At 54.6% G+C, this 141,812-nt stretch overlaps 2 protein-coding genes across 2 annotated transcripts; one reads left to right on the top strand and one right to left on the bottom strand.

Moving 5' to 3' along the window:
- Positions 1 to 27,022: 27,022 nt before the first annotated feature.
- LOC311627220 (large ribosomal subunit protein eL32-like) lies at positions 27,023 to 27,534 on the top strand. The gene has a single exon (XM_084893550.1). The coding sequence runs from the start codon at positions 27,068 to 27,070 to the stop codon at positions 27,473 to 27,475; it is 408 nt and encodes a 135-aa protein (XP_084749676.1). The 5' UTR covers positions 27,023 to 27,067; the 3' UTR covers positions 27,476 to 27,534.
- Positions 27,535 to 45,170: 17,636 nt separating this feature from the next.
- Positions 45,171 to 132,846, bottom strand: PDE2A (phosphodiesterase 2A). The gene is made up of 31 exons (XM_084894169.1): positions 132,563 to 132,846; positions 106,462 to 106,531; positions 76,279 to 76,368; positions 72,329 to 72,417; positions 64,863 to 64,975; positions 63,944 to 63,999; positions 58,880 to 58,939; positions 58,098 to 58,248; positions 57,803 to 57,855; positions 57,540 to 57,614; positions 57,406 to 57,447; positions 56,811 to 56,879; positions 56,426 to 56,556; positions 54,256 to 54,367; positions 53,754 to 53,793; positions 53,542 to 53,605; positions 53,083 to 53,155; positions 52,776 to 52,953; positions 52,428 to 52,540; positions 51,715 to 51,792; positions 50,878 to 51,000; positions 50,370 to 50,440; positions 49,968 to 50,090; positions 49,532 to 49,619; positions 49,292 to 49,339; positions 48,121 to 48,195; positions 47,874 to 47,973; positions 47,538 to 47,650; positions 47,096 to 47,134; positions 46,884 to 46,990; positions 45,171 to 46,568 (listed from the first exon to the last, which is right to left on the bottom strand). Exons 1-31 carry the CDS (start codon positions 132,631 to 132,633, stop codon positions 46,367 to 46,369), a joined length of 2,817 nt encoding a protein of 938 aa, XP_084750295.1. The 5' UTR covers positions 132,634 to 132,846; the 3' UTR covers positions 45,171 to 46,366.
- Between the last annotated feature and the right edge of the window lie 8,966 nt (positions 132,847 to 141,812).

Below are 141,812 nucleotides of genomic sequence, written 5' to 3'. Positions count from 1 at the left end.
GGTTATTAAAAAGTTGGATCACTTTCTTTTTAAAAAATATATTTTATTGATTTTTTTACAGAGAGAAAGGGAAAGAGAGGGATAGAAAGTTAGAAACATCAATCAGCTGCCACCTGCATACCCCCACTGGGTATGTGCCGGCAACCAAGGTAAATGCCCTTGACCGGAATTGAACCTGGGACCTCTTAGTTCGCAGACAGATGCTCTATCCACTGAGCCAAACCGGTTTCAGTTGGATCCCTTTGTTACACCTTACACCAAATAATTGTTGCCCTTAAAACCCCTCCTCAGTCCCCATCTTAGGTTCTGCCTTCGAAGCTCACCCAGAGTAGTTCTGATTGGTTGGTTTCTATGCCAGTCAGCATCAAAAGCTCCAACTCCTAGGCAGCCATTGGCTCCTCACAATTTACCTCGATTGGATTCTGATTGGTCAGTTTCTTTAAAAAAAAAATATTTTATTGATTTTTTACAGAGAGGAAGAGAGAGGGATAGAAAGTTAGAAACATCGATGAGAGAGAATCACCGATCAGCTGCCTCTTGCACACCCCCTACTGGGGATGTGCCCGCAACTAAGGTACATGCCCTTGACCGGAATCGAACCCAGGACCTTTCAGTCCGCAGGCTGACGCTCTATCCACCGAGCCAAACCGGCTGATTGGTCAGTTTTTATACCAGTCAGCATCTCTGGGCCTATCTCTGGGCCTGATCATAGAGTCGGGACCGATCAGCAGCCATCGTAGGCTGCTGGCCAGGGGCTGAACTGTTGACCTCTGGGAGATCTCTGAGAGTTCAGCAGTTCAGCCCACTTACCTGCAACGTGTGCAGCCTGGCGTTCGGTAGAGCCTTCAGTCGCTTTGGATGTTATGACCGTGGCTCTTCACATACTATATAGATTTTGACTATATTCCCTTTGCCGTGGTACAGACACTTTGGAAAACGGTTTGGCAGTTTCCTATAAATTTAAATATAAGACTTAAGCAAGCAAACAAACAAAAAAACTCCATGAACATTAATAATGGCTCTGAAAACATGACTATACTGTCGGGAATGATTGACCCTACTTATCCTGATGAGCTAGAGTAGCTGCCACAAAATGAGGGCAATGAAAATATCTGAACAGTGAGGTTCAGTGCTTCCATGTCCGGTAATAACGGTGGATGAGCAATTGCAGCAACCAGCGCCTGACAAGGGCAAGGCAACCAAGAGCTCAGACTCCTGAGGGATGAAGGTCTGAGTCGCCCGCCCAAGCAGGCACACCAGATAAGGTGAAGCCTTAGAATGGGGGTGGATAGAGAAGAAAGATAATACTAATATCCATTTTAGGGCAACTATTAGAATTGTAGATTGTTTCAATAATCCTTGTCTATTAAATCTTTTACCAAGGTTGCACTGGCTACTATCTCTAACAGAATGGATTTAGTGTGGGATGCAAGGGGATCTCAGTGGTGCGAGGAGTGACTGTCCCAGAGCCGATGGTGCCGGGTGTTGCATCTCCTTAGCTCGCCTCTGATTTGAGCCATTAGTGTGGTTGACAGTTCTTTGTGATTGCAAACTCAGCTTGAGATGACAGCATCCCACCTCAAGCAGGAACCTGCTTACATCATCATTTAATATTTTGTGTGTGTGTGTGTTTTTAATATTTAATTTCTAGCAGAGCCCCGTGGCAAAGATTTGCTTTTCAAATGGAGAATAGGCAGCAGAAAGGGGTATAGTTCAGAAAGGGACTCTGTGATTCTTCTGTTTTTAAAAAAATATATTTTATTGTTTTTCCACAGAGAGGAAGGAAGAGGGATAGAGAGCTAGAAAGGTCGATGAGAGAGAAACATCGGCCAGCTGCCTCTTGCACACCCCCTGCTGGGGATGTGCCCACAACCAATGTACATGCTCTTGACCGGAATCGAACCTGGGACCTTTCAGTCCACAGACCGACGCTCTATCCACTGAGCCAAACCGGTTTCGGCTTCTCCTGGTTTTGAGGGAGGCTTCCCAAACAGTCTATTTTGCTGCAGACACGTACCTTACAACCGAGTCTGCTGGATCTCAAGACCTACTAAGCAACAGGGCAGCGTGAACAACTGTGATCTACTGCACAGTGTTTTCTGGCTCTGCGGCCCAGTCAAAACTGGCAGCCGTGGGACCACTTGGTGAATGGGTTTTAGCAACATGCTGCCATGTACTGGGGTGTGGTATACGTTAAAATCCAAACAGGCCCACTAAGTTCCAATGTAGTATATAAAATCCAAATAGGCCTACCAAGCATGTGTCTCTTAATTTATGACTAGAGGCCTGATGCACGAAAATTTGTGCAAGAGTAGGCCTTCCTTCCCCCCGCGGCCGGCACCAGCTTTTCTCTGGCACCCAGGATCTGGGCGTCCCTCCTCTAGCCATCTGCAGGCACCCAGGACCTGGGCAGGCTTCCCCGGGCCAGCCACAGGCACCGGGGACCTGGGCTTCCCTCCCTCCGGGCCGACCACAAGCACCGGGGACTGCAAGCAGCTTCCCCCAGGCCGGGCCCCGACTTTGTCAGGAAGGATGTCTGGAATGACATCTGGTCTATCCAGTCTAATTAGCACATTACCCTTTTGTTAGATGGTCAATGCAATGTGAAGCAATCTGCCGCTCATTTTAAAAGCTCGATTTCAGCCCCGCCAGTGTGTCTCAGTGGTTGAGTTGTCGACCTATGAACCAGGAGGTCAAGGTTTGACTCTTGGTCAGGGCACATGCCTGGGTTGTGGGCGTGCAGGAGGCAGCCAATCAATGATTTTCTCTCATCTTTGATGTTTCTATCTCCCTCTCCCTTCCTCACTGAGATCAATAAAAATATATATATTTTAAATTAAAATAAAACAAAAGCTCTATTTTATCGTTCCCTGGACAGTTGGAGCCCCAGAAACTTCATCTTCGCATCAGGTCCCTGAATGTTCACAGGGTTTATCTCCCATCCTCTGGAATGCGTGTGTTCTACCAAGGAGTCTAGGATGCTTGCTACTTCCTGTGTCGGTCCAATTAGCATAACGCCACCAATGTAATGGTCCAACATGATGTTCTGTGGGCTATCAAAATGATCAAGACCCGCCCCTCTCCCCCGAAACCCTCTCTCCCCAGCTATAGTATGCCAGAGAGCAGGAGGTTGACATAGCCCTGAGGATAAATAAAGTCACACAGCTGTCATGCCACACAAAGGCAGGCTGCTTTGGGGCTGAAAAGGAAACATTTCCCAGATGCCAGGGTTTATACTGACTTGCTCCAATAAAGATAGCATATCCAGGTTGCAGCTGAAATTGAATTCGGTGCCTGATTACCTTTTTAATTCCCCCACAGTCACTCTCCAAAACCCATTAAGCTTTTGCATCTGCCAAAAGGACAAGTTAAATGGGATTGTAGGAGGAATAACTACTTTGTATCTCTTAACTCTGTTGGCAGTGCTAATGCAATTCCCTCAGGAATGCATAGTTATATGCTGATGCTGGAGAGGAGGGTGGTTTAGTTTCCTCAATATCTGGAATACATAGGTCTGGGAAACCAGAAGGTGGTAGAAGTAGGAATCCCTGATCACCATCCCTCCCAACAACCCATGTAGAATTCATGTTTCCTGTCCCATAATCTTAGACTTTGACAAGATCCTATTTGTGTGCGCACACATGTCTGTGGGTGTGTGCATGTGTGTACAGACGTGTATTTCCACTAGGGAACTTGAGGCTGTGACTATGGTTTGGCCACTCTGGGATCCTCATGCTAGTGGCCAGCAGACAAAAAAGACATTGCAGCCCTAACTGGTTTGGCTCAGTGGATAGAGCGTTGGCCTGTAGACTAAAAGGTCCCAGGTTCAATTCCAGTCAAGGGCATGTACCTTGGTTGTGAGCACATTTCCAGCGGGGGTGTGCAGGAGGCAACTGATTGATGTTTCTCTCTCATCGATGTTTCTAACTCCCTATCCCTCTCCCTTCCTCTCTGTAAAAAAGTCAATAAAATATATTTAATAATAATAATTTAAAAAAGACATTGCAGTCCAGGCAGGGTAGTCGATCCTGATTCACATGAATAGTAAGTGTTGACATTTCATAATGGATAAAGAGTGTGTCTGGGATTCAGGGGATTCACTGGGGCATCTCTTGGTGCTTCTCTGCCCAGTGACAACTTTTAATGGGTAATTGCAGCAACCATGGCTTGACAAGAGCAAGGCAAGGGGGCTGAGGCCTGGATAACCCCACCAGGAAAGTAACCCAGATCAGCCAACATGCTGACTGAGGGGGGGGGCGGGGACCTGGAATGGTTGGTAGAGCAGGGAAATGCTGAATATCAACTATGACCCCAGGCAAAGCTAAAATGAAGGGATGCAACTTGATTTCCCGGCCTGTTTGTAAAAAATATGCAATTGGCCATGAGCTTGAAGAATTGGATTTAAACGTTCCCACTTGATAAAATAAGTGAGAACATTTTTTCTCTCACATAAAACCCAGATATAAATAGATATGAACAGATCTAAGTGGTGTAATGTTTGTACAAGACCCAGTTAATTTTATCCCAGCTATGCTCAGCCTGCCTTGCCCACTCCTCTCTTGGGGACCCAAGCAACTGACCCTATTTTCTGGCTAGACTGGCCCCAGGAATGGCTTATTTCATTCCAGTGGGCATAGCCCTGGCCACCATATCTCCTGGCTCTGATCGCCTCAGCCTCCCGTTGGGGTTCAGGCATCAGCACAGCGTCTATCACACCCACTGTCATAGGAGCCACCTCAGCTCCAGCACCAGGTCTGACCGGACAGGACACAGGGGGCTCTGGCTTCTCCAGTGACTTCCCAGAGTGGTCCATTATGCAGCCTGCAGGTCATAAGGAATTACTATCCAACGGAGAAGATTTTGATTAATGAGAGACTGAACAAGAGAAGGTATCCACAGATAAATGGCTTTTTTTCTCCTCCCTCTAATGAATTGCTTTTAGATGGGATGGTTCCACGTGGCTTCTATGGAGGTGTTCTCTGAGCCACCCCCCTGAACATTCTTGTGGAGAAGGTACCAGCTCAGTAAAGCACCGCCTTGTAGGTGTTCTTCTGACTTCCCTGCCTGTCCGCCCCTTTCCCCCCACTTTTGTTTTCTTCCCAATAAGGGATCAGTACCTAGGCTTTGCCCCAGACTGGTTCTGTGTTCTAGGAATTCTGGGTTAGGAAAGAGGCACATGAATGAAATATTTGAAATTGTGGTGGGATTGAAGTTATTGTGATGACAAGGTCTCAAATATAGCCATGGAAGGGCATGGCTTACACAGAATGGACAGCAAGTTCATGGGGAAGAAAAACTCTAGGAACTTAGAGCCCAGAGCACTGGAATATTCATCAATGTAGGTAAGGAGGTTCCCGAGAATGATGTTGGAGTGCTGGAGAGAGTGATCCAGGAGGTAAAATCTTCAAAGCATGGGGAGGGCAGTAGAAATGCTCTCCCATGTCACCAGAGGGTCATGGATAATATAGTCTCTTCATGTCATGGAAGCGAGGGCGTTTGGGATAAGCAGCAACGAACAAGGAGAACATGGAACTCTCCTCCAAGCCCAGTGATACCTGGGCTGTAAGAGAACAGACAACTACCTGTTGAGAGGATTGCAAAGAAAGCCATATCCTCAGATGAGAATTCCACTCCCGAGCAAGAAGATGAAGAGAACATTCCTAAAAGAGAATGAGGATACAGAATATTCTAGATAAATGACCTGGAGCTCCAGGGCACAGGAGATGAGGAGTGATGGCAGATGGGGTCAGAAAAGGTGAGGTAGAGCTGCATGGGGATTAGAGCCGGGAGTGAGGATGACTCCGGTGACAGGGCTACCTGCACGGGGCTAACGGGCCCAGGGAGACTCATCCTGATAGGCCCGAGGCAAGGAGGCAGGCAGCAGCTGCAAGCGATCAGGAGAGGAGGAACGTGAGCTCTTGCTCAGAGCATGCACATCTGGGCTTCCCACTCGGCCCGACCGAAGGAGGCATGGGGCCCTCCTTTGGACACACGAGCTCCTCCCCTGTGACTCCTGTGGACAGGGAGTTCTTTGGGAACACAGAAGTGTTCTCTTACTCCAGCGGAGTGGGGACACTAGCCGCCTGCCGGCCACCAGGACATGAGCACTGGATGTTCTCTTCCCGTGAGGTCTTGCAGCTGCTGACGTTAGGCCAATCTGTCTGTTTTGTCACCGTCCTTTGGTTCTGCCTTCTGGCAGGGACTGTTTTCTTTGCTTGCATTTGGTGTGTATCTACCTATTTCTAAGACACCATTAAACTTAAGACAAACCTCCACATCCTTTATTTTTTTCATTCCTGCGCCTATTTTACATAACTCTAATTCCTTATCTTCTTTTGGAAGGAGTTTATTTTTAATTACCCACTGTTCTCTTTTTCTGTCACTCTGACTCCTTCTTTTACCTCAACTGACTGTACTTTTTTTTTTTTTAGCTTGTTCAGCCTGGTTCCTTCCCACTTTTCCAAGCAGTATACAAATTTCTCTCCCTCCTTTCAGAAGGACTTGGTGACCTGTACACAATAACCTGAGTTTACTGGCATTGTGCATTTTATTTCTATTAATTGACCTTGATGCCATCCCTCCTTCTAATATAGACTTCCTCTCTGCTCAGTAGTGCCCTACCATTTCCCCACCTTTAACTTATAGTTTTACACCTTCCACAGCACTTCTGCCTCATCTAACAAATTGCCCTCACTTTCTACCATCATTCCCACCTTCCACAAGCATCCGCCTGCCTTTTATAAACATTTCCCATGTTTTACCTGTGTCTTTCTAGGGTTTCTTTTTTCCCTAAGCCTATTCCTATAGCTTATATTCTGGGGTTTGGCCAAAAAACCACTGTTTGACTTGCAAAGTGTGGGTTGATCAATATGTAAAACTGCAAATCAGTAATATTGCAAACCTTTTTTTAAAAAAATATGTATATTTCATTGATTTTTTTTACAGAGAGAAAAGGAGAGTGATAGAGAGTTAGAAACATCAATCAGCTGCCTCCTGCACACCCCTCCCCCCCCTGGGGATGTGCCTGAAACCAAGGTACATGCCCTTGACTGGAATCAAACCTGGGACCCCTCAGTCCACAGGCCAACACTATCTACTGAGCCAAACCAGTTAGGGTTAGTGTGTACCTTTTTGTTCCTGCTTCTAAATTTTTTTTAACAGGACTTTTTAAAAACAAGCATCCATATTGGGGGGAAGGAGGAGGGGCTATGAAGGGAGGAGAGGGCTGGCAGGGGGAAGGAATCCTGCTCTGTTGGTAATAAAGCTCCAGGTTTATCCCGTCATGGATTTCATAGTTCCCAGAGCAATGTGGTTCTTAACAATCGCGTACCGCTTCTTTAGTACGATCTTGTTCCAACGGGTACCAGTCTGTGCTGATGTCATCCATGGTGTCATCAGTGTTGCACTTCACACGGACCTTCTTCCCCAGACTGCTGTTTCAGAAACAGCGGTCATCATCCCGACTGGAGCTCAGATCGCCTAGAACCTGCTAACACCACAACCTCCTCTCTCGGAAGCAGAGCCGGGGCCCTCGTGTGCACCTTTACCACCAACTTTTAGTTCCTTTGTGAAATCTTCCCTCTAACCATTTAGGATTAATACAAGAGCTCATGTCATGTGTTTAAGTTACCTCAACTTTTACCATGGTTCTTGTTACTTTTTTCTACTATGAGATAGTATTAGTCAACTTCACCCCTTTTTTCAGTTGCTAATTTCCCCCACGAACACTGTGCAAATCTGTCAAACCAAACCATGTGATTTCATTATAGTTTTGTCCCTCCAATTTATAAGTTCCCATTTTTATTTTCTCTTTTAACCCCAAGCTCAAGCATCCTTGGGCTCCAAAGTGTAATTGTCCAGATGACCTGACTCACTGCCTCAGTCACACACCAATTACTCAACAAGAAAAAGAGCTCTGGCCGATTTGGCTCAGTGGATAGAGCATCGGCCTATGGATGGAAGGGTCGCAGGTTTGATTCCTGGTCAAGGGCATGCACCTTGGTTGCAGGTTCACCAGCCCCAGTAGGGGTGCATCAGGGAGACAAACCAATTGACATGTCTCTTTCACGTCTCAATGTTTCTTTTTCTCTCCTCCTCCTCCCTCCCTTCCATCTCTCTCTCCGCCTTCTCTTCCACTCTCTAGAATTCAATGGAAAAACTATCCTCAGATGAGGATTTTAAAAAAATCCAATTTTCCCAGAGTAATTTTCACTTCAAGGAAAGCATCAAATACTTCATAAAAGTCGAATGGAAACAAATACTGTTTCTATAGGTTTCATTTAAACTTCTTTACTTTCTCCATCTGAAACTTACAGTTTAAATCTATTTTCTTTCCTCTTTGTATTTTCCCTTTTCCTTGGTGCTTACACATTTTTGTTGTTCTCAGTAGTTTTAGAATTGATCTTCCTTTTCTAATCCACCCAATATGCTTATAGCATTGCTTTGGTTTCTTTATTAATTACATTTGTAACTTACACCTTTACATCTGGTTTTATGTCCTATGGACTGTGTACCTTGACCTCAGCTTTTATTTTTTTTAAATATATTTTATTGATTTTTAACAGAGTGGAAGGGAAAGAGATAGAGTTAAAAACATTGATTCAGCTGTTTCCTGCACACCCCTTACTGGGGATGTGCCCATAACCAAGGCTCATGCCCTTGACCAGAATCGAACCCAGGACCCTTGAGTCTGCAGGCTGAAGCTCTATCCACTGATCTAAACTGGCTAGGGCCAACCCCAGCTTTTAAAGAAATTGGGATGGGCCGGGTAGGGCAAAGTGCTGCGGGTGGTTTGCCAGCCGGCCCCTGATTGTGGGTGTGTGCTTGCTCAGGGGCGGGGCCAGCCAGGGGGAGGGGCCTAGATCATTCTGGTCTGTCTACTATCGATATTTGGTCAGTTTGCATATTACCCTTTTACTATATAGGATTGTTACAGTTAAAAGTATTTATCTTCTCTGCTGTTGCCATAATACACATTCTGTTTAATCAGAAAGTTAAACATCAATAAATAAAATTACAAAGTCTATGTCAGGTAAGAATATTTCTGTTTTATGCAAGAGAAAACTTAAAGGATCCCAAGTATTCAGTACCACCTGACTTCTTAGCAGGAAACCCTGTGCATACTCCCTTCAAGCTGGATGTGACTCACCGGAACATGCTGGGAAAGCCTGCTCCGGGCCATGGTTCAGCTCCTTTCCCCCGGCCTGGGACACCCTCAGGAGGTGGTTGAGATGAAAGGATCTTCCTAATGGGATGGATGCAATATAAGTCAATCACATTTTGATCCAAGAATGTCCAGGGCTCAGATATTTAACAGGATCCTCTCTCTTCCACTCCATGCCACACTTCCATCTCACCCAACTCTTGAACATCCCAGTTGAATCCACCTCTCACTAAACTTTACCAAAGATTTCACATCAGAAGAGGGGAACTTACTATTCATTGGTTTATTTCTCTTAAGATTTAGTTATGGCCTAACCGGTTTGGCTCAGTGGATAGAGCATCAGCCTGTGGACTCAAGGGTCCCAGGTCCGATTCCAGTCAAGGGCATGTACCTTGGTTGCAGGCACATACCCAGTAGGCAGTATGCAGGAGGCAGCTGATCAATGTTTCTTATTGATGTTTCTAACTCTCTATCCCTCTCTGTAAAAAATCAATTATATATATATATATATATATATATATATATATATATATATAAAAGATTTAGTTATGGTCTGATATTCATTTGTCTCAATCATTACATTTTGCTTAGGGATACAAGTTTCGCAAGTTAGAATATCATGTCAATGAATACAAAATGATTTTTCATCCTTAATTCATTCTGAGCCAAAACATACTCATCATTTAGATTCTGGAGATTGCCTCTATATTAAGGCAAAGGGAAAGTATATGAAGAAAAACTCCCCATACATACGATGAAACTGACTTCACCTTTTAATTTTTAATTTTAAAATATGTTTTTATTGACTTTAAAGAGAGACAGAGGCAGAGAGGAAGGGAGAGGGAGAGAGAGAAACAGGGATCCACTGCCTCCTACATGCCACCTACTGGGGATCGAGCCCACAACCACGGGCATGTGCCCTGACCGGAACTGAACCTGGGACTCCTTGGTCCGGAGGCCAACACTCTATCCACTGAGCCAAACCAGCTAGGGCGTGCTTTACCTTTTTAAATATTGTACAAGCCTTCAGACAGACAGAACTTTATGATGTATTCTTACCCCCAGTAAAGTGGATATTTACCACAGAGAGCTGCTGTTGTATAGCCTATTCCCTGTCATACTGGAGTGCTTGACAGATGTTTGCTGGATCAAATGCATATTGGGATAGGGCTGTTTTTAAATACCTTTTGATCAGGTCACTGGAGCACACATTATGCAGATAGCATTAAGTACTGTCAGCTGCAGGGAGATGAGGTCTGGGAGGCTAAAAATAGATAGCTTGTTTGGGAGATGCAGGGGCCTTATTCTTCATAAGTGTGAAATTTTTCTTAAAATTTCTTAAAATTTACCGTTGCAGAATGTTTGGGAAAAGGAAGGAGTGGTCATTAGAGTTGACATACTTTCCACTTTTATTTGAAGTTCACTCTGGTTCTGAATTCATTTAAAAGGTCACTGTAGCCCTGGCCCCATGGCTCAGTGGGTGGGAGCATCATCCCATTAAGCAAAGGGTTATGGGTTCAATACCCAGTCAGGGCACATGCCTAGGTTGTGGGTTCAATTCCAAATTGGGGCATGTATGGGACACAATTAGTTGATGTTTCTCTCTCACATAGATCTCTCTCTTTCTCTCCTTTCCTCTCTCTCTCTCTCTCTCTCTCTCTCTCTCAAATCAATAAAAACATATCCTCAGATGAGAATTAAAAAATAAATAAAATAAAAGGTCATGTACAGGATGCTCAGAGAACATTATATATAGACTAGAGGCTCGGTGCATGAAATTCATGAGCAGGTATGGTCCCTGGGCCTAGCTTGCAATCAGGGCCATCTTCCCTGGCTGCTGGTGGCTGCCCCCCCCCCCCCCCCCCCCCAGCCATCAGGGTTCCAAGTTTGCTTTCGGGCTATTGGAGTCTGATGGCCAGGGGGTGAAGGGAGGAGGGACTAAGATGTCAGCTGGTCCTGCCCGCTCGTGGTACTGCACCTGCCATAGGTTGCCCTCTGTGTGTGGGGTGACTGGCAGGGTGGGGGCCTTGGCCTGGCATCCACTCCTGGGTCCCTGTTCACCATTGGGCAATGGGAGCCTGCCAGCTGGGGAAAGGGACTGAGAGGTGGTCAGTGCACCTCATGGTGACTGGTTGAGTGGTCATTCTGGTCGTTCTGCTGTTATGGTTGCTGGGCTTTTATTATATAGGATGGTCTCAGTGCCCTGCCTGTATCTTCCTCAGACAACCATCTCTGTTCCTGAGGGCTGTTCCAGAACCACTGAAAGCCATCTCACTCACCGAAACTCAGCAAGCTGGAAGTTCTGGGGGACTAGCACTTCCTGGATCAGCCCTGGGCCAGGGACTGATGAGACCTGGTGTAAAATACCCCAGCTCCCCTCTCTCTAGTGAGATGAGTCTGAGGTATGCTTTGTACCCTTTTCTAGTTGGTCTTCGATAAGTTGGCTCAGTAACATACCCTTTTCTGGCTGCCTTCCCTTCCCTATGTCACTTCTCTATCTCCCCTGTAGGTGGCCCCTGCATCCCCCAGATAGACTACCTGCTCTGGAATCTTACAGTTAGCTTTTGAGGGAACCCACACTGAGATGCTTTGCCTGGCTGGTATAGAGACTGGTCTGGGATTGAGGGGAAAGTGGACACATGGGTGGAGTGGGGACAATCTGTTTAAGGACTTAAGAGACCAGACTGAGAGATTAGACTCAACCTAGGAGATCATTCATGCGCTGGGTGATATTTGAATATTTTTCTTAAAATTTACTTTTCCACATTTGGTGTATTAATTCCTAGGTCTGTACAAATATTGCATTTCTCACTGAGTTCAGGCTAATAAAATCCTGCTGAAATCAGACTTTGCAGCCTTCTTATCTATTAGTTGCCTGTAAAAAGAAACTGTAGAGAGAGAAATATTTTTAAGTGTAAGTCAGAGATGAAATTCAGAGCGATGAAGCCATTCTCAAGATCTTGTTAGAGAAAAGTGAAGGCTGGGAATAGTAGTCACAAGACTATAGCTCTCATGAATAGACTGTAGCTCTTGGGATTTTTATTTGTAGCCACCCTGTTCAATATATTCTTGCTTTGTAAAGTTATCTGGAAAGTCTCTTTAAAAACACTGGGTCTTCACCCTGGTGGCCTGGCTCAGTGGTTAGAGTGTCAGCCTGCGCACTAAAGGGTCAAGGGCACATACCTGGGTTGCCTGTGGGTTCTCTCTTCACCCAAGGCGGGGTGGGTGCAGGAGGCAACCAATCAATGTGTCTCTCCCACAATGATGTCTCTCTCTCTCTTTCTCTCTCTCTTTCTCTCTCTCTCTCTCTCTCTCTCTCTCTCTCTCTCTCTCTCTCTCTCTCCTCCTCCTCCTCCTCCTCCTCCTCCTCCTCCTCCTCCTCCTCCTCCTCCTCCTCCTCCTCCTCCTTCTTCTCCCTCTCTCTGAAAAGCAATGAAAAAAATACCCTCAGGTGAGGATTAACAAAAAACATTGGGCCTTCAAAATTTTAATATTATTTTCTATGGTAGGAAACTTGGAATGTCAAAGCATTGCATAACAATTGGTTGTCATGGGAAACTGCATAACTGCGACTGGTGTCTGTAACTCCTAAAGTATATAAATAGCCTAAATCCCTTTGCTGTGCAGAAGAGACTAAAAATTCCATATCTGGCTCTTCTCGTTTAGGCCCAGAATAAAATTTATAAGGTTATTGACTTTTTGTCCTAATACAACACATTTGGGACATTTCAATTAGAAAATTGACAAATCTATCATATTGCCTCTGCCTTGCAGGCTTAAAAACATGGATCAATCTTTTATAGAGGTATTTACCTTGCTACAAAAGTTCAGAAACATAGAACCATCTTTTATGTGTGGACTCTTATTAATCAATGTCACAGAGAATGCTGTATTAAAAACACGTAGAATAACTAGATTCATTAATTCAGCTGGAACTCTTTCTGGAGAGGGGACTGGATACTTATATTCTCTGGTCAGGGCACTTTTGACCAATAGGTAGGTTACCCAAGGAGTCAAATTATAATCAGAAATTTGTCTGGCATGCTTGACTTCAAAACAAAGGGAATTTGATCGTTTGAAAGGTTAATGACTTCACATTAAGTTGGGTGACACTCTTCTCCTGCCCAGGAAAATGGAATGCTTCTTTTGTGTCTATGGAATGTGAAAGGGCAGAAGAAAAATTGAAAAAGAAAAAAAACAGAATGAGTGAATCCATGATTTCCATGGAACACCCTCGTGGCCTAACTTTAGTAAGAGCTAGAATTCCATCAGAATTCAAGTTGCTTTCCGTTCCAAGCAGTCCATATTACTTGACAAGAGCTATTCGGCTTGGCTTCTCTATCCAGGGAGGGAAGTGTTACACATTTCATAGAGGTTCTCACACCGGTGCCTGAATATTCATTACAGTGGACCATTTGCCTCACATCTTTTTCTCAACAAATAGCTATTCATCCAGAACATTTGATGGATTTTTTTTTTTTTGGTCCAAATTCTTCTCTTCCATTGATGCTATTAGGATGGGCACAGATAGTGTGTGTCCTTATGTTAGTTTTTGTTTTTTTCTATAAGCATATCTAACCAATTAACCTTCCAATGGATACTTTCTTTCTATAGACATTTTTAATACATTTACCCAGTCCAGATAGGCATAGATTCTTAACTATGGGTTTATGAATAGGATAACTAAGCTTCTTGGGTAACTGAAAATTGAATGCATATTTTGTCTATGGAAACTTTTTCCAGGGAGGATTCATAACTTTTATCATACTCCAGACAGCTCCCTTCATCTCTCATGAAACAAGACCACTGCGGTAAAGTCTGATTAGGGTCTGTTAGGGATTATGGATCCTAAATTGGAAGAATTTCTTTTCTTTGAATATATTTTATTGATTTTTTACAGAGAGGAAGAGAGAGCGATAGAAAGCTAGGAACATTGATAACAGAGAAACATCGACCAGCTGTCTCCTGCACACCCACCACTGGGGATGTCCCGCAACCAAGGTACATGCCCATGACCGGAGTTGAACCCGGGACCCCTCAGTCCGCAGGCCGATGCCCTATCCACTGAGCCAAACCGGTTTCGGCTGGAAGAATTTCTTTAAAATCATAAGGCTAAATCAAAGCCATACAATTTAATTCTTCATAGTGAAGTTAGTGTGGGTTCATGATACGTGTTTCATATATGAGCTCTGTGGCAGGAATGCACGAAATTTCATTCTGAGCAAGAAGCCCATTCGGTGAGCTCTGAGTACAGACAATGGCCAACAACACGGTTGATGACTGGTATGTGGGCTGCACTGAAGAAATAGAGGGAAAGTCACCCCAGCTGTTAAAAGAACTGGAAGCAAATAAAAAAGTTTAAATTGAATGTAAAATGGCAGGGAAAACAGACACACATACAGAATCAGTGAATCAGTGATTTCCATGAAATAGCTCTTTCTTGACATAACATTAGCAGAACTAGAATTCCATCAAAATTCACACAACTTTCAGTTGAAAGCCTTCTGTTATTAACTGACCAGAGCTACTGAGCTTCTCAATTCAGGGAGGGAAGCGTTACACAATTCATAGAGGCTCTCACCTCAGGTGCCTGAATATTCCATTACAGAGGGCCACTTGACTCACATCTTTTTCTCAACAGATAGCTACTCACCCACCTTATTTTAGTGGACAGGATCCATTCTTTGACATCATCAGAACCTTCTTAAGAATATCTATTAAAGAATACGCTTTTCATGCATGTGAAGATGAGGTGCGAATTCTAGGCTACAAATGTTGGCATGTCAACATTTAAAAAAATATGTGAAGAGAAGTATTACTAAACATTAATTTTAAAAACAGTAATTTAAAAATTAACTTTAAATATAGTTTTATATGACAGTGTTATGCAAAGAGCTGAGGTCTGAGAAAACCTCAGTGTGTTGATTGCTGATTCCTAAGGAATAACCAGAAAGACTGCCTGTGAAAGACATGGGTTTATTAGGACTTACATGCACACCAGTGGTGGTCAGCTGGTAACGTTTTCTGTGCCTCAGGCTTTCTCAGTACAAGGTTATACAGAGTACAGAAAAACAAAACAAAACAAGGCATTTGGCGGGGGGGGGGGGGGGGGGGGGGCGCGAGTTGGGGAGTCAGGGGAGACATGCTGGCACAAGAGCTGTGTGAGATAAAAATGCTAGCTGTGCCCTTGCTGGTTTGGCTCAGTGGACAGAGTGTCAATCTGTGGGCCAAAGGGTCCTTGGTTTGATTCAGGTCATGGGCACGTTCTGCAGTTGCAGGCTCCTCCCTGGCCCTGGTCAGGGTCAAGCAGGAGGCAACCAATCAATGTGTGTCTTTCACATCGATATTTCTCTCTACTTTCCCTCTCTCTTCCACTCTCTCTAAAAATCAATGGAAAAATATCCTTGAGAATCTCATTTATGATGAGGCTTAATGTTTGAAAAATAACTTTTAGCTTACTCTATAAATAGTAGTGGAAGAAAATTTTAAATTTCTTCTTTTTAAGCTTAAATTTACTTTTAAACAGCATTCTTTTTGTCTAGTGCTCAACCCAGCTAATAAGTTATATGCAAATTAACTATCACTCTGCTCCATAAGCCACACCCACAAGCTACACCCACAATCCCAATCAGAGCGAGCATTAAATAAACCCAACCAAGATGGCTACAGCCACAGAGAGCAGGAGGAGGCGTTTTCCTGGCAATGGAGGAAACTAAGCTTTCTGCCTGCCCTTGCCAGCCTAAGCCTCCACTCAAGGCTACAAAGTTTCACTTATAGAAGATAAACAAATCCAAACAGCCGAAACCGGTTTGGCTCAGTGGTAGAGCGTCGGTCTGCATACTGAAAGGTCCCAGATTCGATTCCAGTCAAGGGCATGTACATTGGTTGCAGGCACATCCCCGGTAGGGGGTGTGCAAGAGGCAGCTGGTCAATGTTACTCCCTCATCGACGTTTCTAGCTCTCTATTTCTCTCCCTTCCTCTCTGTAAAACAATCAATAAAATATATTAAAAACAAAAACAAACAACAAAAAAAAACAACAAATCCAAACAGAAATGGCAGCAGCCACAGAGCAAGCAGGAGGCTTGGCTTCGCTCCAGGCTACAAAGTTTTAATTGTAGAAAGTAAATATATCTGATACCAGAACCTCTGCTTGGGTCGCTTGGGGGCATGGCCAGCCTGAAATCCACCACAGGTCCCTTTCTCAGGCTGCCCCATACCCCAAGGGAACCCCCATCCTGATCCGGGACACCCTTCAGGGCAAACCAGCTGGCCCCCACTCGTGCACCAGGCCTCTATCCTATCTAATAAAAGAGTAATATGCAGATTGACCATCACTCCAACACACAATATAGCTGCCTCCATGTGGTCAAAGATCCTGCCCCTATGTGGACACAAGATGGCCAACAGGAGAGGGCAGTTGGGAGGCACCAGGCCTGCAAGGTAGGGCAGTTGTGGCTGATCAGGCAAGTAGGGGAGTGCAGTTAGGAGGCACCAGGCCTGCAAGGGAGGGCAGTTGAAGGCGATCAAGCCTGCAGGGGAGGGTAGTTAGGGGTGACCAGGTCAGCAGAGGAGGGAAGTTGGGGGCAAATGGGCTGGCAGGGGAGCAGTTAGACATCAATAGGCTGGCATGGGAGTGGTTAGGGTGTGATCAGGCTGGCAGGCAGAAGCAGTTAGGGGCAATCAGGAAGGCAGGCAGGTGAGCAGTTGGGAGCCAGCAGTCCTGGATTGTGAGAGGGATCCCAGATTGCAGAGGGTGCAGGCTGGGCTGGGGGACAACCCTGCCCCACCCCCCCCCCGCCCCTATGCATGAATTTCATGCACTGGGCCTCTAATTTGTATGTGTGTGTGTGTGTGTGTGTGTGTGTGTGTGTGTGTGTATAAAGTCCAAAGTAAAATTTGCATATATATATATATATATATGCAAATTTTACTTTGGACTTTACTAAAACCAGTTGCTCATAAAATATTGGCTTCTCATATGAATGAGCTTGTATGAGACCTTGATGAAATCGTGAAAAGCTAACTTATCAAGTAATTAAAATATGCTCCTTTACTGAAAAAGCAAAGTAAGCAAACTTATACATTTGACCCACGAAGTATTAATGCACCCTTCCCCATCCCCAGCCACTCTGAAGAGCAGGCTGGGTGGGGGTCTGAGGCATTATGTATGCTCCTATCTTAAAATTCCACTGCCGAATATTAAGGTTTAGCTTAAGAAGTAAGTATCCAACAACCTTGTCCTGCCAGGCTTGGAGACTGAAACCTCAGGTTTTCTTGCTCAGAGTAAAATGGCCCTTGCCACCCCCGCCCCCCTTTTTTTTTCTGTTCCCCCTTCGCCCTCCCTTTCTGTATTAACTATTTGCTCTGTCTTGCCAGGTGGTAGGTAAGGACTTATTATTACAGGCAGGCTATAAGTTAACTAGTGGTCTGACCTTTGTTTAAACTTTCCTGGGACTTTTATGACCCTTTTACAATTCTTGTAAACAGTTCACTTTAGAACTTATTTCTTTCAACATTTCTCTTTTCCTTCTAATCACCTATGTAACCTTCACAAATTTCACTTTCAAATTAGCCTTCAAACCTTCTATGTCCTTCAAACATGCATAACCATGCCTCAGGCCTTCCATTAAGTATTTCTACTCTAACATTCTTTCTTTCTGTCACACCTTTAGCAACTTGTACAGACCTTTTCTTTCTTTTTTCTTTAAAATGTATTAGAATTCTTCACTCTTAGAAACCTTAATTTTTCAATGAAAATCAAAAAGTAAACAGCCAACATTTCTTAGATTGACATTTATCAACACACTTCAAAGACACTCTTGCTTTAAAGAAAATATACATTCAACAAAGTACAAGAGACCTTCTACAATAAAAACTAAGAGCAGGCTAATTAAAATGTGTCTAGCAATTAACGTTTCAATATTTTATGCTATTTTAAATATTGATCATTTAACCCAGCAATGCTCCAAAGCCTTCAAGTTATCCAAGACTTTGGAAAATGATGTGTAGGCACATGGGGCTGAAGAAAAGGGGAGTGTCAGGGAGGCCCAGAAGCCTATTCCCAGGCCTCCAGCAGCTTGGATTTAAAACTGTCAGCTTTTCCCTTAGAGATAATATGCTGAGGTTTGGGTGATAATGAGAAAAGAGTGAATGAAGGTATTTAGTAACATGCAGTGCAGAAGTGAGGTGGCTAATGGCTGTGAGACTAATCTGTCAACCCCATAACAGAGGCTGAGGAGTGGACAAGGGTCCCAGCGAATTCAGAGAGGGCAGAATAAATGGCCCCCGTGGCCTTCCCTTCCTCACCTTGGGCAAGGCCCAGGCGGGGGTCTAGGGTTTGAGGAGGACTTGGCTCAGTGTCCTTTATGTTGCATTTCAAGCATGGGCCCGGAGGAGGCTTAGCCCCTGACTTACCCTCGGTTGAAGGGCCAGCACTTCGTTTGGGGTTCGTGAGAGCGGTGGCTAGGAGCTGGAAGGTCTCCTTCTGGGCCTCAGCCTTGGCTTGACCTCGCCTTTGTTTTTGGATTCGGGTCTCCTTGTCTCTATTACTAAAGACCTTAAAGGTCAGGTTAACGAGGTCTTTTTGAGGGGTTTGTAGACCTGTGCCCATTTTTTGAAGTTTATGGTGTGTCATGGAGCTGATCTATAATAACAATAAAAGTGTAATATGCTAATTAGATCAGATGATCTTCCGATGTCCTTCCGATGTCCTTCTGGACATGGTCTCCCTGTGAGTGTGCAGGGGGAGTGTAGCGTGGAGAGAGGAAGGGTGAGTGACAGACCACAAATCCAAAGGTGACTGTTTAGGGCAGGGGTTCCTGCTGCTGAATAAATCACCATGAGAAAAGAAAGGTGACCCTCTGGACTGGGCGTCCCCAATCCAGAAGGGCCCAATGCCAAATGGCTGAAGAATCTTCTGGCATAGCACCAGGACCTTTGAGATGAGACTTCCGAGATGTCAGTGAGAGAAAGTGGGCAGAAGAGCCGGGATGAGGAAAATTGTGGAATGTCACTCACCTAGGAAGATTGGCTGGTGTGGGATGGAGGGTCAGCAATGGAGGAGAGATTCCCTGTCCGGTGTCCTCCTTGGCTGGCTGGCTGGCTGGGGGTGAAGGGGGAACCCCATGAGGGAGGGAGGCCTGATTGAGGCCGGCAATCGAGTCACTTGAGTAGGATTCGAAGGTAAACCAAGGAAGAGCTGCCACTGCCTGCTGCTCTCCAAGTAGCAAACTTGGGATGACCAAAGCCCGGGCAATGGCTCCCTATCCCCATGGAACCCTCCTGGGTCTCATTAGGTCACGGAAGGAGGAATGCACGAGGCCAGAATGGTGAGGGATTGCAAATAAATTCAATCAGCACCCAGTGACGGGAGTCAGCGGCTTTTAAAGGACCTTTGGCAGGCTTTTCTGGGCAAAGAATTTTTTTGCATACCAAGAAGAGAGATAATGGAATGTGGTTGCATCAAGTGAAATGTGGTCTTAGCAAAGGGGAATATCCATAGTGAAATGGCCAGAAAAGCCAGTTCCCGGGGGAGGGGTATTGATTCAATTCTTTGATCAGACCTAACACAGCCAAACAAAATCAAGTGTAGACCGAAACCGGTTTGGCTCAGTGGATAGAGTGTCAGCCTGCAGACTGAAAGGTCCCAGGTTCGATTCAGTCAAGGGATATACCTGGGTTGTGGGCACATCCCTAGTAGGGGGTGTGCAAGAGGCAGCTGATCGATGATTCTCTCTCATTGATGTTTCTAACTCTCTATCCCTCTCTCTTCCTCTCTGTAAAAAATCAATAAAAAATATTATTATTTTTTTTTAAATCAAGTGTGGGATAGAGTAGAAACATTTTCAGGCATGCAAGGAATTGTACCTCTCATATCCAAGTTCCTTGAAAGCAAAGCTTGAAGCAAAGGGTTATATACAGACCCTTCTGGAAGTTGGGACCCATACATAGGCCCTTGACCCAGCTGTGGAATTCTGCCTCCTTCTGAGTGACAGAGGGAATGCAGGAGGGGAAATGGGGAAGCTAACACAGGGATGCATTATCGAGTTATCCACCACAAGTCACTAGTTAGTCTATTCCATGTGGTCATCTTAGGACCTTTATGAAATGCAACCTAATTTTTGCCTCAAAAGCAAGAAAAGGGAAAACATTTATCTACTGTACACAAACAGAACATAGCTATTATTTTTATACTAGAGACCCAATGCACAAAATTTGTGCACGGGGGAGGGGTTGTCCCTCAGCTGGGCCTGCACTCTCTCCAATCTGGGACCCCTTGGGGGATGTCTGACTTCTGGGACTATTGGCTCCTAGCCTCTTACTTACCTGCCTGCCTGCTTGCCCCTAATTGCTTCTGCCTGCCAGCATGATCATCCCCTAACTGCTCCCCTGTCGGCCCGATTGCCCCCAACTCCTCTCCCCTGCCGGCCCTATAGCCCCCAATTGCCCTCCCCTGCTGGCCATCATGTGGTGACCATCTTGTGGAGGCCATCTAGTGGTGGCCATCTTGTGACAATGTTGCATGCCACCTAGGCTTTTATTATATAGGATTTGACAAAGTTTCCCATGTACTTCAAGTATATTAAATAGACCTAATTAGTTTAACATTTCTGTTTTATAAGGAGAGGGAACAAATTCTGATATATTCCAGGGACCCACTGAAATAACTCAAAGCCATTTCTAGGTTAAAAAGAAAGTCTTAAAATTTAAATACTGGGAGCTAGGAGAAAGACCTTTTGTTGCATCTGCTTGGTAACTCCTGTTACTGAGAAATACTTGACTTCTTTTGGCCATTTTCATAGTTAGAACCAAATAAGTAGCTCCGGTATTGACTAATAAATTAATTTGTTCCCCACTGTCGATTGTACCCAGGGCTCCTGTGGGGAAATAACAATTGGTTTTGAAAAATCAAGGAGAACACCTGGGTCTCTCACGCATCACCAGAATTACCAGTCTAGCTCTGGCTGGTTTGGCTCAGTCATTAGAGCATCAGCCCACAGACCCAAGTGTTGCAGGTTGGACTCCTGGTCAAGGGCATGTACCTCAGTCACAAGTTCCCCAGCCCTACTTTCCCAGTGTTAAAATTAGGGCGTGTGTGGCAGGCAATCAATCGATGTGCCTCTTCCCATGCTGATGTTTCTCTCTCTCCATTTCTCCCCTCTCCCTCCCTTACATTCTCTTTAGAAATCAATGAAAAAAATATTCTCAGGTGAGGATAAAAAAAAAATCACCACTCTGCTCCACCATCTGTCTATGTGCCTCTCCTTTTCTCTCATTTCTCTTTTTTTCCACCTCCAATTCCCTTGCTGGGTTTGGGACAATCCTTTTCCCAGTGTCATCCCTTCCTGCAATGTGCACACTGATTCACACTTAGAGGTGTTTTTCTTTCATGTGCCTCTGAGTATTTCCTTCTACGGTTCTCACCTTTTTTTCACTTCCTCAGTTCTTTCCCATCTTGCTTTCCCTCTTCACAAATCTACAACTTTCCTAAGTATCTTTTAGTACTAGTTGGCCTCTTCTTAACTCATCCAGAAGTAACCTACTTTAGAATAACCTATTTTCTTCCTATTTCTTTAAAAATATATCTCCGGGGGGGGGGGGAATGAGGAAGCTTTGTAATAATATGAATAATAATGCTTTTACACACTATCAGCAGGAACGGTCTTTAAAATGCAATTTAATCTTGATGAATGTTATAATATAAATAAATAAACCACTTATAACCACACCTCGCTGTTCTGTGACTAGATGTTACTACAAGTTGTTTTCTTTGCCCAGGAAATCCTCCCAAGGCTTTGGATGTGATGCTGGCTTTTCCACGGGTGAAAAGTTTCATGTCTTATACTTCTCACAAATATCCTCGAAGCCCTGGGTGATTGAGCCAGAAATACCAGAGTTGTGTTAGATAAGTCCTCCCGCACCACCCCACTAGAAACCTAAGCAGTTACCAAGCCCTGTCACCTTACTTTAACAATAGCTCTCTTTTGATTGGGAAAGTAGTTCCCAAGACAAAAAAAAGTACAAACTATGAAGAAAATTTCTTGACATAGTAATAACAATATAACTCTAATGTACTGAGTACTTACTATGTATTAGGCACTCCTTGTTTTCCATTGTTTTAAGCACTTAATATGTTTAGTCATCTAGTCCCCATAATAACCCTATCAGGTAAGTCCTATTTTTCTCCAATTTTACAATTGAGGCACTGAGGTTATGTAATTCACTGTCAAAGAACAAAACAAAGCTAAGGAACAAGGGAAGGGAATAAACTAAGGAAAAGAAGGGGGTGAAGTGTTAGGAGGGGTTATTCTAATTAAGCAATGAAAACTAGTACTCCTGATAGGATAGAGTCCATAGATCTGCACGTAATTGTCTACAATAAGTCCTAAATTCTTTGCCAGTTAAAATCTGGTTTTGCTCAGTGGATAGAGCATGAGCAAACCTGAGGACTAAATAATGCCAGGTTTGATTCCAGTCTAAGGCACATGCCTGGGTTGTGGGCTCGATCCCTAGTTGGAGGTGTGCAGGGGGCAGCCGATCAATGATTCTCTCTCATCATTGATGTTTCTAACTCTCTTGCCCTCTCTCCCTTCCTTTCTCTGAAATCAATAAAAATATATATTTTTAAAATCTGGCATGCAGAACTAGCCTGTGTTGCCCAGTGGCTTGGACGTTGTCCTGTGCATGGAAAGGTTGCCAATTTGATTCTCCTTCGGGACACATGCCCAGGTTTTGGGGAGGATCCTCAAGAGAGGGTGTGCAGGAGGCCACTGATCAATGTTTCTCTCCCTAAATTAAAAAAAGAAAGAAAGAAAGAAAGAAAGAAAGAAAGAAAGAAAGAAAGAAAGAAAGAAAACCTTGTATACAGGGGTCATTAAAAGTTGATGATCAACTTCAGCAGAAAGAACCACTTTGATGAAATAAAGCATTCCATTTTATGTCTGTTGATCTCCTAGTTGAAAAAGGCACATTGTTGCATAGAGTTCTGCTTAACTTATTCCCAAAACACCTGGGGAATAAGTTAAGCAGAACTCTATCTGATAAATGATGAACACAGGCAATATTAGGATATAACTTCCTTCTTTTCCCTTCCTCCCCCAATTCCAAATCACAAACAGCAGCTAGTTGCAAAACCTCATCTGTTCTCGCCAACCCCACTCTGGCCCTGACGACTTCCGTTACACTTGTTAAGAGTAATTCTAAAACTGAAAGGGACACTAGAAAATGCACGTTCATACCCAGAATGCTTTCTTCCTCCTGAACACGAGGATTCTCGGAGACCCATGGAGATCAAGGGTCCACAATTTAGGATTCTGGCAAGACTTTCAGTCAAACAAAACCAACATTCAGAGGACACTCCACAAGGGCGAGGGGATGAGTTGCTGGAACAGAGGCAGTAGTTGGTCCACACTGGGAGCTGGGAAGTGAAGGCCTTTCCTTGCTTCCTTCCTTGGAAGACACACCCTTGGCCTGAGCTGCAGTGGAGCCTGAGCTCATTAAAATACAAGATACTGACTCAGCAGACACCAACATTGTTCTCTTAGAATTCAAACAACTAAATCGTTCCAGATATTTCCTTAGGAAATGGCAACATGAGAAACATTCCGGAGATACACTGCCTGAGTGTTTGTGAGCAGGAGAAGCTAGAAGGGTTCTCACCCGCAGAGCAGCGTTGTGTAGGGACTGGAAAGTGTCTAGGGCATTTGATTAAGGAGAGTGAGGGCTCCAACCCTTAGGAGCTCCTCCAGGATGTTAACAGCAACCGAGTTTGCTCATTAGCCTGCCACTATCAGCTCTACCACCAGGGGGCGTGGTGCACATTTTCACCCCGGCGTCTCGGAAAACCCAGCGCTCCCATCCCAAGTCTTCTAAGGTGGGTCTGGAACTCTCAGGCATGCCAGTAGCCTGTTTCCCTTGACTCGGGGAAGAGCTGGGAAACCACCCTTGAAGAGACTAAAATAAAAAAGTTGAAAAGCAAAGCCAGCGATGTAAGTACACCTTGTCATAATTAAACAAGGTTCAAGGTACTTTAGAAAGAGGGAACTCTAGAGAGGAAATGAGGGAGCGTGTGGGTTCCCAAGAGAACTCAAATCAAGACTGTGCTGCATCTGTCTCCAGTAAAATACAAGCTGGATGGTGTGTCCTGTATGAGAGCAGCAGAGGGAAGCCTCATAATTCACAGACCCTGGGTGGATGCCGTGGCCCCACAAAGGACACTTGGCAGAGGGCTTCCTTATATTTGCTTTACAGAGCAATGGGATTCTTTAAACCTTGATTAGAAGTCTCAGTCCTGAAGGTTTCTTAAAATCTTTGGGGCTACCAATTTTCAGCTTTATGTTAATTTGCATATCATTTAGCCTGATTTTCATATGTAATTTGGAACTCAGCAGGAGCCTCGAAGCCATAAGTTGGATTGTTCCCATTTCCCATCCAAAATTTTTGAGTTAAGGGCTTAGACTTGAAAGCAGGAGTAGTGTTTAAATTTGTATTAACAACCCTGTTTCTTTTCCAAGATTATTTTCACATGTTTTGTTTTATTCTTATAAAAATGTAAAATTTACCTTTTGCCCAAAAGGTTTAATACTCTATTGAATAGCTTCATTTTTTTTTCACTTGGAAGCTTTTTTTTTTTTTTTTTTTTAAGTAAAAAGCCATTAAAGATTCATCCTTTTGAAGACTAATTTTTCAATCTATTTAAATGAATTAACATAAATTACAGAGTGCAATTTACAGCTCAACTCTCCCTGCAAACATGGTGTCCTGCTATTTAGAAGGTTTTATTTTTTTCTCATCCTGGAGGGCTTTTCATAAAGAGCTGGCACATTTAAAGTATTAGAGGTGTGACTTGGTTTCTTAATTTTTCCCCATGGAAACACTGACTCCCTTTATCTTAGATTTATATAACCGCTCAGTGGTCTCTTGAAACCAATACAAATAGGAAATCTACTGAGGTTGAGAGACATTATAAAAGTATTTTCTACAAATCTACAGAGGCCTAAATAATTCAAAAGTACTTTGATGTCAAAGTCATTTCTATGTCATCTATAGTATGTTCAGACCAATCCTCCAGAAACAAGCAAGCCGAAAAATCTATTGGGGTTTCAACAGCTTGGATTCCCCACTCCCATCCCTCACTCAATTCACATCAATTCAAACACAATGTAGCTGGGCTTTTACACGGGGAGAAAATCTTTCATTCACACAACAGCAGAAACAATAATTTAATTATTGGGCAATCTAAAAACTCAGCAGGGCCGAAACCGGTTTGGCTCAGTGGATAGAGCTTCGGTCTGCGGACTGAAAGGTCCTGGGTTCGATTCCGGTCAAGGGCATGTAGTACATTGGTTGTGGGCACATCCCCAGTAGGGGGTGTGCAGGAGGCAGCTGGTCGATGTTTCTCTCTCATTGATGTTTCTAGCTCTCTATCCCTCTCCCTTCCTCTCTGTAAAAAATAAATAAAATATATTTAAAAAAAATAAAAAATAAATAAATAAAAACTAAACAGGGGCCCTTTTTCCCCCCGGAAGGAGAAAAAACCATGCATACATTCAGAAAACACCCCTGCCCTGAGCTTTTCTGAACCATCATACACGTATTTATCCTCTAGAGGGCAGTAGTTTCCTGCTCCAGAGGAAAACCACCTTAGTCTGGTCCACAGGTTGGCCTTTTGGAGCCTCCTGGGAAAATTCACTTAGCTGTGCCTTAATTCGAAAAGAAAACATGTCACCTTCAAATCAGATAAAATTCTAACCCAGAAACTAGAAACATCCATTCCAGGAGCCAGAAACACAGGAGCTATTTGTCTGTTCTGATTGCTGGCAGGCTCATAGATAAGACTCCACCTGGATTCTCTGGGTTCATACCCCTGAACATCTGGCAAAAGCCACAAAAACAATAATCTACAAGAGCAGCAAACAAGATGCAGTTTTTCTGGATGCTCTATTGATGTGTTTAGCCAGTTGCAACTTGATGTCCTTATTTTGAACTAATTAGAAACCGATCTCAGAAACAGGCAGGTTACCCCCATGAGACCAAACGAATGAATTGCCACTGTGTTCCCTCTGAGAACAGAGCTTGAGACAAGGACTCACCTGGAGGGGGTTTATTTGGGAGGTGATCCCAGGGTGCAGGAGTGAGAAACGGGTAAGGGGACCGGTCATCCTTGCTTACTTGGGACTCGCATCCCTAAGACGTGAGACTTTCAGCGCTAAAACTCAGGAAAGTTCAAGCACGCTGGAATGAGCTGGTCACTATAGGAAGCGGGGAAGAGAAGGAGGGAAAGTCAGTGCAGGGCTGAGCCCATGAGTTGGTTTGATCCCATGGCACGTTTAGAGGTGCATCTCAGAATTGGGGAGCACTTATCCACGGGTTCTCATACCCTACTAGTCAAGTGTTGCCCTTTGGGGTGTTAAGTCCCCCCACAGTTGGAGCTCACTTGCATGAGGGCCTGTGAGTTCCTTAGGCATTTCCCATTGTGGCTTCAGAGAAGCCCTGAGCAGAGACAGAGAGAAACACAGGCAGCTGCGGCCCAGCAGCTCTGTTGGGTTACGCCTAGCAGATCTGGTTGCTGTAGCAATGGCTGGAGTCAAAATTGGACTGACAAGGTGTGAGGTCCAGCACAAGACATGTCTGGTCCTTGAAGGTTACCTTTGCCTAATATTTGAGCTCCACAGGGAGCCACCAACTGCTCCTCTTAGCTTCCCTTTAGTTTATTAATTTAAAGGAGGTGAAACTCTCCAACTCTTTGTTTAAATAAGAAATTCTATAGAGTGGTTTTACTTCCCTCATGGATATTGAGGAGGTTGCCATGCCAATGATCTCCTCCTGGTGAAAAAGAAAATAGAAAATTTGGCTCTTCCTCGGCGCTGCCTACGGAGGTGGCAGCCATCTTCTACTCGACACCATGGCTGCCCTCAGACCCCTCGTGAAACCCAAGATTGTCAAAAAGAGGACCAAGAAGTTCATCCGGCACCAGTCAGACCGATATGTCAAAATGAAGCGGAACTGGCGCAAACCCAGAGGCATTGACAACAGGGTGCGGAGAAGATTCAAGGGCCAGATCTTGATGCCCAACGTTGGTTATGGGAGCAACAAGAAAACAAAGCACATGCTGCCCAGTGGCTTTCGGAAGTTTCTGGTCCATAACGTCAAGGAGCTTGAAGTGCTGCTGATGTGCAATAAGTCTTACTGTGCTGAGATTGCTCATAACGTCTCCTCCAAGAACTGCAAAGCCATTGTGGAAAGAGCAGCCCAGCTGGCCATCAGAGTCACCAATCCCAATGCCAGGTTGCGCAGCGAAGAAAATGAATAGACAGATTGTGTGCACATTGTATTTGTGTTAATAAAATCATAAAATTCTGCCAAAAAAAATTTTTGCAGGTATCTGTCCAGCCTCAAAACCCAAAACGTCCATTTAAATGTCATCACATTGTGCCTTAACTGGTTTAGCTCAGTGGATAGAGCATCAGCCTGCGGACTGAGGGGGGTGTGTATCCCAGGTTTGATTCCGATCAAAGGTACCTTGGTTGTAGGCACATCCCCAGTGGGGGGTGTGCAGGAGGCAGCTGATCGATGTTTCTAACTCTCTATCCTCTCCCTTCCTCTCTGTAAAAAAATCAATAAAAATATATATTTTTAAAAAGTCCTTCACCCCCAAAAAATCTCCAAATAAATAAATAAATAAATAAATAAATAAAATGTCATCACATTGTAAAACATTAGGGAAGATAACCAATTGAATCACAGACCTTTTAGAGGTTAAGGTGTACTGTCACAAGATACATTGACCACTTCTGAAGCCCAGATGTCTTGCAAAACTTTTTGGAAATCATATTTGCAACAACGATTCATACGTAGTTTTACTTCCATCATTCTTTTAAACTTTTTATTACAAAAAATGTTCAGAATCCTCTTATACCATCAATAACCATCAGCTTTTGGGCATGCTTCTTCTGTCTCCCTCTGTTAAGAATGCATGAAGCAGCAAGCAGCAGAAAGACCAATTGCATGATGTTAAGTAAAAGCACTATTTGTTTCAGATAACGTCAAGTCTGAATAGGCAGTCCGGGGAGTGTGTAGAATTGAGTGATGTCTTCAAAAAATGAGCTCCCTCTAATGCTTTGGTTCTCCATTTTTAGAATGAGTTGCAATGTGGTTGCTAAATATCCAGAAATCACATCCTTGTACCAGGAAGAAAGAATGAAGGTAGAGAGATCAACCAAAGGACTTGTGTGCATGCATATAAGCCTAACCAATGGACACAGACAAAAGGGGGTGAGGGCATGAGTGGGGAGTTGGGGCGGGGGTAATGTGGGGATAAGGACACATATGTAATACCTTAATCAATAAAGAATTTTTTTTTTTTTTTAAAGAATGAAGGTGGAAAGAACCTAAGAATATGCCAGCTGCTTCCGGTTTCCTTCAGAAAGTTTTCCCAGACTCTACTCAGTAACTTTTACTTATATCCCTTTGGCTTAGACAGTCACATGCTGCAAGGGAGTGTGGATGGTGAGTAGTTTTAGCTGGGGACACAGCCACCCTGAACTAGATCAGGGTCCTGTTAGTCAGAAAGAAGGGTCCTCTGTCCTTCTGCCAGTGATCTCTCTGCTTCCAATTTTCTCCCTCCCCTTGATCAGCCAGGACATTCCTTTATTTAATAATATTTACTTAATACTCACTCCCTGCCAGTTCCAAGGCTAGGTCCTGGGGATCTAAAGAGAAATAAAAAGTAGTCTTTGCTCTTAAAAAGGTCCTAGTCTAACCTATAGTACGAAGCCAATACACAACATCTAAACTTAACAATTGCACAGTCACAAAAGCACACTATTTCAAGATATAGCCTTGGCCAGTGGGGCTCGGTTGGTCACAGCGTCATCCTGGGTACCAAAGGTGGAGAGTTTGATTTTCGGTCAGGGTTCAATCCCCAGTTGGGGCACATGTGGGAGGCAACCAATAGATGTTTCTCTATTACATCAATGTTTCTCTCTCTCACTCCCTCTCTTTCAAAAAATTATATAGAAGAAACCTCTCAAAGATATAAAACCAGAAACGGTCCAAAGGAGTTGCATTTTGGAGATCAGACTGGAACAGGAACGTGTAGAGCTGAGGACTGTTGAAACTATTGTAAGCTCTTTTGTAAAATAACTGAAAAATAGCACTGCAGTAAGCATCTTTGTGCATAAAGAATGGTTGCCATTTTGAGTCATGTTTTCATGATACATTCTTAGAATTTCTGTGTCAAAGATCTCAGATACAGATTTGCTTCCAAAATTAGGCAGGGTTGTTAAAGAGTTTAAAGGAGTGGCATATCTAAACTAACCGAGCACATAGCAGGCACTCGGTACACATTAGTGAGAAACAAATTAATCACCTCGAGTTTTGTCCGAATTCCAGCCCCTTCCCATGAGCTGCTACAAAGAAGACGCTCCCGGGTTCTTTCGTTAATACAAATAGTACTGCAGGGAGCAGTCCTGGGCCACCGTCCACTCAGGTTGGAGCGTATATTCCAGGGAGAGATTTCTGGAAATGGGTGTAAACACCTGTCATTTTGCTAGATATTGCCATGTCGCCTCCATAGGGGTGATACCATTCTGCACTTCCCCTAGTAATGTGGGAATGTGTTTTTCTCAGGCTTCACCAAGAAAAATTGTTGTCCAACTATAGGATGCATATTCATCTGATGGGTGAGAAATGGTCTCTCAGCATTGTTTGAATTTGCATTTCTAGAGGATACTTGTCATTTCCCTCTGTCACTGCTCAGTTTAAATTTCTCTGGCCTTTGCTAGCACTTCAATTGGTCTAGCTGCTTGCCAAGGGGATGACCCAGACCTTTGTCCCTGAGGTGCCTGAGCCTTTGGTGGCCTTGCCCTTGGGAGGTCAGTGATGCCTCATTGACCCTGTAGCGTCATTACTGAGCACAGAACCACCAAGAGGCATCCTCGGAGGTTCCGAGCTCCAGACATTCTCCTTCTGCCCCACAGAGGATCAGCACCCCTGCCTCTTCATGAGAATCAGGGTTGATAATACCCTCCCACCATCGTAAGTCCACTTTTCCTTCAGAACCACTGGTAGGAGGACCCAAAAGTGACCAAGTGGTGGTTGTAGCTTCGGGTTGTGTGGAACTTTCCTGTGTCCCTCGGTGGCAGAACTCGCCCCTCCCTCAGAACCGGAACTTCTTTCCAACAGAGTCTCAAGTTGTAGAACACAAAGCCAAACGTCTGCAATTGGGCCTCTCCTCCTCCTCCTGGGTCCCTGGACCTCTCTATTCCAACTGATGAGGCAGAGCACCACATAGCAGCCATTGGTTGGACACCTATTGCACCCAGACAGCATCCTCTCTGAGTCTTTCAGGCCAACTACTTCCAGGTGTCACGGTCTATAGGCAGACCAGGGGGTCCCGTGAAAGAATCACTACACCCTCCAGTTTGGAAAGGATCTCATGTAATCAACTTGTTCGATGCCCTCAAAGAATGAAGCCACCCTGGGGACTCTGTGGATGGCAAGTTAGACAATCAGCAGAGGCAGCAGCGAGGTCAGCCTTGGTGAGCAGGAGCCCATGCCGTTGGGCCAGGGCACAGTCTCCATCCCGGCCACAATGACTACGCCATCCGTGAGTCCACTGCTGCCGCGCTGGAGTGGCTAAGGACAGAGGTCAGCGGACGCCCACCAGGGAAGACATCCTGCCCACCTGGCTGTGGAGTGCCTCCTCTGAGGTGGGTGCTTCCTCATGAGCAGAGGTGTAAGGCAAACATCTTCACACTTGCATTCACCCCTCGTAGGTCCACCCACATGCCTCTCCCTTCGGCTTCAAGCCCCTGACCGGCCAGCCAGTGGTTCACCGCTGTTCAGAAATGTATACCTCTACCGTAGACCACTCTTCACTCCATAAAATGCTGACAACTGAAAGCACTGCTGGGGGCTGAGGCCACTAGGAGGATTTCCCCTCTACACTGCCTTTCAGGGCCACCCTGCCTGGGGCTATCATGCAGCAAGAGGCCATTTTTTACTCACACGAACTTATAGGTGAGCCTCCCCATCCATAAACCAGGCCTGGATGTTTTCTCTCTCCATTATCCGGTCATAGAGAAGCCCCTCTGAGGCCCTATGTGTGAGCTGCAGGGAAGGCACCAATACAACAGATTATGTGACATGGGACTCTGAGCTACGCGCTCACGTAACTTGTTTGTGCCTTCTGGACCTCTTCAGGTGCAATGTACCCTTCCACCATACAACGGAAACGGACTGCTGGTGTGCCTCCCTGACCTCATGACTTGATGGATCCAACAAAGCCCAGCTCATTCGCATAATCAGTTGGTGTCTGTTGGCTAGTCAGTTTTTATAGGGCCTAATGGTCCATCAAGAGCTACATTTTAAAATATATATAATTTTATTGATTTCAGAGAGGAAGGGAGAGGGAGAAAGAGAGAAACATTAACGATGAGAGAGAATCACACCCCACACAGGATGGAGCCTGAAACCCAGGTATGTGCCCTGATTGTGAATTGAACCGTGACCTCCTGGTTCATAGGTAGATGCTCAATCACTGAGCCACGCTGGGTAGGCAGGAGCTACGTTTTGGATATAGAGCTTTCTGCTGCAGAAGGCATGGCCTAGCTAGAGGGCCAATGCCATGCATCTCCTACTGGGGCTTGTCAGAGACTGCTCCATGTCCCTAGCTCCAAGGGACAGAGCAGCTTGTGCTGCAACCTAATGCACAGCCATCCCTTACTCTGGGCCTCATTTGAGATTATTAGACTTCTGCCTACCTGGTAAGTGGATTGGGATGGTATTCCCAAAGTGGCATGTACTGCCTCCAAAATCCAAAGGACCCATCAAACATGAATATGTTTCTTAGCAATAAGGAGTATAAGGGATGATAATTTGTTCATTCCCTCAGAAGGGATGTCCCAGCATGCCTCAGACCAAGACCCCCCTAAAGCCCTCACTTACGGACTGAATCTTTTTAGAGTTTATATCCCATCCTCTGGCACATATACACTGAGTGGCCAGATTATTATGATCTCTGAACGCATAATAAGCTGGCCACTCAGCGTATTTGTGTCTCAAATGGGTACCAAAAGCATTCTAGACGTTTGCCGGAGATCAACCACCTATTTGCCCTGAGTTTCCTATCAACCATTGCAAAGGGGAAAACTGATCAGGTGCATGATTTATAGTATCTTTGATATCAAATAAATGAGGTACTCAGGAGAAGAAAAGTGAGTGGCCAGATTATTATGCATTCAGAGATCATAATAATCTGGCCAATCAATGTATGTCTTATTCAGATATTCAAATTAATGCCATATTTCTGTTTACCAGGTCCAATTACCATGATGTCATCAACATAGTGAACCAGAGTGATGTTCTGCGGAAAGTCAAGATGACCAAGGCCTTTGTAGACTATATTGTGATAGGAATATAGTCTTGGGGCACAACTGTGAAGGAGTACTACTCCTCCCATATCTGTGTGAACTGCTTTTGGCTCTCCTTACCCATGGGGATTAAAAAGAACATATTGACAGGGTTAAAGACAAGTGCCCAAGGCTGTGTTGATTTATCCCAATAAAGATACTACGTCCAGCAAGAGAGCTGCACGGAGGCTTCCACTTGGATCATGTGGACATCCTGATAACCACATGATCCAAAAGGATACAAACAGATCCTGCAGACACTGACACAAGTGGACTAAATGAGGGATGTAACAGGGGGCCACCACCCCTGTAGCCTTTACGTCTTTGTGGGGGGCATTAATTTCTGAGCCCAAACAAGCTGCCAACTTACAGATTCAGGAACTAAATAATGGTTCTAGTCTTAAGCTACTAGATTTTGGTCATGGTTGTCATGTAGCAAAAGCTGCACTGGATATGCAGGTTGGAAATGTAGAAGAGAGATTTGAAGAGCACATGTAGATTTAGGAATCATAAGACGGCAAGTGAAGTCAACAGAGCAGGTGAGAATGTTCTGGAAAATCAAGTGGCGTAAGAGCAGCTTGAGGCCTCCAAAGTCAGCAATACCTACCTACTAAGCTCAGGGATTCCTATTTCAGAAAAGGGCATTGCCACCTACCCAGGCACCAAGGCTGCAGACCTGAGCCTGCAGCAGCACACACCATGCCTCTGATCTCTCCTTCAGGCACCCTACACCTCAGCAAAGCGGGACTGTCTGATGCTCCCCAGATGTGCTGTGCTCTCCTCCCACCGCCACGCCACTGCCCATGCATTTTCTTCTAAGTGCAAAGCCCTTCCCGGCCCCCTCTTCACATACTTAACTGCTATTTCAACTTCACGTGTCACTCCTTCTGGGGAGTCTTCCCTGGCCACCCCCAGCCAGGAGTTACCTGGTCCTCCTTTCATACATTTCTGCGCACAGTTCACAGCACACCTCGCTGAGATGGTTGTTTGATCTCTGCCAGCCCCTCACATCCTCTTCACCTGACCGTGTGGCCCTGAAGGGCATAAAAGGACTGTGCCTTTTCTGTCTGTAGGCATCCGTGTTCACATATAGTCAAGAACTTAGAATGTCTCTCTGGGAACAAATAAATCTGAGCAGCGTCCAGCTTGGGATGGGGAGATTTCAGAATGGCCAGTTTGAATGATGAGTCTGATTAAATTTTTCTCTCTTCCTTCAATAGAATGCATAGCAGTCATTGTTGGTAGACAAATCCAACACTCATTCTCAACCAGGTAGCTCAGTTGGTTAGAATGTCATCCCGATATCCCGAGGTTGCAAGTTCGATCTCCAGTCAGGGCCCATAGAAGAAGCCACCAATGAATGCACAGATAAGTGGAACAACAAATTGATATCTATTCTCTCTCTCAGATCAATTTTTAAAAATTGAAACATTTTCTCTTTGTTCCCTTAACTATAGAGGCTCTTTTCTAAATAACCCTAGAAAACCTATAAAGATGTTTTCTCGGGCTTCCTTATTCAGTGTGGCCACTAAGGCGAGGCGGAAGTCTGCTACAGGTTTCTAGGAAAACCCTTGCTTTCAGATCCAAAGGACACTTGGGCTGGCTCAGCCCTTTCTCCCATCTTCCTGCCTGAAATACAGATGTGACCCCTGAAACTTCATCAGCTGCCTGTGCCTGTGGCAAGACGCCAGCACGTTAAGGGTGGCAGAGCAGAGAGTGTCCACCAGTCAGCCTCCCATGGCACCTTAGAAGCACTGCCCCGGCCGTGAGCTGACTGCCTGCAGACCTCCCCTTATGTGGGATTAAGCCATCTGGCTGTTTAAGACACTCCTTGTCAGGTGTTCTGTCGCAGAGGAAAAAGCACGTGAGACCGACTACACAGAGAAGCAGGAACTGAGTGCCAGAGTGCTGAGTCAAGGTCTGCTAGGACCAGTGCTACAGATAAAACTATCCATTAACAGCGACACAGGAGTCTGTGAGTTGTTGTTGTTTTTCTTTTCAATTCAGCTCTTGATGCTGCGGGGGAGATGTGGAAACTGAAATGCAGCCTCTGTTCTTCAGGCGTTCACAGGCAGGTGGGTGGCGGTCTGATGAAATGCCGCGTGCGCGGTGCGGTTAGGAGCTGGGTTTTATAAAGCTCAGAGGAGAGGGTGCTCAGCGCAGGGGAAGTGGCTCAGAAGGGCGAGGTTTCCTGGTGGATGAGGGGTTTGAACAGGGCTTCAGGAGATGAATGGGGTTTTGATGAGCCCATCCATGATCTCTCTCGAGAGGTGAGTGAGCTGAAGTGGGTAACCAGCTGGCAAGCCCCGGCACGAAACGTAGTAGAGGCTCATTAAGTATTAAATGCCCTTCTGGTCCTCTACACAAAGGGCTTACAAAAACATTTCTCTCCCTCTGAGATTCACTTACTCAACCCCTATTTATTGAGTCCGTACTGTGTGGATGAGGAAGTGCTTGGATTCAACTGTGAGCAGAACACATTTAGTATCTGACCTCAGAAACCTTCAGGCCCCTGGCCGGGTAGCTCAGTTGGTTAGAATGTCATCCTGATATGCTACGGTTGCAGGTTCAATCCCCAGTCGGGGCACATACAAGAAGCAACCAATGAGTGCATAAGTGAGTGGAACCACAAATCAATGTTTCTCTCTTTCTCTCATCAATTAAAAAGTTAAAAACAAAACACTTCTGTTCCAATGACAGAGACAGATGACAAACGAAAGAAAAATGCAAGGCTGGCAAAGGCAGGATTCATAAACTCAGGACGGGGCAACTTCTTTCCCTTCTTTCAGGCCTCCGCCTTCCCAGATTGGTCGCACGTCCAGATTTCCGTTGCCCACGCAACTCCACAGGCAACCCTGCCTCCTGCTGCAGGTGCTGTGTGAAGTCACCACGCCCAGGCCACCCCACAGCCTGCAAGCTTCTACTATTCTTTTCTGCCCACCCTGTACCACCACCCCCATCTCCCTTTCCTCATCACACAGATGCCCCCATTCTTCCTGATGTGGGCGACTGTCACTCCAGCCCACACACTCTGGCCACAGCATTCTGCTCCGTTTCCAGGGAAAAGCACTGCCCCCTCATCCTAAAGGGCCCCTCACTTCCTTCTTCCCCCTGACGGCCTCCTCCTGTCCAGAGCTGAGAGATCACACAGGTGATCCCAAGCGGGGACACTGTGAGGGAGAGGGGGCACCATTAATAACCACATCAGACAACAGGCAGCCACGGCATGCGGTCTCCTCTCCAGAGCCCCCCAGTGCTGAGGTCTCATGCTCCGGGTCTTCGTCCAGTACCTCCCCATTTCCCAAACTGCGTCCTGTGGAACACCCGGGAGAGATCAATCAGGCTTCACAAAAACAAGAAGAAACCGAAGATTCCACACTGAAACCATTTTGAGAAACTCTGAGTTAACCCAAGATAAACGGACGCCCTCCGTGCAGGGCTTCCCCTTTCCTCCTCGCAGCACGCTGCCCTCTCCTCTGACAGCGCACAGAGACACGGACATCCAGCAGAGGAAGACGCGTCCGCCCACGTACGTTTCTACCGTTCGTTCTTAGCACGGACTCCTTTCCCAGATGCCCCGCCACCTCCACTCGACCTCCCTGGAGAAGTCTCCCCAGGTCTCAGTGGCTAGTCAGGTGACCAACCATCCCAGTCTGCTCGGGACTGACAGGTTTTCTGGGACTCAGCACTAATGGTGCTAAAACCGGGACATTCCCAGGCAACTTAGATGAGTTCAAAACTGGTTAGGAATGGACCACATGACTGCCTAAACCAGTCACTGGGTAGAGGAAGGGACTAGTTTAGACAGAGCAGGATGTAGCCCTGCTACAGCGAGGCTAGCTGTCCTGAATGTGGAATAAGGAGAACCCAAACAAAACCCACTTTCTTACAATGAGGAAGAGGGGAGAAAGCTGTTGGGTAGCCAACCAGCAGGGCTAACTAACCCCCCAAAAAATGGGATACAGTGATAGTTCTCACCTCGTGACACTGTGAGGGTTATATACACTGACATGTGACAGTGCCTCGCCTAGAGAGCCAACACAGCAGCTTGTCATTAAGCAATTGTGTATGCAGAGCGATTACTTGCTAAAGGCATTACATATATTGTCACTACATCTACACAATGTTCTAGGTAACAGGGATGTAAATCCCACGTTAAAGAGGTTTGTAAGACACAGTAAGGTCACGTGATAAGCCCCAAGGTCATACAGTGGATAGGGGTAGAGCCAGGTCTCAAGACCAAACTACGTCTGTCTGACATCAAGATGCCCGTCTGTCTTCCCCGCTGCCTCGCACAATTGTGCCTTAGATGTTAACTTCCCTCCTTTTTACCTCCAGCACCTGGCCCTGGGCCCAGCACAGAGCACCCATTTACTAATATTTTTAAAAAATGAATAGATGGTAACAACTGACATTCTTGTAACCATTATGATATTCAGGAACTTTTCCCTGAATTTAGGATTTTCTGTCTCAGATGTGGGCCTCTTCCAGGGATGCTTCTAGCAAATGGCAACATATATCCATCTGCACAAACCAGGAAACTAAGAGTCACCATCAACCCTCTCTCCCCATCCCACACAGCATATCCAACCCACCATCCAGGGCACCACTCAGCTCTGTGCATTTCTCTCCATCCTCTGTGGCCTTGGCCCACGTCCTCACCTGAACTGCTCAAGAGCTCCCTAACAGGTCTGCCCAAATCCCCTGAATCCATCCTCCTGTCTCTACTACACGCTCTGGCCAGAGTGGTTGTCTGTTTCTGACCAGGTCGCCTGCCCACTGAAAGCCTTTAGTGTTCATTCCTTTGGGGATAAAGCCCACTGCCTGGCCATTGCCTACCTTGCTTGCCTCCTCATACTGTCCTAGCCATTCTTCTTCTCCCCCCCCCCCCCCCCCCCCGCTCTTCCCAAAGTCCCTCCTTCTTGTGCTCCTTCCTGCCGGGTGACCTTCGTCTGTGCTGTCCCCTCCCCTCTTTGCCTGATGAATTCTTACTCATCTCAGGTCGTAGTCCAGCCAGCTTTTCTCCTGGTAAGACACCCCTGGCCACCACAACCGGATCAAACCCCGCCCGCCCCCCCCCCCCCCCCCCCCCCCCCCCCCCCCGTTAGAGGCTCTTGCAGCACCATCTACTTTTCCTCAACAGCCCAGGTGGCACAGTTGCAGTTTCATATTCACTTGTGAGTTTGTTTGATTGGTGTCTGTCCCTCAACTAGTCTATAAGCTTGGTGTCTGTTTTTTTATGGTCTCACATAATTGTCCTCATCCTCCCATTCCCATCCCAAACCCCTCCCTACATATGTCCCCTCCCCCGTTGTCCATTGGCCACTGGCCAGGCCCATATGCATGCACATAAGTCCTTTGGTTGATCTCTTCCCCTTACCCCCACCCTCCCCTACTTTCCCTCTGAGGTTTGAGAGTCTGATCACTGCTTCTCTTCCTCTGGGTCTATTTTTGTTCATCAGTCTATGTTGTTCATCATTTCCTCTAGATGTGTGAGATCATGTGATCTAAGAAATACTCTTGTAAGAACCTAAACTGAGACAAGCCATAATGGTTATGCTGAGAGGCAAATGAATCAGTTTGTAGTGAGTTCCTTTCTGGGCCAACAGTTCTTTTGAGTCCCCATTTCAATGTCAAATAGTTCCTTATGTGTACATGTCAGCCATGCTATTTCAGATCTGGTTGGTGGACAAATGATGGTGATGCAGGTCCAACCGTCTCTGGTTTGGTCCTGGGCTGGTGTCTGGTTTTGTTGATCGCTCTGCAGCCCTTCCAGGGCTCAGCCAGGAACAATACAAAGGATGTTTTCAATAAATGTGTGCTTAATTAATTAATTAACTAGTTGGTTAATCAGTTAACATTTCACCCAGGTTACTGTGAACTCCCTCGGGGTGGGGTCCTGCCTTCATGCCTCTGCACCAACACCACCCCTAGCAGCCAGCACAGCTGGGCCCAGGGAAGCATGGAATGAACACCCTGGTAGTGACCTCACATGGTTGACAGGGATGGGAGTGCTTGTCAGGAACAACCTGCAAGGAGGGAGACAAGCAGGATAGGAAAGAGGAAAGAGCTGAGGATGGAGGTGGTCTAAGGTAACTCTAGCCGCGGCCTGATGGGGAAGGTGTGTTTGGAGCACAAATCATAGACTGCACTGAGGAGTCACCCCGCATTGCGGCAACGGGGCCAGGCTTTGGTGTGTATGTCCCAGATGGTCTTTAGTGATTGGACTGCCCTGCCAACTGGACCCAAGACACCACATCTGGAAAATGATGGTCAGCTGTGTTCTCTCTTCCCTCCAGTCCATCCGTCCCATGTGACCTCTCTCTGGCCTCATCTGTAGTGTTTGTTTCCTCAGGCCGCTGTAACAAAGCACCATAAACTGGGTGACTGCAATCGAGAGAAATGTATCATCTCACGGCGCTGGAGGCCAGAAGCCTGAAATCTCAGTGTTGGCAGCGCCAGGCTGTCTGAAGGCTCTAGGATGGCCTGTCCTTGACTGTCTCCCAGCTCCTGATGGTTCCTGGCAACCACTGGCATGGCTTCGCTTGTGGTAGCATCACTCCAATCTCTGCCTCCGTCTTCAAATGGCCTCTCCCTGTGTGTCGCTGGGTCCACATTTCCCTCTTTTCATAAGGACCTCAACTTAGTCACATCTACAAAGATCCCATTTCCAAACAGGGTCAATTCACAGATACCAGGGGTTAGGGCTTGAAAATATATACTTTTAGGGTACACTAACCCAGAATGTCAGTTACCTCTTTCCAACTCTAGTGAACTTGCCCTTCCCGTGTCCGAGGCTTCCTCCTGGGACTGCTTGCTCTTCGGAGCCCTCAGCTTTTGCCAACGATGAAGTTATGCCCCCTTATTCCCAGAAATGCACCCTCAGGAAGGCCTGCTATGCAGACAGCTGGCAGCTTTCACAGTGGTTCTCATGCTTCGCATTGAATCCTCACAACCACCTCAAGAAAGAGTGTCATTATTCCCAGTTTCCAGATGAGTAAATTGAGACTCAGCGAAGTAAGTGCCTTACGCAAAGCCACACAGCAGGAGACTTGATCGAGGTGCCTGATACCGCGGCCTTAACCACTGCACTCAACTGCCCACGGGCTTCCCTGGGTGGGATAGATGCCAGCTGTCCAGAGGGCCCATGTAAACCCACCTAGCAACTTAGAAGAGGGTCATGGAAAAACTGAGAAAACAAGAGAGAACACAACACTGGGGCCCATATTACAGTCCCAGCTCACACAAAGAGATGAAAATGAGTATTTAGGGGCAGTTTTGGGTGACATTTCTTTAGGGAGAACTTTTTTATTTGATGATGATACAATATAAACGTGGTTATTTTTCTCTGTCCTACTTTCCTATGTCCGCTCAAGGTGAATATGATTTTGCATCCTGGAACCTGCCGGCCGGAGTTCTGGAAGGTTTTCAATGATGTTCCACACTGGTCACGCAAGCATGATTCCACTGTGAACATGATTTCCTCCGATGGGAGGCCTGCCGGTTCGTCACGCAGGCCTGGTTTTACTGAGCAGACTATTTTCTCTAGCTGAATGAGGCAACTCTTGCATGTCCGTGATCACTACTGAGATACTCCAGATATGCAGGCCAGCCCCAGACTCCTCGGAGGATAGAGGCCCCTGATTGGATTTAACTTTTTTTTTTTTAAAGTATGTTTTTATTGATTTCAGAGGGAGGAAGGGAGAGGGAAAAAGAGAGAGATAGAAACATCGATGATGACAACCTTCTATCCGTGGCCTCAGTATGCCCCTTACTGGGAATTGAGCCCACAAGGTGAGCATGTGCCCTGACCAGGAACTGAACCGTGACCTCCTGGTTCATGGGTCGACACTCAACCACTGAGCCACACCGGCCAGGCTGGGTTGGATTTATACTGTAACGACTAACATTTTATTTAGCAGTTAATACAATTTTGCTGAGTGCCTTCTCTGTCTTAGGCGCTGTGCTAAGTACGAAGGATATAGAAATAAGCCAGATTTAGTCTGTCCCCTCAGGGAGCTTACATTTTATTGGAGGATGTTGGGCAATGGGATCAGTGCTTCAGGAGAGTTAGTTGAGGTTAGCTATGCAAGCCATAGTCTACACAGGTTTCGGTGGAAGGAGAAAAGAATCAGGCTCAGAGCTACACAGCTGAAGGTCAGGGACAATGCAGCCAGCCAAAATGCCCCATCACACCAGGGAGTTTTCTAATGGAAAATTACCATCCTGTCATCTGTTGCTGGGCACCTATGTGAGGGGCTGACTCGTAGAAGCTCTGTCTTGGGTGCCCCTGGAACACCCAGACAGCTCCACCATAGCTGCTTCCCAGGCGATATTGCCTTCTTGCCTGCGGTCATCATGCCCATCGTGTGCTTCCACCTCCAGGTCTCCTCAGGGACGCCTTCCACATGGAGCCCGGTTACAGGTGAAAGCCCAGCTGCAGTGGAGCATGGGAAATGTTACTTCCATGTCCAGCCTCTATAACACAGAGAGGCAGTCTACAGGGATCGGGCAATTATTGTAGATGCTTGTATCTAGAAATCAGGAAATTTACATGAACCAGTGAGCTGGGTCAGATCACAGAGGGTTCACCCGGCTGCAAAGACTGGTGAGCATGGTGACCCAGGCCAGGTCACCACTGACACAGCAAATGCTCTGGTAGAGACCGAGATACCAGTGTGAAGGGTGCTCCCTGATGCCTCCCTAACACCTCATACTGATGCACTTGAAGCCTAATGGTCAAAGCAAAGAGTAAGAATTCTGCCAGGACAGAGGAACCCTGGCTGTTCTTCAACCTGTTGCATTAGAACTCAGCACTCAGAGATCTACTTACTGTCCTGAAGGGAATCCCTTCAATGGTAAATCCAAAACCCTATTCTGAAATGGCGAATTTCTAAACAATGAAATACTAAATTATTATGCATGGATATGTGTTTACTGAGAGACAAAATAAACCACAGAGACAGATAAAAAGTCGTTTTCCCTTCTTTTCAGCCACCAGACAGAGGGTGGAAAGTGTTGATTCCAGGTAGGGGCCTCTGGTCAAGGGTAATCCTTGGTTATGGAACAGAGCTAAGGAGAGAGACCATGAGTGGTGATCCTTCTCCTCTCCCGAGGAGGGGTGTGAGTTTGAACCTCAAGGATGAGAATCTAGTGATTGATTTAAAATATTACCCCCATCTTGCCCTAGCTGGTTTGGCTCGGTGGATAGAACCTCAGCCTGCTAACCAAAGGGTCCCAGGTTTGATTCCAGCCAAGGGCACGTACCTTGGTTGCAGGCTCCCACCTCTGCCTGCCTGGGCCCTGGTTGGGGCTTGTGAAGGAGGCAACCAACTGATGTGTTTTTCTCACATTGATATTTCTTGCTATCTTTCCCTCTGTCTAAAAATCAATGGAAAAATATCCTCAGATGAGAAATATATATATATATATATATATATATATATATATATATATATAATCTCTATATATATATATCCCATCTCTGCAGCACTATTTCTCTCTTGTTATCACAAGATTTCAGTAACATTTTGTAGAAATTTCTTAGCATGCTGTGGGGATATAGGAAGTATGCTTATCTACATTTAATAAAGATTGAAATGAGGAGAGGGAAAAATCACCACAGAGTCAAGACACGGTATGAATAACAAGCAGGATAAATACTAAGAAATCCATACCTAAACACGTCGTGATAAAACTGCTGAAAAACCAAAAGCAGATAAGATCTTAACAGCAGCCAGAGAAAGAGATGCATTACTTTCAAAGGAGCAATGACAAGACTGACAGCAGACTTCTCATCAGAAACCACGGAAGTCAAAAGAGGACAGAATGTTATCTTCCAAGTACAAGGAGAGAACCCTTTCTAACCTAGAATTCATTTGCTCCCAAAACATTCAAGAATAAAGGGGAAACAAAGATGTTTTCAAACTAATAAAAACAAGGAGAATTCAGCAGCAGCAGACCTGCACAAAAGGAAATACTGCAAGGGTATTTTCACATAGAAACAAATGGTCCCAGATGGAAGCTTGAAAATATACATCAATAGAAACAGAAACGGATATTCATACAATATAATATATATGAATATTCATGGATCATTCTTCTAATGGTAAAAAAATATTAATATTCAAATATTCATACATGGATATAAGATAAACATTTTCAAGGCACTGGATAGCAGTCAATGATCCTTAGCTGGCTTCCCCTACACACCTCTAGACCCCACCCACCCCACCCACCCCACCCCCAGACTTAAGTCACCCGTTTCAAGGAGCTTGGGCCCTGGGAGACTGAGCAGCAAGGAAGGACAGTAAGACCTTGGGCACAGCCCTGGCAACCCCCACTCCACCCTCCCACCTGCTTCTCTGGTCTATCAGCCATGCCCTCATCTGTCCCAGTCCTCCCATCCAAACTTCAGCCCAGCCCCCTCCTGATGCCCCTTCACACTCAGCTCCTCCCTGCTGTCTGTGTCTCCTGCTGCCTCATATGCACAGGACCAAGCTTTACCAAGCCCTCTCCTAGTAATTTCATGCCAAAACAGATCACAAGGGTGGTGCTGCCTTCCCCAGGGACCCTTCTGCGGGGAGAGACCACTCAGCAGGGAGGCAAACCCGTGGGACATGGGGTCTCATTCAGGGAGAACTGGTGGACCTCAGTCCTGCTCAGAGAGCAGCTAAAGGGGCCGGAGATCCCTGTGAAACATTTTCCATTTTCCCCGTGGAGTCTGTGTAGAATGTATCCTGAGTACACTGTGCAGAGTCTGCATAAGGAGTGCATCTGCGTGTAAAAGAGAAGGCAGGCCTGTGTCTGGGTGAGAAGGCCTCTGTGTTTGAGTAGGAGAGGGGATGAGCCCCACAGCACGCCTTACACATGCTCCTCCACCTCTGGGGAGGTGAGGACAGGAGTTGGGCGCCACCTGGTGGCTAAGCGCTGCACTGTACGCCCCATCCTCTTCACACCTTACCTCCCTGTGGGCCCACTTCAAGACATGCACACTTGACCGACCCCAGATCCCTCTCTGGCGCCTCCATCCACTTGCTCACCGTTCCTGCGTCCCAGACAGTCCCGCAGAGACTGAGACAGAGACCTTGTCCTGAACCGCCTTCCCGGGAGTAAGCCCTTGCTTGCATGGGAGTCATGTAGGAAGGTGCACACGCCAGCCTAACCTCTCTGAACCTCACGCTACGTGGCTACAGGATGCGGCGATAGTAGCCACCCCCTAGAATCATGGTGATTTTTTATGTAAAATGAAACCGTTAAATTGGGAAGGCAGGGCATGGGGCCAAGCCTCATGTTCTCTGACCTGGTGAGGGCTGCCCACCGGCTCTGTGAGAAGCACCGCACTTCCGTCTTCCCTCCAGCAGTCTGTCCGGGCCGGGCCGTCCATCCCGCAGTCCCTCGAGCCCGCGGTCGCGCCCGACGCCAGGCCCCGCCTCTCACCTCCGGTCCGGACCCGCCTCCTGGCCGCCCCGCTCCCCTCCCCGGGGAGCTCCCTTCGGCCAGAGGCTCCACTCAACACCTGGCAGCTGGTGACTGAGGCCGCATAGACCCACCTTCTAGAGTACCTCCCAGGCAATTGATCACCACGTTCTGCCAATTCCACGTGTCTTGAATTCCTCTCCCTCTCGCCCAGCACAGGGCACAGAGGACAGCCCTAGAATGATCCCTGCCCTGCCCAAGCTCTCTTGTACTGACAACCTTTCTCTGGCTCCCCACTGCCCACAAACTCCACAGCCTGCCATTCAAGGCCTTCCTTGATCTGGCCTTATATTTCCCTCCATCTCTGCATTCCCTGTGTGGCTCCTCTTCTCTGAGCCTTTGTATGAGCAATTTCTGCTGCCAGGAGTGCCCGCCCTCCCCCTTTTACCCCCAGGAAAATAACACCTGCTCATCTTCCAAACTCCGCTGTGGTTCTTCTCAGGGTGATGATCCTGCCTGGAGCCCGTGGTCACGTGTCCCCCAGGGTTGTCATGGCCTGAATCTGAGCTTGGATCTATTTTCCCCTACCAGGCTGCTAGACCCTCCAGGTCAGGGACAAGCACAGAGTTAGCTCTAGGCCTCAGTGCACGGTCCTGCCTGCATGCGTGCGGGAGGACATGCGTGGGAGCTGTGCACTGGATTTGGTGGCCAGGAGCGGTGTGTCACAGCACAGGCCTGAAATGGGATTACATGGCCTCAAGGCTGAGCACAGACATCAGATGCAGGGAGGCAATTAAGGCCCAGGATGTGCACCCAGGTTCTGCTTCCCCTTTGCCCAAAGGCCGTGGAAGAGGGACATGCAGACACATTCGGGGCTGGAGGGTCACACACAGAGGAGTACCGATGCCGGTCCACACTGGAGCTGGCCTCAGAATAGCCGTCCCTGTCAGCCTTGGGCCAGGAACTGGCTACCACCCGCCCTGGGCCCCACTGGGCAGACTGGGTCCTGTAAGAGGACAGAATCAGACTGGGGGAGCCCAGAGCAGAGGCTGGGCAGGGAGGGGCCTGGAGCCCAAGCCCCTCAGGGAAGGCTGGGGCCCTGGGGCCATTCAGCCCAGCGGAGCAGACTCCCAACCATAACAAGCTGTGGGGCCAGAGAAGCAGGCAGGCTCTGTGGTAAAAAGAAATAGATTTATTCTCATGTACAAAGCGGTCAGCCCACGGGACCATATACAACAGTTGCACAAAGTCCTAAAAAAAACACGTCTCTCTAAAGGCAACTCCAAATAGGTAAGGCAGGTGGCCCCCCTCCCCCCCACCCCGCCACACATACAGAACAAAGGAGAAGGGAGAAGCTGCCGGGCTGACTGACCCGAGAGGCCTGGCCCTACGGGGTCTCCCAAGCCCTGGGGCATGGGTGGATATGGCCTTGAAGAGGAGAGACACCCTGCCAGGGCTGAGGCCAGGTCCCTCTCTGGCTGCAGGGATGGGGGAGGGACTCAGGCTAAGGAGGTACACTCAAGGGCCACCCCTATCTGCCCTAGGGTGTTAGGGGCATTCTATGGCCTCTCCTAAGACTCCAAAGAGCTATGGAATTTTTTATCTAAAAGGGGTCTCGGAGAACAGATTGTCTTCACCTCCTTTTTTTCACCCAGATAGGGGAAGGGACTTGCCCAGGGTCACACAACCAGGAGGAAGCACTGCTGACTCAACAGGGGCCGGTCTCCCAGCCCAGGGATCCTTCCTGCCCATTGTTCCCATCCTGCTTTCCTCCTGAGCCCTTCCTCCCCCGAGCACTGAGTGCCCCTCTGGCCTCTTCCTCATGGGATCTGTGTCCATCTCCCTGAGGACCCCATCCTCACCGTAAGGACAGTGGCAGTCCTCAGAGGCACCTGCGGCTAGTTCTCGTCCTCCAGCAGAGCTAATGAGTGATTCTAAGACCCACCCTCTGCTCCATCAAGATGTCCCACCTTCTTGCAAGAGGATCCTGGAGAGGGAGAAAGGGTACGAATCTGGTAGAGCAAGTCTGGGGCCCGGGAGGAACCATTCAGGCTGCCTCAGGGGAGGAATGGCTTGGGGAGGACTTGCCACTGTGTGATCGGAGGTGCAGAGCAGGGCCCACTGCTCGAGGGCCGTCCCCACGCTCTCAGAGGACAAGTGACAAAGTCTTGTTGAGGCTGGAAGTCTTGCTTCCATTAAACAGACAAGAACACCGAGGCCCAGAAGGTCAATGCTTGCCCAGGTCGAAGGGGAAGTTCTGGCCTAGAACCCAGGACCCCTGGCTCTGGTGCCAGGGCATCTGGCCCGGCCAGCGGAGGGTTTGTAGGAGGAGACCTGGGCGGGGAAGGGCCCTGGGAGCGGCTCACTCAGTGTCAAGGCTGCAACAAACCATTGACAGGGCCCCGAGGGCCATCCAGGTCAGACACCTCATACTCCTCGTCCAGGAAGTCCAGCGAGTTGTCGCTCGGGAGGCCTCGGATGGTGAATTTGTGGGACACCTTGGTCCAGTGCTCCCGGTTAGAGGCCACGCGTTCGTACAGCTCTGCTGCTTTGGGGAACAGGTCCTGCAGCAGCCTGGGGTGCACAGGGGCAGGGTTAAAGGTCAGAAGTCAGATAGTGACAGGAGGAAAGACTAGGGCTATACCACAGGTAGAATTTCCATAAGAGTGTGACGCATGATGGTCTCTTCCCACAGGGGATAAAGGATAAATAGAAGGACCCATTTATGGGTAAAACAGGAGACTATGGTGCCTGGAGGCAGCGGGTGGGTCAGCGAAGCTGGGCCACGCCCAGCTCAGTACCTGTGTCTGCTGTGGTGGCCATAAACAGCCATGCCCCACCCCATCCTCTCTGTGCAGAGTCCCAAGGGGTCCCCAGGAGCTCCCTTACTTGTAGATGGGCATTGCGATGTGCTCCATGAAGCTGATCTGCAGCTCGGGGATGTAGGCCTTCTCACGGTCCATCATCTCCATTGGCCTGTTGCCCATGGCCTTCTCCTGCAGGCAAACAAGTTATCAGGCCAGGATGGGGCTAACCCAGACCCCCTCAGCCCCAGGCCAGGAGCCCACCCACTGGACACCCTGAGGTCATTCCCCACATACCAAGTCTCCCTGGGAGAAGAACTCTTTGTAGATCAGCTCCTGAAAGGCCAAAACTCTCATTACATCCTGTGAGTGGGATCTATCCACCCAAGCTCCTCTACAGCCCATTCCCAAGGAGGCAAACTGAGGCCTCCCTCAGCTCCACCTCAGGGCCTGTCCTTACCATCCCCAGCGAGTCAGGTGGATGGCCCCAGGTGGGGAGGAATGGCTGGGTTCTGGACCACACCTACCACCAGCCACTGACTTGCTGGGTGGCCCTGGCCAAGTCCATGCCCCTCTCTGAAGCTCTCCATCTGTCACCCTAAGGTGGTTTAGGTTTTTTTCATTTCCCCAAAATAAGGCCAGGCTAAGCTCAGCACAGAAAGGGTGTTCAGGGGCAGGAGCCACCCTGAGCCAGGCAGCATTTGAAGTCTGCATCTTCCCAGGGAGGGGCGACCCTTACTGCAATCTTCCTTGTGGTCTTCCAGCCCTTGGTCTGGTCAGAGAGGTCACAGGAGGTCATAAGGAGGCAGAGGAGGAGGCTGTGGTGCTGCTTATTGTTTCGATCATAGCCCACTGTTGGGAAGAGGGTGGGGTCAGCCTCCTGGTGCTCCCTCAGGCCCCATCCCAAGTGGTCCAGGGAATGTGGCATCCTGGATGGGAGCCAGGAGGCTGGGGCTGGGTCTGCCTGGTGGTGGATACTGGAAGGGATGGGTCTAAATTCTTGGGGATGCTCTCCAGGCAAATCCCCCTCAGCAGTTCCTCCCCAACCCCAAGGGCCGGGCCTAAAGGCAGGCACCTTCAGCCATCTTCTGGAGGTCCTTGAAGATGCGCAGGTGGTGGGCCAGGTCCGTGGCCAGGATGATGTCCCGCATCAGGTCCAGCATGCGCTGATAGTCCTGGGTGCCGGGAGGGAGGTGTCACGGCCTCCTGCCAGACACCCCCACCCGGTTCCTGGCCTTGAGGAGCCTCCACCCATCGTCCCCTTCTCCTGTTTCGAGCCAACTCCTGGCTCCCACCCCCTCACCCCCACCCGGGCCCGTCACCTTCCGGGAGAAGTGGTCGAAGATGTTGCAGCCGTGGGTGTTGAGGATGGCGATGGCCTGAGCGAAGTGGTGCCTCTGGGGAGAGGGGGGAGAGGAGTGATGGGGCTTGGATGGAGCAGGGGGCTCCCTCACCACTGACCCCCAAAGAGGGAGTGGGCCCCGCCCAGCTCTGGCCCCCAGGTGAGCAGAGCAGGCAGAAACAGGGAGTCAGGCCCTAGTTCCCCTTCTGGGTGTGACCAGGGCAAGGCCCTCTCGGACTCCGAGGCCCAGATTCCCCAGCTGCCTCATGAAGGGACACAACGCAGAACGCTGAGGGCCTCTCAAGCTGGAACCGCTCTGAAACGATCCCTTGGAGTCCTAGACACCAATCCACGCAGCTGACATGTGTCTGCTGACAAGCAAAGGCAGGGATGAGGCCAGGGCAAGGCCTCTGCCTCCAGACACGGAAGGGCTGTCAGTCGGAGGAGGAGGAGGAGGCTCAGCCAGGGCGTGGAGGGCAGAGGCAGGGAGTGAGCCCTTCATCTCTGGGGATGTGCAAGCAGGCGCAGTCTCTGGAGAGTGTAGTGGGGGGCTGCGTGGGGCAAGGTAACCCTGGGAGTTGGGCTCCCATTCTGTGCCAAGTGCAGGGCACTCAGAGATGTCTCAGATGTTGTTTCTGGGTGGGGGGGAGGGGTGTAGGCCAAAACCAAATAATCTAAGGGAAAGCTGAGTGAGATGAGAACCCCTCCCGGGCTTGGTGGGGAGGGTTTGTACGGGGTGTTCCCAGGCATGCAGAGAGAACCGTGCTACATGCAAAGCCTCTTTCTGGAAACCTGGGCTCCAGCAGAACCTGCAGCCTGACTCGCACACCCATGCACACCTGCACCCCGCCAAGCCCATCCAGGAAAGTGAGACAGACACGCCCGGGGGAGGCGGCAGCTCTCACCGCCTGCCTGAAAAGCAGGGCGTGGGGGCAGGAGGAGCTGGGTCACAGTGTAACTTTGCACATCGCCACCTTCGGAGGAGGAGGAGGAGGAGGAGGAGGAGGAGGAGGAGGAGGAGGAGGAGGGGGAGGAGGAGGAGGAGGAGGAGGAGGAGGAGGAGGAGGAGGAGGAGGGGGAGGAGGAGGGGGAGGAGGAGAGGGAATGAGGTGAGGGCATGGGAGGTAGGGGCTGGGGGGAAAAGGTGGTACCTCCATGACAGAGCCCTCGGAGCTGTAGAGTGCAGCCAGCACTGATTTCTGGAAAAGCCGGGGAAAACTCCATCACTCTTCACATCCAGATCCAAGTGCCGCCCCCTCCTCCCCCTCTCAGAGCCCAGCACAAAGCCTAGGAGAGCCTCAGGCTCCTGGTCCCACCAGCTCCCACCTCTCCTCAGGCTGGGGAGTAGCTCTCCCAGGCATCCCTCCACCGTGAGGAGGGTGGGATCTCACCGAGGCCACCTGGAAGGAGTTGTTGGTGCCTCTGTGGTCCAGGTCGTGACACATGCAGGAAACAAACAAGGCAAAGATCTCGATGTCCCTGGTTGGGAGACAGAGAGGAGAGAGGTCCAGACCCAGCTTCCTCCCCAGAAACTCAGAGGAGGGACAGCTCGCTGAGATGTGCAGGAGCCACCAGGACCAGAGCTCAGGACACCCGGGTCCCCTCCTGGAAAGAAGCCCTGGTTTGGAGATGTCAAGCCCATCATCTCCTGGGATTGTGACTCTGAACAAGTCTGGCCAGGAAAACGGGGTTATGAACCCCTCAACGGACTGTTAAGAGGGTCCCCTCAGACCGTGCATGTAAAGTGCTTGACACCTAGAAGGTGTTTCCCTGCCCGGAGGAAGGGAATCCCAGCGGCTCACAGACAGGGGAGGGGCAGCCACTCACTCGAGGTAGTTGGTGAGCTCCAGGTTCTTGTAGAGCAGGTAGCAGAAGTGAGAGACAGAGAAGGCGTGCATCCAGTTGTGGTAGGGTGGGTCCCGGTAGCCCTTCTTCACCATCAGACAGAACCTGGGGGAGGGGAGAGGGCAGCAGAGGGGCCTCAGGCTCTCCTCCAGGCAGCCCTTCAGGCTCTGCCCTTCCCCGTTCCTTTCCTCTCCTCTCGGTCCCAATGTCTAGGAATTGCCTCTCGCTCATGGAGCCTGCCCGCTCCCACACGACTGAGTCTCCCCTAGTTGTTCCAGAGAGACCCCTTCCCAGGAGGCTGGGGGCAGTGGGTGTGAGAGTTGAGGACAGAGGAAGGCAGGGATGGGGCTGCCTGCACGCGGAGGGCAGGGCAGGGGCACACACCGGGCCAGTGTCGGGCAGTCAATTTTATAGTTGCTGATGAAATTCATGTCCTGTAGCATGCTGAGGATGGCCTGCAGAGGGCAGAAGGGAGGGGACAGAGGGATTGTCAGTTTCAAGATGGGGGCTCCTGCGTTGGCCCTTCTTGAAGCCTACCCAATGGCGTTGGAGTCTTAGATGTTTAGAACCATGAACTAGCAGCACCAAGCTATCTCAGAGCCAAAAACAAAAATATGGTATCTAAGAACTCTTGGAACCCTGCTCTCCTAAAGTCTTAGAAACACAGGGAGTGAGGTGCCAACCCTGAGAGTAATCTCTGCCAATCACCCAGCCAGCCCCTGGCCTCTGGGCAGGCCCCGGGGCCCACGCTGGCAGACCACATGCCCATTCCTTCTCTAAGGGAGACTATAGGCTTCCTTGATGACTCTGTCTTGCCAGGAAGTTCCTGTGTCCATTGAACGTAAACCTCTGCCTGTACACCCTCTGCCTCACTGGGGGAGGGGAGGCTCACCATGGAAGTGTCATCCTCAGGAAGAGAGCGAGGGGTGTAGGTGAAACGGGCGAAGTTAGAGTCGATGGAAGCCACAGGCTGGATGCCGTCATGCAGCAGTTTGGTGTATTCGTCATCAGAGACCTACAGGGACCAGCCAGGATATTAGGCCCCTCACCCAGAGTGTCCCCAGTCGAGCCATCCAGTCCATGGGTTGGTATTGCACAGGAGATCACCACCCTCCCCTCACAGCCCTGCAGCCCACCTACGGAGCCTCCTTGTCTGTGACCGCCTTCACCTGGAACAACCTATCCTCAGCAAGACAAAGGACAGACACCCTTCCGTGACACCCCCAAACCATGGCAGCCTTTCACAGATGGGACCGTCTCTGGAAGGACCTCAGTCCTTCCTGCTATAGTTTTGACTCTGTCTACAAAGCCTGGGACCCTCTGGTCTGGACACAAGGGCGAGGAAATGTTTACATCAACAATGGCCACCCCGTGCTGAGAACTAAAGCCTGAGAGAGCTTTGCTGACACAGGGTCCGGGAATGGAATGGACTATTACAACCAGGACTTCAGGACTCCTGTACCTAGGGGAGCTGTGGCAAGGGCCCTGAGTGAGCCTCTCAGTCATTCTCAAGATGGGGATTATCCCTGGACATGGGGAGCACCTGGCTGAACCGGGTTCTTCCCCAGGTTGGGTGGAGCTGGGGTCCAGGCATTGCCTTGGGTCTATCTTCTTATCTTCATGAGACGGTGATCAGAAAGCCCAGCCTGGCCCAGGCCCCATGAGGGTTTGGGGAGACAAGGGACCTTGAGACCCCGAGAAGGAGGACAGAAGCTCCATGCAAGCTCACCTTCATGTGGTACATCATCATCTCATTGGCGAGGTGGCTGCGGTACTGGGCCTCGTTCACCTTCTTGTAAAGGAGGGACTAGGGGGAGAAAAGGGGAAGGATGCAGCTCAAGCAATGTGGCTGTGAAATCTCAGAATATCCAAGACTGGGAAGGGGTCAGGTAGAACCTCCTGGGCTGGCCCAGGTGTGAGCCTCGGAGCTCCAGCCCAGACTATGAAGCCCCATCCAGCCTTCATCTGGACTGGCCCTTGCTCCGCCTCCTAGGATCTCTTAGCATCTGAGCTGGCACTTTGCACCCCCTCCTGAGCCTGCCCTAGTCTTCGGCGATGGAGCCCGAGGCCCACAGCGGAGAAAGACAAACAAGGAGGGGGGTTAGTGTGAGGGACCGGTGGGTTGGAGCTCCACGGCAGAGCTGCCAGCTGTGGACAATGAGACCCAATATTTCCCAAAAAGAAGTTGTCCAGAAGTTGGGGCTTGGGTTGAGGTTGCTTCCAGAGGAGGGTGGGGGTGAGATGGGTAAATAATGACAACTGGGGTTTCCCACGGTCCGGGAGGCTAACAGGATAGGACAGGAAGTAATAAATGTTCAGATGGGAAACAGGTCAGAGGTGACCAGCGGTACAGAAGGTTGCATAGCAACCCGGCAGTGGGGCTCTGAGTCCTAATGTGGAGAGGACAGGGGGTCCTGCCTGTCTCCACCCGTCTCCACTCACGTGAGCGATGCTGATGCCGCAGTAGATGGAGAAGGCCGTGGCCAGGTCCTCGTCGAACTTGCTGAACCAGGGTCCGTTGATCTTGTTCACCAGCTCAGCCACGCCGATAACCTCTGGGGGGCAGGAGAGGGGCTAGGACCGGCCAGCGGATGTGTCCGGCAGGGATCTGCCTTCCCAGGCTGTCCTCAAGGGAATCCATGCCTGGGAAACCTGTGCCTTGTGCTAGGGGATTCTAAAGCAGCAGGGGGGAGGGGGTGCTAGCTCCTCCATTTGGCTCCACCCCATCCTGCTCAGTCCCCGCCCCAGACTGGCCCCAGACCGGCCCCGCCCCTCTGTGGGAGCCCGCACCCTTGTTCTCGTTCTTGATGGGGAAGCAGAGGATGTTGCGCGTGCGGAAACCCGTGCTGTCATCCACGCCGCGGTAGAACAGCGGGTGTGCGTATGCGTCCGGGATGTTCAGGATCTGGCCCGTGGTTGCCACGTGGCCCGCTATGCCCTGGTCAGCCGGGATGCGTATCTCATAGCTCTGCAGGGGCAGGCATGGGTGAGAGGAAAAAGTTATGGATGTCCCCAGAGCGGGCCATGACCCCTTCTGCGGAGACTCTACCCCCACCCCCAGGACCACAGCAACACTCTGCGTGGGGCCCTGCCTCACCTCATCTTCCACCACGCCCCCGTCGAACACCTTGGCCACCAGCTCATTTTTTTCCAGCAGGAACACGGAGCAGCTGTGGGGAGACGGCCTTGGTCCACCGAGCCCTGGCAGGCCGCTCCGACCACCCCTGCTTCTCACAACTGGAGGCGAAGCTCAGGGCTGGCTGACTCCTGACATTAGTTCAACCCCATGCATTTTTTATTTTATTTATTTTTTTTTTTGAGCGCCTACTCTGTGCCACGCATTGCAATTAGGAGCTGAGGACCCTTGGTTAGCAAAGCGAACCCCACCTCTGCTGCCATTGGACGTTACAGTCTAGGGATGGTCCCAGGCACGAAGTAAAGGATCATACAAAATGTGCTGGGGTCCCACAAGAAGGCAGTGGCAGGGGAAAGGGAGGAAAGGGTGAGGAATGAAGCCCGGCGCCTCTCTCCCCCTCCCAGGGGTAAATTCACTCACATCTCAGCATTGCTGAGGTTTCTGGCCTCTGTGATGATCTCCTGGAGCAGGACGGAGACGTCATCTGAGAGAGGGAGAAGTGGGGGGGGGGGGGAGGGCAGTGGTGAGACTGGGCTGGAATGCCAAGGCCAAACCCTCTCATCTCTCCTCCCCCAAACTCCAGCCCCCACTCCCACCCCACAGTCAGGCACGGAGGAGGACAGTGCACTCACCCAGGTGGGTGAAGAGGTTCTTTGCCACTTGAAGAAGAGCCTGGGATGGAGAAAATAGAGATCACTGGGGTTCAGGTGACAGAAAGTGACCCTCTCCAACCCGATGCCTCCAACATCCCCAGGGGCTTTTCATTCCTCTCCCAGGGCTCTCCACACATGCTGGAGACAGAGTCTACTAGCAATTATGTCATTTGGATACTAAGTAGAGGAGTGGGAGGAACTGCCTCAGTGAAAGTGTGTAGAAATCTACAGTCTCAGATGTGCATTCACCTCAGCTTCCAGCCACCCAGCATTGCTGTAGTACCCAAGTTGAACACTAGAGGGTGATCGCATACAGAGCCTGCAGCCAGTGGCCACTCTGAGGAATCTGTCACCTTCAGAGCACCAGGTAAACGCCCTGCCATGGTCCAGACAGAGATGGGCTTTCCCCCTGTGGATAAGTCACTGGGGCTGGGAGCTGGGCGGCTTTGTTCCTGAGAGAGGCGCAAGGCAGGCCACTCACCTGGCACTCACACTTGAGCTTCTGCTCCTTCTGGAATGCCAGGGTGCTTGTGAGCACCGTGCTGGTGTAGTGAAAGCAATGCTGGACCGCGTGCTTGTCCTGATCCGTGAATCTGGGGAGGGAGGCGAGGTCAGCAGAGAGGGAGCTGATGACAGACTTCTCCCCCCATTTCTCCTCGTTTCCATTCCTCCAGGAAGCCCACTCGGAGATCACCAGCTAAGCATCGCTCTCCTCGCCTGGGGCTGCTCCCTGCACAGGTGGCTTGGGGCAGCTTCTCCCTCAGACTAGAAGCCCCCTGGGGGAGGCTCTAAATCTCCTCAGAACGAAATGTGTGTTCCTCCTCACGCTATTGCTTCTTGAAGCCCGACCACGCCTCCCTCTGCTGACTTTAGGTTTACCCAAACCGAGGCTGGGTCAGAGCTGGGTGTTCCCCTGCTCCTCCCCGGAGGCCCCTCCAGGCTCAGGATGGGGGGTGGGGTGGCATTGCCCTGTTCTATCCAACTCTAATCACTGCCCTGCTCTTCCAGGACTTTGGGTGCTTCTCAGCTTCAGCTAAAATCCTTATCCTTCTGAGAACACCTCCAGTTCCTTCACACCTTCATGCTTTTCCCTACACTGTTCCCTCTGCCTAGAATCCCTATCCCACCATCCTCCTATTATGCCCTGAAATAAACTTTCAGTTTTGAAGGCAGGAACCATGACTATATCACCCCACGTCCAATGCAGAGCCTGGTACAGGGGAGATGTTTGGGAAGTGTCTCCTAAAAGTCTTAACTGTGATCTACCTCTGCCCTGGCCACCAGCCCCACCACACTCCCTGCTGAAGGAATTCTGGAACCCCTGTTCTCTGCATTGCAGGCAGCTTCCCTACAGTCAGGCTTTGAGCTGAACCCCATCTTGGCTCATGCAATCACTCAGCAATCACTCCCTGAAATGTGTGGAACCCAGAGGCGATCCTGTCCCTGCCCTGGGCCTCAGGGCTATCACCAAGGTCCCATCTCATTTACCATCTGAACCCACCCCTGCTCTAGGTACAGGGCCATCTCAGAACCCAGTCCCACAACCAGCAGCCAGAGGCCGCAGCCCCTGCTGGACTTCCTCTCACTCTGCACTCCTTCCCAAGGTCATCTGGTCAGCACTCAGCTGGACACAGTAGGTGCTCAGCATGTGCTTATCAATGGCATACATTCTCCCACAACTAGGATGCCCACCTGCTGTCTTCCCCCCTCCCCCCCGCCCCAGGTGTATTCAACTGCCTAGCGTTCCATGTTAGAAGTCCTGCTACACAGACCCATGACTCCCAGGTCTCTGCCCATTCCTGCAGACCCCATCCCTGGCCTCTGACACCTCTCCCCTGTCTCCACTTCCTGCAGGAGCCCCAGCCTGTTTGCTTAAGCCCTGGGGGCCAAGCATCTTGTCAGCATCTCTCTGGAATCAGGACTCTGTCTGTATGCCTTAGCCCAAACTATAGACCTGCTGGACCACGTGTGGCAGCATTCATATCCTGAACCTACTCCCAGGACAGACATAGCTAATCAATCATAGGACTAAGAACCAGTTGGTATAGGACATGAAATCTATTTATGGTACCATTCTTAGATCCCAAATCTAATCTCAGTTCCTGAGATAGCCCTCCTAACTAAGCCTGTTTACCCATCTCTGTGTCCTGCCTACCATTCCATTTTGTATGATTCTTATAGCTGCTCCGTCAGTGCCTATAAAGACCCTCCGTTTAGCCTGGCCCCGAGCCTGTATTCCCTTTAGCCGTTGTCCACTGTGTCAGCGATGCTCTGTGCATTCCAAAGAGTCCATCATCCCAGAGCTCAGGGAATTCCCAGCAGAAATGCCAACCAGGGCATGGCAAATGGGGAAGGGGCCCAATACCCTAATAGTGGATAATCCCAACTGCAAGAAGTGGGCAAAAAAAAAGTGGGGGCTCACTGGGACCTCAACATGCTTTTAGATAAGCTAAAACGGGTAACGGAGAGCCAACAATTACCTGTGCCTCAGCCGTAGCAGAAGCAAGAGCCTACACTCTCATAAACCTGTGGTCTCTTACACCGGCAAACCATTCAGTCCACGCTGCTGGAATAGTACCCTCTTCCAGCTCTGTTACCCTTTCCGGGCTCTCAGCTCACCCCCTGATCCACATCACCCCACCCTGACTCACAAGTCTCCTCCGAGCTTGTTGAAGGCGCAGGCCAGGGCCACCACCTGGTCCGTGGCCCGACTGATGACAGGCACACAGAGCATGGTCTTTAGCTCACAGCCCAACATGCTTTGTAGCTGTTGCACATCCTCCTGCAAAGGTGAGGTGAGTCAGGGCGGGGGGGGGGGGGGGAGGGAGAGAGTATGCTTCCTCCCCCCAGCCCACCACCATCTGCCACAGGAGGTGCTCAGGTGCTCCTGCAGGTGGGGAGGGCTGTGGTATGGGGTGGACTGGGAGGAGGTCCCTGGGTCTTATCTTAAGTCCCAGCATCCCTAGGCTGCCCTGGGGGCTGGACATGGTCCTCTCCCTTTGCCTCCTCCCCTGGTCCAGTGAGGCCATGGCTTACTGAGGTGAGATCTCCCAGCTGGATAGACTCCTTGTCTTCCACCACCTGACCCAGGCGTCCCATTGTCAACTGTGGAGGGAGGAGAGGCTGAGTCAGGGCCCACCCTAACCCTCAAACCCTAACCCTCCCCCCAAAGTCTGGAAGACTCAGGGACCTTTTCAGTCAGTCCAAATGGGGAATGGAGTCCATACTGAGAAGGTGTGTGTGTGTGTGTGCGCGTGTGCGTGCGTGTGTGTGTGTGTGTGTGTGTGTGTGTGTGTTCTGCTCCTGACCAGAATGTCGTGTGGAAGATTTAGGGTCTCCCCTAACGAGGAGAGAGAAAAAGCAGCCTCCAAGATTCTCATTGATCTCCATGGATCCCAAGAGAACCAACATCCAGAAACACCCCAGCGGAGGTAAACTGGTCCCACGTGAACTGTTCTGTAGATTGCATGAGATTTCTCCGATGGGTCCTGATCAGGAAAGGTTGTGAGCTCTCATAACATTTCTAAGCAGACCCCGAGATCCAGATAATTCCATCAGATTCCAAGAGATTCTGGCCGATCCCAGTCTCTCAAGGGCGCCTCGTTTGCCTTAACTGCTCCCGAAGACTCACCGGGAAGCTGGTCTCTTCCTCCAGCACTCTGTCTCCGATGACCTGAGGGGCAGAGGGGCGGGGACCCATTGAAAGATAAGCTGGGTTTTTCTCCTGAGGCCCGGTCCCTCTCCGGGTCCCACCGTGGCCCTCACCTTGCAGGAGAGCTGGAGATTGTCCTCGGACACCAGCAGGAGGCAGCAGTGGGACGCCTGGGTCTCCTGCTGCAGCTGAAAGGCAAGAACCCAGCGAGGGGCTGGCCGCGGGTCTGGGCCACCCACTCCCCACCCTCTCGCCCCCGAGGCCCCTCAGGCAGGTGGGAAAGAGGCGAGGGGCGGGACGTCGAAATCCCAACTGAGAGGGAGGGCTCAAGACCATCGGTCCCTGGGGGAGCAGGGGACGGGCCGTAGGGACTCACGTATTGGAGGACTTTGAGCTGCAGGGAACAGGCATCCAGGTCGTAGAGTTCCCCTGCAACGGCGGGCGCGGGTCAGAGGGCTCTTAGACACCCCCCCCCCCCCACACACACACACACACACACACTTCCCACCACCTGGCAGTCCAGCCAGTGCATCTCCCTTCCGACAGCTACCCGGCCCCGCCCCCACAGGCCCCGCCCCATAAGCCCCGCTCCCATGTGCCCCCGCCCCCATAGGCCCCGCCCCTCCAGGTAGGACTGGGCCCGCATCAGGACCTGCCCTGCGGGTCCTCACCGCATAGCTGCAGGATCTTCCCGTCGTTGAGGGTGTCCGCAACCCGGCCCTGCGGGTCTCCCGCCGTCCCCGCCGGGGGGTGGAGAGCTTCGGGGGCCACGCCGGGCCCGCGCTGCTGCAGGGCCTGCACCCTTCGCAGGGCCACCAGCGCCTGGGACGGGCCGAGCGGTCAGCGGGCCACTGGCCCCACCTTTACCGCGCTCGCTGCCTCTGACTCCCCGCCGTGGCTCTAGCCATTGCCTATGCCTGCGGCGCCCATCGCTCACCACCGCCCCCTCTGCCGTCCCCACCACCGCCCCCTCCACCGCCCCCACCACCGCCTCACCTCCATCCCAACAGCTCATTCCGCAGCGCTCCCCCCGCCTCCCCCTGGGGTCCCTCCGGTCTCCACCCCTGGCCCCGGGCTCCTCCAAGACAGGACAAGGGCGGCAACTCTGCGTCTCTAGCACCCACAGGGGATTCTAAGTCCTTGTTAAAGTCAGCGTAAAATCTCAGGAAGAGCCTTCGCATCGTTATGTAGGTAGTCCTTCGTAAGTACGGACACGATATTTGGTTCGCCGTATCTCACCAGCACCCTCCGAGCTCAGTGCTCCCCTTATCCTCTCCTTTCAGATGTGCAACTGATGCTCAGAGGAGTTAAGTGACTCGCTCAAGGTCACACAGCCCCAAGGGAGTGGACTGGAACCCAGGTCTGTCCAGCTCCCTGGCAAAATCATCTTACCCACTGCGATGAGGGTCTTCAGCAGCCCCCCGCCCCCCCCCCCAGCCCTACCCCCACTCACATGTCTCTCCACGGCTTGAAGGCTCCGCTCTTCACTGTCACTCAGCTGGCCACAGTGCACCTGGAGGGGTGTGGGAGAAGAACTAGCTGTGGCCGTCCCTAGCCTCCTACTTCTGCCAGAGGGCCCTCCCCATGCCCGGCACACACCTGTCCCCTCCGACATAAACCCTCCAGCCTGACCTCCTGACGAGCCCGGGGCTCCCGGGCCATTCCCCGCTCCGGGAAACCTAGAGCTGATACCCATAAAGGTGGACCGTGCCTGAGCGCTGCCTTTTCAGTCACCGCCCCACCAACCGCACCATCCAGGCGGACGGCGAGGAAAAGGGTGACCTGGGACCCCTCTCCCGCTCCCGGCCTACGGAGCCCTTCAGGACCCAGTGACGGAGTCAGTGCTATCAGCCGGAGCCTCCCACCTCCATCCCCTCTGAGCCGGGGTTTGAGCTGCCCCGAAGTCTGGGTAGGAGAAGAAGTCTGACAGCTATGATGCATCTGCTGTGCCTGAAGAGCTTGGGAGGATGGGCGAATGAATGAACGGATGGAGTGATAAAAGTGCTTGGATCGAAACGTGAGTCTCACCATCCCGTAAGGCAGGCTTCCACGTGCAGATGAACCAAGGCCCCAAAAAGGTTACGTGACGTGCCGAAGGCCACACAGAAGAAAGTGGCAGGACTGAGACCGCACCAACCACTCTCCCGCACCTTCCATCCTCCAGACCCACTCTCATCACCACACACATTAGCCAGTCCCTCCCTAACTTCCCTGCGTCAGTTACCAGAAGTCCCCTCAGCCCATCTTGATACCCCGTGGAAGCCCTTCCCACACCCTTGCTGGAGAGCTTGACACAGAAAATGAGAGGGACGGAGGGAGGGGTGGCAGTGTGGGGACCCACTGCAGGCCCTGCTAGCAAAGATTGCCAACGGCGGGCGTCACCGGCTTCTGGTGGTGCCTGCTCAGAGCTGCTCATCGCCTGCAGGGCACCCCGTGGTGGCTGCCCTGGGGTTCCCTCCTACATCCTCCCTTCTCACGCAGCAGCTGCCTGCCTGCCTGCCTGAGCTCTCGGTCCCCTGCCAGGAGCAGATGGAGAGGAGACCAGCAGGCTCCCAGGAAGCTCACATCTGGCTGGGACAGGATGGAGTGGGGGATGCGATCAGAAGGTGCAGAACCTCATACCTGAGGAAGAAGGAGAAGGCAGATGGGCTGGATGGGAACTTAGAGACCGTGGGAGCTCGGGGGGAGGGGAGAGCATCCGGGAGGCTTCCAGAGCTGGCACTGAGGCATGGGGCGGACAAGCAGGGCCTGAAGAGAGGGGACAATGCAGGCAGGAGCGGGCCTGGCAGTGCTGGGTAGCAGGTGGTCCAGGAGATGCGGATCCGGGGTGGAGTGGAGCCCATTTGCCCCAGGGGGAGGGCCTTGAGTGCCAGACTCAGGAGTTGGACTTTAGCTTGAGGGCCATGGCCTGTGGGGTGCAGGGTGAGTTGAAGGAAGCAACACTGGAGGCAGGAAGGCCTGGACAGGATCTGGTGGGATTGAAGGCCCCATCGATGACTCCCATGGGAGAGGGAGTTGGAAGAGGCTGGGGCATGGTTCATTTGCATGTGACTCATACAAACATTCCGGCATTTCACTGCTAGTAGATGGGGAGGACATCTACTTGTTTCTTCCTCCTGGACCCATCTCTCAGGAAAAGGGAAGGGGGGCGGGGGTGGGGGGAGAAAGAGGGCCTCGGGCTATGAGCTGCCAAAACAGCTTGGTCCCAGCACAGAGCTGGGAGGCTGAACGAGAGCCTCAGAGGCCAGGGGAACGGAAGGAATGGTGGAGCCCTCCATCCCCTGGACCTCCCCCCACCCCAGCACACACTCCTGGCTGCCGCACCCCTTCCCCACCCACGTGTGTACACAGGGATACTGACTTTGAACACCCAAGAGCCATGCACATGCTTCTGCCCCGCCCCCATATGCAGACTCACTGCCACCCACACGCACACATGGCTTTTTGCTCACCAACAGAAACACACGCCTGCAGGGAGATGGCCTGGGGCCCAGTGGCAGGCACTGGGGCTGTAGAAGGGGTTGAGAACCCAGCAAAGCGCCCACACCACCCATCCTCACCAAGTTCAACACGGCTAATCCCCGTGTAAGTGGCTGGCACAGCGAGGGGGAAGCGTGGGCACACATCACACATCAAATGCCAGAGACCAAGTGCCTCCCACTCCTCCAAGGGACTTATTATCCCAGAACAGAGCCGAAGACTCCTTCCACACAAAGAACCTGTAACCAAGGTGCCTGGGGCCGCGAGCTGCAGAGGCCCAGAACTCTCCCAGGCTGCCCTGCGCCTGGACGGCATATCTCTCAGGGAGCATTCCATTGTCCACACTTCCATCAGGCCCCAATGTTCCTGGCAGGGCTCCCTGGTTTCCTTGCTTGCAGTTTCCATCATTTGCAATGCTGTCCTTATTTTGGCCCCTGATTTGTCTGTCTCCTGGACCCCTCCAGACTATGGTCTGTGGAAGCAGGGCCTGTCCGGTCATGGTCATTGCTGTTTGCAGCTGCTAGCACACAGGGCCTGGCAGTGCTTGAGAAAGATGCCTTCCACTGATGGATGGGTGGGTGGGTGGGTAAATACCAAGAGCAGAGACTCAGAGAGGGGAATGGGGCTTGCTGAGGAAGGAGCTGATGAACCAGTCTTCCCCAAACATCTGCCCGGGGGCAGCCCCTGTGCCCTCTGCACCCTCTGCTCTTGGGATCTGGTAGCAGCCGGGAGGTGCAAGACTGCTGGGCTGCCTCTTGGAGGACGGGAGGTCCTGAGGCCCAGGAGCTCTGGGGGGAGGGAGAGGGAGCAGGACAGGATCCATGAGCTGTATGTGCCCTGGGGAGAGGGAGTCCTGGAGGAGTGCTTTCCTATTTGAGTAGGAAGGCACAGGCTTGGAGAAGAGGCAGACCACGAATAATCCAAACACCTTTCTAGAGCTTTTCACCGCCAGGTGTGTTCAAGAAGGCGAGGGGATAGTTGTTGGGAAGGAACTCCTGGTAGCCAAGTCCCAGGAAGCATCTTGCTCAACAGCAGGCACCTCTGCCTCACCAGGATCACACTCTTCCTCCAACACCCCATCCCCTCTCCCCACCCTGCCTTGCTCACGCTCTCCCCTCTGTCTAGAATATCCTTTCCTTTCTCTGCCTGCAGACATCCGCCCCATGCCCAAAGCCCATTCAAACACCGTCTCCACTGGGAGGCACTCCTGGCACTCCAGCCTCTGCCACCCAGGCATCTGTATTTATCTCCTTTGGCCAACGGGGGCCTGAGGTGTCCCTGCCTTCCTCCAGGCGGTCAGACTCTGGAAGAAGACATGGGTCTCACTCCTCTGTCTGCCCTAGCCTGCAGCCTGGAGCAGGGGCCAGAGAAGGGAGTTGCTAGAGAGAGTTAAATTCAAGTGCTCTGTCTGACTCCACCCCCTCCCCAATACACACACACACACACACACACACACACACACAGGCCTTTCTCCCTCAGGAGAAGGCTGAAGCCTGACTTTTTTTTTTTTTTTTTAATATATTTTATTGATTTTTTACAGAGAGGAAGGGAGAGAGATAGAGAGAAACATCGATGAGAGAGAGTCATCGATCAGCTGCCTCTTGCACGCCCCCCACTGGGGATGTGCCCGCAATCAAGGTACATGCCCTTGACCAGAATCGAACCCGGGACCCTTCAGTCCGCAGGCTGACGTGAGGTCTGACTCTTGGTCCAACCTGAGCCAAGGTGAGCAGCAGTCCTGGCGACTATCCTCTTGCCCACAAGATGGACCACCTCCCAGACGCTTTCCCCTTGGGGCGGCTGCTCCTCTCTGACCCGGCCCTCCCAGTCCCAACACAGGCAGACCTTCCTAGGAACCTGACACCCCACACTCTCCCTCAACAAAGGTGGGCTACCTGAGCCACTGCCCCCCACTCTCCCTCTGCACATGGCCCCCAGCCCTGGTGCTCTTTGCAGAGACCAGCTCTGCACAGATTGGGACTGACGAGAGGGAAGCGGTGCTCAGAACGCTGCCAACAGCAGATCCACTCCCCGCGGGAACAGAAGCTGGGGGGGCGTCTCCATCAGGCAGATGGGACGCAGAGGAGACCAAGCCAAGTTCTCCTTCCTCCCTCTGCTCTCCCTCCTCTCCCCTGGGCACCCCCCCTCCCACCGCCCCCCCCCCCCCCCCCCCGCCAGCAGCGGCCGAAAGGTCAGGCGCCTCAGAAACCTTTAATTCCGTTTTAATGAGCTCAGAGGAGTCCCTGGGGGCACAGGGCCAGCTCATTTATCTGTCTGCACCCCAAATCTGCTCCTTATGGAGGTAATGGTGATGCGGAGTGTTAACCCTTCTGTCCCTAGGATGGGAAAGAGGCTCTGAATGGCCCCTCCATGGGGGAGAAGGGCCTGCAGAACCCTCCCAGCAACTTCGCCCTGATCATTCAAGGTGGGGCGGGGGGGGGGGGGGGGAGAAGCCTCAGACCCCCTTTTCTACACCAGCCCAGCCTGCTGCTCTCAGTGCACACACACACACACACACTCACACACAATATACACACAACACACACAACACACACACAACACACACACAACACACACTCACACACAATATACACACAACACACGTACACCACACACTCACACACAATATACACACACCACACACACACCACACACACACAATATACACAAAATACACACAACACACACACAACACACACACACAATATACACACACACCACACGCTCACACACACATTCACACACACCACACACACACACACACAATATACACACACACCACACACACACACACACAATATACACACAACACACACAACACACACACACAATATACACACACACCACACATTCACACACACATTCACACACACCACACACACGTACAATACACACACCACACACACACCACACCACACACTCACACACATACACACAACACACACACCACACCACACACACACACACACACACACCTCCACCCACCACTCCCTCCCCTGTTCTCCTCTCCCCCATCCCACCCTACAAGGAGTCTTACCAAGATGACGGCTGCCACAGCCCCAGCCTCCTTGTCCACCAGCGGAATGACCAGCACTGAGGGGGAGAGGGCAATGAGGTGGTCCTGCGGGGCCAGTGAGGCTCAGGGTACTGAGCCAGGACCCAGGGAGGGAGACAAAGACACAGAGAGAGAGAGCCTGGGACAGAGACACAGAGAGACCCAGGGACCCAGAGAGACAGAGGGGCGTCCTGAGGTGGCGACAAAGACAGCCACAGCGAAGACCCTTGCATGGAAGGAAATCCCCTCACTTGACAACCTTCTTGTGATCCTCCCAGCAGCCCTGAGCAGGGAGGTGGGGGGGGGGGGAGGCAGGTGAGGCTGAGCACCCCTAGTTTACAGACGGGGAAGCTGAAGTCCAGAAAGGGGAAGTGACTTGCCCAAGATCATACAGCAAGTCAGGTCTCCTGACTCCCAGTCCTGTGCACTTTCCACATCGAGACAGAGGACAGAGACCTAGAGAGACTGAGACACGAGGCAGAGAGACACGGCGGGACAGGGGGCATGGAGAGGAAGAGAAAGAAAAACAGAGATGGTGACAGAGAGAGCATGACAACAGCCACAGCCCACATAGCAACAGGCACGAACACATCATCCCTGCGGCCACCGGCCCCTGAGCCCTCGTAGGTGGCAGCCCCTTAACATGCGTTATCTCATCTGCTCTTCCTTGCAACACCCCCTCAAAGTAGGTTCTGCTGTCCCCATTTTACAGATCATGAACGTGAGGCTCAGAGAGGTTAGTAGCATAATAGAGAGAGAATTAGATGGGGGGGGGGGGGGGTTGCTACAGACACAGAGCACAGGAGGGAAGGAGACCAAGAGATGAAAGCAGGAGACAGACATGAACTGGGGAGCCAGGGCCACGGTTTCCCCTCGCCCCTGCCCAGCTCCCCGCCCTTACCTTGGGTGTCCGGAGTCAGGGGGGCCACCAGCTTGGCCAAAGGCTTCCCAGGCAGGTCCGAGATGCCGCCCAGCCCATTGCAGCCCAGCCGCTTCTGCGAGATCACAGCCTCTCTGCAAAACAGGATGACCCCACCTCAGCTCCCGGATCCAAGAGAACAATCCCTGGCCCAGGGGCACACAGCAGGCTGGCCCCTGCGCGTCTGCAAAGATCTGGACACGTTGACCTGCTGCAGGGCAGATGCGAGCGGAGCAAAAATAAACGAGTCGGGGACCCTCGTCAGCTACAGTCCAGCCTCTGGTGCCTCTTGCTGATAGAAACTAGAAAGGTGTGCCAGGGGCCAGCGCAAACCCCCAGAGCAAGGAGAGCCAGGGCTTGGAGCGAGGCTGCCTGGGTTAAATCTCACCGTGGCTGCTACTTGATCTTGGGCAAGTGACCTGACCTCTCTGAGCCTCCTGGATAATCATTATAACGAAAACTCCTCAGACATCCCCTTGACGCCGTGCATAGTCCAAGCAGATGACACGGATGAGCTCAGAATTCCCAAACGTCCTCCGGATTAAACAGTATCGTCATCTCCACTTGCCGGTGGAGGAACTAAGGTACCCAGAGCTTGTCCAAGGTGGCATGGCTCCTAAGTGGTAGAGCCAGGACCTGAACCCAGCCAGCTGGCACCAGAACCCAAACTCCTCACCAGTAATGCTTGAACCTTCCTAAGGACCTATGGGGGTGTGGGCTGCAAGGGGGAGTTGGGGGAGGGAGAGTGGGCCCAGCTTACCCAGGGGCTGGAGATAGATGAAGAGGAACTGAGGCTCAGGATACTGAGCAAGTCACTTCCCCTTTCTGGACTCTGCCCTCTCCACACATGCCATCTTCTTCGCCCCCCCCCCCCCCAGCCTCTGGCTCTTCCTACTTAATTAAGTGCCTGATTTTTCACCAAATGTTACTCCCTGATGATTAATTGTCCTGGGTTCCTCATCTCTCATGCTGCCTCCACTTAATTGCGTTTGTAGGAACTGCCTGGCCTAGCTAGAAGAGCCGCTGTGTGTGTGTGGGGGGGGGGGGGGCTGGAACTCCTGTGTGTGTGGGGAGGTTACTAAGGGGAGACCAGCAAAAGCCAGATGAAAGAAGGGGAGCCGGGAGCCCGAGAGGCTCCCCAACGGCCAGAGAAACTGAAGACCGAAGAGGCGGAGCATGTCGGGCGGGTCACGTAGCTTTCCGAGCCAGACCTGCTCACTCCTGGCCCTGGGTCAGCGCCTGTAAGCCCCCGCGGTGTCTCCCACCCCCAGCCCTCACTCCCTGCGCCTTTAAGGCTCCCGGTGTGCTGGGGGCCAGTTCTGGGCTGTGACTGTGCTAATCCTTCCAGGAGGGAATAGAGACCTAGGGTGGCAGGAAGGCAGCCATGCCTTCTGATGACTACATTGATAACGGATGGGACTTCATGGAGACAGGGGGCTGGCCTTGGTGACCCTTAGCCAAACCCCCTTGCCGACCCCTCCCAGCCACTCAGCCCGGGACTGTCTGGTCAAGGGGCGCTGGTCCCCGCGTGGCTGGTTAGTGACTCTGCAGCTTCATTCCACTGACCCCGGACTCTCCTCTTCCAATCTCCTCCACCCCAGCCCGGGGCCCAGGGCTGCCTTGGCCTCCCTCTTCCTCCCTGCTCCCCCAAAGGACCCGATGAAGTAATCTATCTTCAGTTTTTCTTCTGCACAAAACTCCTTCCTCTGCGCTTATGGCCTCGTGGCTCTCCAGCTCCCCTCTCATGAGCTCCAGGCACCCACAGGCCCCCTGGAGGCTTTCCTGTGTGCCCCTGAGACCGCCAGACACCCAGTCCCAATCTGAACCCCACCTCTACCCCCAAAGTGGCACAGCCATCCCCTGGGCCCCTTGCCTCCCTCTTCCTCACCTCCCCCAGCCAATGGGTGAGTCACCTCCCATGCATCTCTCCCAACGGTCATCTCTCCCAACGGTCCCTGCTTCCCATTCCCAAGCTGCTCCCCAGCTCACTCAGAGCCACCTCTCCCCTGACCCCACAGCGACCTCTCGCCTAGTCTCCTGCCTCTTGTCAGGTCCCTTAAGTCCACCCCCCAGACTAGAGCCAGAGCAAGTTTTCTCAACGAAATACTTATGGGAAAGTTCTACTTGAAGTCTCTCTCTCTCTCTCTCTCTCTCTCTCTCTCTCTCTCTCTTTAAATATATTTTATTGATTTTTGTACAGAGAGGAAGAGAGAGGAATAGTTAGAAACATCCATGAGAGAGAATCATCGATCAGCTGCCTCTTGCACACCCGCTACTGGGGATGTGCCCGCAACGAAGGTACATGCTCTTGCCCGGAATTGAACCTGGGACCTTTCAGTCCGCAGACCGACACTCTATCCACTGAGCCAAACCGGTTTCGGCTACTTGAAGTCTTTCATTCCACGGAGTGTTTGCTCCGGGCCCTTCTGGGTCAAGCTTGGTACTGAGGACTGAGATGAGAAGAGGAGGCAGATACATGCCTGGCTCTTAGAGTCCCCATGTCGTGCAGGGACTGACATGCAGGCCCAGGTCCGCGGGCAGGCCTGAGGGCTCTGACAAAGGGAGGAAGAGCGGGCCCAGCCTGCCCAGGGGCCGGACGGAAATGGGGTCAAGAAGGCTTCCTGGAGGAGGAGCTGCCCGAGCTGAGTCCTAAAGGGCGTGCAGAGGTTAACCGGGCCGACAGGAAGGGATGCGCAGGCAGAGGGAACTGCATGTGCAAAGGCTTGGAGGAGAGGAAGAATGAGTGCCTGTTGGACGGCCCAACTGCAAGGAGTTGGTTTGGTTGGACAGCAGGGGGTGGGACCAGGGCCCTGAGGGCAGTGGGAGACCCCGAAGGTGAGGTAAAGGTCAGGTTTGATGGTTGGCTGCTGGGAAAACCTCACTAACAGGGAGAATCGGGGAGACCAGAAACCCAGTCTGAGTGAATGCCCCACAGTCTCAGTGTCCCCGGGACAGCAGAGGGGAGGCTGGGCTGGGCAGGTCAGCCTTGTCTGGGCCCAGATCGCCCTCTGAGTGCTGGGGCATCGGGATCCTCAATCCTCAGGAGTCCCACACGTGGCACCTTGCTATGTAACCTGCTCCCCCTGACCCAGCCTCATTCCACGGCCCCAGACAGGCCAGGCTCACCTCAGCCCAACCCCTTCGAGCCCGTTCCCTCTGCTGCACCTTTCCCGGAACTGCCGTCTCCTCCCCAGATGGAGGTGGGGGCTTCATAAACCGCTCACACCCCAGATGGCTCTCTCCTCCACGTAGAGCCCCCACCTGCCAGCCTCCTGACCTCCCCACCTCCCTGCCCCCGCTCCCTCTCCAGGCTGAGGGGGTGCGGGGACTCCACGCCCCGGGCCAGCTGTCCACGTCGAAGGCTAATGAATGACTCAGCCCTGGGCGCCGGGTGGCCACGCTCTGCCCCACTGAAGATAAAGACAGATGGGCGCAGAGTGGGGAGAGGAACGGGCGTGGACTTTATGACAGTTCCGTCCCTTTAACAACTATTTGCTTAGGGGGAAGAGGAGACGGAAAGGCTTTCTGCCGGTGGGGGTCAATGGTCTGGAGAGCACTGGGTGTCCAGGCTGCCTTCCACTCTTCCGAGACCTTGCCTTGGTGTGACTCCAAAAGCCTTGTGCTGACATCCCTCCTCCCACCCTCCACCGCACTCTGACCTTTCCTCTCTCTCAGAGACAAGTTAGGGTTCAAGCCAGGACCCAGGCCCTCCTCTCCCTTTCCCTCTCCCAGAGTGTGAGACTCCAGAGATGGGAACAGGCTCTTCCCTGCGTCCCTCGAGACGAATAAAAGGGACAGATAGACTCTGTGGTGAGAGGGAGCCAGCTCTGAGGAAGAACTTTCTCAAGGCTGGGCCTGGGACCCCTCCGGGGTAGGGGAGGGAGGCGAGCAGCTGGGGCTCCTGTGGGCGGTGTCTCTACTGGAGCTGAAAGGCCCCAGATTTCGCCGCGCTCAGCAGCCGGTAATCAGAGGCTTTACGATGGCAGGAAACACAATGAGGAGAGGAAGGTGGCGGGGCTGGAGCCTGAAATAGTCTGGGAGACAGAAGCGGGGCACCCAGAAGAGGGGGATGAGGCATTCCAGGAAGCCCTTCGCCAGGGCAGGCCTCCGGGAGTCTCTCCCCTCCAACCCCAGGCCCCTGGCAGCCCGTGGAATCCAGAGCTGGGCCGATGTTCCATCCGATCGTGTCAGAGAAGTCCAGCCCGAGGCCCAGGGAGGGTGCAGGAGATTGTAACTGCAGCCATGTTGTCCGGGATCCCAGATCTCCCCACTCCCAGCCCATGGTTCTGCTTGTGGACAGACCCACGACGGCCCAGACCCCTTTCCTGAAAACTGGACCTTCCTTAGTGCCGGGAACACGGAGCAGACCTGCTAGAGGGCCTCCGTCCGGGGCCTGGAAGAGAAGCAAAATGCGGGCCAGTCCAGAGGGAGCCGGCGGCAGGACTCTGCAGAGCAGTCAGAGCACATCAAGCATTGGGGGGCGGGGGTGAAGGGGGGGCAGGAAACCCAAGACACTCCGGGAGAATGAACCAGGAGCCTGCAAGCCCCAGGAGCGGTAGGGGTGCTGGGTCAGGAACAGTCATCACGCCGTTAACCGTGGCTTCTGTTCTGATCAGAGAGCACATTCTAACCTGGCTGAGGGCGTACAGCCTGGGACATGGGGTTACACTGGGAATGAGAATGAGGCCCGTTCTCCTTCTCTGAGAACTGCCTATTACCGTGGCAAGGCTCGCATTGCCTGTGACCTGTAACCATCACACCCATTCTTATTCCCACCGCCTGGTGCCCATGCCTATAGTTCCTTTGCCCACTTCCCCATGTAATCTTTGTCCTTCTGCCCAATATAAGCAGCTGGCTTATGGGAATGGGGGGGGCGGGTAAATAATATTTTCATGGATGACCTGCTGCTCTCCCATACTGCTGACATTTTTAGAATAAACGCTCAAATATGATTCAACCCTGAATTGGCTCGAGCAGGGACAGGCAGCCCAGACCCACGGGTTGTCCAGTTTCAGGGGCACTGGCAGGAGGGACCGGAGACCCTCTCACTGCCCCTGGCCCATCTCCACCCCGCCTCCATGCTGCCCTCAGCCCGTTCTCTGCCTTTCCTCTCGGCCTTATCTCTTTATGGCCCGCCTCCACGTCACACCTGCTGCTGTTTGTCAGCCCTCCATGGTTTCCCGGAGGAGCGCCCTCTGCACTGGGCACTGCCAGGGCCTCAGGCTCCACCTCGGCCAGGGCAGGTGCCTCAGCCTCCTGGGGCCAGTGCCACAGACCACCCCGGAAGCACCCTGTAACCAACACCACCCATTTTCTAGAAAAAGACTGAGGCCAGAAGGGAAGTGATTTTCCCAAGATCATCCACTGAGTCCATGTATTGGGATGTGGGGCTGGAGGGTCACCAGCTCCTATTAGGTCTGGGCATTATGGCAGCACAGGCCTGCCTGACCCCACCCCAGTGCTCTTCCCTCCTCCACACACCTGTGTGTCAGCCCTGGTGGAGGATATGGGCTTACCCCAGTCCTCGCCAGCCTGAATGAACTTCGATCTCCATGTCCTAAGAGATGCCCCTCCCCCACCACCCCTCACCTACCTTACCTCCTGGGGCCCCTGGGATTTCTGAGCCCTGTCTCCCCACAGGCACTGGCCTCTCTCCACTGAACTTCAGGCTAATTGAAACATTCACTCTAATTGTCTTCTTCCTTCCTTCCTTCCTTCCTTCCTTCCTTCCTTCCTTCCTTCCTTCCTTCCTTCCTTCCTGTCTGTCTGTCTGTCTACCTTTCCCAAAGGCGACACTGAGTCTGAAGTGGTGGGAGTGGGGAATGGGAGGGTCTGAGCCGCTCTGAGGTGCTGGACCGCAGACCCATCCCCAGCAGCAGGAGCTCTGAGGGGAGAGTTTGCCGCCTCAGGAGGGCAGAGTGAAGCCTGCAGGATGCTCCCTCCACCTGCTGTGCCCCTCTCCCAGGAAGGCCCTCTTTGCTGCTTTGAAGAAACTTCCTGGGTAGCGCAAGCTCATATTGAGCAAAGTTCTCGAGAATCAGGGGTGGGAGTGCTGTCTCAGAGGAGAAAAGAGGACATTAGAGCATTTTTTCTCCTTGAGATTCCGAAGATCTCCGGGCCCCTATCCTGCCACCGTACAGATGGGACAGTAGCGGCGGAAGTGGGGCATGGCTGGCCTGGTTCTCCCAGTCCTTGGGAGGAGTTGGCAGGAAATGCTGAAGGGGAGAATGCCACCCACCCTGGAGGAGCACCCCCTGCACTGGGCACTGCCAGGGCCTCACACCCGCAGGAAAACGGAATGGGAGAACAGGAGGTGGGCAGGCCCTGGGTACTGAGAGACGCCCTGCTGGACAAGCTCCCCCCCAGGGAGCAAAGCGCTGCCTCCCAGCAACATTCCTGCCGCCGCCCGCCCATGTGCTCACGCAGCCCCAGACCCCGGCCCGGAGCTCCCTGGCCCTCCATGGCCCTGCGGAGCTTGGAGGTCAGTGAGCACGCCCGCCACGCCCTGCCCTCCTCTGGACCCGCTCTCCTGCCTGTCAACACTTTCTCATCTGACAAGTCCCACTTCCCCTCATTGTTCCCCGAATGGCCGGGAGCCGAGAGACCACGTCCCAGGCCTGGCTCTGCCTCCCCCAGGCATGTGGCGTTGGACACATCTCACAGTGTTTGCCCGCCCGGGAGAATAAGGAGGCTGAATCCAATAGGCTCGGAGGTGTCAGGGGACCACCGGGCACCGAGCCCACGTTCCTAAAGTCGGCGGTTCCAACATTCTGCCGTAATGAAAACAAAAGCAGTCCTGTGCCATTCATACAGCGCTAAGTGCTTTACATGTGTTAACCTCATCGAGTCCTCCCAGCCACCCTATGAGGTAAGCACTATTGTTGTCACCGTTTCACAAACAAGGAAGCCCGAGGCACAGAGAGGCCGAGTGTTCCTGAGGCTGGCAAACGGGGAGCTGGGATTCAAACCCAGGCAGCTGGGCTCCAGGACCCACTGCAGGACAGCGCCTGTGCGCTCTGCTCTCGGATGCCCATGCGCTCCTGCGAGTCCAGCCCGCGGTGACTCCGCACGCCAGCCTCTGTGGCCCTGTGACCCTGGGAGGGCCTGCAGGCCGCTTTCCCAGCCTGGCTGGGTGCTAAGTGACAAACTGTAGCCCTGACCTCCTGGGACTCAGCTCTGAGGAGGCCGCAGCAATTGACAAGAGCTTCCTGGCGAGAACACCCACCAGCTGGCACCTTCCCCGTGTCATCCGTTCCTCCAACCGACACAAAAGGAGACACTGCTTCTCCTCTCTGTGCTGGAGTCCCTGGCCCAGCCCAGCGGCCGCACCTGGCTGGGAAGCTGAGGTCAAGGTCAGATGGGGAGGGTCAGATCAGACGACGTTGAAAGGTGCCCAGGCCTGAGATCCGTGACCAGGGGGGAAAGCAATAGGATGGAGGGTGGCTCACCGGACTTTTCCCTCCTGGGGCAGCTCATGGGGAGGGTCCTCACACACCAGCCGGGACTCCCTGTCCAGAAGGTAGGTGTAGACTGTTTCCTAGAACAGAAGACACTCATGAGACCGAGGAGAGGCCCTCCCAGCTGCCCCCTGCCAGCCTGCACACCGTTCCGGGCACCAGCTCACAGACCCTCTGGGAGGGGCTCAAGCATCTGACTGGTTCACCCCCTCTGTAATTCTAACACGTGGTCAGGGTGGAAAAACTCCCTTATGAGCTTACCATTCACTGTCTCCTCTTGGGAGGGGTTCCGAACTGGCAGTGCTCTATGACTCTGCTGGCTTTTCTTACCTATCACCCTAAATCCAAGGTATGCAGACGGGGGGGGAGGAGGGGAGAGTCTGAAGGACTGAAGGTGCAGACAACCTTCCCCCACCCCCCACACACACACCTGGCATGTTTCCTTGCTTTGACTCCAGCCTCCACAAATAATAACTCTGTGTCCACTCAGGGCCTTACTGCAGGAGGGGCTCAGAATGCCCCGGAAGCTTCCCTCTTATCTCAGAGACATACACAACTCTACAGGGAGCCACACTCTGTGATCCAAGCTAGGAGGGCTTCCTGGAGGAAGTGACCTTAAAGCTGTAACTGGTATGGAAATTAGACTCATTCAGGGAGCGGGCGAAGCACAGAAGTATGGCTTCTGGGCTGCGTGGCAGGGATGTCCGTGTGAGAGTACTGAGCGTTTCTGGAACAGACAGGGAGGGCAGGGGCACAGGAGGTGGGCTTGGGGTCAGCAGGGGCTGAGCTGGAAGGGCCGGATGCCAGAGGCTGCTGCCAGGTGGAGGGCGGTGGAGTGAACCCTGAGAGTTAGGAGCAGATTTGTATTTTGGAATGACCACTTCCCAGAGTGAGATCAAAGTTCTGCTCAAACACTGTCCAGTCCGAGGGCCCAGAGCTATCTAAGCCTCAGTATCAGGTCTCGGAAACATCAGCTGCCTTCACTGACCCACATGCAAAAACCCGCACTCTCCCCAGATGGGCCTGGCTGCTCTTAGGGATCTACAACTAACTCCCCTTCAGCACGGCCTTACAGAGCATCTCCACTGCCCACACTGTGCGTGGAAAGGGAGGCCCAGAGAGGTGCCAGCGCTGCCCAGCAGAGCCCCTGCCCGTGTGAGGGGGCATGCATGTGCTCAGCTAAGTATCCGAGGGGCACTGTTTTCTCAGTGGCAGAATGGGGAGCTGTCTTCTCTGCTGTTGGTATCAGGGAGGGCTTCTGGAGGAGGTGACATTAGAGCTGGGTGTTGAAGGCCCACCTCCAGTACATGTGAAGTTCTTAGCAAAAGCAGTTCCCTTTCAGGACTATGAGCCCACAATCCTGCCAGCCACTCGTGTTGCCTTGTCTGTCCCCAGCCAGCCCTGACCCTCTCCCAACCCCCAGGACATGGCCTGGTCCTCCTTCCAGAGAACCCAGGCCAGACACAGCATGGTGTGGGCTGGGGGTGAGAGGACCTGAGGGAGTGGGAGGGGCAGGCATAGGCAAGGCCTGGAGCCCCCGGGCCCCCTGGGTGAGGCTCCAGGTGGGGAGTTCAGGGATGAAGAAATCAGGGAGAATGAGGCCATCCACTCCTCATCTATGCCAGCCTCCTCTGTCGTCTGGCTCTGTTAGCAGCCTAGGAGGGGCCTGTGGGGTTTGTCCCTAAGAGACCCCACAGCACCCAGGGTCACACACAGAGTCTTCCCTGGCAGAGAGGGGGATGGATGGTCCAGGGTGGGAGGGAGAGAGGGCAGCTCTCACTTCATTTCCGGATGTCCCTCTGCCTCCCACACCCTCACTCTCAGCCTCTGGGTTAAAATTAGCTGAGTTTATTGAAGAGAAGAAGGGAACAGTTCCAGGCACATCAGCACCATCTGCATTCGGGGCTGCCTGCCACAATGGGTGCTGATGAGGGAGCCAGGTGCTAGCGGCTGTCCTTACTGGGAGGGGGGAGCGGGAAGGGGAACATGCCCCCCACCCCGGTCTGGAGGCAGAGTAGACCTTCCATCTCCCCCATCCACTCTTTGAAGCCCAGTCCTTCCATGCAATCCAGCCAAAGCCAGGGCTTCCCTCGCTCAAACAGGTCCCTGGGATGAACCAAAGTAGACATTACCTACTGTTCCAGGAACCTAGTCACTGGATCACAGCTGTCTTTCTTTTTCTTTTTCTTTTTCTTTCTTTTTTCTAAAATATATTTTATTGATTTTTCACAGAGAGAAAGGGAGAGGGATAGAGAGTTAGAAACATAGATGAGAGAGAACATTGATCAGCTGACTCCTGCACAGCCTCTACTGGGGATGTGCCTGCTACCAAGGTACATGGCCCTTGACCGGAATCGAACCTGGGACCTTTCAGTCCGCAGGCCAATGCTCTATTCACTGAGCCAAACCGGTTTTGGCTCACAGCTGTCTTTCCAGCACCCAGTGCCGGGCACCTCTGTGGGCATATCGAGGCACCCTGCCCGCGAAGGTCTGGCCAGTGACCTCTTCCTCCCCGCCCCTGGATGGCCTCAATGGCCGCAGAGGGGCTGGGCGGCCTTGTGGATGCTGACTTGCCAGCTTCCCCACCCGCTCCTTTCCAGATGTGTCTCCACCCCAGGCCAGATGTTGCCTCAGTCCCACCCTTCTCAGAGAGGATTTATTTTTGAGTGCCAACACACCACCCACTTCCTGCCAATTTCACGCTCAATAAAGCTCACAGTTTAGCCCTCCTCCTGGGCTCTGAGCTTCTAGGAGGTTCTGAGAAGGCAGAGCTAGGAGAGAGAATGAGGGTGCTTATGTGCCAAGCCCCATGTGTCCCTGTCATGCTGTGTGACCTTGGGGGAGGCACCTGCCCTCTCTGGGCCTTAGGTGGTTTGTCCATCAAGCAGGTTCAGACACAACTGGCCCTGGGCGGGGGTCACCTTCTGAATTACCCACACAGGCTGCCCTTGGCTGGTATCTAGAGTAGAGTCTTCGTTCCAGGCTACGGGGACTCCATTTAGGCATCTCCTCCTCCGGGAAGTCTTCCGTGCCCGTTAGGCTGGGTCAGACCTCCCCCTCCAGACTGATGGTCCTCTGCTTCCTGCCCTCTCTCTGGCACAGCTGAGACTCTGCTGCTTTGGGTCCTGAGGGCCCGTTTATCTATCCTTCTGCCTAAAGGAGGAGCAGTGACCATTGGAGCCACGCTGGGGAGTGGCCTGGGGCAGCTGAAGACACTCTGGGCGGGTGAGACCGTGGTGACCAGGTGACCACGGGCCCTGGCCACCTCCCTCCTCTCTAGAGGCCACTTTAACCAGGCACAGATCCATGCGTCCGGGCTGAGTCCCATTCCAGCGCCTCCCAGACCCAGCATCAAGGAAGCTCTGCATGTCTGCCCTCAGCTCCTCCTGCTGTGCACATCCCGAAGCCCACCTGGTGCCGCCATGTCCTAGCTGTTACCCCAGGTGAATGCCTGCCATTATCTGAGATGTGACCTTTTCCGTGAAGCTCAAAGGCACCTTCTGTCTCCAACGTCCCAGGGTCCCTGTGTAAGTTCGTTCTTTAGGGTTTAGCTTCAGCCCTCCTCCTCCAGGAAGCCCTCTCCACACACTGAACCAAACCCATCACTTCCCCATGAGAGTCCCCTGGTTCTCCTAATTCCTCACCTGAGGATATTTTTCCCATGGGTTTTTAAGAGAGTGAAAGGGAGGGGAGAGAAGAACATCGAAGTGAGAGAGACACACCGATTGGTTGCCTTAACCGGGGCTGGGAATTGAGCCTGCAACCAAGGCATGGGCCCCTGACTGGAACGGAACCCAGGACCCGTCAGTCCTTGGGCTGACATTCCATCCACTGAGCCAAACCGGCTAGGGTCTCTTCCTTCTTTCTTGACCCCGTGTGAGGTGCAGCAAGATGCTGGGGAAAGGTTTCAGGGGAGGGGAGATGTGAAGCCAGGTACCTACCACTCTGGGAAGCACGGCTGAGAGGGCCTCCGTGACAGCCCTGCGCAGGCCCACGACGTCGATGACAGAGCCCAGGCTCAGCAAAGCATCCTGGAAGAGAAGGAAGGGCAGTGAGGGCCTTTGCCGGGCCAGAGCAGCCCCCCTGAGCCCCTCTTAGCTTCAACCACAGCCAAAGGCTCTCAGACACGGGAACCCCAGCATCTTAGCACCTCAGAACCCAACAAGTCTTAAGGCCCTTGAATGTCCAAGCCCACTCATCTTCCAGGCGGGAAAACTGGGTGCTCAGAGAAGGACATGGACCTAGCAAAGAACTCACTGTGAGTCAAGAGGTAAATTTAGACTAAATCTCAGGACTGTTGTCCTTCAGCAAGGACAACTCTGGCATAGTAGGGAAAGCACAAGCCTCCACATGAAAACAAAGCAAAACAAGCAAGCAAGCAAGCAAACAAACCACCCAAATTGAATCCTAGATCCATTATTTACTAGAAGTGCATGCTTTGGTCAACCCACTGAGCCTCTCAGTCTTCTATCTATACATTGGGGGCAACTAAGGCTATCTCCCCCTTGATATGAAGATATTGGTAATACTTCATATCAAGGGGGAGCCCTAAAAGGTGCCTTCCAGATGACCTACATGGAGCAGGTGCTCAGCTAGATATCTGCAGAATCCGGGTCCTACTCACTTTCCCCAAAAGGAAGGTGGTCTCACGTTTCAACCGAGTGAGGGGCGAGGTTAGGAGCACCAAGAACCCAAGGAATGCGTGAGCCCACCAGGTGGAAGCGACACCGTGGGGCCAGCCCCTCGGAAGACAGAAGGCAACGTCAGCCTTGACTGCCTCACGGCGTTCCGGTCCCAGGAACAGGCATTGTCCTTGGAGAGCCGGAACAGAAACAAGCAAGGTCCCCGCTTCTCCCTCTGTGCGCTTGGCCGGGGCCTGGGCGATCAAAGAGAAAGGTAGCAGACCCGGGATCCAGGGCCAAGGCAGGATCATGACTCACACTGTTCCCTCAGCCGTGCCCTCCCCGCCAGCCCTTGGAAATGTTTTCTGATGTCTTCCCTTTGGATGGCTGGGTCTGTGTTCAAAAAGGTAAAGTGGCTATCTAAAACAGAGGCCTGGCCTGGCCCCCGTGCATCTGAAAATGATATGAGATCGAGGGTCTTCGTGGACCACAATCTCAGCGTGAGCCCATCGCATGAGTGTGGCTGGTAACAGGTTAAAATGCTGAGCCTGCAGGCCATATGGATAAAGATGGGTCAACCTGAACAGAGAAGATGGCAGTTACCCTGCTCCTATCGTCTGATGAGACCACCCCAGTGCACTGCGTCTCAGGTAAAAAAAAACGAGATGAGACTCAGAGTAAGGAGGGAACCGGAAACCAAGGCCTTCATAAGACTAAAGAGCCTGCGGTTACCTGGCCTAAGGCAGAGCAGACTCAGGGGTCTCGGTCTTCAATTCCAATCTCTCAGGCTCTCCTATGTGGCCCCAGGGAGGCCCGGAGGTCCATAAGATTTCGCAGGAGGCTGCCCTCGGTCCAATGGGATGAAGGACCTTCTTCCAGGCAAAGCCATACTACACAGGCAGAGGCCGCCAGGCGAGAGGGAGGGAGTGAGCTCCCCGTCCGCAAAGCTATGCAATCATGGGCTAAATGCCCGTTTTTTCAGAGAGGCTGCACAGAGCAGTCCCGCACTGGGGTCCAGACTCCAGCTCCAGATGTCACCCTTGTGTCTTCTTGGCTTCAGTTTCCTCCCTCCCCTGCCCCCTCGCAGTCCCGCGTTCCCAGGAGGGGGAGCGATGGGCTCTCTCCCCGCATGCTCACGTGGCATCGCTCTCCCCAGCCCCCAGCCTCCCTTTGATCCCTCCTCCCGCTCAAGGATGAAGACACATTGTGATCGCAGAGATATGTCTCTGCCCTTGGACAACAGAAGCCGCTGCTTCCCAATAACACAGCTCCCAGATGGAATCGATCGCCCTCAGGCGCTCCCCGTCACAAGGCACACGCCCTCGGCACACGCACACCTGGCGGCACAGCCACGGGCCTTCACACCCAGCACGCATTCAGACTCCCTCCTGGAGGGACGTCAGCCTTGACTGCCTCACTTCTCTCCCCTCCCTTTCACTCTCTTAAGAGAGTTAGAAACATAGATGAGAGAGAACATTGGAACGATGTTCAATTAGAGTGAAGACAATTAGAGTGAATGGAGGTAATGAATGGAGAAGTCCAGCCCGAGGCCCAGGGAGGGTGAATGACACTCCGGGAGAATGAACCAGGAGCCTGCAAGCCCCAGGAGCGGTAGGGGTGCTGGGTCAGGAACAGTCATCACGCCGTTAACCGTGGTTTCTGTTCTGATCAGAGAGCACATTCTAACCTGGCTGAGGGCGTACAGCCTGGGACATGGGGTTACACTGGGAATGAGAATGAGGCCCGTCCTCCTTCTCACAGGGATGCAGCTATTTCCTCACGGATCCACAGGGCCAGGGCTCAAAACACCGGCTCGCATCATAGGCATGTAGGCTGTCGTGGCCTTTTGGGGTCACTTCTGCAGACTGAAGAGGGGAGAGCGGATGCCTCCGATCATCCTAACAGCATCTGCAAACCCAGGTTCCTCAGCGTGATTCCCAACGGAGAGCCCCAGAAGGTGGTGCTGGCTTAGGTCTGCTCCAGGCTGGAGCCAGGGGGGTGAGCGTGGAGGAGCCCTGCCCTGCAGTTTGATGTGTGTGCTGTGGGAGTTGGAGAAGAGGGGCCAAGGTAATGGGATAGAGGCACTGATGTAAAAAAAAAAAAAAAAAAAAAAAAAAATTTCCCCCAAAGCCACAGGCTTGGGACAGATAAGTGTCCCCATTTGACAGATGAGGAAACTGAGGCTCCAAGAGGAGCAATGCCCCTTCTGTGGCTGGCCAGCCAGCCGGTCAAGGCAGAGCCAAGTCCAGAATCCAAGTCTCTAGCTCTCCAGGCTCTGCTCTGCACCTGCTCCCCAGTTCCCTCCTCAGGGGGCTTACAGAGAACAGTCTGCCCTTTGTCCTCATTGGTGGGCTCTGGGGCCTGTCCTTTATTTGGATTGGGGGGTGCCCTGATCTGACCTTTACTGGAGTTGGTGGGTGCTTGTCTGGCCTTTGTTCTGATTGGTCAGTTTGCTGTGACTCTTCAGGCTAAGGGCAGGATAATGGCAAGGATGGAGAATGGGATAGGGAACTTCGGGAGAGTTGGGGCAGCAGACTGGGCTGGATGCAGACAGGCCGATGGTCTGGGGCTCTCTGCCTGGCATCCTTCCGTCCATCCACTTCCTGGCCCTGCCCTGCCCTGCCCTACCTGCCCCAGGACTGGAGGGTGTTAGGTGCAGGAACGTGGCTGGGAAGGGCCACTCGAACTTGCCCTCAGAGTTCTTCAAGGCTTGCTTCTTGAACTTTCCACAGATCTCAAAGCAGCAGCACCTCCACTGCACCAACTCAAATGAGAAATTACTCAAATTCCATGAGGTGGGGCCTGGAGAGCAGGGCGCTGCCCGGTGACGGGAGGAGAGTCGGTGGGGCCTGGAGGTGGGGGAACTCCCCAATGGCAGGCACAGGGGGGGAACTGACAAGGCTCAAGTCAAGGGCCAGAAGCCCGGCGATCTTAAAGAGGAAAGAAAAGCTCAAATAGAGCCATACCTGCTCTCATGCACATCTGTACATGTCAAACAGATACACACCACTGCCCACATATATGCACACACCTCACGCAAACATGCACACATGAACAGAAATGCAACCATATATACAATGTACACACAAATAGGCACTGAGGCATGGGCACGCATGCACTCTCGCACGCGCGCACACACGCACGCACACAGCCCAGGCTCGGGTGGGGTGAAGGAGGTCCCATCTCCTGCCTTCGAAGCTTTTTTGAACAAATGTCAGTATAAATGTCAGCATAACAACCAGGCAATTTCCAAGACCGCAGGGGAGAATTTGTGGTGCGTCGAAAAAAACCCCAGCCATTTCCAGTCCTGCCCCAGCTGGCCTACAGAGGCTCTGAGTGGCAGATCAGCAAGGTCTTCGGAGCCTCGGTTTCCTCATTGGTAAAAATGAGTCCTTCCAGCTCTGCAACATACAGTTCTGTGGTTTTTGTTTTAATTCAATGCAGATGGATGGACGGACAGATGGAGGGCAGAGGGGTGGGTGGAGACTCCCTGCTCTCCCCAGCTCCCTACCTGTAGCTCTGTAGGTGGAGGGGGCACCACAGACAGTGCTCCTCCCACTCACTCGTCTTTCACCCCAAGAACGAAGACAGGGAGCCTGTTCTGCTCCAGAGCTGTCAGTTTCTCTGGAGCCAGTGTTGGGGCTGGATCAGCATTTCTGCACTCGCCCGGGCGGGCATGGAGAAGGTCTGGACTAAATTACTTCTAACTCCTTAATGTCTAGAATTATATGAAGCTTTCTACCTTCTGTTGGCATAAGGGACTGATGCCCTTCTGGAGGGTCAGCGTCACCGGCACAGCCTGCCCTGCTGTCTTGTCTCTGTGAGTGTCTATGTCTTTTCCACCTCCATAAACTATTTACTGCTCTCCCTGCAACGTAAAGCTACCCCCCACCCCCACCCCACACACACACACTTCTGGAAGGAAGCTCACAGTGCCCCTCACGGTGGCCTAGAAGAAATAAAACATCAAAATCACATCCAACCCAGTATCTAAATACCTCCCAAGACTCAAGCTGTGTTAGTGGGATGGGCCATACAGATCGGTTCTTCCGACTGCTCATGCGAGGTCCCCTGTGTGCCTGGGGGAGAGCCCTCCACTCCGGGCTTTAATGTCCTCTTCTCTGAGGAGGGGGCTGCTTCAAGACCCGCCAGGACCTTGAGCCCTTATCCCTTTCTTTCTTTCTTTCTTTCTTTCATTCTTTTTTTCTTTCTTTTTAAAATATATATATTTTATTGTTTTTTTACAGAGAGGAAGGGAGAGGGATAGAGAACTAGAAACATCGATGAGAGAGAAACATCGACCAGCTGCCTCCTGCACACCCCCCACTGGGGATGTGCCCACAACCAATGTACATGCTCTTGACAGGAATCGAACCTGGGACCTTTCAGTCCGCAGACCGACGCTCTTTCCACGGAGCCAAACCGGTTTCGGCCCTTCTTCCTTTCTAATCTTCTTTCCTTCCTTCTGGGGCCGTGTCTCTCTCCCATCTCTCCAAGGGAATCTCTCCCTCCCTCCCTCCCTTCCTTCCTCAGGCCACGTCCATCTCCTTCCCAGGCTGCTCTCCCAGCTCATCTCCAAGAGTCTCCATGTCTCTTCCCACCTCCAGATCCTGTCTCCTCTCATGGCTTCTCCTGCCATCTCTCTCCTGCCCACGCCTGTCCCTCCCCACTCCTGTCTGTCCCGCCCACTCCTTCCCCAAACCTCCAAGTGGCCACCTTGAGGACTTGGGGAGAAACTACCTGACCCAGGATGAGCATCCACAGAATGGGGGACCCCAGAAAGTCAGCCCCACTGGGAGAAACCTGGGGTGCCGAGGCAGATGCCATCAACACCCTTTTGCTTCCTGTCTCTTGCTCTGGTGGGCAGTATACACAATCTCTCACCCTCCGGAGAACAGAGTCTTCAGAGACAAAGGTGAAATCTGTCTCTATGCCCAGCAGATGCCTGGCTCTAGCAAGCACAGATGCTCCTATCAGGGTGACTGGCAGAACTCCCCCAACGGGGACCCCCTGGGAACCCAGGCCAGGGTAGCCTCCATTTGGCTGGGCCTCGGACCCCAGCCTGAGCCTGAGCACCCAAGCATATGCTGTGACTCTCGCAGCCATTGCAGCATGCCTAGCCTTGTGTTTGGACAAGGAAGTGGGAGAGCCTCCCCCGCTCCACTGCCCCCGCCTACCACCTGTCAGGGAGCTTGCTAACAGACATGGCGCCTTAAATACTCAGAGAGGAGCTGCCCAGGAGAACTAAGATCTTATGGCTCCAGACTGCCTCTCAACCAGGCTGAGCTGGGCCGGCAGGAGGGGAGTGGAAGAGAAGGCATGGTGACCCTCTGGGACCGGATCTGAAGGAACCAGAAGGAGAGAGGTCCAGGCCACACAGCTGGACAAGCTCAAACGTCAGTGTCCTGCTTGCGTGGCTTTGGGGAGAAGGAAAGGCAGCTTTCTCAAGCACCTGCTGTGGCTAGAAGCGCCCGCCGGTGGTCCTCACACTTGAATGTGAATCCCCTGTGGGCTTGTTACCATGCAGAGTGCCAGGCTCCACCTCCACAGTTTCTGGTGCAGCGAGTCTGGGGTGAGGCCAAGAACCCCCGTTTCCAAAACATTCTTAGACGGCGCGGGTGCTGCTGGCCCAGAGGCCGCCATTTCAGACCCAGGAACAGGCACGACCTCTAATCCCGCTGCACACCCTGGGAGGGAGGTGCCTGTTTTATGGGTGCGGAGGGTAAGGGTGAGAGAGGAGAGAATGCACGTTCTCTGGCAGCGAGGGCAGGAGGGAGCCTTCTCAGGGAAGGTCCCAGAGGAGGTGCTGAAAGGAGAGCGGGAGATAAGACACGGGGGCCATCTGGTGGGACAGCGGGGACCCCACTTGGGACCAGGACATATGGAAGGGCCTCCCTTCCCCCCATCTTTCTCTTCTTCTTCCTCCTCCGTTATTTCCCTCCCCTCACGGCTCCTCCCCCCCGCCTCCCACCCTTCGCAGACTCCAGCTTCAGTTGTTACTCCAACAGGGCCGCGTCTCCAGCCTCTGAGCCACACTGGAGACACGTGCACTGTAGAATACACCTGAGCCCAGTCCCGGCGCCGCCCGCCCCCTCCGTGTCCCCACCGCAAGGAGCTCGTCCCCTCTGGGAGTCACCGCGAGGTCCTCCCAGGCTCATCTTCCCTAAGCCAGTCTCAGGTTCTGCTTAGCTCCTCTCTCTCCTCCAGAATGGCCTCCTGGTTGTCCCAGGTGTGGGGGTGGATGAGGGATGTGAAGGGGAAAGAAGCTGGGGGGAGAAAGAAGGAATGGTGTGAGCACTCAGATCTCTGAAGGCCTGGCTCCCTGGGGCCCCTCAGTCCCCAGCACGGGGCTGGGGTCAGGAAAGGAGGGGATGAGGGAACAGCCAGAGTGGGCAGAGCTGGGTGCGGGGAGGGGGAAGTGGCCTGAGAGGGAGGCCTCAGGTGGAGCGGACCAGGACAGGCTCAGGGCTCCTCCTGCACCCTCCCCTCCTTCAGCCGCCTCCACACGGCAGAGCCAATAGTGCCTCCATCCCCACCGCCCACACTCCCCTCCATGCCCCTCCCAGGCACACCACCAGCATCCCTTCACCCTGCTGTCCCCCTCATCTGGCACCCGACGCCTCTATTGTCCTAGACCCCTGGCCAGGGGGTCCATGTGGGCAGTTAGGCACAGCGGGCAGTCACAAGAAGGCAGAGGTGAGCTTGCTCTGAGTCAGTCAAACCACAGAAGACAAGCCTAAGCCGCAGGGAAGGGTGTCCCCAGGGTTGTGAAGAAATGAGGCAGGGGCAGGGCAGGGGGGCTGCCAGGCAGTCTGTGCCCTGGGGAAAGGTCCTGGTGAGCTTGGCTGTCCCCGTCTCTGTTTCTGTCTCTCAGTCTCCCTGGATTCCCCATGGCTGCCCCTCTTGCTGTCTGTTCTTCTGTGTCATGTGTCTCTCTCCCACTGCCTTACTGCTTGGTCCCATGACTGTATTTGGCTGTATCTTCAGGGCCTGGCCCAGCCCAGCTGTTCCCCAAATCTTGCGGGGGGGGGGGGGGGGAGTAGGGGCAGGGGAGTATGAGAAAGAGACTTTTGATAGACAAGAACCAATTCAGAGGCAGAGGGACAGACCCTGGGGACAGGGGCTGGGGAGGGTCACGTGGCCAGAGTCACGCCGCCTCCCGCCCCCTCGCCCACTGAGAGGAAGTCCCTGAAGACCAAGCCGGAGCGGGAAGACGTGGGGTCCACCCTTTCCCTCCAGACTGAGTGCTGGCCACCCTCCTGCCCCCGGCCCTGCAGGAATGTGCTCCTAAGAATAGGCCTCTGTCTCGGGGGCAGGGTTCGCCTCAGGCATGCCCCTGCCTCTGGGCTCCCGGCCACCATGTCCCCCCAAGTGAACCCTCTAGGAGGTGCCTCCAACCCCCCATCTGCTATCAAACGTCAGCCTGGCTGTGTCCCTCCCTGGCATAAGAGAGCCAGGGCGCCTGAGTCCGGGACAGGCTCTCGGCGCCCAGGCCTTGCTGGGAGCTGTTTGTAAAGCTACAAGCACCTTGACAGCCCTGCTGCTGTTCCTGTGACTCCCGCCATCCAGGCTCCCGAGCTGGATCCTCTCCCCAGCTCTCCAGCCTTTCACACCTCCGCGTCCCTCCCACCTCCAGGCCTGGACCCCCCCATTTCCATCTCCTGCACCGGGATGTCCTCTTCTCCCTCCTTCCAGGCCCGTCCCTACTCCACCTGCTCTAGTGCCGGTCCCCTCTGAGCTGTTCTGCTCCCCTGGCCCTGCCCTCCAGCGTTCGCCTCCCTGCACCGTTCTCTTGGGCAGATCCGCCAGGGTCTGAGCCTCTGGCCCTGAGCAGAGGGTAGCACTGAGGCCCAGGGAAGGGGATGTGGGAGGAAGACACTGCAGGCTCGGGGGCCCTGCACCCGGCCCTAAAATCTGGATCTTGTTGGCCCCACCCTGTCCCCAGCCCAGCTTGGGTTTTCTCTCCTGCACCCTAGGCCTGGAGTGTCTCTCGGGGTCAGACTCCAGAGGAGCGCCCCTCCAGGCTCCCCTGCTCCTGGCCCCCATTCTCTAGTTGGGGGCGCTGAGCCACGGAGAGGGGAGGTGATGGGCCCGTGAGCCCGCCGGAGCCGACCATGGACTTCGGTCACGCTGCATCGTTACGCAGGGTCCCCGTCAGCGGGGCTCAGAGGCAGGGGCAGGCGGCAGGCTCCTCACACAACCCACCACCCTGCCCACCCCGCCCACCCCACCCCGGCAAGCAGCCTGGCATCCAGAGTTATTTGCCTTAGGAGGGCCCAGGAAGCCAGAGAACAAACATCCGGAGTCTCTGGAACTTCTCCCTACTCTCTCCTCACATCCCAGGATCCGGGAGGCAAGGAGCAGGCGCGCGCGCACACACACACACACACACACACACACACACACACTTCAGGGCTGGGTAAATATGTGAGCCCAGGAGATCTCGTGTGAAGGTTGTGCCTGTGAGTCTGTGCAAATCCGACAGAAGCCCAAAACACAGCCTAGACACAGGACGATGCCCGCACACACCCTGTATAAGTTTTGTCTTGGAACTGAACATTAAAATCGCTTCTCTGTGACTTCTTTTGATTGCACAATTCCGGATGCCCTCGTTGAACCTGATACACTCATCAAACTGACCTTTTCTCTCACTCCACGGGAGCTCCCGCTTCACTGGAGACCTAAGCACACGTGTGGCCTGCCCATTAGCTGTCCATAAAGCATGTCCCTAGGGCCGTCACATGACCGAGCAGACTATGTCCCTGGAGTCGCTGGGAGAATGTCTGTGTGAAAGCACGTGGGTCTGTGATTCTGTAGAGGAATGTGTGTGAGTGTGAGCGTGTGAGCGCCCCCGTGTCCACATCTGCGCATGCCCCGTCCGCGTGTGCTGTGCCTGTCACAGCCCGTGTCCGTGTCTGTGTGAGCCTGGGTGTGCCCATGAGTGTGCAGCTGTCTGAGGGAGGGCTGGTGTTGACTCCAAACAAGTGGATGAGCATATGGCTGAGTGTTGGCGTCAGTGCGTGTGGCAGGTCTGATCCTCCTCCCCTGGGCTCCCCCATTCCCTCCGCCACACGGCACCTGGGAGGCATGGGACACGTCTGTAACCTTCTTGGGCTAAGCTTCCTCATCTGTAAAACGGTGCCTTCTCCCAGCACTGCTGGGAAGATTAACTGGAACCATGCAAGCCCCGCCTAAACAGGCTCCCTGCAAGGGATGAGGCCTCCTCTGTGCACGTTAGAAAGAGTGAGCTCAACCCCCTGAGCAAATGCGTCCCTCAGGGCCGAGGGCTGGCGGTGGGGGAAACGGGCGGGGTGTCCGAGCTGCCCCACCTCAGCGGGAGCCACCGTGTGAGGTACAACCTGCGAGGTTAGAAGCAGCGCCCTCGGGTGACCCAGGGTCAGCAGCCCCTTCCTTCCTGCCCCACCCAGGGGTGCAGCCCGGGTCTAGAGGGTCCCTGACACCGGCCCTGGGCGGACACGTTCCAGACGAGGCTCTAGGACACTCACCCGCTCCGAACCATCCTCTCCCCCTCCTTCCCCAAAGCCCGAGGGAAGGAAGGCCTGGGCCGCAAAGTCCAGCTGGGCTGGCTGGAGGCTCAGAGACCCCCTCCTCGCAGGCCCATGGTCAGACGGGGAGACTGAGGCACAGGAGAGACCAGGGACCCTCCCAGGGCACAAGTGACCCTGGTCTGTCCAAGATGTTTCAAGACCTCGCTCTCTGTAGCTGGAGTTGGGGAGACCCAATCTCTGAACTCGGGGGGCCCCTAAATGGAACCAACAGAGTCCAAAGGGAGCCCACGGGTGAGGGTGGGGTCCGAGAGACAGGCATTCCGAGACCTGTGCCCTCAGCTGTGAGCACCCACCCCATCCTCCCCAGCCTGGCCAGATCCCCTACTGGTGTGATTAACCAAATTATGGGTTTTTTCTTCAGTAAATTGCATCGGCCTAATTGAATGAGGCTGCAGGAGCCGGGGCTGGAGGCTGAGGGCGGGTGAAGATGGCAGGAGCCTGGAGGGGCGGGTGTGGGAGCGAGGGGGGAGGTGCTGACGGTGTGGGCACAGGGGAATGTGACATCACTCATCCAGGGACCCCGCTGCACCCCCACTCGCTCCCGTCTCTCCCGGTGCCTGGGCAGAGGGATGTGAGGAGCAGGGCTCCTCTGGAGACCCCGGAGCATGTGCTGTGCGTTTAAAAGCCCTATTTCATGTAATCCTCCCCACGGCCCCATTGTCCACTCGAGGGGATTGAGGCTCGGAGATAAAACAGTTGCTAAATGTCAGAGCCAGGCAGGACTGTCTGACACCCCACCCTCGCTCCTCCCCAGGACCCACGGCCTCCAGGAGACCTCCCGGGGAGCTCAGAGGAAGGAGAGGGCCCCACTCCAGCTCGGACCCAGACACCATTGCTGTCCCCACCAGGCATCCCCCCCTCTGATGGTCATCAGCTGAGGCTGGGGGTAGTCCAACATGGACCTCTCTCTCACACACACACACACACACACACACACACACACACACGTCACCTACAGCACATCCACATCCACTCCCACACACTGTCCCACTCTGTGTCCCACTCGTCCCCCCAGGACGGCACAAGTGCTGATGACTCGAAGCAAAGGAATCGCAAACAGAAGAACCATTCCGTTCTCCATTTGTGTGCCTTCACTTTACCGACCGTTGCCGGTTTTGTACTGTAAACTTTATCTCTTATGTGTCCCCATAAAAAAAAGTCGAGTGGCACTTTAGGATAAAAATCAGTTAAACCTGAAAAGGAGTGACTATTAAGTGAGTTATCAGCTGTTGAAGGGTGTATGCATTTTTGGGACACCCCATATATACAACTGGATATTATTAAGTCTCAAAATGAAGGAAATTCTGACACAGGCGACAGCACGGATGAACCCTGAGGACATTATACAAAAGGACGATACTGTCTCAGAAAGGAGCGTGGCGGTGGCCAGCGGTGGGGAGAGGGGCGTCTTTAAGGGGCACGTTTTGTTGCGCGGGATGAAACGTTCTGGACTGGGTACACGTCAATGTGAGCATATATTACACACCTGAACCATTCGCTTAGAAATGGTTACAATGGTAATTCCTAGGTTATAGACACTTCACCACAACGTAAACATTTTAAATAAAGTACTTTAGGAAAGAAGAGTAAAAAGAGTTGGAAGGAGGGCTAGATGAACTAAATGTACTCAAATCCGGATAACCGTTGGATTTGGGTGACGGGCATGTGGCAAGTTTATGGTATTATTCTCTCTATTGTTGTGTGTAAAATAGTCCATAATAAACAAACTCACTCTCCCCTGACCTCACATCTCTTTCCAGCGTCCACCCCCGTTCTCTGCGTCCCTTCACCATCCAGCGCTTCAAAGGGCTGACTACGCTCTGGCTTCACTTCCCTCCCGCCATCCGCCCGGCCATCTGGCTTCTGGCCCCACCTCGTCACTGGCAGTTCTTGTCAGACAGATTGGTGCACACAGCCCGACCCACAGCCTCCCATCCCCACCTCCCCACAGGCAGCAGCACCCTCCCCTGGAACCTCTCCCCTCCGCACTCCCCGCCTTCCCCTCCCTGGCCACTCCTCCTCTGTCTCTCTGCTGCTCCTTTATGCCTCCCGTCTCTAGTGATGGATAGACGGGCTCAGGGCGTGCGTGGGGTCGGTCCTCACCTCTGCCTGGGTCATCCTAGCCAGATCGCTGGTTTAATAAACTGGCTATGGCTGCCAATTCCCACATACATCCCCGCCCCCCGCCCCCCGGCCTCCACCACCCACTGGACCTCTTCCCCTGCGTGTTTGACTTACGTCCAAAACAGGACTCCCCATTTCTGTCTCCTCGCTCCCTCCCCTCTCACTGACCCTGCCTTTCCCCCAATCTTCGCCATCCCAGTAACATCCCCACCACCCGTCACTGGGTTATTCACGTGAGAAACCTGGGAGTCCCCCCCCCCCCCCCCCCACATTTCCCTCTGGCTCTTCCTCTCGCTCATCAGCAAGCCCTATCATTTCTACCTTCCGAGTGTCTCCAGAGTTCACCCCTCTCTCTCCAGCTCCTCTCCCCTCCCTGGGCCCAGGCACCCCTGCCCGCGTGGCAGCAGCTTCCAACTTGTCTGGCCGCCTCCTCTCAGCCCTCCCCACTCCTCCCCCCACACTCTGCAGCCTGAACGATCCTTCAGAATCATAAACGGAACAGTGTCACTCCCCTGCCGGAACTCATCGGGGTCTTCCCGTGACAGTGTCACACACAGTGTCACGTGCTCACATTTCACATCATCGCAGCCATGACACACAGCGCCACACGCCAGGCCACACCCTCGGTGGCCCACAGCCTCACTGTCCTGTGCGTGGGGCACACACGCAGCTTCACCATTCAGTGTCAGACGCGTGGAGCCCAAACTCAGGACCACATCCACTCCTGCACAGTACCATCCACCCACATGTACCCATCTGACCCTCATCCATGTCACACCCTCAGGGCCACACACTTGTTATCAATCAGCCACACACAGTCACACAGTACCACTGTGTCACACAGTCTTCAGCAAGTGGTGTGACCCTCGGTACCACTGTCACTCAGTGTCCACCCCGAGTCACACTCCGTGACTCACCCACTCTCCGCTCAGTATCCCACAACTGAGGTCACACTGGCTGTCACACCTGGCTCAGCTCAGGGCCACACACTCAGGAGAACGCCCGCTGCCCCGCCATCAGTGTCTCCGTGTCCCCTCGCCATGGCTCGGGCCCCACCAGCTCCCCTCTCCCCCACCCTGCAGGGTAGTCGCCAGAGCTGCTGCCCCATGTCAAGGTTGTTTCCTGTTGTTGTGCTCAAGTCCTCAGCCACTGCTTGTTCCTCTAAGGATTTCCTGTTGTCAGGGCCCTCGGCAAGCCTGGCCCGGCCTGGGACACACAGCTCAGGCCCAAGAGCCAGCCAGCAGGAGCCCGGGGCCCCTCTGCCCCCTCATTCTGGCTGGACCCATGGGATTTTCCCCATTCAGTTCCCCAGCCTCAGCCACTGCCCCACACCCAGAACGCCCGGGCCCGGGTCCCCCAGGAGGGCGCCTGTGGGCAGCTTGGAAGAAGCTGACTCCATTGTCTGACCAGCTTGGGACAAGACCTCAGCTGGTCTAGGGGCTCAGGCTGAAGCTGCGGGGAGCCCGAGGAGGGGGACAGACAGTGGACAGGGAAGGACAAAGTGTTAGGGAAGGCTTCCCAGAGGAGCCAGCTGAGAGCTGGAAATTCGAGGAAGAAAAAAAGACCTCCCAGGTGGGGGCACCAGACGGCAGCGAAGACTTGGAGGCAGGTACCCGAAGCGCAGGGCTGACAAGGATGAGGACAGGAACGTGAGAAAGGAGGTTACGTTGTGGGGTTTGGAGAGAAATCCACCTCTCTCCTATCAGCTCACTCCTCTCTTCCAGACCACACCCGATCCCGGCCAGCAGGAGCCTCAGGGCACGCCCTTCCTGCCTTGCCTTCAGGGCCCCACAGATTGCCCCCACCAGCTGCCAAGCCCCTCACCGCCTGCCCCAGGTCAGCCCGCAGGAAGGACACGCGGAGGCCAGCACACGCTCCCCACACGGCCTGAGATAAATATTTCCCGAGAAACGGAACTTGTTCTCTCTGTGTTTACAGCCAAGAGCCAGGCAGGGGGGTGGGGGAAGGGTCAGGCAGAGGAACCTCATCCTGAGCCCAAAGCATCGAGCCCAGCACTGCCTCGGGCCCGCTGTGTGCCTCCGAGCCAGCCCCTCGCTCTCTCAGCCTTCATTCCACGCCCTGGGCCTTGGCTGCCCACAGCCTCACCCAGTCTAGCTTGTGGCTTCTCTGGGTGTAAATCCCTGGTGCTTGATGCCTCCTCTTCAGAGGACTCTTCTCTTAAAAAAAATTCTTTTTTAATTGATTTCAGAAAGCAGAGAGAGAGAGAGAGAGAAGAGAGAGAGAGAGAGAGAGAGAGAGAGAGAGAGAGAGAGAGAGAGAGAGAGAGAAACATCAATGATGAGAGAGAATCATTGACTGGCTGCCTCCTGCAACACCCAACACTGGGATCCAGCCTGCAACCCAGGCATGTGCCCTGACTAGGAATCAAACTATAACCTCTTGGTTCGTAGGTGGACGCTCAATCATTGAGCCACAACGGGTAGCAGAGGATGGCAGGACCTGTGTCTGCCCATCTCTGCCTTGTCCTCAGCTCGTCAGGGGTACGAACAGATAGATGGACAGACAGACAGACACACAAGCTGGAGTGGCAGCTGAGACCGCCTCCGTGGGCCCAAGTGCCTGCACACCGCAGGCCTGTACCCCAACAGGTGGGCACAGACAGATGGCAGGGCCTCAGAGCCCCTACGGATGCCAGATGCTCTGCTAAGTTGTTGGCAGCAGCTCCCTTGGGGCCACGGGGCATCATGGAGGCCACATGCTCCTGATGTGGGGAGTTCAGGAGGGGCTGGCACATCTGCCAGTTGGAAGCATCAAAACTTTTAAATATGGACGTGACGAGACCTGCCTTCAGCAGCCCTTCCAGCCTCATCCAACGTCCCCGGCCGAGTCAGCTGGGTAGGCTCCGCTGACATGGTGACCGTCATCCCAGAGAGACCCGCAGGGCAGCCACATGCCCTTGTAAAGCTGTGCCTTTACCCACGAAGCCTTTCTCTGCCCCTGGCACTCCCACCTTACACACCCCTGGCTCCTGGCCTTACTATCACCATCTCGCCATGCCTGACGGCTCACTCACTTCACTCCTCTCTCCAGACCAGCCTCAGCCCAGACTCTGAGACCAGGCGGTCCTTCGCCCAGGACCCAGGGCAGAGAGGTTTGGAGCTGGTTCTCAGCACCGACCAGGCCCTTGCAGCCCCTCCTTGGCCTCAGTCCTCGTTCCAGGCTCCTCTCTGCTGCTCCCAGGCCTGTCTGTGCTGGTCCTTGCAGCCTCAGCTGGTTCTGTCAGCAGCTGAGCATGTGGGCCTCTCTGGCTATCCACCTGTCCTCTGGCCTCAGCGGCCAATGGCCTTGACCCTCCCCATCCTTCGAAGGTCCGAGGCGTCCTCCACCAGCAAGTCTCCAAGACTGCCACCGACCCAGCCACCGCCTCTTCCTCGTGTCTACGCCAACCCCCTCACAATCATCCTCATTCATTCAAGAAGCATTTATTGAGCACCTACTGTATACAAGGCTTATGCCAGGCCCTACGTAGGTCCAGGAGACCAAGGAGGCAGCCGTGGTTCCTACACGAAGGTGTTTATCTGTATGGCAAAGGGTGGATAACGAGCTACCTGACTCTAAGCTTAGAGGAGCCTGGGGGCTGTGAGTGACCTGGAAAGAGGAGAGACTGACTTGATCTGATGTGGAGAGAGCAATCTGAGAGGACTTCACAGAGGAGGTGACACTGAAAGGGAGCACTGGTTGGAAATAAAGAACGAAACAAATAAATAAAAACCACTTCAGAGAGAGGGCTCGGTGGGAGTAAAGGCAGGGAGGCCAGGAAGAGCTGAGGAGTGAGTACTGACACGGCTAGGGGTAAAGGGTGGACATGAGGGGCCCCACGGGCAGGGCTGGCAATGCCATGCCAAGGGGTATGGACTACTTATCCATGGGCAGCAGCAGAGGAGCCAGTGCTGCGCAGAGCATTTGGGTGCTTAGTGTAGAGACCTGAGCCCTGGCCTGTGTCTGCCTCTGGCCCAGCCCTCACCCCAGAGGGCTCCCCAGCCCCTGTCTGGGCCCCGAGAGCCAGTGCCAAGGGCAGGGACCCAGCCTGCTCTGTCCACTGGGTCCAGCCTCGGCCCTGACATCTAGAGAGAGTATGACCCTGGCCCCAAAGGACGACTCAGGCTGAGCCCAGAGAGCCCCTCCCCCAGGCTGGCCAGCTGGCACAGGCGCTAGGGAGCCATCGCAGAGGGTGTGCTGAGTAGACACACCCTGATAGGTGCTGGCCGCCCTGCTCTCCTGGCTGTCATGCTGGGGGTGCCAGAGGAATGTGCGGTGCCCACAGGACCTTCATGAACCCCAGCTTACCCCCCCCCCACCGCAGTGCACCCCGTCTCACACTTCACAGCCTAGTCCTGGCTCTAAGGGGCTCACTCTTGAGGGAAGCAGGGAGGGTGCCAGCTCCCTCCAGGGACCGGCGGGGGGCAGGCACGGCACAATGCTGCCCCGGTGACTTCTCCCAGCAGCTCCTCTTGGTTACGTCTAATAAGTGATTATGTCCAACAATGATGGAGCTTCTTATCCCCTTGGCAGGTGAGGAGATTGATGCTCAGGCAGGTTGAGGGACTCGCTCAAGTTCACATACTCAGGACGTGGTGAACTTGAACTCGTGCCCATTTGACCCCATAGACTGTTCTCTAGATAAGGCTGTCTTATCTCCCCAGGGAGGGCTCCTCATTGTCTCCCCATGCCCCTTCCCCCTTTCCCTCCAGCTGCCCCTATAGTCTGGGCAACACCTCAGGGTCCCTACTCTCTCCAGTCCTGTCTTTTCTATGCCAAGGGTGGCAACCCATCTCTTCCAGCAGGGCTGAACATGGGCCTGGGCACTCAGGATGGGGTGCTAACCGCACCCAGGAATAGAGTAAGCTCTGCCAAGAGGTCAGGCAGGCAGCTGCCATCTTCTGGGTGGGTGTGGGTTACGGATTGGGTGGGGGAGGAGGGCAGGAGAGCTGAGAGCTGAGGGCCTTAAAGCCTAAGATCCTTGGTTAGGACCCAGACAAAGGAAAGGTGGGGAGAGAAGAGAGAAAGGGACCGAATGGGGTTGACCCAGAGAGGCCCCATGGCAGGGCTGGGAGGAGGGCAGGACTTAAACTTGCCAGGAGCAGGGCCGAGGGCTCAGGCACAGCGGGCTGTGCAGAGGATAAACAAGGAGCCTGGGCCCGTGGCCTCCTCCCGGGGCCCAGCTCCCACTGCCCTCTTCTCCCAGCTGCTCCAAAACCCTCTCCCTTCCCGGCCTCCTGGGAGGACAGCAAGCACAGTCTCCCCTGGCCGGTGGCAGCGGCTGCGGCGGCAGAGACACTGCTGGCTCCCGAGAGCGCCATCTGCCTCAGCTCTGGAGGGGGCCCCGCCCCGGGGAATGCCAGGGCCATAAATAAATTAATAACGACTCTCCACCCCCTTCCCCAGCTCCCAGCTGAGGGGACATTCTCAGGGCCTGGCCCCATGTCCCCGCAGTGGGCCCATGCTGACCCCTCCGCGCCGCAGGCCCTGTGTTCACGGAGGGCGGGGAGAGAGCGAGGCTGGGCAAGAGGCACAGCTGGACTCCACTCACAGTCCTGCCCCGTCTCACTCACCATGTGACCCCATAGGCCTCAGCTGCCCCGAATATGAAAATAACAGCCCCCACCTCGGAGGGCGGCCGGGAGGGAAGTGTGTCTGCAGCTCCTGGCACAGGGTGGGGGCTGATCCAGCCGCAGCCCCTCCCCCCCACTTCCTCTCGCCAGGATGGGCACGAGCGTGGGCTCCGGCTGGCCTTGCTGCTTGGTCCATTTTACACACCCCCTCTTCCATGCCTGTCTTCACCGTCCCCAGGCCCCCCCATTTCTGTTGCTCCATGCTCCTCTGAACACGGAAGACTCCCCAGAGGCACCCAAAGGCGTGGTCAGGGGCTGGGGTGGCAGCCCTCAGTTCAAAGCAAACGCACCCCCTGAGAATCAGAAACGAGAAGAAGCACAGTCCCCGGCTCCAGGAGCTACGGTGCGGAGGGGGAGACACAGAGTCACGTGATGGAGAGCACGGGCGCTGACGGCACAGAGAGCGGAGCGCCCCAGGACCCCGCTGCCCGGACCGAGAGCTCGGAGGAGGGAGTGCGGCCGGGAGGGCTTCCCGGAGGAGGGGAGGCTAGAGCTGAGCCCGGAGGAGTGGGGAAGCGGAGGCGGGCAGAGGCCAGCGGGAGTGGTTCTGGGAGGCGGGCATGTACGAAAGGAGAACTGGGGCCTGGCGGTAGCTGCAGAAGAAGCAGGCGGTGGGCAACATGGAGAATTTTTTAGCAGAAAAGTGACAGCTCAGGTTTGCATGGTAGGAAGATCCTTCTGGCTGCGGCATGGAGGATGGGGACAACCAAAAGCAGACAGCCATGAGCTGTCCGGGGGCAGGTGACGAGCCGGGGCCTGGGGCAGGCAGCAGACTGGACAGGAGGAGAGAAACTCCCGGAACACTCCGGGCAGAGAATCCACCGAGAATAGTTGGGTGAGGATGGGGAGGATGAGGGAGGAGTCTGAAATGGCTCCCCGGTGATTTAAGGGGAGGGCCCATCTTCAGGACCCACCAGGCACCCGTAGGGTGGGGCTGGTGGTCTCGGTGGGGGGGTGACCCTAGGCTGGAGGGGGTGGGGCTTGGGTTCGGCTCCAGCCTCCCAGTTCTCCCAGGGGCGAGGGCAATGCTCAGGCAGATGCCAGCCTGTGCCCCCGCCCCCTCCAGCTCGCCCGCTCCTCCCTCTGCCGAGCTCTCACCTCCAGTCCGGCGTCTCTACCTCCTCGGGGCACTGGCTCCTGTGCAGGGAGGTCCCGGTGGGCTGCAGAGACAAGAAGGCCAGGGGCTCAGGTGTGCGGGTCCTTCTCCCCTTCTCCCCAGCCTGCTCCCCCACCCCGTCCCCACAGGCCCCGGCTTCTTGTCCACAGGGAGCCGCGTCCGGGGAGCCGGGCCTGACTGCACCTGCTCTCCCCCCACACTCCCCTCCTGCTCCTGGCTTCTCCGAGCTCCCTAGCTCCAGCCTCGTCTCTGCCCCTCAACTCCGAGAACAGGGCCCGGCTCTTCCTTGCAGCCAAGCGCCCCTCAGACAGGAGCCCGCCACGCTGTTACCCGTTCCCAGGCCCCCTCCATTTCCGCTTCTCTCCAGGGAACCTCCCCAGCGCTCTCTATGCCTCAGCTTCCCCGTCCGTGACGTGGGATTGTGTCCGGCTCACACAGTCACTGGGCTGGGCTCCCAGCGAGGGTTTCGGTGAATCCTAAATGTATATGATCACGTGTGTGAGTCTCCAACCCCAGCCTGGCGCCCAGGTGTCCGGGCTCCAAATGGGCCCCGCACCCTGCCTCCCATCAGCACCACCCCCACAGCTCCGCGAAGGCTGGGGCACACCGGGGGCTGCCCACCTGATCGCCAGGAGCCACCAGCCAGGTGGCGCCCAGAAACCCCGGCCTCTCTGCCGGCTGCCCCTCCCCACCCCCTCCCCCACCCAACACGCACACCCGGGCCTGGGACAGGCACAGGCGGCGGGATATTCTGAGCCTGGCTCCGTTCCCGTCAGCTGCTGGCCGCCATGCCAGCCTGGCGCGGGCGCAGGGGCTGATTTGATTTGGCAGCTTTGGAAGCGTGTGGTGGGGACGGGGAGGGGGAGGGAGGATGAGACACCCGTCCCTGCTAGGAAACAAACAGCCTCAGGCACTCCGCGGGCTGGGGGAGGGCGCCGTCTGGTATGGGGGGGGGCTGGTTCCCTGCCTGGCGCCCCTCTTCTCGCCCAGGCCCTGGATGCCTGCCCACCACTGCTGGAATCCGCGGGTCACGGGGGCGACGGGAGCTGCACCTGGCGTGCGTGCGGGTGCCTGCGGGGTGGCTGGGGCAGGGTGTCTGGCTGGGCCGCATGTCCCTGTGTCCTGGGGGGTCCCCGGCTCGGCCAGGCCTGCAGCTGGGCCTGAGCCTGGCCCAGGACGATGGGGGGGAAGGGGGGAAGTAGGGGGGCCTGTGTGCCGAGCAGGGGGCTGGGTGTGGCCGTCTCCCCGATGACTGTGGCCACGCGGCCGGGCCTCTACAGGGGACTGACGGCAGGCCAGCACGTGACAGGGTGACCCCCGGGTCCGAGTCCACGGGAGGGCCTGGCTCCGGGGGCACTGGCTCCGGCCTGTTCCTTCCCTCTGTGCGATGACCCCGCCAACCCAGCCGTGTCCGGCGGAGGAAATGACGAGGGCTGAGATAAGTGCCTGACCCCACAGCCCATCCCTTTTGTCCACAAGCCTGAGCCCGCTTTTCCCCGGGCCTCTGCCCACCCCCCTCCCCACTTGCACCGCCTGGGACAGCCCCCCCCTCCCCTTCCTCGAGAGGGGCAGCTAGCTTCGCGTCACTCCCTGGCGGCCCTGCGCCCTCTGGTTCCTGGTCTCCAACTTCAGGCATTCACCCATGGGGAAGGTGGACAGGATGAGGGGAGCCTCCGCTAGGCATCCTCAGCTCCCCCAGAACCCCCCTCCTGCCCCCCACCCCCCCAGAGGCCCCAGGACCTCACCACCCGGCTAAGATGCTCCTGGCACCCTGGGGACCTGGCCCCCAGCCCCCGGTTAGAGAACTGCGACAGTAGGGCCAGGGGTTCTCGTTCTCTGCCCTCAGCACTGAGAGGTCAAGGGTGTGGAATCAGACCCTCTCGTCTCAAGGGACCCACAGGCCAGGGCTGTGCCCCAGACACCAGCCGGGAGGCCTGGGGAGGGTGGAGCCTGTTTGGGGGAAGACGCAGTGTCTCATCTATCACCACCTACCCATTGTCCCACGTCCTCTGGGGACCTCGGGGCCCTCCCCACCCCGCCGCAGGAAGCTGAGCCCCTCCTGGAAACGGGGGGGGGCGGGGGGGCGCTGCAGGAGGGGCTCCAGGGCGAAGGGGAGACTCGGCCATGCCCTCGGGGTCACAGAAGCGGAACCTAGGCTCACAGAACTCCGCTGTCACAAAGGGTCTGGTGGGAGGAAGACCGTCTGCAGAGAGGTCCCGGGGGACTTCCTGGAAGAGAACACTAGGTTCCAGGGCAGCCTCCTAACCAGAGACATCGATGTTCACCAGGGGCCGTGAGTGTCCATGTGAGCATGGGAGCACACTCCAGTGATGGAGTCCTGAGCTCTGGGGCGTGTCCCCAGGACTGGGCCCGCCAGGCAGCGGGCACCGCGACGGAGAAGAGAGTCATCTGGGCGAAGAAGAGGAAGGAAGAGGAGCCCAGGGCTGGAGGGAGACGCCTGTCAGGCTGGTCATTACACCGTGCTCAGACCCGAGAGGCTGGAGGCCCAGGGCAGTGTGCTTCCTGGCCCAGGCCCTTGCCTCAGCCTACGGTGCAACTTCCCCTCAGAGCTTTCCGGGCTCTGAGCTGCCTTCCTCCTCTGGAGAATGAAAGGGTTGGACTTGACGATCTCCTAGGGCCCTTCCAAGTCTGTCGTTTGAGAGGGGCTGGCACACAAGGACAGCCGGACACGGGAGATGGAGACCACACGGATGGGGCAGCAGAGATGGGAGTGAGGAGTGGGACGGCAGGAAGAGCAGAGGGGCTGAGGGGAGAGAGGACAAGCCCAGGGAGGCCCGCTGTGGGCTGGGCAGCTGGGGAGGGCTCCCTGCGGGGACCCTGTCCTCAGGGCCAAGAGGGGGAGGAAGACAATGGGGCCTTGTGGATGACAGGGAGCAGCTGTCACCGCCCCATCTGCCTTCTGGCCCGTGGGAGGAGAGAGACCGAGGGAGACAGACAAGGACTCGCTCCCCTGCCCCCCAACCTGAGTCCTGCCTCCACTCTGCTCTCCAGGGGCTCCGAGGGAAAGCGGGGACACCCAGGACTGGGAATCAGGAAGCCAGGTTCCAGGCTCTGCTGTACCGTGTGACGTGGGGCTGCTCACCGCCTCTGTCACCTGATCTGCGCACCAGGCAGTGGTGCTGGGCTTCTGAGGACCCCCCAGCCCCGGCGGGCTCTCTGGGGGCTGGCTTCCTCCTCTCCAGCCTGGCTGCGGTGTGGGGGCTGAGGCACGTGCACAGCCCAAGGGGCAGCAAACCACTGGACGGATGGGCCAGCCTTGTACTCCCATCAGTCATCCGCTCTCCAGCATCCTGGCCTGGGACCCCACCCCCCTTCCCCAGGCCCTTCCCCAGACACCCCCAGGGCAGAAGCAGGGTTCTCCCTCCTGGGCCTGCACTCCAGGGGTGCCGCTGCCTACCCTGCCCCTCTGGCTGCTCTGGCCTCTACCCTAGTCGGAAGCCCTTGCACTCAGGGCCCTCACGGGCAGGGGTTTGTGTGTTTCCGGGTCTGTGTCCAGGAAGCGTTCATGTCCTGTTTTCCCCCTCAGGCCAGGCTGCCGGGGGGAGGGGGCCGAGCAGGACTCTCCTTCCTCCTGTTGACATTTCTGCCCGGAGACTTGAGGGGCCGGGAGGCAAGGGCGCTCCTTTCTCTGCCATAATCTGAACTGTGGAGGAATGGAGGCGGGGCTGAAGGACATGGCCGCTCACCCTGCCGGCTCGGGGAGTGGCCGGTCTCACACGTGCACACGCTCCAGTTCTGTGAGGGCCGGAGAAAGCCTGTGTGACCCTCTCGTTCCCCACCTATCCCAAGCTCCGCGCTCCCCGGCGGCGGGGGCACCCGCCACCCCACGCTACTGTCCCCGCTGCTTCTCGTTCTGCTTTAATAACAGAACATCGGCATTAGCAAGGCAGGTGGCTGCAGCTCTTCCCAGCAGCCCCATTTAGAATCATTGAATCATCACATCATCAAGTCCCAGAATCTTGGATTCACAGAATGTCTGCATCTTCGGCTCCTGGAGCCCCGGAATCTTAAAGTCACAGAATGTCGGAACCGCACAGCCACGCCTCCACGCGGCCCTGACCGGGAGCTGAGAGTGGTGGACGGCTGGATCCCCACAGACGGACAATGCTCGAGTCTGTCATCCATCCCTAGAGCTCGTAAGCTCCCTGGAGATACTGACCCCCAGCTCCCTCCTGTTACAGACGAGAAAACGCAGCCCAGAACACGGCCTAGCGCAAGATTGTCAGAGTGGGAGCCAAGCAGGGCCCAGCTCCGAGAGGGCCATGTTCTGGCGCTCTGGACCCTGCAGAGCTTGTCGGAGAGTTACCTTCGACGCCTGCAACTCATTTGCTCTCCCCCTCTCCCTAACTCTGAGCCTAGGCCCCCCAAGTAAAGGCAACCATAAATGGGGGGGCCTCAGGGGCCAACTCCCTCTGGCGGGGACAGGAGAACACCAGCCAGAGGGCAGGCTCCTCTGAGGAGGGCTCCAAACACAAGACCAGGAGGTCCTGGGCCCCCAGGGTCCAGCCACCCCAGAGGCAGCAGGTCCAAAGTGGAGGAGCACTTGAGGCTTAGGAATGATATTAGAGCCATCACGTCTGTTTAGCATTTTCATAAACATTTTAACTCGTTTAGCAATGTACGCGTGCACTTCTAGATTTGGATTTTATTAAGTACTGCGCTTCACAGATTGTTTCAGGTTTTGCCCTCTGAACACTCTTTTCCCGGGGCATTTCTGAGTCCCCACGCTACCGAGCACGGCTGGGTCTCCCCGTCTCCATTAGCTTCAAAGCTGCTGACATGGGAGGCCTTCCTGAGCCTTCTGGTCCTTACAGGGCCCTGACGCAGGCCCTCAACCCTTGTCCTTCCTCATCCAAATACCAGGGGCAGCATTCTCTCTCTCCCTTCACCTCCACAGCTGACCAACTCCCTCTCCCACTCCGTACTTCCCAGCCCCCTCCCCTCTACCCCTGACATTTCTCTGTCTCAGCCTCCTCATCCCTTGTCTGGACCACACTGCACCATCTCCGCACAGGCAGCCCCCTCCCCCCTCACTCCTTCGATACGGTCTCTCTCCTCCCAGGGCCCAAGGGGCTCCCCAACACACAGGGCTGAGCCACCCTGCCCTGCTCTGAACTCTCCCCCACCGCCCGGACCCTCCTGGGAAAAGTCCGAATCCCTGGTCGTGCCTTCTAAGCCCGGCACAAGCTGGTCCCTGCCAGCCTCGCCAGCCCTGGCCTCTCTCAGTGCTTCTCCGCCTCCTCGCACCCCCGTCCCACCTACGCAGCCTCCCCAGAGTCCAGGATCCTGCTCACAGAACGGTGGAGCCACACTTTCCCTTCTCCGTCTGCCACCAGCCAGCCTTCACGTTTGCCATTCTCTCCTTCTCTCTGCCCAGAACGTTCTCCTGGCTCTCCTTTCGCTCCCCATTTACATATGTTTCCTCCTGGAAAATCCCCGGCGGGCCCCTCCCTCTCCCTGGGCTGAGTTGGGGGCCTGGCTCTGCCCCACCAGGGCCCCTGGTTTCTCTCCAGCAGTGCCCTCACGACACACGCCCCCTCCTGCCTCCCATCAGCTGCCCACCAAGAGCTAGATAGCTGGGTCTATCTGCCTGATACGGGGCAGATACACTGTTACTCGCACATGGGGTGATGTGTGGCAGAACATGAGGGCCCACACCGTGCTCATCTCTGCCTATCCTCTCTGCTGGGCACATAGTAGGGCTCACACTGTGCTCATCTCTGCCTATCCTCTCTGCTGGGCACATAGTAGGGCTCACACTGTGCTCATCTCTGCCTATCCTCTCTGCTGGGCACATAGTAGGGCCCACACTGTGCTCATCTCTGCCTATCCTCTCTGCTGGGCACATAGTAGGGCCCACACTGTGCTCATCTCTGCCTATCCTCTCTGCTGGGCACATAGTAGGGCCCACACTGTGCTCATCTCTGCCTATCCTCTCTGCTGGGCACATAGTAGGGCCCACACTGTGCTCATCTCTGCCTATCCTCTCTGCTGGGCACATAGTAGGGCTCACACTGTGCTCATCTCTGCCTATCCTCTCTGCTGGGCACATAGTAGGGCCCACACTGTGCTCATCTCTGCCTATCCTCTCTGCTGGGCACATAGTAGGGCCCACACTGTGCTCATCTCTGCCTATCCTCTCTGCTGGGCACATAGTAGGGCCCACACTGTGCTCATCTCTGCCTATCCTCTCTGCTGGGCACATAGTAGGGCCCACACTGTGCTCATCTCTGCCTATCCTCTCTGCTGGGCACATAGTAGGGCTCACACTGTGCTCATCTCTGCCTATCCTCTCTGCTGGGCACATAGTAGGGCCCACACTGTGCTCATCTCTGCCTATCCTCTCTGCTGGGCACATAGTAGGGACTCACTTAATGGCCCCCTATGAAGGCCTGGAAGGACACAGCATGTGGCATGGGCAGGTGGGGCTGGGGTGCTCAGAGGAAGGGAGAGTCCCTGGGCGGGGCGGGGCGGGCGGGGCTGGGGACTTCCTGGAGGAAACATCTGGGAGGATCCTCCATGTCAGTTCTATGACAGAAACTGAGGACAGGCCACAGGAAGTCCCCAGCCCAGCCCTGGGGGGAGCATCAGAGCAAACCACCAGAGAGGCACCAGGAGATGCGGTGGCCAGGACCCAGGATGAGACGCTGGAGGGGCTGGCGGTGTATTCCAGGAAGGCTTCCTGGAGGAGGAGCTGCTTCTGGCTGTTTTGTGGCAGGGAAGAACATGGAGATGAATCGGGTTGGAGAAAGTGGAGAAAGACAGCGATGTGGGAGGGAAAGCTCTGTCCCCGTCTGTCCTTTATCCCTGAGAGAAGAGGGGGGTGGATGATCAGGAGGCATGAAGGCCACGGCGATGGGAGATAGCATCGATACCAGCACCACGGCCAGGGCGGGCAGGGCTGGCTGGGGCTGGCAGGGAGCAGGTCCCCAGCTGTGGCTGGGCAGCATTTCCTGTCTCCCAGCCAGAGGGGTCATTAATAATCATTTACCCACCGCAGGCATCACGGTGGCCAGCCAGGGAGCAGCGTGGTGCTGGGGCCGGAGCCCAGCCTGACGGCCAGGAGAGCTCTATTCTGGGACTGGCCCTGCCACCTCGCTGTGAAACTGGGCGCGTTCCCTGACGCCTCTTGGCCTCTGGTGATGCTGGTGAAAGGAGGGCCTCCAGAGGAGGCTGCCTAAAGTCCCCGCCCTCCGCTTGGGCCTCGGTTTCCCTAGATGACAATTGGGGACCATACAGAGGGTTACAGCACCTGCTGGCTGACATGAGCGTCTGGGCTATGGCCAGCCCAGCTCAGGAACCCCGGGATGGGCAGTTGGGGGGAGACGCGGACGGAAGGGCCACCTGCCCAGGGCCTGGGGGCTGACAGTGCGGCTGGGCCAGGGAGACAGGGTTCCTCAGACACAGAAGGTGGGAGCCCCATGAGGCCTGCTTGCTCACCGCTTAGCACTGACCTTAGCTCCTAAAACTGAGCCTGCCTGGTGCCTGGCAGATGCCCGGGAAATGCTTTCAGACGACTGAACGCGTTAATCTGCTAAGTGAGAAGCTGGTGAAAGGAGCTTGGAATTTGGAGAGAGCGACCTGAAACATGACGATGACTCAGGCAAGAGACAGTGGGGTGGGCAGAAAGCTCGGATGTGGAAGCTTGAGGATGGTGGCCGTCCAACGCCGTACAGTATCGCTTGGGAAGGATCAGCGGCGTTCAAGATCCCCCTTGGTAGCTGGGCCAGAATCTTCCTCAGCCTCGACCACATTTCTCTGTTCACCCAAGGCCCAGCTCAAGCCCACTCACTTCAGAGAACCTTCTGGAATGTGAGGCTGGGGCATTGGCCCCAGCCTCTTCCCCTGACTAACTCTGGCAGTCTCTGTGCCTTCCGACCATAAGTCCTGTCCTCCACGCCCTCCCATACCCGCCAGCAGGCTGGCCAGCAGTGTTTCCTCGCAGTTTTCTCTGGAGGGTCCGACCTGCATCTTCCTACTGACAGGATCGCCCCCATTAGACGAGAGGGTCCCCAGAGGAATGACAGGGCCTCCTTTTTCAGATAAGGGTTTCTGTGGGGACAGGGACTACTGCCCCCAGCAGATGTAAATCAGCAAAGGTGGAGACAACCAAGGTCTGCCTGCTTATCTCCCAGCCCTGGGGCCTGCCCTGGGGCCACACAGGGAAGGGAAGAGGATAGGCCAGCAGAAGGGGGCACCTGCTGCTCAGCACCCTGGAGGGGACAGGAGCCAGGGGACGAAGACCTCCTGGTTGGCAAACTCACCCAACTCCCGGCCGGGCCCGTGCTCTGGCACCAGGGACGTGCCATCCGGTCACCACCCAGGCGTCACGGCCCGGCCGGCCTGCTCTCCGCGGAGACTGCGAGGTGGCAGTAAACACAGTGACCCTGCGACACGTGCATCCTCTCCCCACCCTCCTCCGAAGCCCGGCCCAGCACACGAGACAGGCTCAGAGGGAGAGAACAAAGGTTCCCGGGCCGCGACAGCGCCCGCCGCCTGCCTGTCCAGCGCCTGCTCAGCCGGAAACCCAAGACAAAGGCCTTGGTCAAAGCGAGGGGAATGAAGGGCAAAGGGTAGACGCAGCCTGGCCCGAGGGGGCCGGGAGAGAACGTCACCGGGCATCTCTGGGGACCTGATCGGGAGGAAAGCAAGGACAGGATGGCAGCCGAGCCCTCCCTGCGCACATGTCACTCCACAAGCCTGAGGGGACACCTGCCGGATCCCGCACACCCCAAACGTGCCTGCCTCGTCCCTCACCCCACACACCTTACACACACACTCTCTTACCCCCCGAGGGACGTTCCACCCCACACACCCCTTAACCTCCCTGATACCCCTCACATACGCCTCTCCACGCACATAAACGGCTCACAGGGAGAAAAGACCACACAATCCACATGTCACACCGAGAAGTCACAGAGCTCACACACCCACACTTCACACCACACTCACACTCAGCCTCCCTCCATGCACCTCTCCCCCCCACACACTCACCTCCCCAACCACGGACACACATCCAATTAAATTCAACACACACACCACCCAGACAGAGAGACACACCCTGCATAGATAGTGTGCACACCTAATGTCACACCAAGATGTCACGTTTGTGGCCACACACAGCCCCTCAGCATAGACAATCCTGCCTGCACACTGCCTCCCCACTATGTGTGTGTGCGCACACACACACTCACACTCACACTCAGCCTTGAACCCCTCAGCCCTAGCTGCCGCATTCTTTCCCACCCAGAGTTGCTCCAACAGCCACCGCACAGACACATGACCCTCAAACACCAACAGGCAGGTCCTAATCTATTTCCCAAGCAAGCCGAGGCTGTACATAGTGACTCTAAGCCAGTCACCCAGGCTGCAAACACACACACACACACACACACACACACCCCATGCCATCCCCTCTGCATTCATGAAACCTTTCCTCAGGCCCCTACCGTGGCCCTTCCTGGCAACACACAGCAACCAACAACATAGACAATCACACATGCAATGCCCCATGCAAGCTGCCCCTACAACTCCCCCCGCGTTGACAGACACACAGCCACATACACAGAAGTTCCCTGTACACATAACAGTCATGTGTACAGCTGCCTGCCACTCCTACCCCCAATGCAGCCTCCTTCCTAGCCACACAGCATGCCATGCCGGACACAATCCTCACACTCACCCTGAGCCCCCAAGAACCCCTCCAAACAGCCCCACTCACAAAGACACACACAACACTGCATGACACAACACACATGATCAAACACAAGGCACACCCAACATATCCAAGTCAGCCTGCCCTACACAAATACACACCCCCACTCACCCAGCCCTGGGTGCCCCCCACCACAGGTGACGGACACCAGATGGCAGTCCATCCCACGGCCCCAGCTGTCCCCACTCAAGACCAGGACAGCGGGGATGAGGGGGGGTTATAAGTTATAAACCGGCACCCCATCGCACCACCCCCACCCACCTTAGATCCCTGGGCCCCGTCCAAGGACCACACATTCCATGTTTACTCCCCCCCACCAGTGCCCACACCATGTCATGCCTGGCAACATGGGAGAGGTGGAGGTCCTGGGGAAGCCAGCCCAGCACTCTGAGCCTGCCCCTCCTCACCCCACAGCAGAGGCAGGGATAAGGGGTGACCACAGGGAAAGACCCCAGGACAAAGAGAGAGACGTAGGGAAATTGGGGGAGGGTGGGCCGAGGACAGACCAAGAGAGGTGGGCACATGGGCAAAGAGGCCAAACCCGAGAGAAACAGAGAAGCCCAGATAGATGCGGAGAAGCCGGGGGAGAGAACAGAGGATAAAGTGGGACCACCACACTCAGAAATAAACAAGAGGAGAGGGGGAGACAGCCGGGAAGAGACTAAAAGACCTTATATAGGGGGGGGGGGGGGAGAAACAGCAGGAGCAGGGGAGGAGGAGGAGGAGGAGGAAGGAACGTGCTGGGAGGAGGAGGCCCTGGGACCCTGGAGTAGGGTCCCAGGTGAGGACCCAAGTCCAGATGTTTGAGTGGGAACCTGGGTGCGGGCACAGGTGAGGCGGTGGAGTGGAGGTGCAGGGGCTTGGAGTGAGGCCCCCGTCCGGAGTTGGGGTCCTGCCTGAGGGCTGCGGGCTCAGGTGTGCTGGCTGTGCCCGGAGTCTGACACACATGGCAGCGGTTTGGGGGTTTGGGGGTTCGGGGGTTGGGGCAGGGCTCCTCCGCTCCTCTGGGAGGGAGGCAGGTGGTTCTGGACGTGAGCAGAGCCTTCGGGGTGGACGTGGGGTCCCACCGAGTACGGGGAGTTCGGTGCTTGGACGCAGTCTGGATCCCAAAGGGGCTCAGAGTCCGGGGTGAGGTTTGGGCTGAGAGCGGGGGCTTCCCGGGCTCCGGGATGGGCTGCAGGCAGCGAGGGAGTGGGATTCAGGCCGAGGGCAGGGTGTCCCCCCGCGGAGGGCTGGGGCCGGCGGCCGAGCGCTCCGGGAGGACCGGGCGGACGCTGACCGTCCCCGCGGCTCCTCGTGCCGGCGCGGGCGGAGGGCCCCTACCTGCAGGCTGTCGGCGCATGGCGGCGGCGGCGGCGGCTCGTCCGGCTTGAGGAAGACCTGCTGGCCCCGCCTGAGGAATTGGACAACAGCGATGAGGATGTGGTGCAGCACCAGGACCATGCTCGCAGCTGCCCGCCCGCCCGCCGGCCCGGCCGCTGCGCTCGGTCGGCGCCTCCGCGGCAGCTTCGCCGGGTCCGCGCTCCGTCCTCCCGGCCCCGCCCCGGCCCGCCCTGTCCCCGCCCCCGCCGCCCGCCCCGCCCACACCCCGCCACCCTGGACAGCACCTCCCGGCTCGGCCGGGCTTCGGACACCAACCCGACCCCCCGCCAGCTCTCCCCATCCCCCACCTCCCCGCCCCCAAGTCTTCCGGACTCGAGACCCGGCCAGGGAGCCGGCTCCCAGCCTGCGCTCCCGGCTCCGGCCCCTTTGCCGCTCCTTTCGTCTCCCGGAGCCCCGGTCCTCTCCGCTCACATCCTCTTCCCTGCCGCCTGGGAAGTCCCGGAGCCAGACCAGCGCCCCAGGGCAAAGCGCAGGGAAGGGTAGTGTGGGGGATGGGGGGGGGGAGGCGGGGAGGGGGGAGGAATGGGGTAAAAGAGAGGGGAAGGGGCCCTCGCTGACAAATTACAGGGAGCCCGAGCTTGCTCCTCTTCCAGGAAAAAAAAAAATGGTGAAGTCAGGGAGAATTTTGGAGGATGCGCTAAGACGCACAGATCCTGGAGCGGTAGCAAATCTGTGGAGGGGACACGTGCGCACAGACACGGACGCACACACCGGCAGACGCACGGCTCCTGAGAGGGGGTAGGAGCCCTGGAACCCCAGCACCGGGCGTGCCGGTCTGCAGCGGCGTCCTCGGCAGCCCGAGCGGCTGCAGGCCCCGGGGCACGCGGTCCGCAGTTGGGCGCTGGACCCGCGCGCGCTCGCTCGCGGAGCGCACCTCTCCGCAGAGCCTCTGCACCGGGCGCCTGCGGCAGCCGCGGCGCTCCTGCGCCCCCTGCTGGCCCACCGCGGCGGCGCAGCCGGGCCCTACTTGGCGGTCAGCCTGGCTGGGAGGATGGGATACGAGGTCGCCCGGGCTAGCTTTCTCTGCCCCAGCCCACCCGGTTCCTATCCTTCGCTTTGGCATGAGATCAGCTGCGGCGGTGAGACGTGTCTGGACTAGAGGATGCGTTTGGGTCACTCCGGGCCTTTGCCAAGAACTTGCTGCATGACCTTGGTGAGACTCCCCGCTCCCGGATTTCTCGGCCTCCGTTTTCTCATCTCCTTGACAAGACGGCCAGAAGAATCAACGCCGAGAATGGCGGAAGGACAGCCAGAGTCCTGACAGCCCTCGCTGTGGTCTGACCCGAATCTTTCCCACCGCACTGTGTGTGTGTCCCCCTCTCTGCGTTTCTCCCCTCCCCCCTTGGCAGGTGACTCAGTGAGCCCCCAGCCTCCCAGCCTGCCCACCTCACTGGGCTGATTCATCGGGGCCCTTTCTCCCAGGGGAGTGATTTCATTCATGTTGAGTCACTGGGCCCAGTCCTCCAGGACTCGGTCCAGACACCTGGCACCCAGGCTGTGCCACCAGCCCCGGGGAAGGCCCTTCGTGCCAGGATCCCCCCACCTCTCTCTCTGGGGCTCAGCTTGGGGCGTGCTTCCTCCCCGGCTCACACACCTGAGTGATGCCCTCCCACAGCACAGTACAGCCCAGCCCCTCCGCCTGCCACTCAGCCCTGGCTTATTTCCCCAGCTTTGGCCCTTTGCCCACCATTCCTTAAATTTACACTTCCTGTTCTTTTCAGATGGATGAATGACTCATTCTCACCTTCAAGCCTTTGTCCATGCCACCCCCCCGCCCCAGCGCCCTCCAGATCCTGTTAATGTGCTTATCATTCAGGGGCACTGCAGAGTGCCCCCTCCGTCCCCCCCCCCCCCCCAGGAGGCTACCTTAGTCCTCCGGGGTCCAATTTGTGTCTTTGCTGGGAGTCATGTCTGGGGGTGTGGGGAGGGGGAGGGAACATCTCTATCCCGGAGTGATCCAGGCCAAGTCAATGTATTTTACTGCATCTTCAAACTGGGGGCAATTTGTCCTACTTATTAACACTGTAAAAAACATGGCATGGGCTAAGATGTGTAGAGGTTCTGGCCCAGAAAAGGCCCTCCTTTGCCCCTTTTGGCCTCAGTTTCCTGCTCTGTTAAGAGAGTGCCTGATGTAAGGCTATTGTAAGAAGTGCGTCTGGGCCCAATGCACAAACCTGTTGGCAAATCCCGGGCTCCTGTCACCAGGTCGGGGTGAGACTCTGGATGCCCTCGGTGGGACACAGGCACCCAGAACGTATCTGTTAGGGCCACTGGCCAGAGCTTTTGTTCCTCAGGGGCAGCCGGCCATCTCAGACCCCACAGCCAGGAGCCAGCCCTGGCCTGGCACAGCTACCATCTGCTGGGCTCTCAGTCCTAGGCAGGACCTCCACACACTCAACTTTTTAAAAAATATATGTATTTTTATTGATTTCAGAGAGGAATGGAGAGGGAGAGAGAGATCAAAACATCAAGGATGAGAACCATTGACCGGCTGCCTCCTGCGACCAGGGATTGAGCCTGCTACCAGGGCCTGTGCCTCTCCTGGGAACCAAACCGTGACCTCCTGGTTCATAGGTCGACGCTCAACCACTGAGCCACGCTGGCTGAGCAGCACTCACCTTTGAGAAGTTATTTCTGAAATCTTACCTGGTCTCTTATACCTCAGCTCACTAGCCGGGGCCCCAGGAACACCTGTGTCTCTCTCAGCTCGGAGAGATTTGCATTGTGTCAATCATTTTCAGTGGTTCTCAACCTTTCTAATGCCTCTACCCTTTAATACAGCTCCTCATGTTGTGGTGACCCCCACAGGTTGAGAACCGCTAGCACGGTCGCCTAAGACCTTCGGAAAACACAGATATTTACATTACGATTCATTAACAGTAGCAACATTACAGTTATGAAGGAGCAGGGAAAATACTTTTATGGTTGGGGGTCACCGCACCATGAGGAGCTGTATCACAGGGTCGCGGCATTAGGAAGGCTGGGAACCACTGCGTCAGATGCAGGCATTCCTCAGCGGGTTCGAGTCCTAACTCTGCCATAGACGTGCTGTGTGACTGGGCAGGCCACTGCACTCCTGTGGGCCTCGCTTTCCTCGTCTGTGAAATGATTCAACACACTAGATTCAGTAAACAAACTGCTTTCTTTTGATGCTTGGCAGGATCCAGAGTCCTTTCGCAAAGATCCCCTCCATGTAGTCCTTGAAATTCTCCAACCAGCTCCCTCCCAGAAGAGGCCCCGAGGCTCCTCCAGGTGGCACGTGGCAAGCCTTCTGGGCTCTCACGGAGAAAGTGACCCTTGCTCCAAGGCCAGGGCTCCTCCACGCCCCGAGCCTACATCCTGTGATTCCGGGCTGGGTTCTCACCCTGGCTCATGCCGAGGCCACCCCCCCCCCCCCCCACCACCACCACCACCAATACCAGATATTTTTAAATGCTTCCAGGTTTACAAACCCTGGATTAGATGCATCTTGGCCAAGGTGACCAGACGTCCAGCTTTGGGCGGGACAGTCCCGATTTTTAACAATTTGTCCCGCGTCCCGCGGTGTTTTTAAAAAGTCCCGAGCAGGACGTCTGGTCACCTTAATCTTGGCTGATCTCAGTACCGTGAAATTAAGGGTCAGGGATGGCCTACCGCGGGCTTGGGGCTCTGTGTCTGAGGGGCTTTAACATTTATTAAACACTTGCTGTGTGCCTCACATTTCATCTTCTCAACAACAGGAAAAGGTAGGATCTGTGATTAGCCAGCCATATCTTGCAGGTAAGGAAAACTGAGGCGCAGGATGACTGAGGAACGCGACCATAGTCACACAGCTGAGAGTAGGAAGCCAAAATTCAAGTCCAGGTGATGAGGCTTAAATGTGTGCCTTGGATTCACTCCCCACCCCATCAGGAAGGGCCTGTGAGAATTTCTCCACTTCTCCTTTTGTCCCCAGCAGTCCAGCCACTGAGCCCCAGGGTGGCTGGCCCAGCCCCTCTCGCCCCCCTTTCTGTCTCCCTACCTTACAGGCCACTCTAAGGTACCCAGTGGCCCAGCTCCCTCAGGGTAGGTTCTTTCAGAAAAGGTGACTCAGCCAAGAGCCTGGATAATGGGCCACTTGACCTCCGGCCCTGTCCAGGGGCCGGCCCGCCCTTGTTCCTAATCATGGCACCTCTGCGGGCACTTCCTCCCCCAGGATTGGGTGAGCCGGCTTTCCCCCTTACCATCGCTCCATCTGAGACCACGGAACCAGCAGGCCCTCAATACACCACAAATCTGCTCCCATCCCCAGGACCACGTGTCCTGCTTCTGTGCGCCTGTCTGGTGTCTGGCATGCATCTATCCTGTTGCTGCTAACCATGGTCAGGCTTCCAGAACCCCCAGTTCAAACCTAGCCCTGCCCTGACATGCTGGGTGGCCTCGGGCAAGGCTCTGGCCCTCTCTGGTCTCAGACTTCTCAGCAGCTGTGAAGGTTGGCCTGGTTCTCTTTGAGGGCTCAGGCAGCTCAGCTGGAGGGAGGCAGGGCCCAGGTAGGCCTAGGTGGGCCGAAGGCAGCTCTCCTGGCAGGCAGGCTCACCAGGCCCAAGGACTGAGGAAGGACCAGATTCCAATACAGGAAGCTCCTTAGGAGAGTGTGTGTGTGACTCAGTCTCTCCATGGCTTAGAGTGGACCCCGTGGACTACAGAGGGCTCCACCCTCCGAGGGGGCCTGCAAGGGGACAATCCAAGAAGCATCCTGAGGACCTGACTTCTCTGTGGGTTTGTGTCCATCCAGAGCCTTCCCTCAGCACTTCAGCTCTGAAGAGGCCATGGGTGCAAACCACCTTTAGGTATCTGTGTGGGGAGGGTGTGTGTGTGTGTGTGTGTAAGACCCTGCATCCAGGTCTGTGAGCATGATGTGGTGAAGGCTGGAGAGAATGAGTACAAGTTTGAAAAATTATCTGTGAGGCTGTGTGAGTCTTCCATGGTATAGCTGAACTTGTGTATGTGTACACAAATGTGTGTGTGTCTATAGAATATGCAGATGTGTGTGTGTGCAAACAAGTATGTGTCTGTATGCAGGTGTGAATGTGTATGCACACATGCAGGTATATGTGTACAGTTGTGTGTGTTCACAAGTTGGGCACTATGGCACATATGGGCACTCATATATGAATGTGTGGGCAAATGTGTGAGTATGTGTGTACCCAAATGCACACCACACAGAGGTGCTGCCACTAGCCACTAGCCAGGCCAGCCCTGTGTGACTGCTGGCTGTGGGCCCGGACGTGGGAGTGGCCCTCAGAGAAAGAACCTGGCTGCAGATAAGTGCTGGGGACAATGTGGATTCTGGGTGAGCAGGGCCTGCTCCCAGATGCCCTACAGTAGCTGGAGTTCAAAAGAGCACAGGCTGAGTGCATTCAGGGCCCCGTGAGTGGGGGGGTGAGTCGGCCAAAGGACTCATTCATCTCCATATCATTTCCATGTTATTTGCATGTACATTTGCCTTGCCTACAGCACATGGATGGCCGCATGACCCTAGAAGGGGAAGGGAACCTGTAGGATTCTACTCAAGGACTAATTCAGGACCTGCTGGCTTACATGGAGGCTGAAGGCCAGGGATTTGGGCCTTAGCATACCTTAGGCCTTGGTACCTGCTCCTTATCATCCATGAATCCTGAGATCCTTCCCCTACACAAGGCTCCCCCAGGCCACTCAGTCATATACATGCTCACTGTCTTCCCACCAATCCACACCCCCTCACTCCCACACACATCCCTGTATGCATGGTCACATGCTCCTCCACAGAGAGGTGAGGGGGCACGTCTCCTTTGGGGACCCTGTGCCTTCTTCTCCTGAGGCCCTCGATGCTGGAATCATATTTTCCTCACCCAAGTCTCAGCCTGCCTCACGCACACCCTCATGGCTCCCCATTGCCCACAGGATAAAGTCAGAGCCCTGGTCCTGGCCTTCATGGCCCTTAACCCTCACCTCCTCACCCCACTCCTCCCACCCCTGATGCTGACTCCTCCCACACCGCCATCCTGTCAGACTCTGATCAGTTCCGAGCCATAATAACCATGGAAACCAGGAAGGAAGATGAGCAAAAGGAAAGACAGATCCCAGCTTTCTCAGCGGCTCTACCAACCTCCCCAGCTCTGGGCTCTCATCCAGGGACAGGCAGTGGGCTCAGGTGTTCAGGCTCCCCAACCCCAACTGCTACCCTGTTTCCCCAAAAATAAGACAGTGTCTTATATTAGTTTTTTCTCCCAAAGTTGCGCTATGTCTTACTTTCAGGGGATGTCTTATCTTTCCATGCCCTAGGTCTTATTTTCGGAGGATGTCTTATTTTCGGGGAAACACGGTATCTTCAGGAGCCTGGGGCAATGCAGAGAGAGTGCGTGTGAGAAACTCTCCTGCAACATCCACTGAGCCCTGTCCTCCCTGAGCCCCGTCCCCTCACTGAGCCCCGTCCTCACTGAGCCCACTCCTCTCATGCCCCATGCCCTTACCCACCCCTTCGCCTCCCCTCACTGGTGCCTCCTGACTTCCAGTCTGTAGGAATTTGTTGTGCTGCTTTGACTTCAGCCCCAGGATATTTCCTCCTGAGCTTTGACCAGCAAGCTGGGTGGTGGAGGAGGGCAGGCCTGATCCAGGCCCGGGGCTGCTGCCCAGAGTCCTGCCCAGCCTGGCCTGGACAGCTGCAGCCTGCAAGCTGCCAGGCTTCCCTCCCTGAGTATTCCTGGGCTGGCCTGTTCCCGGGGTGCCTCAGTCTGCAGTCAGCCACGGCCCCCCCCCAACATGTACACATATGCACAGATCACACACACAGATAGGTGCATTCATACACACACATGTACAGACATGCACACATATGTGCACTCATACACACACCAGGGCTGCTTGGAGCTGAGCCCATGAGAAAGCCTACCAAGGCACAAAATTCTAAGCAGAGAGAGAAAGAGTGAGAGAGAGAGAGACTGGGGGAGAGAGAGAGAGAGAGAGAGAGAGAGAGAGAGAGAGAGAGAGAGAGGGAGAACACAAACAGGGATCCAGGGCCCCATGCCTAAAACGCCCTAGGGAGGCCCCAGTGTGTGGCTTTGAGGCTCCGAGAACTCACAGAGGCTTTGTCTTCTAAGAAAGTCAGAGCCTCCATTATAACACCCCATGTCTTGTTTTTTCAATTCTCACCAGAGGATAAGTGGAAGGGCGGGAGGAGGGGGAGAGAGAAAGAAATCTCGAGGTAACGGGGACAATGGATTAGCTGCCTCCCACGTGTGTCCCTACTGGGGCTGGGGAGCCTGCAGCCCTGATCCTGTGCCTTCTTCTCCGGGGTGAGCGCCCCTGACTGGGAATCAAACCCTCAACACTTCCGTCTGAAGACTGACGCTCTGACCACTGAGCAACCGGCCAGGCTCTAATGATTGGAAGCGTCTGTCCCTCTTACATGCTCTGAAGGTGAGAGTTAGAGTCTGGAGGATGTAGGTGGCCAAGATCCCAATAGCCTGTTGTTCTAACTGCCTGGGACGTCAGGACTCCAGCACCAGGGTTTCCCGCAGAACCCGGTGGCCTGTGGGCTGGAGCCTCTGTGGATACCAGGGCAGAGTGGGCCCCCATGCCAGCCTCCACCTTTCTGCTCGCACCCCTGACCACGCCGGGGGCTCCACCACCCGGCTCTCTGCTAATTAAACCCGAACTTTAAAGGGGAGGGCGGGCCAGGCCACACGGTGAATTTTCTCATTCAATCCGACTTTACAATTGATAAAACGGAGGCCCTGGGACAGGCGGCCATTTGTCACTCAGCTGGAAATAGTGGAACAGCAACTCAAACCTGGCCCCCGCAAACCCGCGTCTCCCCAAAAAGGCCTGGGAGCCTCCTTCTCAGTCCCTCCTCTGAGTTGGAGCAGCTCCTCTCACCCCCAACCTTCCCCCCCCCCCCAGCTCCAGAAGGCAGAGACCATGGTCCCCTCTTCTCTCCCCAAGCCACAGGCAGTTTAGAGCCCATTTCCTGTCCTGATTGATCCGAAGGCGCTCAATCCACAAAGACTCCTTAATGGGACCGGGAGATGTGGCGTTCGGTTTCCAAGCACCCGTCGCTATGGAAGCCAGGTGCTGCCAGCTCAAAGCCTAGCAACAAGGCTCCGGGGGCGGGGTGGGGTGGTTGGGGGCGGAGGGCATTGTCAGGGGCTCCTGAGGCAGCCGGCAGGAAGGGAGGGCTGGGCCTGCCAGGGGCGGAGGAGGGCAGAGGGAGCAGGGCCAGGCAGAGAGAGGCTTGCAGAGACGGACAGAGGGGATCCAGAGACAGCAGACGGCAGAGACACCGTCAGAAAGAGGGAGACGCATGAGGTGGAGGAAGACAAGAGCTGGCCAGAGCCCGGGGGACCAGGGAGACAGGCCATTGGCAGGGAGGGACCGAGTCCCAGACAGGCTGACTCCCGGGGAGGGAGAGAGTGTGCCCGGAGCAGGGGAATGACAGAGATGGATGGGCCCCGCGACAGGAGGAGATAAGCCTGAGGCAGGAGGCAATATAGAGGCAGATAATGAAGAGAGGGCTGGGAACAGCGGGCGGGCGGGGCGCGCAGATGGGGAGGCAGAGCAGGCAGCAGCGGGCAAGGCGGGCGGCAGAGGCCTGAGGACAAGGGCACAAGGTCCCAGGCACCCTGAGCTGGCCCAGCCCTGGGCCCCTCCTCAGTGGCCTGCCGTCTGTGGCATGGGCATGAGCATCACCAGCCTTGTACCCCACCGCCCGGCTCTCCCCCAGAACACAGGACCGTCCTGGCACTCACTCTTGGCCAAGGGACTGGTCAGAGAGCCCAAGTCTCCTGACTCCCCAGGGACAAGCCGGCAGGCCGTGGGAACCCATCCAGGGCTCCCCCCACCCTCCCCCGGGCCGACCACTCCCTGGTTGCCATGGAGGCACCTTCAGGACAGACAGCACACTTGTCCCCTCCCCTCCCCCCTCACCCCCCCCCCCCCCCCCAGGGTGAAGGAGCCTAAGATGCAACCCCTTCTTCTCCAACAACGAGCCCAGACCGAGGGCGGAGCAGGCGCATCCGTGGAGAGAGGGCCACAGCTGTCCCTCCCCGGCTGTGTCTGGGGGGTCAGGCTTTGGGGAACCCAAGCAGCCTGACCCCTCAGGGGCAGGGAAGGGGCAGGCACTGGACAGGTGACAAATCATTAATCCTCAGAGCAAGACTGAGATGGGAAGACTGAGGCACCCAAGAGGACAGTGACTTGCCCTGAGGTGCCTGAAGCAGAACTGGAATCCAGGTCTTTAGGGGCCAGTACAGTGGGAGGGCCCCGTGGAGGCCCCCCTGCCAGGGTGGAGACCGCCGCTCCAGGAAGTGGGCAATCCCAGAGAGAAGTGGGGTTGGGTCCTAGGCCACCATCCCTCCCAACAGCAGACATCCCCCACCTCATGCCAGGATGGGTGACAAGGTTTGCCTAGACTCTGTCAAGTGTCAGGTCCCTCTCCCTCTCCCTCTCCCTCTTCCTCTCCCTCTCCCTCTCCCTCTCCCTCTCTCTCTCCCTCCCCCTCTCCCTCTCCCTCCCCCTCTTCCTTTTCCTTTCCCATTCCCACTCCTCTCATTTCTCTCCTAATTGTTAATACCATCAGCAGCACCTGAGGCACCCGATCTGCCCCCAGAGCCTTGCTCTCCCCAAACTCCTGAGGGAGGGATAAGACAAAGACTAAGTAAGCACCTACTATGTGCCCCTGGTGATGGGAAGCACTTGACAGCCGTTGTCTCATTAAGTTGTCCACTGGGAGCTCTGAGAGTTCACCCCGCCTTCTGCAGCTCCTGGCCCTGGCCTCCCTGCCCACCCTCCCCCACCTCCCAGTAGCGCCAGGTGCATGGTGGGAGGCGGTGCCGTGGTGGGGGGCGGTGCCCGTGGGGGGGGCGGTGCCGTGGTGGGGGGCGGTGGGAGAAGAAGGGAGAAGGTGTAGGGTCGGCAGGTGGAAGGAGAGCAGGGGGAGAGGCAGGGGACAGCAGGCTGCTGCACACCAGCCTCACTCTGCACACACACACACACCCGGCATGCTGGGCCCGGGCCTCAGCCCAGAAGATCGACCCGCGGCGCCATACTCCCTGGAGCCCCGGTTCCTGGAAGGCGGCGCTGCAGGAACTATCGATCTGCCTCCCAGCCTCCTCCTCCCGCTGCCCGGAGGCTGCCTCCTCCATGCAGCCCCCCGGCTGACTGGTGTCACTGCCAGGGTGCGAGTCTAGGAGCAGCCTGGGGACAATGAGGGTGACCCCTCAGCTCCTCCTCCTCCTCAGAACCTGGTCCAGGTGGATGGGAAGTGCAAGGGCCGACACCAAGGTTCGTGTTCATGCAGTCACACACATGTTTGTATGTGCACGTGTGTGTGCATGTGTGCATGCATAAATAGGTCAGTAAGGCAGATGAGTTGTAAATACAAGATGTGAACTATTCAACCTGGGTTCAAATCCCAGCTCCTCCATTTCCTGGAACCTTATGCAAGTCACAAACCCTTTGAGCCTCAGTTTCCTTATCTGTACAGTGGGGTTACCAATAATTACCAACTAATAGGGAGAATGAGATTATAAATGCAGAGCTTGGCTTACAGTATTTTTTGATACTTGAAAGCTTTCATTACTGTTGCTGTGATGTGTGTGTGTGTCTGTGTGTGTGTGTGTGTGTGTGTGTGTGTGTGTGTGTAGGTACCCTTGGAAGATCCAGGTGTGATTTCTGGCTCTCCAGCAAGGGGGTGGAGACCGCGCCCTAACCCTCAGCTGCCCTGGGATAGGGGCTGCAGCCTCACTCTCCGCTCGGCCTCAGAGAAGGCAGGCCCCTGGCACCTCCCTAAAAGCACCCCGGGCGCTGGGCGAGGCTGTGAGGGAGATGGATGGCGCGGTGGCCGCAGGCAGGACTGGTGATTAGGAGACTAACAGCCCGGCATCCGGAAAGGAAGGGGAGGGAGGCTGAGCTGTGGAGCCATCCATCAGGGCTGGCAGGCCCAGCAAAGCCATCCAGCGAGACACAGACGGGAGGCGAGGGGGCAGTGTGGGGCGGGGGAAGTGTGGGCCAGTGAAGGGCCAGGCGGCCAGGCTCAGCTCGGCGCTGACCCTCTCCGTAGCCCTGAGTGAGTCACCGTAACCTCGGGACTCAGGTTCTTCCTCAGTCTCTCTGCCCAGACAAGTTCCAGCCGCAGCAGATCCAATGTCGGGCCCGGGGACAGGAGGAGCCTGGGAGGGTGTGAGGGCTCAGAGATGCTCTTCCCTCCTGTGGGCTCCCAATGCGGCCAAAGATCTCCGAGGCTGAGGAGTAAGGGGACGTGGCACAGTGTCTGGGCTGGGAGCCCAAAGACCCAAGTTTGAATCAATGTATGACCCCAACCCCTTGCTGACCTTAGCCAAGGCCCTGACTTCCCAGGTCCTTCCCAGGAAAAACTCCCCCACGACCATTACCACGCACGCCCAGTGTCAGAACGACTGAAGGGCCATTAGCAAATTTCACTCAAACTGAGGGCAAAGCCTGGCAGACGAGGCTCCGTGGTTGAGCATTGACCTATGAACCAGGAAGTCACCGGTTTGATCGGTCGGGCATAGGCCTGGGTTGCATGCTCCATCCCAAGTATGGGGTGTGCAGGAAGCAGCTGATCAATGATTCTCTCTCATCATTGAAGTTTCTACCTCTCTCTCCCTCCTCTTTCTCTGTGAAATCAAGATATAGATATAGATATAGATATAGATATAGATATAGATATAGATATAGATATAAAGATATAGATATTCACCTACAAACAAAAACTGAGGGCATGGCCTCCCTGCTTTCGGAGTAGCCATTACCTGGAAAGATCCTGGCCAGCAGATCTGGCAGGAGGTCCTGTGTGGGTTCTGGAGGACCATGTGGGCCCACAGTCCCTAATGACCTCAGCGGGCTTGATCAAGTCACTCACCTCTCTGGGCCTCCATTTCCCCATCCCCGAAATCAGACAAGCAACAACGATCTTCACGAGCTCCTCTTTCCTTGTGAGACAAACTGCAAACTCACTGCACCCACCGTCTCCCAGGAACCCCGCTTCCATCCTACACCGAGGCTGCTCTGGTTTTGTCAACCCCCTTCCTCCTTATGCCTCTGGACCTCTGTCTCTGCTGGAGTCTCCTCACTCAACGGGGCCAGGAGCACCACACGCCTGCCCTGCGGTGTCTGAGACCCCATCTCACTGAGCTCTCAAGGGTGAGGGCCAGGCTGACCTGGTTCCCAGGGCGGGGGAAGAGGTGGGCAGCTCAGGGCCTCCAACGGGGATGGCACTTAGAGAAAATGAAAGGAAGGACCGGAGAAAGAAGGGAGGGGGAAATGAAAAGAAAGCGATAAGGAAGGAGGGGCGGGGAGACAATTGTCCCCCGGGTCCTTTTGGATCTAGCAGTCTGAATGAACTCTAGTTCACTCTAGATGGAGCTCCCATCCCCCATCCCCTGCTCCTCTCCCCCACCCCTCCCCGTTGGGGCCCAGCACTTGTCACACACATTTATACAAAGGCCCAGAGCCAGAGGGGTCACTGGCCTCTGCCTGCACCCTGGATGGAGGCTAAGAACATGCCCGGTCGTCATAGCGATGCTGAGATGCTGTCATCACTAATTCATCACCCTGGCCCTGGGAGGCCAGCGAGGTGTGAAGGGAGCTGGTCAGAGCTGAGGAGAACAGCCAGTGGGAGCCGGAGTCCTGGGGCTGTGGCCAGGGAGAGGGTCAGGGATTAAGTTGCACTTCTCCATCCAGCTGTGTCCCCCCTCGGTCTCCTAAAGCCCTTGGAGGAGAGACACAGACCTCTCCCCAGTCTGTCCTGTGCACCTACTGTGTGTCCAGCTCAGTCCAACCACAGAGATGGGGGTCGGTGAATGCCGGGATAGAAAGCCCACCCCCCAAGTGTGTGAGCACGTGTCCGTGCCTGACTGTCCCGTGGGGCGGGGGCTGCCCCTCTCATGTCACAGGCGCTGAGAAGGGGTGGAGGGAAGGTGGAGGAAGTGAGCCCACAGTGTGCCCCTTCCAGGCAGGCACGTGCCAGATGCTCCTAAAAAACAGCCCATCCAATCCTCCCAGAAAACCTCCACGGTTGGAATTTTCACTCCGTTTTACAGGTACCCGCAGGTTCTTTCTGCCTAAATGCTCCCAGCCAATCCTGTCTGCTCCTCCTCCTCCAGGAAGACTTCCAGGCTGCCCCATCCCATTCCCCCTCCTCCCAACTCCCAGTGCTGGTGGGTGCGGGTCCTCCTTCACCCCCCGGGGCTGTGAAGGGCACAGTTTTGTTTGTTGTTTGTATGTTTGTTGTTAGTTTGTTTGTTTGTTGTTTTTTCTGTTCGAAGTCACCTGTTCCTCAGGGGGCGGAAAGGCCAGACTCCACCTGCCAGGCACCCAGTCCTCCTCTGACCCAGCCCCTTCATTCCCGGAACCTCAAAACAAGGCACCCACGTGGAGCAGGAGAATGGGGAGGAAGTAACAGGCACTCACTCCACACGGATGTACTGACCACTTCACAGCGAGTGGCCTGTGACTGGATCTCAAGACACAAGGGTGAGCAGAGGAAACATTCCTGCCCTTTGGGGGTTTGCCCCGTACGCTCGGCACCGGGGTTTGCTTTAGGCACATCTGCTTGTTCTGGCAGTGCGGATGAAGGTTGGTGGTGGTATGCCCATTTTACAGTGAAGAAACCGTAAGATTAGAGTGACAGGAACTTGCCCCAGGCCACACGGCTAGTCCCCAGTAAAGGCGGGGTTCAAACCCACCTGTGTCTGACCCCCACCCCCATTCTTGTGAAGCTCCTGGGTGGGGCAGGGGGGTCACAGATCTAGTTCCTAACCCAGTTTACCGGCCCAGGTCTCCACTGAGCACCCCTGGGAAGTGCTCCCTGAGTCTGACCCCAGTCCCTCCTGCGGCTCTGTCTCCGGCCTCTCTATGTGGGCCTCAGTGGGGCGGAGGATCAGCTGTCCTCTCCTCGGCGGACTCCTGGGGTGCTCCCCTGAGTCCCAGACCTTCCTCCACCCCCACCCCGCACAGAGGCCTCCCCCACAGGAGGGAGCGAGGTGTATTCTAAAAATACCTAATCCCTCCCTGCTTGTGCTCTCATTAAACGGAGTGAGTCACTACTTTAAGTAATTTATTGCTGGTTACGTAATTGGTGTAATATTTGGTTCTGGAACTGGGGGAATGAAAGAGCTCCCCTTCTTTTCAGGGGCTTGCTAATCCACGGAGGGGAGTACGGCCCCAAGTGGGGAGATTGGGAGGGAAGCGGAGTCATTTTGGACTCGTCCCTGCTCTAGACTGGGCCAACCCATGCCCATGGGGTGGACCTGATCCTAGGAACCCTGACTCTCCACTCTGTCCCCCACTCTGTGGGTTCCTGAGGCCACCACTCCCAGCTGCCCGAGCCCTCAGACCAAAAGGGCTCCTGAGCTCCCGTGTCCTGAGCTCCCTCCCCTCTGCACCTCACCGCCTCGGCCTGCCCCCAGGAGCCAGGCCAGGAAGGGGGAGCACTTCCACTCGGTATGCCCAGCTTGTCGGCTCAAGGAAAACCCAGCACCTCCACAGCCCTGTGGGACTGACTGCGAAGGGCATAAGGGAAGTTGGGGGGCGGGGAGGGGATAATAAAATATTCCTTTCTTGATTGAAAGGGTGGTTCTATGACTGTACATATTTACCAAAACTCATTGAATCATACACTTTGAATTGGTGATTTGATTGTATGTAAAGTATACTTTAATAACAATGGATACAAAAAATAAAATTTAAAAAAAGAAGTCACACCCCCAGCTCTGGGCTCCCATCACACAACAGCTGTGCAGAGTCGGCAGCCGCGCAGACACCCAGGGGAGGAGCAGAGACCCCGCGTGGAGGGCGCGTAGTAGGTGCCACACAGCACACGTGGGTTTCAATTAGCAAGAGCTCAGCGGGCCCCTCCTGGGCTGCTCACACCTCCTAGGTCTCATTAGCTCTCCCCGCGCTCTCTCTCTCCCAGGAGGGGCCGAGCTGAGCACCAGGTGCGCTACAAACTTCGTCTCATTTAATCCTCACGGCAGCCCTAACAAGGTGAGCTCTGCGATCACCCCTTTTACAGGCAGGGGAACAAAGGTCCCGCAGCCAGGAAGTGGGGGAGCTGAGGTGTGAACCAGGAGACATTCCCCAAGGCGTGTGTACCTAACCACTCACCTCTACTACCAGGGGGCGAGGCTCGGGGAGCCCTGCAGGGAGGAGTGCCTCTGACCCCAGGCCTGGATAGGAGGTGCTCGAAGGAGAGGCAGGGTACACCCAAGCAAAGAAGGCAAGTGAGCGTGTGTGAGCTCAGGGAGGTGGCGAGAGGCAGGGCGGCTCTGGGAAGGAGGGAACTGGGTCAGGCAGCAAGCCCGGAAGCGACACAAGAGAACGGAGGCAGAGGGCACCCGGCTACGCCAGCCTGCGGGCTAGATGCCCACTCAGTCCCTGAGCAGCCAGGGCTTCTTCCTGCTATTCCTGACTCACTCCCCTCAAATGTGTCTCTTCCCAGTTCCTTGGCCCTCATTGCCTCCTCACAGCCACAGCCACCGCTTCACCAAGCACAGGCAAAAGCCTTCATCCCAAAACCGGTCCAAGACCGGGGAGTGCCAGGTGGCTGGGGCGTGCTCCGAGGCTGAGGAGTATGGAAGGGGAACCAGGACCTGAAGAATGAAAGGAACCAGCCCGGGGAAGGAAGGGGGCGCCAGGAAGGGTGTTCCAGGCGCAGGGAACAGCATATGCAACGGCCCAGAGGTGAGAGAGGCTGCACAGGTGGGGAACCAGAGCTGGCCGGGCCCGGCTACCGATGAGCCTATGCTGAGTGTGAGTGTGCTGCAGGCGTGCCCCATGCGTGCGCTGAATCACGTCTGTGCAGCACACCTGGGTGTGTACACCCGGGCTGTGTGCACAGGTGCTGCCGTTCATTGTTTCTAGGTCAGTGTTTAGGTTCATCGTTGCCTGTTTCTCAGTGTGTATTGTATGTGTTGTGTGAGTGCTGTTGTCTGGTTCAGTGTGTGCACGCCTGTGTCTGTTGAGGTTTTTTGTTTATGTGCATTTGTTTTCTCGTGCCTGGAGCTGTATGTTTGTGGCCGGGACACTGGATCCCTGAGCTCAGGTGGTGGTGGTGTGGGGGGGTAGGGGTGCATGCAGAGGAGAAGCCCAGGGCAGGGGTGATGAGCTGGGATCCAGTTGCACATAATAGCACTCAGTGGGGGTGAGGCTGCACCGGGAGATGCTAATTAACTGATACTGAGTCAGCGGCCTGGGGCCCGGTGGAGGCGGAAAGTGGATTCCCACTGGCACATAACGCTCGGATGAGCTGGCTGGGCCATGGCCTCTAACCACCCAGCACCAGGAGGGCACATCTCATGACTGCCTCCCAGGGAGGCCAAGGCCTGGGCTCCAAACAGCAAGAAGGATTGAGCTCCAACTCCAGGATGAAGGTCTTAGAAAGGAGAGTTTCATTAGACTTGCCCGTGGACAGGTCATAAGGGATGAGGCAACTGGGACCCGGCATCTGCTCTTAGGGCCGCAGTCTGAGGGGGTGACTTCTGGTGCCGTGGGGGGTGCTCTGGAGTGTGGAAACCACAGGCCCAGAGGCAGGAAGGACTGCTCCTGGAGGGGGTCAAAGGGGCCACACCGCCCTGCACTGGTGGGTGGACACTGGGGAGCTGGGGCCACAGCTCAAGTGGGTGAGCTGGCGGGTGGGGCTACGACTGCTCACCTGTCCTCAGCCACCCCACACAGCCTCTCACCTGATCTCCACACCAGCCTCCTTGCTGGCTCCTCTAACCTTGCACTTGGAGCTTCCTAAACCCAAAGATCCCCACAGCCCGAATGGCCTCTCCAGCAGCCCCTGTGCTCCCAGACAGGGAGCGGGGCTGGCACGGCCGGAAGGAGCTCCAGGGCACCACCCCCAGGACTGGAGAGCACGACAGAGTGGGTATCCAGCGGCAGGGCCTGGCGTCTGCTCCGAGACCCGCCAGCAGTGTGACCTTGGGCAGACTGGCACTGTCTCAGTTTCCCATCAACCGATTGTCCCTCCAGATCATCCAGATATCCACATAGCCTGAGGCTTCATGGCCCCCACCCCCTGCCCTCTGGCCTCGGTTGGGTTCTGCCACTGGGGGTGGGAGCAGAGAGCATCCACACCTGGGGCACTCACCCCTCCCCCACCCACCTGCTCTACGTGGAGCACTCTTCCTCCCCTCCGGCCTCTCGGATGCTCGTCCTAAGTTCCCTCTCTTGCCCCAACTCCGGAATAGTTGCTTCATCAAACTTCCTCCAATCAAACCTTGTGAGGGTGTCATCCGTGTCCCCTTTACGAAGAAGGGTAACTCCTTGGAGGGCAGTTGAGGTGGTTAAACGAGGTGGTTTTAAAATACAAAGGGCATTCTGGAAGCCTTAGCGCTCTCTTGCCAGTCCCAAACGCCGCCCCACATAAAGCTGTAAGCTAGCTGAGTTCTCTGGTGTGGGAAGGGTGCACTACCAAGCTACCTGCTTCCTTCCTCTCCCACCAATTCCCGCCCAGCTGCCTGCACCAGGACGCTCCCACCCCTGCTCCGTCCAGAGCCAACGTCTGTGCCCCCAGCCACGGGCCCCCCGCCTGAGAGCCCCCCACAACTCAGCACGACTCAGACAGGAAGCTGTCCACCTGCCCGTCTGCTCCTGCTGCAGCAGCACCGAGCCACAGAGCTGCCCGGTCCCAGCTCTCACCGCCCCCACCATCTCCACCAGAGCGTCCATACATCCAGCCCCTGCCTCCAGCCCCAAGCTTCCAGGAAGACACATTAGGGGCCTCCCTGTTTCCAGCTGGACAGGCTAACCTTACACATTCCCACTGCCCCAGCTGTGTGTGTGTGTGTGTGTGTGTGTGTGTGTGTGTGTGTGTTGGGGTGGGGAGAGGGCACTCTGGACTCAAACCTCCCCATGCTGAGTGGGCTGGGGCCTGTCCCTCTTGCCCCTCCGTGGCAGCTCTAGCTCCAACGGACCTCAGAGAGCTTGCACCCAGCTTTCCTGCTAGGGCAGGAGTCTCGTCTGCAGGCTCCCTGACCAGGCTGCCCAGGGCCCACTCACACCTCCCACCCCAGACAGGAAGTTCATTCCTTCCTTCCAGGGCAGCCCCTTCCACTCAGCCAAGCCGGGCCTCCAGGGCGCTCCCCCCGCCCCAGGGCTGTCTCAGTGCTCAGTTCCAGGAGAGATTACAGGGAAAGCCTGAGGACAATGGAGCCCTGAGAAAGCATCTGATGCAAAGATGAGGAAATTGAGGTTTCTAGAGGAGGCCCCTCGCCTGGTCCCACCCCACTACTGGCTCCTCTCCATGGAGTCTCTGAGCTCCACGAAACGGGAGACTTCACAAGTTCCCAGGAGGGATTTCACAGCGGGCAGGAGCTCCGGTCCAAACTTCAAAGGCTGCATCTGAGGCCTGGAAGGAGTGGAAATGCCCAGGTAGGGAGGTGGCCTCACGCCAGGACTTAGATCTCTACTCTGAGCTCCCCATTTGCTCAAGAGCTTGGAGGGAGGGAGGGAGGGAGAGCGAGGCAGGGCAGGAGACAGGGAGGGATGCCAGACACACCCCTCTCTCTGCTCCAGGCCCTGCCATCTGGCCCTGGACCCAGCTGTGTGACATTGGGTTAATCATTACCCCTCTCTGGGCTTAATATTTGCATCTGTAAACAAAAAGACTGGGCTGGGAGTCCCTGAAACTCTAAGCGGGGATGGAGGGTGGGGGCTGGTGGGACCATGAAGAGTTCTTAGGAGAATGAAACCTAGACACCCGTCAGCCATGTCTAGCATCTCAACCTAACAGCCCCCGATCCCGGCTGACTCCACCTGAGCCCGAACACAAAGACCGCTGATCCTCTCGGGTCCTCACTGACGGGAGGGCTCCCAGATTCCCCGGAGGAAATGCCAGCCCCACGCATGACAACCCTTCAGCGCAAGTCCACACACATCTCATCTCTCCCTTCAGGCAGGGGGGACCCAGGAGAAAAAGTGTTGTCACCAGACCTGGGGCCTGGCCTTCGGGGGGGCAGCAGAGCAGGTGCATGTGCCTTCACACACAGTCACTCCCCCAGGCCCTCACACTCACACATGGACACTATGTGCCCGGAGATCCACACCCACACACAGTTTTACTGGGACACATGTGCCTAACATGACACATAGGTATACACACACAAGCCACATTTGCATGTACATAATATAAATCAGGCTATAAAAATGGATGCTCATGTGTTCACACATATGAATATGTCCACACTTTTATACAAACACTTATCCACATGATCTCATCCTCTCAGACCTATATACATACAGGCACACACACACACTCACACACAAACACAAAGAAACCAACCAATCTCACCCTCATCTCAGTAATTCACAATCTAATAGAAACCCAGACCCCAGTTGCAATGTCATTCTAAATCCATGTCCAAACCTAAGCCTGTCTCAGAACTGTGAGGAGAAACTTTCTTGTCTGCTGGTTTAATCCTTCCAGTGTGTCTGTCCCTGCTGTGTTGAGGTCCAGCCTTTCCTCAGCCTTCCTCCCCTCTCCCCCCGACAATCAATGTCACCAAGGCCTCCCACCCCTGGCCAGTGGAAGGGAAGAAACATGGGCTGCCCTCTCTCCTCCCTTCATCTCTGCTCCTTGTCCAGCTTCGTCCCTCCCTCTCCCCTGCCTTTCACACACAGGGAAGATCCAGGCTGGAAGGGATGGTATGTGACAGCAAACCCTGCTGGAGACATATGGCATTACAGAACAGCTCTATGGAACATGTTCATCACTCCCCAGCTGGAGTGGAAGGGAATGGGGTAAAAGAGAGAGGAAGAAGAGGAAGAGGAGGGGAAGTGTGAAGGAGAAGGAGCAAAATGCTGGGAGCACCAAGGATGGAGTTTAGACACTTCAGCCTGTCTTGCGTTTCTCCACTCCAATCCATTCAGGCTGCAAGATCAATCTTCCCAAAGCCCAGCTCTAAGCAGGCCCTACTGCTGCTCAGAAGCCTTGGGCCATCCTAGTGGGCCACAGTGGCAAGTCCAAACTCTGAGCCTGGAGTCAGCTCTCTGAACTCGCCAGTCCATCTCATAACCTCACATCCCAAGGAGCCCAGCCCTTGCCCTTTGTCCCTTGAGCTGGGCCTTAGCTCAGCTGCTCCTCTGCTGAGATATCTCCTTGTCCATATCTTGCCTGTCCTTCAAGGCCTGGCCCTGGCCACCTGGAATGATGATCCATGGAAAGAGCCGGGGCTTTGGAGACAGGCAAACCTGTGCTCCATCAGTCACTGGCTGACTGCCTCTGGGCACATGATTTCCCCTGTCAGGTCCTCTGTTGTTCATCCGGAAAGCAGCAGTCTCTTGTGTTTGTGGTGAGGATTAAATGAGATCATGGATGTGAAAACAGTGCTCTGGAGGCTCTAAACGTGTGTGTGAGTTGGTGAAGAGTCATAATTATGGCTTAATCCTTTTACACATCCCTGCCCCCACCTGCACTCCCAACGCCTAGCAGGCTGAGGGATTCCTGAGGGATGGGATTGAGGCTGCTTCACCTTTGGGCCCCACATCCCCCAGCACTCCCAGGGCCTGTCCCCAGCCAGACTCAGCCGTGGAGCTGGGTCCAAGAAGGGGCAGGACGAAGTGTTCTTACTGCGAAGTCACACTGGACTACAACTCCCAGCATGACTCACAGACTGTCATGGGCGTGGCCACAGGTTTAAAATCCTTTCTAACAAACCCTTTCCTCAATGTATTCTCTGGGGATTAGTTTCAGACCGGACAGGGCAACCTAGGGAGGTGGTCACATGACTCTAAGGCCCCTAGGCCCCTCCCGCAGAGCATCCACACTTCTCACCATTCTCACCACCACGGCTCCATTTCAGACCTCCTGGCTCCCACACAACGACAGCTTCTGGGCTCTCAGCTCTTCCCTCTCCCCCTCTGGGCCCCACTGAATCTTTCTAAAAGTGTAGGTGCATGTGGGTGGCTCATCATGGCAGCAGCTAACCTTTATAAGCACCTGCTCCATGCTTGGCACTCTGCTCTCCGCTTCCAGATTCTTCAGGGAAGTCTTATTATCCCCATGCCACTGCTCACATGGGGTTCAGAGAAGTTAAATAAGTTGCCCAAGACCATACAACTGCAAAGTGATGGTGCTGACATGTGAACCTTTCTCTGTCCGCCACCTTCTCTATCCTATTTCCACAGCCTCCTCTGAACCCAGGGTTGGCATCCAGAGTGAGACTTCAGAAGCCACAGGGTCCACATATCTCGTCAGCTACACTGTTGGGAAGTCCTCCCAAATGTCCGATTTAAATCTCGTCCGCTGCACCACGCCCTGTTGCCTCCTGTTTTCCAGGGCGGGCAGTGAGAGGGTGACTTCAGGGACTTCAAAAACTGGGTCACGTCACTGGGGCCTGGCCTTTCCCAAGGAGTGGGCAGCTGAACAATGGGAGATAAATGTGTGGAAACATCCCTGTTACTAAATATATCACCTCCGGAGAGGATGGGGTGCTGAAGCGGAGCCCAAGGCCCAAACCCCCCTAGAGGCCATAATCTTGAGGCTCAGACAAGCTGGGTGTCAGAGCAGCAAAGGCTGAAGCCGAGGGGGTGTGAGGCCAGCACTAAAGGGGTGATGTCTCATCCTCCAGGTCAAAGTTGCCAAGCCCACGCTGGCTGATTTACATATTACTTTGCATTCATTTGCATGGCACTTTCTGGAAGGGGCCCACATTCTTCAGCCACTGCCCCTCCCCCATTTCCAAGGTCTTTTTTTTTTTTTTTTCCCCACTGAACACCACATTCTCACGCAAGGAGGAGCCCCTCAGCAGAACTACTGGGGGCATTAGGAGAGACCAAGAAGATGTAAACAGAAAATGCTTCCTATGGTCTGCCCTCCGCTCCCCACTCTCCTGCTGCCCTTCATGCTTAGGTCAGTGCACTCCCACAGTTCTCACACAAGCACAGCTCTCCTCAGGGCCTTGCACGTGGCCCTCCTTCTTCCTGGAGCTAGCCCTCAGTTCTGCCTAGGGCAGTGACCCCTCCTTCTAAGGCCAGCCCCAAAGCCCCCCTCTTACATGCCTGCCTCAGACATGGGCGGAGGTGGGAAAGACCGTGGCTTCCCCCTGCATGGTAGCCAGCTCTGTGGGGCCGCCATCTTTGGTTGAGCAGCAGCCCAGTGAATGGCTGCTGAGTGAACCAAGGAATGACTGAATCCCCACCCCCCTGCCTCTCTGAATCCCGCTAGGCCCCTCCCCCGGGCTGCCATCACTCACCTGCAGAGCCAGGAGATCCCACAGCCCCTCATGCTGGTAGGAAGGTCTGGCTGTTGTCTAGGCTCTCTCCCTTCCCTGGCCAAGCCGCCTTCGTTACCATTATTCTTAGAGAGGGTTCAGGGACTGTCCAATTTTAGTTTTACCATCTGTTCATCTCTCTCTGCCCAGGATGCACTCGTTCTACTCTTCCTTCTACTCCTGGACCATTCTGCCTCCGCCTGGCCCTGCCTAGGAGGAAGGACAGTGACAGGAGAGAGCAATGGCACCAGGCCAGGCAGGTACCCTGGAGCAGCCAGGCCCTGTGGATGAGCCCAGGGCAGGTATAACCACGACAAGGGAAGGGCTGCCCCAGAGGGAAGGGATGAGCACCTTGTCCCTAGGGGGATGTAAGCTGGGCTGGACAGACCTGCGAGTGAGCCGCAGAGAGGAATGAAGCAACTTCTAGACCAGGGGTCTTCAAACTACGGCCCGCGGGCCACGTGCGGCCTGCAGAGGAGTCTGATCCTGCCCGCCAGGTTTTTTGGGCAGTGAGCGCAGCCGAGGTGTTACAGTAGGAATTAGTAGTTCATATAGCCCGGCCCTCCAGCTCTCTGAGGGACCGTGATCTGGCCCCCACTTTAAAAAGTTTGAGGACCCCTGTAATCTAGACGGTGCCGGATGCTCTTCGTGTCCTCTCCCGCTCAGAGGCTGTACTGAGCGCGGGGGCCCAGCCCTGTGCTGTGAGCAGGGGAGCGCAGGGAGACAGCTCCTGCCTTTGAGGAACTCCTGGGCTGGCTGGGTAAGGAGCTCACACACGGGGGCATCACGAGGGAAGTCTCAGTCTAGGCTGTACTTTTGATCCTGCAGCATCAGAGAAAGAGACTCCAGGGTGGGTCACGGAGTCAGAGGGTGAGAGAACCCAGGAGGGCTTCCTAGGGGAGGCTCCCTATTCAAAAGCCTTTCTTCAGCTCCTCAATCCCAGATGGACGTCCAAGCCCCTTAACCTGACCCTTGTGATCCTACAGAGTCTGGCCCCTTCTGCCCTTTCTTCTTCTCAATGCCCGTCATGCTCTTGCCAACCCAAACTCTCACTGCCCCTTGAACATGCCACACTTTCCCACATCAACCCACCTTTGCATGCTGTTCCCTCTGCTCTTCTCCGCTGGGGCAATTCCTATCCATTCTTCAAGATTCAGCTCAAAGGTCTCTTCCTCTGAACCCCTGGCTTGGTGTGGCCCCCATAGTTCTGAGGCTTACCTCTGCAAGCACTGTCCACATGGCAGGCTTCTAAGTTTCCACTTCTGCCTCCCTCATTTAGACTGGGCACTCCCTCAGGGCAGGGTCTGGGTTGGTGTCCTCTTTGTGTCCCTAGTGACCAGCCCGCTCAGCACCAAGCAGGCACTGGGGAGTCCCGGTTGAATAAATGGTGAATGAATGAATGGATGTATGCAGGAATGGAAGCGTGCTGAGAGGGTAGACTGTATCGGCAAGCAGCAGAAGCCTGAGGCGTGCAGGCCAGGCCCCGCAGCAGCATGCTGAAGGTGAGACTTGCAGTCCATTAAAACTGAAGGGGGTGCCGCCAGGAGTTCTGCCTCCCCCATTTGGCTAGATCCCAGCCAAGCCATCAGTAGTCCCTGGGGACAGGAGGCTGGAGTGGGAAGCAGGAAGAGTGGCAGGAGTTTCTTGGTGGGCAGGTGGGTGTGGGGAGCCTAAAGGCGATTAACCCTCACCGAGCCAACCCAACTCAAGCAAACAAGAGGTCCCATGGGGGCCGAAGGAGGAGACTGAGGCTCAGGTTTGCTGAAGGGCTTCAGCCCCAGCCTTGCAGCCAGCGGAGGATGACAAAGCCACAGCCTCAGTTTCCCTGTTTGGGAAAAGATGGCCCTGTGATCTCCGACCCTCTGCATCCTGGCTAGAAACCCTGCAGGGGTCTCTCCACTACTTTATGTGTCTGAGGCTTCCAGCTATCCTGCACCTCCAAACCTGAGCTGCCTCATGCTCCCTTCCCCGTGCTCTTCCAAGCCCCCGTCTCTCCCTTCAGGGAGGGAGCCTTGATTTCATCTGCACCTGGGCCCACTCAGACCCAGACCTCACTGATGCCTGCATTGGCCTGGCCTTCACATTGGCCTCCTGGCCATCTCTCTCCCAATTCAACTCTGACAGCACCATTGAGGCAGCTTTTTAAAACCCAAATTTGATGATGCCTCTCCACTGCATAATACCTTCCCGGACTCCCAAGGTCCCTCAGAATAAAACCCAAGAGGTCTGGAGCTCAAAGTGCTGCAGAATGTGGTTCCCACCTACCCTCCAGTCTTCTGTTGCACATGCCCCACCCAACCCAGGGCCTTTGCTCATGCTGCACCCACTCCACTCTCCACCTGTTAGCTTGATCCTGGTCTTCACAGCGTTACTATTCTCAAGCTATTTGTCTAGGGAGCTTAGAAGGCCACAGAGGCGAGAGCCATTCTTGCCTATGTCTTCCTGCATCTCCCCACAGGGTGTAAAATGAACTGTCCTGGAATCATTGTCACGTGTTTGGCACCCCCACCCTGCCTCGGTGGCACAGTGTCCCAGCTGTGTTCTCAACCACCCCAGAAAGAAAACAGCCATCCATGCACACTCAGTTAAACACACACATATAGTCACACACATGCACCAGCCACACAAGGACCAACATACATACTCATGCACACTAGCACCCTGTTTATACACCCACATCAAGACATTTATGCTAACAGCACACACACACACACACACACACACACACAGTAATACTAATAGTCACACACTAACAAATAATGCACATGGAATTAAACAACATCCTCAATATTGAGTCGTCTATTTTGTAGACACAGCACACATATTAACATGCATGCGACATAAAAATTCAAACTAACACACATGCACACACCTACACACGCACACGCGCACACACACACACACACACACACACACACACACCCCAATCTGCACTCAATTTTTCACAATTACACTGGATGCTCACACCCTGCTGCTCACAACCACCAAAGACCCCAGAACTCACAGGCCCCTTTATACCCCGCTTGTCCCCTTGCACCCCACAAGTCCCCTTTGCACCCCACACATGTACAAACATACATATACCCTCAGGTAGCCTGGCATGGACCTGCCGCCTCAGCAACCCTCAGAGCGGAGGGCACCTCCTCTGCTCACCTGCACGTGCAGCCCCCGCACGTGGGCAAACACGAGGCTGGTGCGCAGGGACCTCGTTCCAAAGAACACTGGCTCTGACGGGGACAGGTGATTTGGGGTAAATTTGCCTAAACTGGCGGCTCTGAATCCCAATCCCAGTTCCATGGAGGGCAGTTAGTTGCTCCAAACTCTCTCCTGCTCCAGAGCCACTCATTCATTTTTGTGTAACTGCCTCCCCAACACACACACACACACACACACACACACACACACACAAACTGGGTGTCCGACAGTCCCTCTCCAAGGTCCTGAATTAATCTATCCGCCACCGGAGCTCCTTGGAACCCCTCCCCCCTCCTCCACCCACTGCAGACCTCCCCCAACCCCAGCCCCTGAAGGAATGATTCCATCCCCCAACCACCAGCTCCCTGTGGGACCCCAACCACACCACCCCCTAGATTGACACAGGCATCTCTGCCCTACACAAAGCCCTCCCCGCCCGCGGCCCCCCCCCCCCCCCCCGTGATTCCAGCAACCAGGTGCCCAGGAGCCAGATCGATCATCCCACGTGGCTCAGCTCCATTCCAAACCCAGATCCTTGGAGGGACTCTCAGGACCCCGTCCACGGCACCTCGTGCAGCCACTCACTCAGACCCCAACCCCTCAGTAGTACTCACGGCTCAGCCGGTCGCGCTGCCGGGTACTGCTGGCTCCTGCAGAGGATGGAGTGGCCGCATGCCTGCCCCATCACTCCTCATCATCTGCCTCCCCAGCCAGACTGAGGTGGCACTTTGCCCTTCCCACCCTGCCCAGGGCTCCGGGCAGGGCGCCTGGTCCAGCAGGCACGGGGGCCAGGAGCAGCAGCCTGTCCCCGACTCAGCCTGGACTCAACACCCCAATCCAGCTCTGCTGCCCTGGCTTCTCCCGGCTGCTCTCGCCTCTCCTGCTGCCTCTGCTTCTGCCGCTAGGCTGGCTGGCTGGCTCTGGGAGGAGGTTGGAGTTCTGATAATGCAGAAGGGGGAGGGGAGAGGGAGGAGGCACAGAGAGGCCCAGACAGAGAGAGAGAGAGAGAGAGAGAGAGAGAGAGAGAGAGAAGGGGGGGTAGAGAGAGACTCTGGCTGGAAGAGGACAAGAAATACTCACACACAGAGGAAGAGACTGAGAGAGAAACAGAGAGGAAAGGGGACAGAAACACGTGAAGGAGAGGAGAGAGGGATCAGAGCCCAACAGAGATCAAGATGCTCGAGTATGAACTCCTACTAGGTGTTGTGGGCATCCTAGCCACTGCATCCCTTCACAGCATTCACCATCAATAGACTACAGCCAGGGAGAGCCTGCCACGCCTCTGCCCCTTCCCCAGGGAGGACTTCTCAGGAGGATGACCTAACCCAACGGAATGGGGCCATTTAGACAATGAAACAGGCAGGGAGCTGTGTCAGCGAGTCTCCTATTGGACACAGGAGGGAAAGCTCCACACTTTGAGGCAGAAGGTTGGGGTTTGAGTCTTGGCTCCACCACTTACACACTCACTCACTCATTCTCGAACACCTATGACTGGCCAGCGTCGTCGGATATGACTCAAACTGCTTCTTGGAGGGGGAACTTGCAGAGTGATAGAGGGAAGCATTAGGTCTGCTGTGCTCAAAGGGGGGCCCTGACCCAGTCAGAGTTGGCAAACGTTTCTGGAAAAGAGGATCTTTAAAGGCAAGGAGGGGACCCCAGGAGAAGGGGGGGTGTTGCAGGCAAGAGGAGCTGCATGTAACCCTCACCAGTAACCCCTCCTCCCTGAGCTGAGGGGGAATAACCCCACCACACACAGCAGGCTGCAGACAGAGAAGCCCAGGAGACCAGTGGAAACCTGACCCCTGCTCAAGGGCATGGGGGTGCACGGTTGTGGGGGGTGGACAGAAATGCCAAGCTTGTTCAGGAGCCCCGGCCAGGCTGAGTGCTGCAGAAAGCAGCTGGCTGAGGAAGTGTCAGGAAAGAAAATGGGAGGGAGCGTTTGCTTCCCGCTGTGGCCCCAGAAGGTAGAATGTTTCATCTCTGAGAGCTCTGGGCAAACTGTTTTCCAGCCTGACCCATCATGGGACCTCGCTGCTCCATGCCTGCTGGCGGGGAAGGCACTTTGCGGCCTCAGAAAGCCAAAGCCCTGGCCTGCGTCCAGTCCTGGTGCTCACAGCTCCCCTTCACGCCCTGAGGCGCCCGGCGGGAAGAAGCTGAGTCAGAGGAGTTCAAAGGAGGGCTGCTCCCGGCAAGGGTGAGGGGGAGCAGGTGCACTGAGGCGTCACTGGCTCTCGGCCCCCTTCCGCCCCTCCTCCACTCAGGAAACGATGGTGGAGGCCTTGACTTTGGAAACCATCTGAGCATATACGCAAACAAGTCAGGTGGGAGAGAGGATCTCCTCCCCATCCCACGGTCACACCAAACCCCACAGCTGCCCCAGAAGTCAGGTGTCTGCAGGAACGAGGTGCGAGACCCAGGACGACTGGCTACTCCAGAACGTAGAGCCGGCAGGTGCAAGTTCACGTCCCAGCTCTGCCATGTGTCCCGAGCAAGTCATTTAACCCGAGCTTTAACCTGATTTTCTCATCTGAAAGAGCCAGCATTTCAAGCTCAGGGGTCTGTGGAATGTCTGAAAGGTTCCTGTCCATAGTCTGTCCCGCTCCTCCCATCCCTCCCCTGAAGAGGTTGAGTTGACGGGGCTGAGAGAGTAACAGCCCCAAACGTTGGCTAGGAGCTCCTGTGGAGTGGCGCTGGGAGGAGGAAGGCGCAGAAAGGGGAGAGCCTGGGACTATACAGACCTGCGCTTCCTTCTCTGCCTCCAACAGCCGGCAAGACCGGCGGGTGCAGGAGCCCAAGGCCCGCCCCGCCTCAGGTCCCGCCCAGGACGCTCTCCACGGTGCTGATCCGTAAGGTCCGGTTCACAGGTCCTGCGGCAGGTCAGCAGACACAGGTTTTTGGGTGTGCTGTGTTGTGCTGTGTTGTGGTGTGGGGTGGTTTGGGGAGGGGTGAGGTTGGATAGGGTGAGGTGGGGTGGGATAGTGTGGGGTGGTATGGGGTGGTGTGGGGTGGTGTGTTGTGGGATGGGGTGGGGTGAGATGGGGTGGTGTGTTGTGGGATGCGGTGGGGTGGTAGGAATGGAGTGGGATGGGGTAGTGTGGAGTGGTGTGAGGTGGTGGTGGTGTGGGGTGATGTGGTGTGCGGTGGGGTAGGGTGGTGTGGGGTGGGGCGGGATGGGATGGTGTGGGGTGGGGTGGTGTGTTCTAGGATGGGGTGGGGTGAGGTGGGGTGGTGGGGATGGTGTGTGTGTGTATGTTTAAAATCTTTATTGTTGAAAATATTACATGTCACCTTTCTTTCCCCCATTGATTCCCTCCATCCTGCCCCATGCGCACCCCCCTCCCGCCACCTCCCCCCCCCCCCCCCCGGCCTCTTGGCCGTCACCACCCTATTGTCGTGCCCATGTATCCATGGGTTATGCATAGATGCATACAAGGTCTTTGGTTGATTACCTCTCACCCACTCACCCTCCCCCGCCTTCCCTTCAAGATTCCACACTGGGTGTTTTTTTGTGTGTGTGTGTGTGTGGTTTTTCTTTTTTCTTTTTCCCCCTGCTAGTTGGGGAAGTGGCGGGAGGTGGGAGGAGGCAGGATGCTTCTGGGAGGTGGGTGGTTGCCCAGAGCGACTGGAGGATCCAGCCTCCACCCGGACCCACAGGCTCGAACTACCTCCTCTTGACCAAAGGTGGCTTCTCAGCACCCTCCCCCACTGCCTCCTGCGAGGCTGTCCCCCTCCCACCGTCCAGATGGCACTTACTGTCTTGCTCGCTGCCTCATCCTATCTTCGCCCCCTCAATATGGATGGTGCTCCCCACAGGAGCACCAGGCCTGTTCTCCTCATCCTCCACCCTACCCCACGGGGCATGGAGCTTTCCACCAAGATGCCAGCAACTGTGGGTGCCCTGGCCCAGCCCTCCCTCTGGAGCGCCAAGTGTCTGGACATCTCTTCTGGGGACACCCCACAGGCCCCTCGCACTGAAATATCCAACATCCAACACTGCTTTGTCTCTAAAGACAGCAGCAAAGTTCTAGTCCCCAGTCTGGACACTTCAGAGTTGCTCTGCCTCTACCCTTTGCACTTCTTGTATCAAATCTGTCAGGAAGGCCTGTCAATTCTCCCTCTGAGATTCTCACAGCTACCCATTCCCCTCCTTCCCGGAGCCCCAGCTTCCTTCTCCTCAACTGGTCCTTCTCCAGCCCCATCCCAGTTCAACCCCTCACCCACCTCCACCCTGCACCTATTGCCACCTTTCTAAGACAGCTAGCTGGTCATGTGACCCCCCAAAACCCTTGCATGGCTCTCTGGGTCCCTGGGATAAAGCCCCATCACCTCAGCCGGGCATTTGAGGTCTCTCATGATCAACCCTGACTGACCCTCCCATCCTTGGCTCCACATGGAGCAGCCTCCGGTCCCTAAGCACACACCAGAGCTTTCCTCCTTCACTTGCACAGTCTGTTTCCCCTCCCAAGCTGACTTCCTTCTCCTAGTCCTTCTTTGCCCATCCCAAATGCTGGCCCACTCTTCCTGGACAGTTCAGCACACACCCTGCCCCCTCCCACAAGAGGCAGGGTAGGGCAGCAGGGGTCACTGGATTCTGGACTGGGCAGCCCTGGCCGCCTCTCCCTTCCCTAGCTTGCCATCTGCCCACCCCCCACCCCCTTGCTTAGGCCCATCTCTGCTACTGGATCCCACTGTCCTCAAGGACAGGCCACCGTCCTCTTCACCTCAGCCCGGCCCAGCCTTTGAGCAGCCTCACCAGGTACCAGTGAGAAACGCTGATGGAGGGGCGTAGGAAGGAGGCACGGCTGAGTGTGGAAATGGCACGGCGTACTTCAGAGCTCAATCCACCATCCGAAGGGAGCAAGCCCTAAGAGGCTGCAGGCGGATGTGGGGGATGTGGAGGGGGCCTCTCGGACCCACTCTGTGGGGGATACACACACACACCCGGGGCAGACTGAGGTCATAGGGTGTGAAGCTGCCCTCAGCTCTCCAGGGGAGGCTGGTAATTGGCAGAACATGAATTTCACGGAGGGTTGGACTCAAAACCCTCGGGTGACTCCCTCTGGCTGGAGGCCAGGATGGGCCCCCATCTGGGTCTTGGCAACGGGGTGTGTGTGAGGGGGGGAGTGGGGCTCAAGGAGCCATCTCACAGTGCTTCTCCATCTCCTCCTCGGCTAGGAAGCTGCCACCTGTAGCTCCAAGGACAACGGCTGGAGAACCATGTCCTTGGCAAGGGACTGGCATAGTTCCCTGCACCCCCACACTAAGCACCCCATTACATCATGGGTGAGAGCCTTTGTTAAAGAAACAAAAGGCCGCCTCACCTCCAGAACAGCTCTGAGGTGCAGCAGCTTCTCCGACACCGCAGGACGGTGGCTTTGGGGCCCCAGGTTCCAGATCACTCAGAGCCGCCCTGAGAGAAGGGATGCCCCAGGTGGGGGCAGTGAGCTCCCGTTCCTGCTGGGCAGGCAGATGAAGTGGTAGAACAGATGGCAAATTTAGGGAGGGAAGAGGCAGCAGCAGCTCAGCTCCTCAGCCCAGAATCCGGTGACCCTTTCCGCCGGCACTGCCCTGTGGGTGGGCGGGGAGGCTGAAAGGGCCCAGCGAGGATGGGCAGACTTGGGGTGGGCAGAGAAAAGGGAGAGGAGAGGTAAGTCAACCAGACACTTGGAAATGCCTTCTGCGTAAGGGCAAGGCCTTCTCCAGGGATAGGAATCGGGCAGCAGAAGGTGCAGCAGACTTCAATCCCTCATGTTCCAACTGAGGTGAGAGAGGGCGGAGTAAAGGGCAGGGCTGGGCTTAGGACCAGGGACTTTTAGCCCTTGCCCCACCAGACTACCTTCTCCTCCTCCTGATCCACCTCTCCCTCCTCCTACCCGCTCCTCCAGCTGGGCAAAGGCCCAGGAGAAAAGGCTGTGAACACAGCTCCTGACCCTGGGAAGAAAGCCCCAGGAATGTGGGAGTTCAGTAGGGATGGGTCAGGGCAAAAGTGGCCCCTGGGACTGCATACTCTGGGGACGGATTTCCTCTCCCTCGGCCCCCTCCCCAGCCCCCCTACACCCTTCTCCAACCCAGAACAGCAGCCTCCTCCGTGCCAGGAGACCCTGAGCCACCCACTCATCCATAATTACCTCCTCCCCCTTAACTCTCTGCACCTGGGGAAGGGGGGGGTGACTCAGTGAAATAAAGGCAGCTACTATATTTGAATAATTACATAAGCCAGGAGCGAGGCAGCTGACATGTGACTCCATCAAGGTCAGGTGGCAAAGAGAGGCTGCTCCATCCCCAGGCTCCAGCCTGGGCTTAGGCTCGATCCCAAAAGGTCCTGGGGATTATGAGCTAGTTTCTGCCTTTGCCTGACTGCAAGGGAGGTCTTCCGTGGGCTAACCACACTAGGAAGGCCTGTTCCCCCTCCATCTTAGAAAAATAACCTCCTGGCTTCCAGAGACCCTAAGGCCAGACCTAGGCTGAGCCCCAGACCTCCCCTGTGAACGCCCTCCCGAAGGAAGGACAGAGCTGAAAGGCGATTTGCCACTTCCATAGTCAAAGACCGCCTGTGGGGGCGGGCACTGGGCGTGAAGCCTGGGCTCACCTGTCGCATCTGGGAAGGAAGGACCTGCGCTCCTGTCCCTACTGCACCACTTACCAGCCAGCTGACACTGGTAAGTCCGTGCCTCAGTTTCCTTCACCTAAAATGGAAGCAAAAGGAGTGTCTCCCTCTTAGGGCTGGTTATAAAAGGATGAAACGACGACACAGGCAAAGCCTTAGCCCAATAGTATGTGATGGTGCCTCCAAATGGCTGGTCAGCATTATCGTTTGCATCCTCATTATTACGACACTAAGGACTGGCTAGAGACCTCCCAGGGAGTAGGGTCCCAGTTTGCACTGACCTCTCTGAGACAGTGACTGCTGACCCGGGAGCTGGGCCAGACTTGCTGTGTGCCCCTGACAAGCCTCTGCCCTCTCTGCTTCAGTCTATAAACGAGCCCTCGGGTATTTGGAGAGGATTTGCCCCCTCCCCCATTAGTGATTTAAGGCATTGGGAGCTGCAGTGCAAGTAGAATTGGTCAGGGTTGGGGGTGTCCCGCCCGGGTGGGGGTGATATGAGCTGGAGGCAGGCATGGCAGCAGTGCTGGGCAGCAGCACACGGACCTCCTCAGGACCTCGTGGCAGCTCCTCCTAGGGGACCATGGTGCTCCTCGCAGAAGAAGGCAGGCTGTGCCCACCCAGGCTGTGTTACCATGACACTGGTCTCCATGGTGCCAGGCACACAGCCTTCCCTTCTCTCAGGAGTAACAGAAAGGGACAGGACCCCCCTGCCTGTCCCTCTGTCTCCATCAGCCCCTGTGAGGTCTCTGAGCCCCTGAGGGGGGAGAACAGGGAGGAAGGACAGGTTCCACCTCTGAGGGTCAACAGAGTGGCAAAGAGAGGACTCAGAGTGACGAAGGTGGAGGAAGAGATTACAGAAGGTGGCACCGAGCGGGGAAGGGCAGAACGCTGGGGAGACAGGCTGGAGGGAAAAGGCAGGCGGGGAGGAAAGAGAACACACTATCGTCAAGGAGGGGAGTGCCTCCCAGGCTGACAGGTGGTGGGCGGCGCCGTCCAGCCCATGTCTTCGGTCCCAGTGTTTGGAGGCGGGTGGAGGTGGGAGGACAGAGTGGAGGAGGAGCAGCAGGAAGGATGGGGACAATTTTCCTAGAGAGCTTTGTGTGGGGGGGAGTTCATACACATGCAGAGTGTGTGCGTGCGTGTGTGTGTGTGTGTGTGTGTGTGTGAGTGCAGCTGAGGTGTGCAGGCACGTGTGTGCAGGGAAAGTGTGTGTGTGGCTGGTGTGTGCCTGCGCCACTGTCTCCAGGGTGATAAATACAGTAACAGGAGCTGTAACCAGGGCAGAGAAAGTACATAAATTCCCACAGGCTGAAAGTGGCACGGGGAGGGGACACACTAAGGGATGACCGGAAACGGTCCCTGACACATCTTTCCGGGGCCAGTTCCTCGCTGGGTGCAAGTGACCCGGGCGCACACACACACCTTACACACACCCCGTATAGTAGGAACAAAGAACAATTCAGAAGGGCTTCCCGAAGGTGTCAATCGGAAGAGAGACTGGGAGGTTCATGCAAGCTGTACTTACATGTATAAGAGACAGACAGACAGACATTCTCAAGATCAGGGTTTGGGTCACTTAGGTCAACAGAGCTGGCTAAAGGAATAGGAACTTCGTTTTTCTGGTGGGGAGAAGACTCCAAGGAGCCCATTTGACGGGGTTCTGGTCACATGTAAGAAACAGATAATAGAGGTAAGAATCCCAACACCAGAGACAGGAGGAGAGGGCTGGAGGGCCCCCAGGCCAAGTAAGCACCATCTGCAACAGGCTGCTCACTGCAGTGACATCACTCTGCCTATGGCTCATGCCATTCCCTCTCCTGGAGATGCCTTCCCCCCACCTCCATCTGCAGTAACACACTTGTTTTCCAGCCTCACCTCATCGTGGAGTCTTTCCTGATCGATACTCCCCAACAGAAGGCTCCCTCCTTCCCCCACACCACTTACTCATCCGCTCCCACTCGGCGTTCAGTAAAGCTCTACACATAGTAGATGTTCAGAAAATGCTCATTGAATGACAATATATGGGCCTGGAGAGGATTCTGGATGCCGTGGTGTCCCCCAGACATATTTGGGAAGGGGATTATCAAGGGATAGTGCTAAGTACTCCACTTATTGATTCATTTATCCTCCCATTAGTAGGTATAGGCATACCTCGAAGATATTGTGAATTTGGTTCCAAACCAATACAGTAAAATATAATTAATTAATCTTTTTGCTGGTGCAGGGTCTGCCTTTACTTTGTAAAAAAACACAATATCTGTGAAGCACAATAAAATGAGGCATGTCAGTACTATTAATATCTCCAAAGTACAAATGATGAGAATATGGTGGATCATAAACCTTGGGAATTCAGTCAAAGCTCCACAGCTTGTAGATGGAGTGTCGGCCCAGCTGGCATCCACACCCACACTTTTCAAAAGAACTCAGCTCTGGTCAGGGGGCCTGGGAGCTACCAGAGCACGGGCCCAGGACAGAGACCTAACTCCAGGCCCTCCTCCCAATCCAGCTCAGGGGGGAGAGTGGAGGGGTTAGGGCCCATCTTCCCCTCCCTACCCCATTGATTTCCTGCAGAGCCCAAGGGTCTCCTGAGGACCAGAGGCTCTTGATAGCTGCTGAATGCTTGTAGAGTGGGCAGGTTGAGCAAGGAGATGGAAGAGACAGACATCCCACCCCACCTCCCACTCCCAGCCCTTCCCCCATCTCTCTTCTCAGCCACCTTCCCATCCACAATGCTCTCGGACTTGCCACAGCTTTCTCTCCCAGGGCTCCCTGGGGTCCCTTGAAATTAGGCCCAGACTTGGGTTGACTCTTAAAGGCCTGTCCTCCTCCCCCAACAAATCAACCCATCCCCCCTCCAAGTCCCACTTGCCCGGTGCGCACTGTCTTCACGGCCAGTTCAGGGGCACCTTTTACAGGAGGCCCTCCCTCTCCAAGAGCTGCTGCCCTCCCCTCAGCAGGTCTAGCTTTGAGCTCCTCAGCCACCGCCTCCCCCCCCCCAACCCAACCTCAAATAACACGTGGACAAACCTCTCAAGACATCCCATTTCTAGGAATCCTTGTGACAAAGACCAACAGAGCTTCCTAACCCACCCACACCGCTGTCATTGCCAAAATTCATTAAGATTGAGGCCCTAATGGCTCGTGATTCCAAGAACAAGTACATTAAACTCCTGACAGTTCAGATCCTCTTCCCCAGAGAACAAGTGGGGCCACTTATGAGAGTGAGCAGAGTTGTAATAAGGAGAGGAGTGCAGGAG

This window comes from Pipistrellus hanaki, assembly GCF_964339955.1.
Source record: "Pipistrellus hanaki genome assembly, chromosome: 9".
In the NCBI taxonomy this organism is placed as follows: Eukaryota; Metazoa; Chordata; class Mammalia; order Chiroptera; family Vespertilionidae; genus Pipistrellus; species Pipistrellus hanaki.
The sequence above is the reverse complement of the archived record's forward strand: the minus strand, read 5'-3'. Positions and strand labels throughout refer to the sequence as shown.

Coding starts and splice junctions, on each gene's coding strand:
- LOC311627220 (XM_084893550.1), top strand. CDS start 27,068: ATGGCTGCCCTCAGACCCCTCGTGAAACCCAAGATTGTCAAAAAGAGG.
- PDE2A (XM_084894169.1), bottom strand. CDS start 132,633: ATGGGGCAGGCATGCGGCCACTCCATCCTCTGCAGGAGCCAGCAGTAC. Junction 52,541..52,775: donor CATCAAGAACGAGAACAAGG/GTGCGGGCTCCC, acceptor CCTGCCCCCCAG/AGGTTATCGGCGTGGCTGAG. Junction 46,991..47,095: donor TCTTCTCCCAGGGAGACTTG/GTATGTGGGGAA, acceptor GTTTGCCTGCAG/GAGAAGGCCATGGGCAACAG.